Source organism: Idiotropiscis lumnitzeri, chromosome 1 (assembly GCF_059441095.1).
Source record: "Idiotropiscis lumnitzeri isolate Australia: NSW breed Sydney's pygmy pipehorse chromosome 1, RoL_Ilum_1.0, whole genome shotgun sequence".
In the NCBI taxonomy this organism is placed as follows: Eukaryota; Metazoa; Chordata; class Actinopteri; order Syngnathiformes; family Syngnathidae; genus Idiotropiscis; species Idiotropiscis lumnitzeri.
The window spans coordinates 44,637,370-44,766,172 of record NC_142391.1 but is presented as its reverse complement, the minus strand read 5'-3'; the positions used below and the strand labels follow the sequence as shown (position 1 = coordinate 44,766,172).

Sequence of the window (128,803 nt, the reverse complement as noted above, 5' to 3'; positions counted from 1 at the left end):
CCTTGCTCGCAACCTCTCTCCATCACTCTCCTTGTGATTATTTTATTGTGTATGCCATCTGTTTCTTCCAAAGCATTTTTTAAACATGCTTTCAAAGATAATGGAGAAAGTTATGTTATCCTGTCTCCATGTTTCTGTGGTCTCAGTCTGACTGGTGACTCTCTTATGGAAAACGGAGAGACCATTTTCCAGACCAGAGCCATTGACAAATCCACTTCGCATCCTGTTTTGGAAGATGTGGAGGAAGAGCTGGTGAGTTGTATAGCTCCAGAAGTAATTTATTTATCATCCAACCATCTTATCTACTGTTTATCCGGGGTCGGGTCGCACTGGCAGTAGCTTAAGCAGGGAAGCCCATATCTCCTTCTCCCCAGCCACTTCCTCCAAAACGGAGGGATCCCACGGTGATCCCAGGTCAGTCGGAAGAAATATAGTTTGTCCAGTGTGTCCTGGGTTGCCCCCAGGGCACCCTGCCAGTGGGACATGCCTGGAACAAATCACCCGGGAGGATCCTAATCAGATGCCCAAGTCACCTCACGTCTCCTCTCAACAAGGAGCAGCGGCTCGACTCTGAGTCCCTATCGGATGATTGAATCTCTCAAGGGAAAGTCTGGACACTCTCCGGAGGAAGCTTATTTCGGCTGCTTATATCTGAGAACTTGTTTTATTGGTCTCAACCCACAGCTTCTGGCCATAGTTGAGGGTAGGAATGTAGATCGACCAATAAATCAAGAGCTTTGCCTTTCGGCTCAGACTTATCACCATGATACCTCAATAGAGAATCTGCATCACAGTAGATGCTGATTGCACCAATCCAACATGTGAACCTCAGTCGTGAACATGAGACAAAGATACTTTAACTCAGGGGTCCTCAATCCTGTTCCTTGAGGGCCGGTGTCCTGCAGGTTTTCCATCTCTCCCTGCTTCTACACAGCTGATTCAAATGATCAGATAATCAGCAAGGTCTGCAGAAGCTAGATAACGATCGCTCAGGTGTGTTGCACCAGGGAGAGGTGGAAAACGGGCAGGACACCGGCCCTCGGGGAACAGGATCAAAGACCACTGCTTTAACTCTTCCACTAACTCAACCAGAAGGACAGGACATTCCACCCTTTTCTGACTGAGGACCATGGTCTCAGATTTGAAGGTGCTGATTTCCATTACAACCAGATCCCACTCGAATGTGAACAGCACCAGGGAGAGTTGGAGATTGCGGCTTCAAGAGGCCAATAGCTCCAGGTCATCTGCAAAAAGCAGAGATTCAGGACTCAAGTCACCAAACAGGACCCCCTCAACGTGTCTGCCTAGAAATTCTATCTATATAGGTTATACAAGGGCAGTGTTAGCGGAGTCCAACCCTCACTGGAAACGAAATCAGACTTATTGCCGGCAATAAAGATAAAGATGTCCTTTAATAGTCCCACAATGGGGAAATTTGCAGTGTTACAGCAGCAAAGATATAGATCACACAGAGGCGGCAGCGTAATGTAGCCCCATGTATATACACACTTACATCCCACAACATATACAAGTGTAAGGAAATACTCCTAATGCCTGTCCATGGTACAGAGGGGAAATAAATAAAAACGCTGCAATGATAAAAATACTGCAATGATAAGAGTACTGAAATGATAGAAAAATACTGAAATGATAGAAAATACTGCAATGATAAGAGTACTGTAATGGTGAAAGTACTGCAATGATAGAAAATACTGCAATGATAAGAGTACTGTAGTGGTAAAAGTACTGCAATGATAAAAAAATACTGCAATGATATAAAATACTGCAATGATAAAAGTACTGTAAAAGCGAAAGTACTGCAATGATAAAAAATACTGCAGTGATAAAAGTACTGTAATGATAAGAATACTGTAATGGTAAATGAAATACAGCATTGGTCAATATTTAAGTACAGCAATGCGGACCAAATCGGTAGTACAGGGACAGAAAAGCCATTATCAGGGTGGTCGGTTCCGCTTACTCCCAATCCATCGCCCACAGAACTCCCAGAAGGACACTGTGTGAACTCCCATGCACCCTCGAGGACCCTGTTGAGGGTGTAGAGCTGGTCCATTCTTCCACGGCCGGGATGAAAAGCACATTGCTCCTCCTGAATGTGTAATTCAACTTGCTGATGGACCCTCCGCTCCAGCACCCTTGATTAGACCATACCAGGGAGGCCAAAGCTGCGTACTGCTTCGCTAGCCGGCAGGCGTCAGTTTGCTGAATCCAGATTCCCTTAAGCCAAAAGGCCGAGATAAAACTTTCTTCAGCTTGATGCCACACCAGCCACGACAGGCACCAACCACCTTATGGACACAGCTCCGATCATCCGCCTCAACAATGGATGCGTGGACCATTGTCCACTCAGACTCAATGGAGTTGGGAGTTGGAACTTTTTCTGACAAGGGATTCTGACAGACATTCCCAGCAAACCCAAATAATAGGTTTTGGTCTGCTAGGTCTGACCGGCATCTTCCCCTATCATCAGACCTACACACCACCATGTTGTGATCAGTTGGCAGCTCTGTTCCTTTCTTCACTTGAGTGTCCAAAACACAAAACCATAAATTTATATTTGACTGATTCATTTATCGCAGATAATTTCGTTTTAGGTTAATTTTTTACCTGACATGTTTCGGCGAGTCTTTCACCTTCTTCCTCATGTTCCTCGTGGAACATCAGCTGATATAGAAGGGTCACTCACAAGGTGACACTCTGAAGAAGGCGAAAACTCGCCGAAACATGTCAGGTAAAAAATTAACTTAAAAGAAAATGTCTGCTAAAAATGAATCAGTCAAATGTAAATAATAAGAAGAAGACAAAATGAACTTAATACAAACAAAACCATAAATCTGCTGACACAACTGCCAAGTCAGTTCAGGGAGCATTTCCCCCCATTCACCCGTCCTTCCAGGTCTCACTGTCATTGCTCATGAGAGCACTGAGGTTTCTCCCCCAGGTTAACGATGGAGTACCCAGGAGGACTTTCCACCTCACCACCAAGGACCCCAAAATGGTGGGTACTCTGAATTGCCATTTGTTGCATAGGCATAAATAGTTAGGACCAGTCCCCCACCTGAAGGCGAAGTGAGCCTACCCTCTCGTCCACCAAGGTGAACACCAACGTAAAGACGCCGAGCCGGGGGGCAATAGGTATGGCCTCACTTGCTCAGCACCTCTCACAGTGAACAACTCCAGAGTCAAAGTGTCCAACCCCTCTCCAAAGGACTGGTACCAGAGCCCAAACTGTGTGTGTAGGTGAGTCCGACTATGTCTAGTCGGAATTTCTCTGCCTCGCACACCTGTTTGGGGCTGGGCTACTGGTCTACTTCCATGCCAGAGAGGTGACATACCATGTCCTGAGAGCTAATTTCTGTAGTCGAGCATCGGACCACCAAGGCCCCTTCCTTTTGCCACTGCGCAACTTGAGAGGACACCCGACCTCTATGGTCCCCCCCACAGATCGGGAGTTTATGGGAAGGTGAATCCATGTTGCCTTTTCGGGCTGTGCCTGGCCGGGCACCATGAGTGCAGACCCAGGCACTTGCAAGCGAGTCCCACCTCCAGGCTTGGTTCCAGAGGGGGCGCCCCGGTGACCTGTGCCCAGGCATGGGAAAATGTTTTGTTTCTATGATGTAGTCATAACTACAGTGAACCCTCGGTTATCGCGGTTAATGGGGGCCGAGACCACCCGCGAAAACTGAAAATCCGCGAAGTAGCGGCGGGAAAGGTGCTCCTATTCGGCTTACTGTGACGCGAGCATGCCCTCCTCCTCCGGAGCTTCCATTCGGTTAAACTTAGGGGCCGCTTGGAACCGCCCGTGCCCAGGGAAGGTGCTCCTCTACGGCTTAACTGCCACGCACGCCGGCCGGAGCTCTGGTACGGTCCGAACCGCGCGAAACGTCGCCCCAAATCGTGCCCGGGGGAACGTGCTCTTCTTCGTCCACTCTCCTCTTCGCCCACGCTCTTCTTCGGCGCACGCCGGCCGTCCAAACGCTCCAGCGCCCCGTCGTGCCGCTCGGCGAAACTACAATGCCCCTGAATATTTTTTAGACCCGCGAAGCACTGAACCCGCGAAAGGTGAACCGCGAAGTAGCGAGGGTTCACTGTATCATGAGTAATAGTTGTCACGCCGAATCCAACATAATTGTGTAATGGAAAATGCAAGTACAGTATTAAAGTTTTGCATTCTATTTATATCTTTATATATTTGGTTGTTTTATTACTGTAATTGTTTTGTTTCATATTTCAGAGCTTCAAGGGATGTGCACTACCAGCTCCACTGTTGGGTGATAATAATAATGATGACGATGATGATGACCCTGACTGGCTGAGTTAAAATGCAGTGAAAACAAAAGTTAAGCAGATCAGAGACCCTGCCTGCCTCTGAAAATTATGTCGAACTGACATATTGACTGCGGCTGCCCCAGAACTCTGGAAAATTGACCAGAATATGAACATCTGGTTTTGGTTAAAAAAAAATCTAAAAACTTACTGTGGATATAAAGCTGTTCAAAGGTTTTTGTGAGCTAAAATAAATTCGAGACGAAGAATGCAATTTCAAAAATGTTTACAGCATTAATGTAACTTTAATTGTATTTTTTTTCTTCACAATGGGGAGAGCTATAAATATCAAAAAACAAATAATGTGGTTGCACAAGTGTGCAAACGCTCAACCAACTGTGATGTGGCTATGCTCTGAACTGCGATATCACATTCACGATCATGTTAAACGTTAGTTCTGAGACTCATCCCACTATTTAAAGTGCCTTTGACGAACCCCAAATAAAGTTAAACTGTTCTGGTTGTATACTGGTCGTATCTCAGTGAGCAACCAAGGTTTGCAGTAGTGTGCGCTCCTAGCAAATGTAGTTTTCATCAGGGTTCGTTCAAGGTCCAATGGACGCAAAGGCACTCTCCAAAATGTATTTGCGACAAGGAAAACTGAGATCTTTAAAATTGTTGAACATTAGATGCAGACAAGGAAAACCGTTTTGCAGCCATTAATACTGTTTGGGGCTTTCTGGCAAATGTATTTGCAACTCTTTGCAACATTGTACTCTGACAAAAAAAAACATTCACTACAAATACACACGCTTGGAAACCTTCGTTTCTCAGTGAGATAGGGGTGTTTCGATGGCTAGCAGAAGCTTGAAGAATTTGTCCTCACGCTGACTATTCTTGATAATTCCTTTCTCCTTGTCTAAGACTTCTACTCCAGCAGAAGAAAAAGAGTCCCAACGCATAGTCCTACAACCATCATGCTTCTTCTTCTTAGTTATTTTTACTCCGCGTCTCTTAAAAAAATATTGTTGTACAGGATAGAAGTCAAGTTTAATGGTGGAAAAAAGATTTGGAAGAATGCATCTCAGTCTCATTTTTTAAAGCACATAAACCTGACATTTGAACTGTTCTATGTAGACTGCAGCACAATTGGTTTTTGAGTGAGTAGTTTTCCTGTTGTCATGCATTTCAAACAATTGTATTTGTCATTTTCAACATTTACCATGAGGGAATATTAAAAAGTATACTTTTACACAATTTTGCTAAAATGGATGAATTCAAGATACAAAATAAAGATCTTAAATGTTTATATTTAAGTTTTGAATGTTTTATACATTTACACAGTTTACATAGGTTGCTTTTGTAGACGTTATCTTTTATTGAATTATCTAATGGTCTGTATTATTTGTTAATATCTTTTATATACATTAAATATTCCTTAAACATCTACACTCAGTTTGACATGATGCCACATTTAAGAAATGTTAGCAGATTTATTTAGGAGGATGATGTTAAAAAAGAGACTTGCGACAGGGTACAGTCACGTTTAATTACTTTCCGAAGTCTGTCCATTCAATCTCAAAAGCTCTGAGGCGTATTAGTAACTACACATTAATAATGTTGATTGTGTTTTGTTAAGAAGTTGGACACAGTCTTATTTAAGTTTCAACGGACAAGGCGCAAGCCAAACCTAATTCCATCTGCATGGTAATCACATGATCGGGACACTTCATGTAAACAAGTTTCACAATACTAGATGTCATAAAAAATCATCTTCACCAAAATTCACGCGAGCATCTCTATTTATGTCAACTTCAACCGCTGCAAATATTAGGAAAAATCGCTCTAAAAGTTGGGATTTTATGAGCCTAATATCTTTCTCTCCATAGGTGCTCACTGCAGTTTAATGACAAAACCTCTTAACTGTGCATGAAATCCAAAATATTGTGACAATTCTTTTAATAATTTCAGAGGTTGACTAATACTTAACTGGTGTCTCCCACTCACATAATACTTGAGGTTCCTGTGGCACTTGCCCTGTATTGTCATAATACTCAAGAGTACAACAAGATTGGAGAGCTGCCCCTCTCAATTGCAAATATAACTAATTAAAATTAATAAGAATGAATAAATAAAATAAGAATAAAAACAAAACAATAAGTCTGTTGAAAAAGTGCACTGGGTGACACGTTGCAGTTCTACAAGCAAAAGGTATTTGTGTGCGAGAGTTCAGCATGGAGATGACTCTGGGGAAGTACAGTGATCCCTCGTGTATCGCGGGAGTTAAGTTCCATAAATAACCCACGATAAGTGAAATCCGTGAAGCAGTCAGCTTTATTTTTTTTATTTTACAATGCATTTGATATGATGCATTGATGTGGTTTGTTTGTGCGTGTAGATGGGAAGTTGTGGTCCTGCAGTGCCACCTTGTGGCATTGCTGCGTTTGTTTTAAGCGTGTTATTTCTTCTCTTTTTGTTATTGAACTTCCGGGTTGCTTCACTTTGAGACGTGTGGTCATATGTAGACAGAGGAACGGTAAAAAAAAAAAAGGCATCTATAGTAACACACACTAGGCATAGAGCATTACCGTATTTTCCGGGCCGGGCCATAGGGCGCTCTTTAAAGGCCCAAATCTTCCCCTAAACAAACAAAGCGCCTTGTAAGGCGATGCGCCCATTATATGGACTAAGCATCACTCGCGACCATCAACCTTTTTACTCATTGGGCTGTTCGGAGTGCATGTTAGCACACCCTGCTGGTCAAAGTCTGAGTAGTCTATGTTTCTAATTGTCCGTGACTTATACATTAAGTGACTATGGTGTTTGGGTGATGGTGCAGGAGAAAGCTGGACAAAAGGGCAGCTGTCCACAATGTTGTAGTCTGTCTTATTATTTATGTTATTGCAAGCAAGAAACGTCCCATGTTTAGACAACAGACTGCAAAAAGCCCAAAGCACAACAGCACATCTCTCTAAACAGCCATGTGATTGGCTGAGTCTGAGTGGCTCCCAAGAAGCCATTGCTGTAATCTTTTTGTGTTATTTTTATTTCTTTTGGGTATATAGATGGCATGAGAGATCCATGTTTTGTGTTAATCTTATTTCTTTGTTTCATTGTTTGCTTGTATGCTGAGTTTTTTTTTTTGGTTTTGATTTGAAACCGTGACTCTAAGGAGTGTGGTGACCAGTGAAGTCCCTCCCCTGACGTTGTCTAGTAGACTATTGCCAAGACACCTTTTATTGGTTAGAGTCATTGTTATTGACAGTGATTCATAATTGTTTCATGATATGTGTCAATGAAATGGGGTGATGCCTCTAGCAGCGATTCCTTATGGGATTCAGTCCTGGTGATAAGGATTGAGTCCTGGTGAGCTGGCATCAGCCGATCTACCACGAGAGCCTAATGCGGTGTGCCCAGTATATGCATTAAAGATGGAAATAGAACCCTCAACTGGTGTTGCGCGTAAAAATACGGTAATTTGACTGTTTTGGAAAATAATTGACATTGTGATTTTTTTTTTATTTTACATTGTCCGTAGTTCAGAATCTCGATGTGTATTCCAAGCCAAGGCAAGATAGCTGTCTGTCGGAACTGATACCATACCTGTCAACCTCGGACAGTGACTCCCCTTATAAACCAGTGTAGTTCCCCTTATAAATGGATAAAAAACCTTATAAACACAATCGCGGCGTTTTTTAATTATATTTTATTATCACTATTAAGTATTTAGCAAGAAATGGAGAATAATAAAGGCAGTATGCATAACATTCTTGCATTGTACTTCCAGGCCCAGCATGTATTCAAATAAACAATTTCACCTTTATTTTCATAGTCAGTGTTAACGTTTAATGTCTTTTATTATATTCCGATGTGCATGATTTTGCTGACATAATCTGCTCCTGAGATGGTTTAACTTTGAAGCATAGGTCATCACAGTTCAACTTCACCTGGAGTAGAGCTGTAAGAGTGTCAGTGCCCATTGTCTTTCTATATTCGGTGTGAATCTTTCTGACGTTGCTGAACACACGCTCACTGTCAGCATTGCTATGAGGCAGGCACAGGAGCACTTGGTAGAGCTGTCGGATGAGGGGGAAACGCTCTTGGCCAAATCCAGTTTTCAGCTCAAAGATTTTAGGCCAAAATTCTTTGGGAATTGACCTTTGATCCTGAGAAGTCTGGGGCAAGAGTTGGGTACCCGGCGACTTGGTTTTTGGTACCGAGGGCGGCCAGGCCCCGCTGACACCGACGGCTGCGGGGCTGAGGGAGGGGGAGTAGCGCAGGGCGGTCGAGCCCCAGCACCCCCCTCCCGGCCCCGGCCCGCCGGCCGTGGCCCGGCCAGACTAGTGGGGTTTAGACAAGTACCCGAGACGGCGGGAACGTAACAAGCAGGAGCGGTGCGGGACGAGGCGGCGGGGACGGGGCGATCCAGACCGGGGACGGACGAGGTTGGGCCGAGGGAAAAGGAATCGGATAACTGCGCGCGGCTTGCCCCGCGCGCAGCCCCCGCTTCCTCGAGGAGGTTAAACGGATAACTGCACGCGACTCGCGCTGCGTGCAGCCCCCGCAATCCCCACTCCCCGGCCCCGTTACAGCCGTCCCTGCGGGCCACACTACTGCACGGGTCCCGGTACCTACTCCTTGCATGCCTGAACCTACCGCCACGGATGCGGCTCCGGGTCGCGGCGAGCCCCGGCGCGCGGCGGGTGTAACGGGCCGGCCCGCCCGCTCGTCAGCGGGCGAAACCATCCCCTCCGCACCAGCCTCACGCGCCAGGAATCATTACCAAATGGCGAGTCGATATCGGTCTGGACTGAAACGTCATTGGGATTTTTTTTTGTTTAACTTTTTTGTGGTTTCCCGTATAAAAGTCGTTATACGCCGTATGTGATTAGAAATTGTCAAAAAACGTATAAAATACGGGGAAACCGTATAAGTTGACAGGTATGTGATACCTAGAGCCTTTGGAGAGCGGAATGAGATACGTTTTTGTACAAAATGTTAAATACATTAAAAATGTAAATTATTAGTTGGATGGCAAATTGAAATGGTGTAATTTGATTCATTTGTATTTCTTCATTCCTTTGTATTGAGTTGATAGGAGTGTTGTGTATACATGATTGATGTGTGAATTATTCGTGAAACTAAAACAATTTGTGTTTTTCTGTTGTTCTGTAGTTTTCACAGTGTATAGTGCTGAACATGCTTGTTCAGAGATAAAAGATTATCGACACCCGTTTGAAACTCTCTGCGTCCTTATTTGAAATCCAAGGGGCCGCGACACTGAGGACAATCCCACTGTAAAGAATAAATCCGCGAAGCAGCGTTGCTGCGAAAGATGAAGCGCGATATAGCGAGAGGGATCACTACGTATTTTCACAATCATGGCACATTTATAGTCCCAAATATTTCCCATTACAAACGAGGCGCACTGTATTGTCAAGCTTTATAATGTGACGCGCTAAGTGTATAAACTGAAGCCCATAGGTTTATGCATAGATTTTTTTCGCGTGTAATTTGACGATCAGAGGGCATGTCAACATACCCTGCTAATTAGAGTCTATGTCAGCTATGCACTGAATTGACTGTGACAAATACATTATGTGAATACGTTTTTTGGTGATGGTGCAGGTGAAAGCTGGACAAAAGGGCAGCTGCCCACGATGTCGGAGTCTGTCTCATCATTCATGTTATTGCAAGCGAGAAACATCACAGGTTTAGGACAACAGACTGCAAAAAAAGAAAAAAAAAGACACTGCCCAAAGCACACCACTCACATCTCTCTAAACAGCCATCTGATTGGCTGATGGTAGGATGATAGGCTCCCACAATCCATTGCTTTAATCTTTTTGTCTTATTTTTATTTCTTTTCAGGATATGAATGAAATGAGACATGCGTATCTGGTGTTAATTTTCATTTCTTTGTTTCATTGTTTGCCTTTATGCTGTTCAGAGATTTTTCGTTTTAATTTAAAACCGTGACTAAGGAGTGTGGTGACCAGTGAAATCCCTCCCCTGATATTATGTCATAAGTGTTCTGACAATAATTGACACGTCCCATAGACAAAGGCGCGTTGCTCTACATGCGCGAGCTAACATGCACAAGCTGGCATTATTTTTATTTGATAGTATGTTTCTTATTAGTGACAAATGCTTTGCAAAGCGCTTTGTTACAATTGCAACTATTGTGAAAATGCTACATAAAGATGCTTTAAAGATGCATTGTATTGTATTTTTAATAGTGTTTTACAGCTGTTTGTACACTGGCCGAGAAAGGTCAACAATTGCAAAAGCAAAACCCCAACAAAATTGAAATACACGCTGTTGCAAAACCACAACGGAAATGCAAAAGCTACAACACAACGGAAGTGCCGAGGTAACGGAAGTGACCAAAACTCCCGCGGAATGGGAAAAGACACAAAGTTGGAATAGTAATAAAAGTAAAGTTGTTGTTTTATTGTTGGAGCTTGTGTCACTTGTAGCAATGACATTGAAATTGTTTATGCTGATTTATTTGTGAAGTTCCCGTGGTTTTTCCGCACGTATGAATGACTGGCTCAACGTGTACGAGAGGACAGCTGACACTTGCACCTCCTACGAGTGGCAAGTGCATTCTTGCCCCTAACTTAAGTCAAACCAATTAGCCTATCACCAGACAAGACTCCCTTATAAAAGTAGACAGGACTGATCATACCCTCCTCTTGCTCACTGGTTTTGAGATATGCCCACTCACACTTTGGTCTTGTTGGTGTCTAATTGCACCCAGGTGCTAAGAGTAAGGACAGACAAAACAAAAGATGTTAGCACAACAAAATTAGCTCCTTATTGTCCAGCCTGTGACTCCATGTTGCGGATGGCTGATGTCTCTCAAGCAGTCGCGCACGTTCATGTCTGATACCTCTTGCAGCTGCCAGCTTCAATGTGAGAGTGAATGGGTGTCGATCTCAGGTAAAGACCTCATTGAATCTGGGAGGTGGTCTTCAGGAATAGTCCCCATCGTGGAGCGGCATGTGCTTTTAGCCAGGGACGCTTCGGGACCGTCAATGTCGGATAGCGAGATTCACGACCACACCGGTTGGTGAAAAGTTGGACATCCAGCACGACCGTAGTGAGGATATGCAGTGCAGAGATGGGTGGATGGATGATTGGATGGACAGACAGACTTAGAAATATTCAGAGAACAAAACTTCCAGTGATGAGGCTGCTTCCCTCCGTAGACATAACGCTAGGCATGCTCACAGGTGCCAAGTTCTTTAGAAAGCTCGATGCAAACATGGGCTTTTCAAAAAAGAAGTCTGCAGGTTCTAGAGCGTTCTCTATTCGGGCATTCTCTATTGTTTTGGAATGCACTAGCCACAGACATTAGAGCCCACCTCAGGAGAAATGTTCAAAACACTATTAAATAAGCATTTATACACTAGTGCATTTGGTTGAACAATTTGTTGGCCTGTTTACTGCTGCTTCTTTTCTCTTTTCTGCCCCCTCTTCTTCGGCTGGGGAATTAGATGACTGTGACCAGCTATGAAGTTTATGGCACTGACCCACTGGGCAGGGACCTGCTCCACTTCGTGCAGCACTCCATTTGATTGACTCTCATGTTATCTCATCTAACATTGTATAGCATCATTTTATGTGTCAAATGTTGCCCACTTGGCATCCATTGCAACCTGGTCATCCTGGAAGGGGGATTCCCCCACTTGTGGTCCCTTCTGAAGGTTTCTCACTTTTCCCCTAATGGGGTTTTGAGTTTTTGGCCCTCCTGGGGGTTAAAAATAGGGGATGTCGATTGTGGCTATGTAAAGCCCTTTGAGACTGTCTGTGATTAAGGGCTATACGAATAAAATTGACTTGACAATTGACTTGACTTTAGGCAAGTGCCACTGTCTAGAGAGTCAGCCCCCCTAAGCACTTTCATTACCCCATTTGGTAGATACCACTTCAACCATCTGCCATTTGGTATTTCTAGTGCGCCTGAACGCTTCCAAAACTTGATGGGAACAGAAGTCACAGCGGGCCTTGAGAGAGTCGTCTTCCACATGGACGACATCCTTGTCAGAGGAGCCACCGTGGAGCAGCACGATGAAAGGCTGCATGCTGTTCTGGAGCAGGCGGAGAAAGCGGGCGTGACGCTGAACATGTCAAAATGAGAGTTTAGCAAAAGACAAGTCAAATTCCTCGGGTATATTGTTTCAGCAGAAGGGTTGAGCCCTGACCCAGACAAAACCAAAGCAGTTCAGGACACAAAAGAGCCAAGCAACGTGAGTGAATTGAGAAGCTTCCTTGGAGTGGTGAATCAACCCAGAAAGTTTATTCCGAACCTTTCAGAAAAGGGTAAAGCATTGCGAGACCTCCTTTCGACCAAAAACATGTGGCACTGGGGACATGACCAACAAAAAGCGTTTCATAATCTCAAGCAGGAACTGCCCTCTGCCCCTGTGCTACAGCTGTACGACCCAAATAAGTAACAGAAAGTCTCCACGGATGCCTCCTCATATGGGCTGGGGGCAGTCTTGCTACAGAGAGAGTGTGAGGTGTGGTCACCAGTTGCTTATGCGTCCAGGTCATTGACACTTACAGAGCAGCACTGCGCCCAGTTGGAAATAGAAGCGTTGGCTCTCACCTGGGTTTGCAAGAGGTTCAATGATTTCATCCTAGGTCCACATTGTGAAATTGTAACCGACCACAAGCCATCGTTGAGTCTTCTGGGAGGACAAGCATTGGATGCGCTTCCGCCACAAATACATATGCGGCTGATTGAGGTACTTATATAGTATAAAGCACATTCCTGGTAAAAGTATCATCACTGCAGATACACTTTCACGCTTTCCGATTACGAAAAAAAAAATACATTTTGATTTAAAACTGTATTTAGTAAACACAAACTTTACAGCTAAGGGCCAACAGCATCAGTAAGGAGGATGTAATGTAATCAGTAGTATTACATGTAAGGAACCGCTAGAGGGCACACTAAAATAGGGTGTTGGTTGTTGCAAGCAGACAATAAAAAAGGTGATTTCCAATTAAATGTTTGTTGAATGACTCGAGTGACCCATGGAGAGAGCGTAGGGGGGTGCGGCCATATTCCTGTGTGTTAAAAGTCTGTGTTTTTCAAATTGTCACTAATTTCCTACTTACTCTAAAATGGATAATTAAAAAGGGAAATATCTACTAATTTCAGTTTTATGATAGTAGAATATATATAAACTGAACTTGTTAGTGGAAAATGGGCCATTTGGCTGAACAGTTACTTTCAGGAAGGCACCTCAAAAGAATATTTGCGCAGGCTATTGATATTTTGTTCTAGCGTACTTGCCGTAGTAGGTGATCAAATATCGGCGCTTTTCTGCGCATGTGCCACTCTGGACCCCGTACTGTATGGTTTATATAAACATTGCATGTAAAGATTGATCAAGTGGCGTTGCCATACCACAGCTTCTGCAAATTGGGTATGAAGGGCGAACACGTAACTTTTTCTTTCTAAACGACGCAGACGATGAGGAAACTAGATTAAATTGTGGGTCCGATTTTCAGCAACTTTGGCACCGACCTCAATCTTGGTGGACCCCTCAGTGTCTCTACAATGAGTGGCATGCGAACCATCCTGGGCACGACCGGTCTAGTTGCAGTTTTGGGGCTCGGCTATGGGATGTGGGCGCTCATTGCTCCCGGAGAAGAGAGGCGAAAAGAAATAATCAAGGTGACTGACTGCCAAATGTCATCATGTCTGCCCTTATGGAATGTGTTCGTATATTGATATTTTAGCTTAGCTTCCATGTACTCCTGAAAGTGAAGGTTGAGTGAAGCGAATCGTGACAACAGACTGTTTTTATCTGTCATCTGAATGATAAGATGTGCTTATTTTTCTACGCACCTTATTGTCATATACCATGAGCGTATAGTTGTAGTTTTAACCTGCAGTGCCACCTACCGTTTTGAAATAATGTCGCAATATTAGAGTAATGCATGAACTGTAAAAATGCTTTTACAAAGACAAGAATCAAAATTCTTTACGTTTTTTTTTTACTTTGTTTGTAATAGATCTGAGGAGTATGAAATGATTTAGGGGCAGGTGGTAAACGTGTCTGCCTTAAATGGTTCTGGGTTCAAATCATGGTGGAGTTTTTTTTCGTCTTTTTTTTCTGGTGTTATGTTTTCCTTGCATATATTCCGTAGAAATAAAGCTATGTTCAGTTAATTAAGGATTCTAAATTGCTAATCGCTGTGACTTGTTGCTGCAAACATTTGGCTTATCCCCACGCATATAATAAAATGTTAGTCTTTTCCCTACCCAGGGTTGCTGTGAGCTTGTTGCTAAATCAGCTTTTTGCAGATATGCCATTGTCACAATTTAAAAATGGTTCCCAGGTGTGATAGTAATGATAATTTGTAATACTTTCTTCAAAATACCCTAAGCGTCAATGTTTTTTGTGCCGTGCATATTTATGCCATTTAAATGTTTTGGATCATGAAGCCAATTTTATTATCGCACAAAGACAACACAAGTAAAAATCTACAAACATTTATTTTGCCACTATGCAAGAGTTAACTGATCAAAATAACATGGTGGAAGCACTGAACACAACTAGTTATTCAGGGCCTATATAAACGGGAAATTGAACATTTCTCTTTGGAATCCCCCCCCCTTTAATAAATGAAATCATTTAGAAACTGCATTTTCTATTTACTTGGTTTGTTTTTTGTGTGATACTAAAATTGGTTTGACGTCCATAAACATTTAGATGTGCCAAACTCAGCCTTGTTCCCAGCCAATCACTGATTGCATTTTTGTTCCTACTGACCCCCAGAATCTGCCTGAGTCAAACCCTATTAGAATGGAAGAGACAAGGCAACGGAATGCTCTATTGATGCAGACACTCAAGGAGGCTGCGGAAACCAATGAAAATATTGCAAGACGATTGGGAGGATCCTCAAAATAGACTTGACCCATTTTGTGACCTACAGTCATGTTGCTGATTATACAGCCACATTATGATAAAATTTAAATGTGAGTGTTCTACCACTGTTAAGTATGGAATATTTGACCAGTGCATTAAAACTCTTGAAAAATGTGTGATCGATTATTATACACTGTGTTCCAAGTTATTATGCATATAGAATTTGAGTTAAATGAATGTTTCAGTTTTTGCACATTATTTCTCCTGTTTGTTCATATCACTGAACTCAATCATCAGACAGTTTTGATAATGTGGTCCATCCGTCATCCATTTTTTATGCTGCTAGTTAGAGCTGTGGGTAAGATGAAACCTATTCCAATTGGGAGGTGAGGCACACCTGAACAAAGGCGGAGCCATCATTTTAGAAGGGCATGTTGATCTTAATGAGCAGGTGATCAGTCGCTTGCATTTATCTGCCTCTCTCCACAACAACTGAATATGTGTAGCTATATAAATGAATGACCATTGGTAATACAAAAGAGCCACATTGCACTTGTCCTGCTGGTTCTCATTTTCTGTCATCAAATGCCCCATAGGCCAAAAACACTCCTTTCTCACCAGTGTTATCCACCAAAGCGTTGAGGGAATTTGGCCGACAACGGGCACCAACCACCTTATGGCCACAGCTCTGGTCTGCCACCTCAACAATAGGAACATGGAACAAGGCCCAATTGGACTTCACCTGTACTAGACCAACCTACACATATGGACCAGGGACTATGCAAGGCTTTTGACATTACCCACTGCTGCTCTAGATTACAATATCGTGTCCGGTGTCGGTGACCAGCGAGAGACGTTATGTGGTTTGAAACTTGCAATATGACAATCAGAAGACACATGAAACATAATAGCCCATGTATTACCTGTTAATAGCCCACTGAGTTCGAGGGGAGATGATGACAACATAAAAATACATCATGGTGCACAGGAGGCCGAATAATTAATTATATAGGCATGGAAGTAATAAATACATACAGAAACTAAAATAATTATGCATTGGAATAAATGAGAAAAATAAATCGCACAATTAAATTGTTATTTAGTGGTTAGGCGGAGTTACTGATTGTTGCCAATAGAGGGTGCTAGTGGTTTATATATGTCAGAGTTATGTAGGTCTGGGGAACTCAGAGTAACAACAACCGTCAGTCAGACCTGTTGTATGATGTTAAGCGCTGCATTAAAAGAGCCTGCATGAAGAGAGCCGTTGTGCGTGCATATCTTCATTGATATCTCAAGATATTACATAAATAATGCGCGTTTCATTGATCGTCTACCCTTCCATGGTAGTTTCAACAACGCGCAAAAGTTGCTGCATTTAAATGCATCTCTCTCTTGCTCTCAGGCCCGGGCACTCGGCGGGCGCATTTTCGCTACCGCTTATGACTTCTTAGCATTTTTGGAGATTCGTGGGTTAATATACGACAGAAAATTGATATAACACATTTAATGGGCGGTGTAATATGATCAACCTACTTTAGCGTGCGTTACATTGTCCTGTAATACACTTCAGCTCCACCAGTAGGGGTTATGAACTAATAACCTGATTTACTAGGCACACGAAGAAGCACAATTGCTTGAAGAAGAAGAAGAATTTGAAGAAGAAGAATTTGAAGCTGAACAACTTCGCTGGAGAGCATAACCAATAAGAACTAATAATCTACAGTCACGTAAGCATTCCTTATTTCAAATCGTGTGTGGGGTTTAATTAGTGTTTTTCCTGATTTCATCTCCGCAGGTAGATAAGATGTACGGTTCGTATTTTATATTTATCAAAAAATGCGATGCCAACAATCGGGGCTAGGCCTGCACATGGTTTATTGCGGTACATGTATGATTAAATATTGACTTACAAGGTAAAAATAATTTTATATCGATAGTGTCATATTGGTGAATTCACTAAATAGATATTTCACAACTGTGCTCTTTTCACAAGACAGCAAGTGGATTCATTCAAAAAAAGGCATTAATACACACATTCGAACGGAAAAAAATTCATGTGCGGTCATATATCTATCTATCCATCTTTGATTGATATCACATCTATAACGCAAAATGTTGCCCATACCAAACCAACATTTCTTGCTATCTTTCTAAGATGGCGACAAAGAAAGCTGAAATATAAATAAATAAATAAATAAATAAAAGGAAATGTAACTGCCAGAGCGGTGTTCCTGCTGTCCAGACAATACTATCACTGTTACCTTCTGTCACTTTTGGGTGTCTTGAGTTTTTATTTTGACTTTTGAAAGATGCACAATAAATCTTTTCAAAATTACATTACAGTACTGCTCATCTTTTTTTATTTTTTTATTATTTATTATTATTTTTCCCCTCTAATTGATATTTATATTTGTGCAAAAATATTTGCGCAACTTTGCTTTTGTTTAGCATTAGATGATTTAGTATTGCAGCTGTAGAACTATTGGATGCGTCATGGTGTGTTGGAGTGATGAAAAATTTAGACTTCAAATTTGCTTCAAGAACCAGTTGTATTTTCTTTTTTTCATTTATTTGTTTTACTCCTCTACATTTGACTATGTTTTTAGAAGTGGGCTGAATGTATACTGAATTGCCATTTCTGAAACCCCTATATTTAAACCAACACAGCCATCCAGAAAGTCCAAAAAATACAACTGGTTCCTGAAGCTAATTTGAAGCTAATTTTCCCATCATACAATAACTGGAAATGTATCAGGTTATATGATTATAGTGATATAAAACGGCCTATATCATATTTTCTTTCTTTCTATATCGCCCAGTACCAGTTTGTGGGGTAAAATAAATACTGCAGAATGCAGGAATATGTTGAAAACACACTTGCAAATCACTGTGCAATGTCTTAGCCTTTTGGAATACAGTCCTTTTTTACGTGCGCCATGGTTACAGCTAGCCCATACAAATGTATACTTTGGAATAGGGAACAGCAAATAGGCGGGGGATGACAGTATGGGTTTTTCAGTAGCAATTTCATGGTCACGGTATTTTGATATCTTACTTTCCCAGAATGGGAACAAAATTCAAAGTAGTTCAAATCACCTTAAGATGTGGTTCATTTCTTGAAAGAAACACTAAAGGGGTGGAGCTTACAGATTTTGTAGGGTATCTTTGTGGTTGCAAGTCTTTCTAGCGTTTAAAGGATAAAAGTACCAGAAACATGGTCGTGTTCATCCTGGATGACGACCAAGGCATGTTTCTTTTTACACATAGTCAATGGAGAATGAAACTTTTATTGAAGCCAAAGTTTAATCACACTTTGTCTGACTTCTGTGCTACACTGGTCATTTCAGAGCGATACAATCCATTTGAACTATTTTTGTTTTTGTGATTGTATTTTAATGCAAATTAAATGTAGTTTTTGTTCTATGTATTGCAACAGATCCATGATAGCTGTTGGTTCAAACATCAGTCTTACATTCTTAATATTCATCCCTTACTCTACAGAATGCCTAAACCAAAGGAAGTACTCTCCACCACATCTGGTAGTGACTCTGATAGTGATGTTGAAACAAAGGTTTGTTTGTTACTGTTACACTTGCCATGTAGAATGTTTTGATAATTTCTAGCTCTTATAAACGTAAACCCCTGTATATTCTGTAAGAATAATTTCCCAATGTCTGTATATAGAAAACAAAGATTAAAGTGTGACCATTTGAGAACATATTATATTTTAGGCAAAGAGAAAGAAGTCAAGTGCACCAGAGAAACCAGTTAAGAAGCCAAAGACAGGAGAGAGTGTTAAACCTGGCGGGTCTTCCAAAGGCGATAACACTGGCGACAACATGTTCCAAGTGAGTGCATCCAGCAACTGCAAACATTGCATCCACAAAGGATACAAAATGTATATCGGGGACCAAAAAGGAAGTTATTTTTTAGCCATGACTTCTGTTTGATGAGTGTTAATTTTACTGTACCAGTACAGATATTACTGTATTTTCCGGACTACAAGTTGCTCCGGAGTGTAAGTTGAACCATCCCAAAAATGCATGATGAGGTAGGGGGAAAAAAATACACAAGTCGCAGTGGAGTATGTTTCACACTTTTTCGGGTAATTCATTTTACAAAATACTAGGTCAAAATGGAGATTTCATCTGGGAAGGCAAGTTCTAACATTAATAATAGAATAAAGAACAGGCTGATAAGGTGCAAGTTATCCTCACACAATTAATGTCATTCAGCTACACGAAAAATAAACATGAAGAGAATTCCAGGATCTTTAAATATTTGAAAACGATTAATTATTCAAGGAATCTCGAATCTTCATATAAGTATTTGCTTGTTTGTCGAAGTAGGCGAGTGACGGTTTCTACAGTCAGCAATACGTGCATCAACAAACAATGTAGTTTAACAAAATCATTCAATATTCTCAATCTCAAAGAATGTTTCAGGTCTGCTCTTTGGTGTTTTTAACCTGATTGTACTGCACATTGTTCAACTTCTATAAACCTGTAAAACTAAAACTCAAATCTAAAGCATTTTTTTTAAATGCAGATTGGAAGGATGAGATATGTCTCTGTCCGGGACTTCAAAGGTAAAGTTCTGATTGACATCAGAGAGTACTGGACAAATCCAGATGGCGATATGAAGCCTGGGAAGAAAGGTAAGCCCGAGAGAGTATACATAAATTGTCTTGTCTGTTTACGTATGACCCATTTACTGCTATTTGGATTGCAAAACTGTGAAATGTAAATGGCCAGTGTGTAAGAGGCTTATATGAGCCCCAACTGATAATCAGACAACAAGGTTATTAGTGATCGATAAATTGAGTTGAAACACATTACAGGTTTAGTTCGAACATGTAGTTTCAACATTGGCCTAAAAGAATATAAAGAGCCTTCAACATTCACTTGTTGCCTTGTTACTTATAGTTGAGTTACCCCACTGATACAAAATTTGGTAAGATTGTCATGCCAGAGGTGGACTACGCCTGGTTTGATTGCCATTCAATGAGGAGAAGTGAATGCACAAAGTTTTGTGGGTTGTGCACTGAATTGTTAGGGAACACATATAACAGGTGGTATCTTGCGAAACAATCACGGGGAACACTTTATAATAGGGCTGCCACAAACGATTATTATTATAATAAATGTTGACGATTTAGATTGTCGGCGTCATCGTGATTAGTCGACTAATCTTGGAAGCCCTAAACACAACGTTGTCCTGAAATCTAGTTAACTATTTAATCTATTTTCACTGATATTTAATTGTACGCCGCCTCTTGGCAGTGCTTAACAGCGGCTCCAATGTGAGCGGCTAACCGATATCTGCTCAGCAAGTGCCTCATAGACTGGCGAGGGTCGTCCGATTGCTTTTCAAAGGCAGTTTTAATAAGCAAAAATGACTGCACACTTCAAGTCTTACTCAAACGTGGTGATTTAGCTGGTCAAAGCTTCGTCTCATAGACCAAAATATTTGTCTAAAATGTCACTAATCTTTCTGGAGAGGAAAATTATGTTCTGCTAAGCACAGTTTAACATCAAGTAAAAGAACATTTTCCCAAAAGTGAAAACCGGGTAGCCCCATTGGGTGGAAATGTGTGATATTTTTTTTTTTTTTCATTTTATTTTAGGTGATAGAATTTTTAGGAGGATATCAGAATACCATAATATCTGATAGCTGCAGCCCTAAATGTGAGTGTGCAATGATGAATGATAGCAACATAAGGTTCATTGTAATTGGGGCTGCCAAGATTAGTCAACTCACGACGACTTTGACGATCAAAATCGTCAACAATTAATTTGTTTATTGCTATATTTATTTATCCAGCGCATTGCTTTTCTCTTGAAACTGCCTCGTCTCGCGATTTTCTGTGCTGTCGGTTTGCCTGTCTAGGGCACACATGGGCCGTAATGTTAAGCCGGGTCATCCCGATGTAAACAGAAGCATTACAGTACAATACAACTTTATTTATACAGCGCATTTCACAACAGCTGCGCTTACCATATGGTGTAATATAAATTGTGGGTAAGGAGTGTCATGACCATTATGGCACACTTCACCCACAAATACTTAAGATGCAAACCTCCCTTTCATGGCAGCACGACGGGATTCTCGATCATATGGAAAGGAAGCTCGTTGTGGCTGATGTCCTTTTTCATTTCTGGCACGTTCAATAGTGTCTGGGTGCTAGCTGTAGTTAGCACACACAGGTCACGGCGTGTGGCTGATGTAACATTGCAACACTCAGACTAACACGGTGTTCTTTGTGGCACACTAACATATTGTAGTGTCTACTGTGGCATTAGTCAGCGTAGTCACATGTATTAACAACCAAAACAATGGGTTTTTGTCCGTGTGTGACATCAATGGAGAAAGATCCCACACGCTTATTCGACTTCCAAAATAATTGTTTGTGGCAGCCCTAATTCTAATAGAACTTGAACAAAGCAATGTCCGGGAACTCAAGCAAGCTGGTGTGTTTTTGATTTCCTAAAAAGTCATTTTCACAGTATGAGGGTTCCGCCCGACAGCGGCGATATGTTGTGTGGCTATTGCTGTGGCACCTCCATTCCCTCACAGGATTAGTACATGAATTCGGTTCTCATCTACTTCCCCTAAATTGTTTACTATGCTTTACCACTGTCCAAAAAATATGTTTTGTTCCCCCCTAAAAGTGGTTTTCTTTCACTTGCAAAAAAAACAAAAAACAGGAGCCTGTAGAGAAAACCTGATGAGAGATTTGGATTCTACTACCTGGAAAATGATTTGGGCTACATTTAATTTTTTGTTGTTGTTGTTTTGTTTTTATGCAGACCAGTGTATTCCATGCTGCTCATTACAAAACAAATGTAGGGTTAGTAAAAATAAACAACTGAGATATTGTGGTTGCGCAATGTCAGAGTGTCCTATAAATTGGCGTCTTGCTGTTTTTCGAATTAACCAATCTCATTCACACTCACATTAAACCGGGAACAGCCTCTGATTAACGGCAAATAAAATTCAGATGCTTGAGTAGGCTTTTCCTGACATGTTTTTAGTGTGATCATCTGGTCCACACAGAGCTTCCACAGCATTAAAGGGAACTCATTGAGAATCAGAAGTGTATGAAAAAAATTCCAGGGAATTCAGTCTTCAGTGATACTGTGAAAGTAATTTTTTTTTTTCTCAAATCTTAATGCATCACATACTTGAAACGGATTTTTTTCAAATCTTCCAGGCATCTCCCTGAATCCAGAGCAGTGGAACCAACTGAAGGACCAGATTTCAGAAATTGATGACGCCATTAAGAGTATATAAGCAATGCTTGGAAATGTTGGCTACCGTTTTGTAAAAAGCCTGCGATTCTTTTGTAACTGACTTTGATAGAATATTTCATTTGTCATGGTTGAGTGTTAGTGCTGTGGCATTGTTTTTTTCCCCTGTGAAGCTTATTGAGCTGTGTTCCGTTTGAACTGTGTAGTAATGATGAGGGTAAATGGGGGGGGGGGGGTTGCTCATCATAGTGTGGCACATTACAGTTCATAGTAAAACTAAGATAGGTCGGTTGGAATTAAAGTTTTGCAAATGTGTAAATTCGTATTCATAGTTTGACTGTCACATTAAGCAAAACTCTTTTTTTTTTTATACTGCTCTTTCAATTAAGAGTGGCGTTTGCTGTGTATATCTGATGATTGAGCCCATTGGGTCAAATCCCTACACGCTATTAATACTAAATTGATTTATTCAAAACATGAATGGTACTAACTCAATTTATAAACTTGAAAGAATGTTGTTAATCCGTGAAATGTATTCACATACTGTGTTCTATGTAACGTGCAGTATATCTTGAGATGATAACTTTTAAATGTTGAGAAGCCAGATTGGATAGGCCGGAACAAAGCCACTCCTGCACATTGAAAGATCACACCGAAAGGTATTAAACAAATACAAATTCAGAACCTTCTTGCTGGGAGGTAAAACTCCTCTGTGCTGTAGCAAATGGACCATGAAGATACGCAAGCCGATGAGTCAAGGTCAGATATAAACAGCAAAAAAAAGAAAGAAATTTGTGTTTGGTTATTTCTGTGTTGTTATGCTTCTTGACAATAAATACCCCACTGGAAAGCCTGTTTGTCATTTAAAACTTCCACATTTGTAAGGAACATGGATAATCGTCACTGTCCTGTGAAAAATACTTACAGTATGTCCGTTTTTTTTTTCTGAGGCAATTATTACTTTAACTGATTCCACTAATGGTTATATGTTGTTCTTGTCGTTGTATCCCATCTTGTTATAGTAACAAATCATCCCATCTATCCATCCATCCATTTTCTGTACCGCTTCTCCTCACTAGGGTCGCAGGGGGTGCTGGAGCCTATCCCAGCTATCTTCGGGCAGTAGGCGGGGGACACCCTGAACTGGTTGCCAGCCAATTGCAGGGCACACAGAGACGAACAACCATCCGCGCTCACACTCATACTTAGGGGCAATTTAGAGTGTTCAATCGACCTGCCATGCATGTTTTTGGAATGTGGGAAGGAACCGGAGTACCCGGAGGAAACCCACACAGGCACGGGGAGAACATGCAAATTCCACACAGGATGGCCGAAGCCGGGATCCAACCCACGCCCGATGCTGTCTCTCACTGTGAGGCCATCGTGCTAACCAGTCGTCCACCGTGCCGCCATTCCAAAAACATCTATGTGTCTACGTGTGCCCTGCGATTGACTAGCAACCAGTTCAGGGTGTACCGGCAGAAGGATGGCGCCCCCTCTCAGAGTATCTTTTCTAAACCAAGAATTAAGTCTCGTTTTGCAAAGATCAAGTCTTACATTTATTTAAGTTTTCACTTTCAGTTGAATCTCTGGCTGCATAGTCCTAAATATTTAATGGTGGATTTTATGGGGATATTATATGCTATTCATAAAATTACAATCAAGAACGGGCAGTAATTCACATTTTTAAGGTTGAGCTTTAGATCCGATGATTTAGAAGAAAAAAAATCAATCATTCTAATCAACTTGGGAAACTCAGCCAATTGAATTGATCGGCTCAGGGGTCGTGGATGCGAGTTCTGCCGAAGGGTGGAAGAAGGGCTCAAAAGAGGCGGGGCGACAGAGCGGTTTAGAGATTTGGGGCGTCCTCCACATTCGTAGCCTAGATCGGAACCCGCAATTGAGGGACACAAGAGTGCGTGTGTGGGAATTAGGATTGGTCCTAAAGCGAGGCAAAAATCATCGAAGACCATGTTCGAGAGTGTTTAAAAGTATGCCTGTTTTAATGTTTGATTGCGAACGTTACACTATGTATTTCAAAAACAGTTTTCACAACGAATATTACTTTTGACACACTCAAAATAAAATGTGAAATTTATACTCAAAATCATATCACAGTTCCTCACATTTACCATATTAATGCAAGATTTTCAAACAGGCATGTTAGTAAACAGCTTGTCGCTTAGGGTCCTCTTTGCTTTGTAGGCGCCGAACGGAGCTTTACACAAACAACAACATCTAAAAAGCGATAGTTAATTTTTTACGGTGTTTTTTGTTTACATTCAGAAACACAGGGGATAAAAGTCACAATTTTCCATGGCTTCTACCGCCACTTTGCTCTCGACTGCGGTGGATTATTATAACGACGAAGAGGAGCTCGACAGCGTGGATGACGACGAGCGCAGTTTTCGAGGGAGAGACTCAGAAGAAGGTAAAAAATAAGACGGGCTTGACATACTTGGGAGGAAAACAAACAAACAAGCAAAAAATAAACAACAACAACTTGGCTTTTGTTTTACTTGCCAGGGTGACAGTTTTGCTTCAATTGCTGGTAAACTAGCGCGTTTCAACTCGGACGATTGTTTTAAGTAATGACGATGAATTTGTATTTGAAAGTGAAGTTGATCACGGCTGTGATGTAGCTCGATTGATTACCTGGCTAGTGCTAACAGTCGGGTATATATTTACTATTTAATCGTACCAATTGTGACAATCAGGCAGAAACACCTTTCAACGTAGCGATCGGGTCGATATCGGTTAGGCTAAAGTGCCTAATGTTGCTCTATAACATCACGTCTCCGTGATTTGTTTTCACTCAAATTATTTTTAAATGACACGCTTATTGATACTGCCACATTTTATACGATTGCTAATTAATATTAGGTAAACTAACGTTGACGTTAGCGGTTAGCATAAACACGACCAGTCAGTATAGAGCAGAACCTCCCCCCAATCTCACTACACTCATTCATTCCGAAGAGAAGCGACGACATTACGGTGAAAGGCAAACCAAAAAAGCGACGGGACTTGGACGATGACCGCCAACCCAGGTTTGCTTTCATAACTTTGCGCAGACACATTTTTCGCTTGGATGGTGTGTCTCGTGTCGTTTCGACCACTTTCCGTGCTGAAATGACAGCCCCGCCACCCCCAATCCCCGTGCTTAAAACAGCTGACCGAGCTAATTTGAGCTAGCACTCGCTTCGTGCTACCTTCTTAAATAGTAAAAATGCCACGAAAAGGGAAATCTGTTGTGCCCGGTATTAGTTCGTCCAACTTGACTGACATCGACTTGCTCCTGTTGACTGACGAAGCAGAAAAATAAAAAGCCGTGGCACTAGCCAAGTCAAGCAAGTGAGTTAGCCAAGCCAGTCGGCGTCATCGCCATGCGGCAAAAAAAGTATCAGCTTCCTTGTCACTTGTCACACGACAGCCGAACCGAACCCAATCACCGGTTTCCGTGATTCGTTCTCACCCGCCTCCTACGTGGGTTCGTGTGCCACGCTCAAGCCTTCTTGTCTGCAAGAATGGGACGACAACATGCTGCACTAAACTGGACATCTTCAGTTGAAATGTGGCAAATTTGAAAGATTAAATCATCCAGCCAGGATGGTCAATTTTTCTATAACCAGCTCAGTTTAATGTATTTATTTTGTTTTTATCAGGAACATTTTAATAGTTGGTATTTTAAATGGTATCAATTTATTTTGTATAAATCAATAGAAAAACTAATGACCTTAAAACTTCCCACAAGAAATGAGGAATATGGCCACGACCCCCTCCCCTCCCTCATGTCTTGGTGGGAGTCACTGGAGGGTCTGATCACATTTTGTCCATTCAAAGTCATTTTAAACATGTCGCTAATAATGTCAATATAACGGGACAGACCAGCCCCAGAATGTATGTGGACATCTCTATTTAGGCCCACTTCAACCTCTGAAAACATCACAATATGACCTTTCCATGGCTGACTTAAAAGAGAATGAGAATATGAGCAGCTTATATTCACTTTCTTTCATGTCTCATCTAGTTTCTGTAATGAGTCACCAAGATTGGAAGGTGGACACTAGTTAGCATGATGGCCTCACAGTGAAGAGGTGCCGGGCTCGATTCCGGCTCTGGCCTTTCTATGTGGAGTTTGCATGTTCTCCCCGTGCCTGCGTGGATTTTCTCCATGTACTCCGGCTTTCTCCCACATTTCAAAGACATGGATGGCAGGTTGATTGGACACTCTAAATTGTCCCTAGGTGTGATTGTGAGCGTGGATGGTTGTCCGTCTTTGTGTGCCCTGCAATTGGCTGGGAACAAGTCCGGTGTGTACCCTGCCTACTACTTCACTGCCAACATGCCCGCGACTCTCATATAATGGATGGATGGAAGTCACCAAGCTTCGCAAACATAATGCATTCCGTGAGGTTTTTTGCAAGTTTAATTTTCCGACGTTCTTATTAATTAGATTTTAATCCAAAAGTGTTATCTTGACTTACTTTTTATCGCCAAGGCCACTCATTCGCTTGCCCCACTGATCCAAAAATGATGCATCCAACACGGCCGCACTCGGCTGTCCTCTGTCTCATCTTTGGAGCTTTGGTGCTCTGATATTCTCCCCATCTGTCCATTTTTTTTCTTGTCGGAAATCCAAAGACAAAAAAGCCCATAAACCACTACAGAGTCTTTTAGGGCGCTGCATTTTAGTGCTGATGTAATTTTTACATGCATCCTATTACATAAGTGCCAATGTTCAGCCGTCCAAGTACCCCTTTAAAGTGATTTACATTTGACTTGCATGATCAGACACCTTTCAAAGGTAAGTCAAGGCAAGTTTAATTTTCTGGCACATTTCATACACAAGGCAACTCAATGTGCTTCAACACAACACCTCATAGCATTCATCAACAACAGTTAAAAACAGTTAACAAGAAAAGCAGAGAAAACAATAGTAGCTTACACAAATTACTTGAATGTACATTGTCAATATTAAAATACATTAAAAGAAAAGTTTAAAAACATTTAAAAGTAAAGAAATGAAAGTAGATTTCTAAAATATCTAAAGAAAAAAAATATTTAAAAGTGTTTAGCGGACCCTAATCAAAGGTATGCGGGAAAAAGCTAAGATTTTGAATGGGATTTAAAAGCAGGGATGTCCTCACTTATGTTGGCAGCTTAATCCATTTGTTTGCAACATAACAGCTAAATGCAGCTTCACCATGTTTTAGGGCTGGGTGATAAACCGAAAATTTACCGTTACCAAAATGTATTACAATGACCGACATCATTTTACCCATGTCGGTAAATTCGGTGTCTAAAAAAAAAAGAAAAGAAAAAGAAGTCGATGCCCAACAGCGCGTGTTGTCATGTGACTCCACCCTTCTGAACAAGAATGTAAACAAGACGCGTTCGTAGCTGGCGATTCAAATTCAGAAACGGCTGAAGACGAAGTAACGTTAGTTGAAATTGTTCCTGTCGCGCTTGTCCCGAAAAGAAATTCGACATCTGTCGTTTGGAAATGTTTTGGGTTCCATAAAGACGATGTTTAAGCAAAAGAACATGAACTACAAAGTGCATCGTAAGCACCAAAACAGCGCGTCCAACCTTTTCTTTTTCACCACCCACAACACAACCATGCTGTTGACTTGGAGCTTGTGCTAAAAGTTCAAAGTGAGGAGCAAGTTTGGACAAGAAGTAACAACAGCCCACAACGGAGGCGACACCATACGAGAGAACGTCTCAGAGGTGGACGAGATAGCCGAGCACATAGCTCGAAAGATAGAGCTCCTCTCGTTACAGTGGAGCGCACAAGATTGAAACGCCTCATGAACGTAGCCGACAAGAGGTACGAAAATATTTGTCGCAAACCGTACTTCCCGATATGGACAACATCGGGACGGGGGCGTAGACATGTCAAGCATTTTGCGCCCACATCCGACTTGTGGTCGAGTCGCAACATGGATCCCTGTTTGAGCCTGAATGTTCTGTACATAGACGACAGGTGGCGACCGCGCACCAGCGTACTCGAGACGGCATTTTCCTGATGAAGCACACTTGTTTATTTGGCACTGGCATTCCATTGAAATTTTTTTCATTTTATTTAGCATTTTGTTTACAGGTGACTAGCTCCTTTGCGCATGGCATTATTTATATTGTTTACAAGATACCTTTTCACAAATCTAGGCCTTTGCAAATGGCATTACAGCATCTCGGCACACTCTTTTTGCAGAAAAAGATTTTGTGAGAGGTACCCTTTTTCTCCTGTTCTTGTGACATTGTTCAAATCATGCAAAGCAAGCTATTTGGAATGTTTATACAAATGTTTTTGGTACTTTTGTTTTTCACTGAAAGTAATATGTACCAGTTGGTCAATAAAAAACAGTTAATATGCATTTCCTGCATTTATTTTGATTTTGGTCCTCAGGGGGAATTTATCGTGCATTGATCGTTATCGAGGTAAAATTGCCCAATTTACCGCAATATTGATTTTAGGTCATATCGCCCAGCCCTACCATGTTTACTTTGAACTCTGGACTCCACTAATTGACCCAAGTCTGCAGATTTCGGATATAAGTACCAGTGATCTGGTGTGGTTCAATTTGGCGCACATGCACTGGCAGAAAAAACAAAGAATGAACAATTTAATAAGTTGTTAAACTTAATAAAGAACACAACATTACAACAGAGACATTTGTAGTTTGTATTTATGGGAAAAGTCAAATAACGGCTCTGGTAGTGCTAACGCTTCGAACAGTAAACATGAAATACAGGCTGAACGTTAGGTTGTTTGACGATATTTTGTCCTTTTGTTTAGGGCTGGGTATCTATTCAAATTTCTCAAATCGATTTGATGCGATACACAAAGGCCCGATTTGATTTGGTTTTTGATGCACGATTTACAATTAACTTGGCTTGATTTTTGATTCAGTCAATGATTTTACGGAGTACCAATTTTACTTTCATATGGAAGGCATTCTCAGAAGATCCAATACTGGAATTAGTACAAACTGATTGCTTTAACTAGGTTTTATTTAACATGACCTGATCAAAACAATAAATACATCTGTCATCATGCTTGTTGGCGCTAACTTCACTGCTTCCGCCATTTTGTTTTGATATGCTATTTTAGCGTAGTGACAAGATCTCACATGTAGTCATGTAAATTTATGGGGTAAAAGACGTAATTAAAAGTACCGAGATCATAGTTTTATGTATCGATATCGGGCTATTAAAAGGAAAATCTATTTAGAGATTCTTTTTTGACCCCGCCCTACTTTTTTTTTTTTTAAACTTTATGCCACAGAGAAAAAAGATCACCTTATTTTTTGGGTGGAAAATTTTGTTAATTGTTTGTTTGTTTATTATTTTTTTTCAAATCTGCGTGAGGAGTCATTATCAATTTACAATCCGCTGAAAGTGTTTTCCTCTGGCCTAAGTTTAAGTATCTCCACACTGCCAACATGGCTCTTACTCCAGCTGCTCGGATAGTGCAGTGTATTACATCAGGCTGGTGAAGTGGTATCGGTGTTGTTGTATTGATTTATTTTATTGGTGAGGCCATGATCACGTGCTTGTGTTGTATTTGGGCACAGAGTGATGTGTTCCAGGATGCACACTTGATTTATTTCAGTTTTTGATTGCAGCATTTCCACCAATAGAGGGTGCTAATTAACTGTGAAACGGCCAAGGCTGTGTTGATTACACTGGAAGCATGAGAAGTCTGCTGGACATGTCTGTATGGATTCCATGACTTGGTGGCGGCCGATAAAGCTTCGGGACAAAAATGTTGTTCCCCCCTAACTTTCGTGATTGTCTTATCAGAATTAGTTGACTAGTTCACCATCACTATTGCATGCTGTGTTCAATTGATGCTTCCTTTTCCTCTCCTATTGTTGATGTCTGTCGCAGACACAGAGGACGCCAGCGAAACAGACCTGGCCAAGCACGACGAAGACGACTATGTGGAAATCAAAGAACAGTACGTCTTGTGCTGACGCTCCTTTTCAGATGTTTGTGTTGGGCATGCTGGAGGTTGTCACCTGCTGTGTGTGTTTGTGTGTGTGTTTGTGTGTGTGTGCGTGCGCGTTTGTGTGTGTGTGTGCGTGCGTGTGTGTGTGCGTGTGTGTGGGGGTGTGTGTGCTCAAATTACTATGAGACCTCGACCAGTAAAAACACCTTCTGTATTAGGACCAACGGACAACTTAGGACCAAAATGGTGGTCCTAATAAGGAAAATCAATGCAACTGGTATAGGATGACTCACTAGCATGCCTGGTGGTGAAATCTGGTAAAAAAAGGGTGTGTGTGTGTGTGTATGTCCTTTACAGAATGTACCAGGACAAGCTGGCCTATCTGAAAAGACAACTGCAGCAATTACAAGAAGGTGCCACTTTGCTATTTGTTTGTGCCGTGTTAAATGCTCAGTGGTAACCGAAGTAGACAAAACAATTGTTTGTGTTTTATTGTCCGTGCACTTTTTGTAGGCACGCTGCAGGAGTACCAGAAGAGAATGAAGAAGTTAGATCAGCAATACAAAGAGAGGCTGCGCAATGCTGGTGAGCAACAGACCTTTATGAGGAATTCTTGTTTTTTTTTTTGTTTTTTTAATTAGTTTTTTTATTCATTTATTTTTTAAGTGTACATTACGACAGCACGTCTCTGAACCAAAAATACATTTTGTGCCCAGGCGATCTGTGAAAATTAGTGTTTCCAGTGTATGGGCAAATAATGCAAAGTATAAATTTTATTCCAAACTCAACACACCTTCCCTTGAACATTCAGAGTCAGTTTATCCACAATAGATTTAGTGTTTTACTCAAAACCAGAAAACCTTTCTTCTATTTAGGGGTGTCCTGATCCGATAATGTCTGCCAGATCGGATTACGATATCAGCCAAAAAACAGTATCAGATTTTATCGGACTACATAAAAAATGTCCGATATTAGCACTCATGGACAAGCAGCGTATTTGAGAAGCCAGAGCACAGTGGAGTTCTCGAAACTTGCTGGCTAAACAAGAAGGGAGTGGATGGTGACTGTTTTGGATCGTATTCACTGCAGGACTTATTCATTTTAAATAACATAAAGGCATAAATTAAAAAACACAAAAGTTCAACAAATCAGACTTACTTTCGGCAATACAGACCAAACGCTGACTTCGTTGGTACAGGGAACAATAATAATGCTTGATGTTGTTTGTTGTTTGCAGATCTCTTTCTCCAGCTAGAGGTGAGTTTGACCGCAGTCAAACGTCCTTTGACCGTTCCACTTTATGACTTATATGGCATGTGCATGCATAACGTTCAGACGGAGCAGGTGGAGAGGAATTTCATCAAAGAGAAGAAGGCGGCGGTGAAGGAATTTGACGACAAGAAGGTGGAGCTGAAGGAAAACCTCATCGCCGAGCTTGAGGAGAAGAAGAAGATGATAGAGAATGAGAAGTTAACTATGGAGCTCACGGGCGGTACGACTTAACGACGTTTTGGTGAGGGTTTCCAGGTGATTTTCTGTTGGTTCATTTAGACTCCTTATTTTTTGCTTTAGATTCCATGGAGGTCAAGCCCATCATGACCCGCAAACTTAGAAGAAGACCCAATGACCCTGTGCCCATTCCGGACAAGAGACGAAAGCCAGCGCCTGATATCCTTATAAGGCAGGGGTGTCAAACTCATTTTTGTGGACGGGCCACATCGTAGTTGTGGTTTCCCTCAGAGGGCCATTATGACTGTGAACCCATATAAATGTATGATCACTATACGTTATCCCTTGCACTCAACAAATTGATTGGAAAGCCAGTTTTGAAATCAGAAGCTAGTAAGTAATTGTTCAACAAATTTTCAATTTATTTTAAAAGGGGAGTATTGGTAACAAATAAATGGCAATATCTCATATCTCAATGTTGTTAAAAGTGAAGAAAATATGCTAGAAACAGGAAGTTGATGCAGATGATTTGCTCTTTGCGGGCCACATAAAATGAAGTTGCGGGCCAGATCTGACACCTTGAGTTTGACACCTGTGTTATAAGGGGTCCCTTTGACTGCCTCGTGTGGCGAAGATGCGCTGTTGCGCAGAGCAACAACCATCATTGAACTTCTTAATTGGTTCAGTCATTTCTGGCAACTACAACAACAAAAATGCAAGTGAGCCAAGTCAGAAATAAATCTTAAAAAAAAAGTCCAATTACTGCATTTAGAATTTAAAGTGACTAAAACTAATTACCAGGAAAATAACACACATTCATGTATACTTTTACTTTGGCAATGTACACATAAGTAACTTCGATGAAAGATGTTGCTTTTACCATTTGTTATAGGTGTGGTATTCATTTGTTCCGCTTACCTTAACCCTTCACACCTCAGCTCAATTATTTGCTAACAGATGACCAGATCATGGAAGATCTTCGAACATTAAATAAGGTATTCATGGAGGAAAAGAAAAACAACCATTTAAGAACCCATCTGATGTGTTTTTTGATTAGCTCAACATTTTGTCTTGCAGCTCAAGTCGCCAAAACGAGCAGGTACGACTCAACTCACTCGAGGACCCACTTCAACTTGGGAGAGGGGGGCACTGTGGAAAATTTAGTCAACATTAGCGTTTTTCATTTAAAAATATATATATTTTAAGAGTAATACAATGCTTACAAGAAAGTGCTCAACTTTTTCGTTTTCCGGACCCTCAATTCAACATCCTTGGCACCAAGATGGTGCTAAGGCACTACTTTTATACAATATTACATAGGGAGGGTGACTTTCACGTGGTGAATGCTGCGCATTGTCCCCTGAAAAAGGAGTCTTGCTCTCTTTCCCGCCGTCCTCCCACAGTGTCACCGTCGTCTCCGGAGCACATGCCCTCAGCGCCCATAGAGTACCCCGCGCAGCGTTTTGAGGCTCGTATCGAGGACGGCAAGCTGTACTACGACAAAAGATGGTGAGTCTGCTACTCTGTTTCCCCAGAAGCCCATACGCTCCTCACAAAAAGTTTGGGATCTTGTGCTAATCACTCTATGCCGATTGTATGTAGTGTAGAGCACCGGCATGCAACCTGTGGCTCCAAAGGTTCTGCTGTGGCTTTGAAAAAGAAATAACGTCTAATTTAATTGAGATTTCCGTTCTTCAAGTAAAACAATGTATGCACTTGTAGTAGGGCTATGATGATAATTCAATATCGATATATATCGTGATAGTTGGGTGATTGATATCAATAGAAAATGGTGTCAATAAGTTATCGATCCCAAAAAAAAAAAAAAAACAACGGAGCAGATTCGACCTATCACTGCCCAACTAGTCACAAACTCCCTCCCATTGAGGAAATACAAACTGAGGCTTACACATGCGCCTCTGAGCTGGCGTGACTCAAAAGAAACAAACAAACAAAAAAAACGGGTGGCGTAAGATGGATTTACTAGCCGACTTGAGGAAACGGCCCTCATTTCCATCACACAGTAGCTCCGGAGGAGAAAGGCAGGTGTACGTAAGTAGTGAAGGCGCTAACAAGCACCCTCCGCGGACACGCACTGGACAAAACTGCCCGTAGGTTCCAGCACACGAGAGTTCCGTCACAAGGGAGGCCGGGCGTGCGTTGTAAATTTTCAAATAAAACAAATCGGAATTCAGCCCTTTTCCCTTTTTTAGAATAGAATAGAATAGAAATCCCTTTATTGTCATTGTACTCAAGTGTGCAACGAGATTAGAGGGCTCCCCTCTCCAGTGCAATACAACAATAATACAGATAAATATATAAATTAGATAAATAAAGAAGACAGTGCAATGGAATTCAGTACTGAATAGGGCATATAGAAACACATCACAATGCTGTTTTGCGAGGTTAGGGTGGTCTCGTGTGTGTGTGAGAGTTCAGTATGGAGATGGCTCTCGGAAAGAAACTGTTTCTCAGTCTATTGGTCCTTGATTTGATGCATCTGTAGCGCCTGCCAGAGGGCAACAGGTCGAACAGGTGTGAGTTTGGGTGGGTATTGTCATTGACGATGTTGAGAGCCCTTCTGAGGCACCGGGCGGTGTAGATGTCCGTCAGTGGGGGGAGAGGGCAGCCAATAATCCTTTGCGCTGTTTTGACTGTCCTCTGGAGCCTCACTCTGTCGGCCTCAGTGCAGCCGCTGTACCAGGTGGAGACACAGTACGTCAGCAGGCTCTCGATGGACGAGTGGTAGAAGGCCAGCAGCAGCTTCCTGTCCAGGTTGAATTTCCTGAGGACTCTCAGGAAGTGCAGACGTTGGCGGACCTTCTTTACCACTGCTGTGGTGTTGTGACTCCAAGAAAGGTCATCGGAGATCTGTACTCCCAGGAACTTGAACGTGTGGACCCTCTCCACACACACGCCTTCGATGCAGAGGGGGGGCGGCAGCGTCTTGTTCCTCCTGAAGTCGACGACAATCTCCTTTGTTTTAGCAGAGTTAAGGTGCAGTCTGTTGTCCTTGCACCAAGTTGTCAGTCTCTTTACCTCCTCTCTGTAGGCTGTCTCGTCACCTTCCGAGATCAGACCGACCACTGTCGTGTCGTCAGCAAACTTGACGATGGTGTTGTTGCCGTGGGCCGGGCTGCAGTCGTAGGTGTAGAGGGCGTACAGGAGAGGGCTCAGCACGCATCCTTGGGGGGAACCGGTGCTCAGCATGAGGGTGGAGGACGTGTAGGGGCCGAGCAACACAGTCTGGGGTCTGTTGGTCAGAAAGTCCTTAATCCAGATGCGTGTGAGGGCAGGGAGGCCGAGAGTGTCCAGTTTGGCGACGAGGATGTCTGGGATGATCGTGTTGAATGCCGAGCTGTAGTCCACAAAGAGCATCCTTGCATAGCTCTGCTGTCGTTCCAGGTGGCCCAGCACAACATGCAGAGCAGTGTCGATGGCGTCCTCAGTGGATCTGTTAGCCCGGTATGCAAACTGGTAGGGGTCCAGAGTGGGAGGAAGGCAGTCCCTGATGTGCTGGAGAACCAGCCTCTCGAAGCACTTCATAATGACTGGTGTGAGAGCAACAGGACGGTAGTCATTCAGGTGGACGGCTGGTGACTTTTTGGGGACAGGAATAATGGTGGAAGTTTTCAAGCAGGAGGGGATGACTGCCTGAGCCAGGGAGCGGTTGAAGATCCTGCAGAAAACATGTGACAGTTGGTGGGCACATGCTTTGAGGACCTTGCCTGGTATTCCGTCGGGTCCAGTAGCTTTCCTTTTCAATAGTTAAAAAAAAAACAATAATAATTGGACATATATCGATATTGACCACATTTGGTCGCATTTATTCACGAACTGACGTGTATTTTAGCCACTGAGTTTATCGCTTCACTATTTCATTCACAGGGAGACATTACATTTCTAAATGAATCTCTATACTGGGGAGTGGAGCAGGGACATTTTTTTAATCCGCTCCCTTGATTGGCCACTGACACTCGCATGTATTTTGGCCACGAAGACTACACGCTTCTTTCTATACTTCATCCATGTTATGTGACACTTATGAATTTCGTGAAGTATTGTTTTAAACCAGCGACCTGTGGTTGAGTGGTTGTCTCCCAACCCAAAGGTTTGGGGTTTTGATCCTCAACCAGTGTCCTTGAGCAAGATACTGAAACCTCAGGTGCTCCTGATGCTGCATCATCAGTAGATAAATGAGGGAACAGTGTGAAGCGCTTTGAGTAGAAAAGCGCTAAACGACAACAGACTTTGTTTTCTTTTTTTTGTTAATTTGTAGTGATTTGGGAGCCACGAATGAGTGAGTGCTTGTTGTTCCCTTATTGGATCACCTGTTCTTTTGGTCTTTGGCTACCACTTGACGCATTGAAACCCTATATTAGTAAGGGTATGGAGATAAGGGAACTAATGTAAATTGTGCCATTCAGTGCCTTGTTCCACAACAGCGAGTTAATTGTTCACAAGGTAATGAAACACTCAACGGTGCCACATTCAAGTATTTACTACAGGTCAATTAAGTTGACCTGTATGGTGCGTTTCAGGGTCACCTCAGAAATTTCACCCCAAAGCCCGATACCACAAACTTTATGTGAGTAGCGTAAAGGTTGTATTGGAGAATCGTACCACCGTAAACAAAAATGCCTCCCAAAGTACCAATAAACTTTGGTTTCTATGTGCCCTAGTTTACATTCGTTTAAATGTCATTGGAGGTAAATTATTACTTATGAGAAATATTGCTTTGGTTTTTCTTTCATGTTTAACTCTTGATATTTCACTTTCCCTAAAAGAAAGATTGTTTTAATGTTTTAGATGCCTTTTAACCTGTTCCTGCTTGTTTTTGCCTTTTGTTGCCTGAAACGAATCATGAAACAATGTAAAGCATATGATCTTTGGCACCACAATATATCTTTATGTGCTTTCAAAGTTTGGTCTGAAATTTGCTCTGCAGACTTGCATTATAATTTGATTTAATTTCAAACTGTTTTGCAAAACTAGCCCAGTTTTGCAGAATAACTTTCAGATAATCCCTTTGTGAGCTTTGCAAATTTCCCCTCTGGTGCTGCTTGTGTTCACCACTAGATGGCAGCATTGATTCAAGCGTCCATCGCAAGTAACGAGTAGTGGTAGTGCCCCAAGTTTTTGGACCAGTAGTTAGTATACTATGTGGCGTAAATTCAAAGCCTTGGCTGTGTTGACAGGATTGTTTCATGAATGTTCTTCCCAGGCAATATTTCATTCATATATTTATTTTTTGTTGTCTGTATGATTAAAAATGCCACTCGCTTCTGACAGTTTGAGGCTATGAAGAAAAACAGATCAATAACAAAGACTGGCTTCTAGTCATCTGCTCTGCAGGATGAATTTACAATTATCTGCCAAGCTTGGCGAAGCATTTACATTTTTTCCACACAAGTCGAGTTTCCCTGTGTGCTAATATTAACGTATATGACATTGCACTAGCTTTACTCTTGACACCTTATTCTAAATGGGATTCAACTCATCGTGGCAATGTGCTAGTGGGGGAGAAATTAGGTATCTCAGCTCCGATATCTATTGCATGTGTTTATATGTTCTAATTTCCTGCTGATTTACATGATGGCATATGGAAAGCGCTTTGTTACAGCTCCAGCTGTTGTGAAATGCGCTATATAAATAAAGTTGTATTGTATTTTCAGCTTGAAGGTAAACAATATGGAAGAATTATTTTTTTTTTTTTAAATGCTTTCATTAAGGAGGTTCATTTTGTGCAATTTAAGGAACTCCATAATTTGTGGATTGTTTTGAAGGGAGCTCTTGTTTTCATGGAAATACCCATCTGTTTAATATATTTCCCCCCCAACAAATCGGATTACAATAACAGAAAATTACTGTATGTTTGTAATCCTTTTACATGCCTCTTTCCAAGTATTTTTTGTAACATATTTTGGTCTATAGGTATGATTTCAACCCTTAATATGCAGTTATAATCCTTTGTAGTGGATCATTCATTGGTTGGATTTTCACTATTTACCTACCCTCTTCTGTCCACAGTGCTATAAGTAACAAATGTACAAATCAAGCGTTTTCAAAACAGTTCCCTTAAGATCCACAGAATCTCGTTTCCTGCAATGATGCAACCTACTTAACGCAGGCATAGACTCTTATTTCATCATGTTTGTTGCTAGTGTTTCCCTTCTTTAGTAATCAACATGGGAGAGAGATTTGCTTTCTAATCTTTATCTTCTACATCAAAGCTTTGCTGCGAGGCTCAGCGCTTAAGAAAATAAACGATTGATTTCAAATCCAAAGCTATGCAACGCTGCCGTTAATTGGTTTCTCTTTATCATATGAGTTATGTAGAAGCCTGATTTTTACAGACGAGCTGTGCAAGACCCTCTCCCAGACCCATCTGTTAAAAAAAATATTCTTGATGACTATATATCCGTTAGATTCTGGTTGACAAATAGAAACATCAACACAGCTAATGAGTTAAAAGCCTTTGTGTGTGTGCGTGCGCGCGTGTGTGTGTGTTCCCCCCTCCTTAGGTACCACAAGAGCCAGGCCATCTATCTGGAGTCCAAAGACAACACCAAGATCAGTTGTGTCATAAGCTCGGTGGCAACAAACGAGGTGGGCGCTCTTTTCTGCGAGCCCATCAGATGGAATGATTTTTTGTGTGTATGTGTGTGTTATTGTCTTACGTCTTTTTTTGTTGTTGCTGTCGTGTAGATTTGGGTGAGAAAGACTAGCGACAGCACAAAGATGAGGATCTACCTGGGACAGCTGCAGAGGGGAGCCTTTGTCATACGACGGAGGTCGGCAGCATGAAACCATTACTGCCCCACCAATAGTGTAAATTGTACATTTATCCAAGCGTTCGTTATTTTTGTTTTGGCCGTCTTGTCTGATTTTTATCAATTTTCACAAATAAATCGGATCAAGCCATGTGTTTATTTCCCCCAACAGTCTTTGATCATTCTTTTTCTGTTTTACTATGATTGACTAGCTCTGCTTTAATTGCGATCCCCTAATCTCAATGCATCATATGCACAGCAGCACATAAAACACTTCCGGTGCAAAGGTGTGGCAGGGTACATGTGCACACTCTTGGATTTTTTCAAACTACTACAATTTGGAGAACAAAAAAAAACACCCTCATGCTTTAACTCATTCGCTGCTGAGGACGAATCCATTATAAAATGCTGTTGACTAATTAATTCGTAAACCATTTATTTATTTTTTTTTATCTAATGGGTGGGTGAATATCTTGGCCATCTCTAAATTTTCAAGGCTGGTGGCAATTATTTTCCCTACCATTGGGTGGCAGCACCATGATGGATGACTCATCACCCAACATGAAAAACAGTAAATGAGGAAAAAGGTTGGCGTAGGTGGGGCAATACTGTGGAAAGGAGAATTACAAAAGGCTGACCCTTGAGACGAGTGTAGTGGAGCTTGCACGGAAGCAAAGAATGGTGTCATCCCTGAAAATGATGTCAATTAGAGGAAAAAGGAAAGATGACACTTGTGGATGAGCTATGGTTGTAAAGAATCAAACAAGATGCATATTGCTCAAAGTTCATACAGTATGGTCAAAAGTGAAAATTGTAAATACTTAAAATAAATTATTTCGCCATCAAAACCACTTTATCAGTGTTGGTTATGTTTCAAAAAAGAAAAGTAACGTTGAAATGTCTCAAAAGCAAAACAGTGTCAGAGTTCAGCTGGAAATTAATCTTTACAAAAACCTCATATCTGGTTTCTCATCAGAAAAAGGTTGTTCAACTGCGGATTACTAATGAATGGAAAAAGGGAGAAAGCATGCTTTTTTTTCCTAATGAAAGAAGTGAGTCGAATCTTTCTTTTGGTGAGTTTCGTGTTTAATAGGCCTAGAACTCTATATTCTGTGGGCCTTAAAGAAAATCCCAGAGCTGGGTACTTGACTTATTTTGCTGGCCAGTCCTCCGCCCTCCAGTCGCGATCTCGGTACCATTCCGGCCACACCCTCCGGCCTTATTCAAAAAAATTGGAACGGGAGAGAACTCACTCCCACACAGGGAGAACTTGCAAACTCCACATAGGAAGGCCAGGACCGGAATCAAACCCTGCACCTTCAAGCTGTGAGGCGGATGTGCTAACCAGTCATCCACATCCTGCCTGTCAAGGCCAAATGTGACTTAATGTTGTGTGTTGGGGGGTATGGTTTTCAAAGTGCCATGATAGACGCCTAGTAAATGGCAAGGCAGTTATATTAATACAGCACATTTCATACACAAAGTCACTGATGGTGTAGTGGTATATTCGCCTGATTTGTGTGCGGGCAGCGTGAGTTCGGTCCCCCCTCAGTGACAGTGATGATATCTGACCTGTGACTGGCTGGCGACCAGTTCAGGGTGTAGCGTGCCTTTCGCCCGTAGTCAGGTGGGATAGGCTCCAGCACCCTCCCGCGACCCTGTACAGGAGAGCAGTGTGGATAATGACATGACATTTCATTCACAAGGCAACTCAATGTGCTTCAAACACACACCTTTACTAACACAGCTGGTAACAACATTCAAAAGCAGTGAATACAATAGTAGTTGACAAAAAATACAAAAATGTACACTGACAACATTTAAACACGTTAACAGAGCATCTAAAAAATATATTTAAAATTGTTTTGAGGACGTTAAGCAAAAGTTAGAGAAAAAAAGATCTTTTAACCTGGCTTGAAAAGCATTTACGCTTGGGGCTGTCTTCACTTCTGTTGGAAACTTATTCCATTTGTGTGCAGCATAATGGCTTAATGCACCTTCACTATGTTTACTTTGAACTCTGGACTCTACTAACTCATCTGAGTCTGCAGACCTCACAGCCCTACTGGGTTTATATTCAATCAGCATTTCTTGAATGTATTCAGGACCCAAATTTTCAGTGATATTATAGACCAGTTGCAGAATTTTAAAATCTATTCTACGCCTAATTGGGAGCGAGTTTAAAGCCGTTCAGACTGGAGTAATAGGTTCTGATATCTTGGTTGTGTGCTCTGTTTTGTTTTGGTTTAGCTGAAGGAAATTGTACTTCATCCAGTTGTTAATTTGCTTAAGACAGTGACACAATAGGTTGATTGAACTGCAGTCATTTGGGGACATTGATTGGTATAGCAGTGTGTTATCTGCATAACTGTGATAGCAAACATTACCGTTTTGAAGCATTTGACCCAAAATTAATTAATTAATACAGACTCTGAACAGGAGGGGTCCAAGGACTGACCCTTGAGGGACTCCATATGTCATGGCCATTCGATCTAATTCAAAACTTCCACTGATCACAACGTAACTCCTTTGCATCAAATAAGACCTAAACCATTTAGGACTGTTCCATTTAATCCCACCCAAATTCTCAACCTGTTTAACAGTCTATAGATGATTACAATAATCTTTGGATCAGCTTTTTCTAAAAAAAAATGAGATATTCAAATGAAATAAAATGACCCAATAAAATGTATTTACACTGACATAATGATCTAAAAATGGCAGCAATGCCGCTGCCTTTTTTTTTTTTTGCCACAGCGGCAATTGTTCAGGAAACTAAAATTCGCTGGTATTGCCTCATTCATAATAGTATTTTGGCAACCTTCTGTTAGCCATGTTTTGTTGAGGAGAAATAAATCAAGATTATATATCATAATGATGTCATTAATCAATAGTGTTATGTTATTTAGAGATTTAATATAAAATAGAGCTAATCTTGCAGTGATGATGCCTTGCTCAGAGGTTGATAAAATATCCTAACTAGGTTAGTAGCTCTAGACTTATTTCTTCTCAGTTCTTTCACTGACTTTCTGTCACTTGTAATCATAGGAATACCACAAGCTGCGCTAACTTCATTGACTCCTTGGTGAGTCTTGGCGTGCGCGTGGGTGAACGGTAATCAGGATTAAGTGGTGAGAACATGGGGGAACGAAATGGCGTGAGTTGAATTCCAATATTGACAAGCTTATTCATTTTGTCAGTAAAATCTGGGAGTTGTTCATGGACAATGTGTTTTGTGTAGTCAGGCATGAGTCGTCGTTTGGGGCAACGTACAGTCCAGGGGTGAGTAAGGTGGTGGTGTTTGGCTCCAAAGTTCAGGTTGAATCCAGCAGTCTCCAAGGTTAGGCCGATGAGGAAAAATCAATCTGTTCTGGACGCAGTGGTGTGACGGATTGAATTTCATTATTTGCTTGTTGGCCCTTCAGAGCCGAGCCCCAATCTCGTTTTATCTGTTGTTGCGGATAAACATGGCCTTGGTTTAGGAAATGTGACGCTCACTTTGGACAGTGTTGGCAGTCAGTAATTTGATCCATTGCTGATTAAGATGAATCCCATTGCTTTGGAAATGATCATGACGTTCTCCAAAAATGAAAGAATTCTCAATAAAATTCACAGAATGAAGAGCACAGATGCTTTTCAGGCGCATCCCCTTAGCAGACCATAGGCAGAGGTCCGCTCAAAAATACCTGTGCGATCAGAGATTGCATTTTCTGGAGAAGGTCAACAAATCTTCCTTCAGTATCTCTGACTGTTTTTTCTTTCTTTCAACACATCAAATGCTCAGCAGTGATTTGGACCTTTTCAGAGACATGAGAAACCATGTCATCAGCAAAAAACGGAACCTTTCTGTACTTTCTGCTGCATAGTCGTCAGCCGCCAAATAAGGCTTTGTCACCTATTATCAGCGTTTGTGGCCCTGTAGCTGATCTCATTTGCTGAGAGGGTCCACTTTCTTACCTTTCACTGGAGTTATGATGCATCGAAGCTTGCTGGTCAGATGACAATAGGGCAAACTTCTTTCTCAGTTCAATGCCCATGTTTTGTTTTCGTTGTCCATAAAATGGTTTCCTTTTTCTTGCCGGTCCCGAAGTCCAAGACTCATTCCTTGGTGTTCATACGACCTCTTGCACGAAAACAATTTGTTTGTGGTCAAGTCTGGTTGTTTTGTGAAAACTCTTCACTTTATAGGCTTTGCTCCCAGAAAATTCCAAGGAGGGCTGGTGGATGTAGCAAACTGTCTGTTAGCATGCTCATGTCTACTGTTTGGTGATGGTAGCGTGGTCTCATTGCCTGATTTCCCATCCACCTCCAGAAACACTTCGAGGCGATGCATTTTTGCCTCCAGAACTGCCATCTTCTAAAGGAGTTTTAGTCTTCTTTGGAGACAGGAGGCAACTTGCGTCTAGCCTTATTGCTACGAGCAGGCTTGTACTAATTAGCAGGCACTGCCGACGTCCATTTTATCAACATGAAAAATTTTGACAAAATGGCCCTGCCAGCTGTATTAAAAAAGAAAAACTAATACAGTCACACCGATATAAAAAGTATCCAGGAGAAGTTCAGAAAGAAAAAAAACAACGCATTTATCAGTGAAAAGAATGCAAGCAAAGCAGGAGCTGAGCAGCTGGTGTCTATACACTGCACAAGCAAGAAGCTGAGAAAAACGCCATGTTTCTATGTGAAAACTGGCATGGGGGCTGACTTTTCAAAAAGATCCCAGAAGGTGGTCGTAAGCCAAATCTGGCTGCTTCAAACTAAAATGATCGATGTCGATTCAGACTTTTTTCGGGTCAATTTGTAGTAGACATGACAACCCAATTTCATAAAGCTGCCTGAAAGTGCCTTCAGGGGATGATTTTCGAAAGATGAGAGTTTCCATGTTTTTAGTATCTCGACAAAATCCTGACGACACCTGGATAATAGCCTGTGAAATTGCTGACTTCCTTTGTGTTTTGAGGCATGGTTTCTTGAATTTTTGTGGGTCTACTCATGATAGACATGTCTACCAAATTCCATGTTGCAAAGTGAAACTGGCATTAGGATTCGTATCAAAAGAAGGAAAAAAATAAGAATTCCGGGTGGCACTATTGAGCCGATTTTTGCGCATATATTTTGACCAGAATGAATTTTGGTGCTGCGAGCCGTCGCCGTCTCTCATTTCTCTCATCTCTCGAGCTCAGCTGGCTGTGGAGTGCTTTGGCACATCTTGCTTGTGTGCATGAAACCTCACCCGGGGCATCAATAAAAAATGGAAAAAAAATAGCGAATTCCCTAGCAGCCTTCAGTCAGAGTGCCCGATTTCATATTCCCTCTTTGATCTGCCCACACTCCAAATTGAGCATTTGCCGCACTGCACATTCAGCAGCGGTGAGCCATCGTCTTGAACAATCAATACAGACAGCCCACGATCATTCGACACAACTTGGACCTACTCAACTCCATATGGACCTCTATGTGTGTGTGTGTGTTTCTGAGAAAAGAGGGTAAATGGCAGAGGTGCAAAAAGAAAAGAGTAGAAGGGTGCAAGAGGTGAGGAGAGTAAGGCAGAGAGAGGGTGCAATGTGATGAGTAGTTGGGCTCAAGAGGCACGTGTGGAAGATAACAAGTAAAGGAGGGGGTGCAAGAAAGGTAAAAAGTAGTGGAGGGGTGCAAAGAGGAGAGTAAAAAGTAGAGGAGGAGGATAGGGTAAAAGGCAGGGATTAAAGGGGGTGAAGGAAGGGGAGGGCGTGGAAATGGAAAAGGGTAGAACTGCTTAAGAGGCGACGACGGTCAAAGGTGGAAAGCAAAGAGGGGGTAAACGCTTGCGGTGTTTGTGGATAGATAGGGAAGTCAAAAGTGGAGCAAGGGTTCAAAAGAGAGGTGATAAAGGGTAGGGACGCGCAGGTGTGTGAAGCAGGGGTAGAAGGACTTTAGGGGTGAGGAGGGTCAAAGGGAGGAATGGGTGGTGCAAGGTGGTTAAACGGCCGGGGAGGGTCTGTGGAAGCACAAGTATGAAGGTCGACGAGGAGGTGGGGGCTCGCATACTCATTTGAAAATGGAAAAACATTGGCTATTTAGCCACACGCTGCTTCACCTTGGCTAAACAAAAGGCATAACGACGCATTCATGCTCAGCCATAGCAAAGCCAACGATTTGCTTGAAAAGATTTGATTGGCTCATTGTCTGTCTGATGACAATGATGATGTCACCGGCCAATGCTGCACATTTACAGCATGAATACATACACACAAAAAATGGACGAATATGCATGCGCGTAATGCAATGAGCTCATGTTGTGCTTGTAGCCACTTGAGTCATAATGCAGTGTGTGCGTATGTGTGTGTGCGTGAGCGCGCGTGCGTGTGTATGTGTGCCCAAAGACAATGACATTAAATCCAACATGACAGCGTTCATATTCCTGTGCAAACAGAAAGAGAAATATACAAATGTGTTTGCATTTAAGTAAGTTAGTTTTTCTTACACTAACAAAAATGTATCGTGAAATGCTACGCTATGCTATGCTAATCCATTTGCATTTCATCAATTCTCATTTGAAAATCACTTTGGCAAGATGTCAAATTGACCTCCGTACTGTTTTGTATTCAAGATGCTCTCTTTCTATGCTAAGATTGTGGCATGTTATGACCTTAATTTTCTTTTGTAGTTGGACTTTGTTACGGGGCAAGTTGTCAAACTCTCAAGCTATTTTGCATGCTAAGCTGTTAGCATGTTATCTGAAGTTAGCATCTGTCGAGAAGGTGCCAATCACGTCTTTCACAGAGTGGCAGGGATTCCCTTTTACAATAGTCCGTTTTAGAACGCACAAAGGAATTCCGGCAGTTCCCGTTTATGATGCCGTTTTTACTGGGTAAAAACACCAGCGATTTAGTCGAAGGTGAGTAAGAATCTGTCAGATACTTTGAGGAGGGCGAGTTTATATACTGAGGTACTTGTATGAAAAAAAATCACCTAATTTGGTGCACACTCTATGATACATATATTTTGTATTATTATCTTTGCATTCAAATTAGTTGTTTGTTTGTTCTTTGCAACTACAGACAAGATTTTGATCGAGTAATCAGTGATTGTTTATAATTGACCCTCACTGAGGAATGTATGTATTTTTCAGTTATTTAAATAAATTATTAGGGGCTATATCTGTTGTGGAGGCTATGTCGATAGCAGTGTGTGTCAATCTTGACTGTAAATCGGGTGGTTCAGATTTTTATCTTACCGAAGCTGGGAGCGTCGGCTAGAGCGCCACTTTGTGCCCAGGATGTTTGGAAGGGCAAGTGGTGCAGGATGGCGGAATAAGGAGGAGGCAGGTGGCTGCTTTAAGCAATTTTATCCAACAGTTTGGCAATTAACATCCAAATTTACAACAGTGTCCATTAAAGTCCAGTACAATGTGTCCCTTTGGTTTGGTTTCCTGCCGTGGCGGCCAATAGGTGAAACATCGAGTGGTTGGATGAGTCTCGTGTGTTTGGGTGTATATGTATCTGTGATTATGGATATATGTTGAAACAGGGCTGGAAATATAAGGAATATCTATGTTTGGAGATGTGTATGTGTGGTCTCTCTCATGGACGCACACTCGAGATTGGCACATATGCAGCTCAGAGGAAAACACACGGATTGAATCACAAACGTCTATCGGCGGCACACTTTAACTTCGTCGTAACTGCTCGCACTGGTCGCACTTTCTCTCTCTCTCTCTCCCTCTCTCTCTCTTTCTCGACCGTGGCGCCAAAGTGATGAAGGACCCCAGCCTAGCTGCCCGAACACTGCCTGCATAAAAATAGGAAATATGAGTCTTTTGTACAATATCTGATGGTTTTGAAGGTTGATAAAGTAAGTGTTATGTACGGGCATAAGTGGGGACAGCCCTGTGAAAAGGGTTGGGGAGAGAGGACCCCGGAAGTGAGCGGCGTGTTGTGACGTTGCGGTGTTGTCAGCCCGGGAGATGTGAAGAAACGAGTTGATCATCACGTCGTAGTCCGGGAGCTATTCTGACATAACATTTGCGACGAGGATTATGGATTCCCTTCTAGCACTCTTCCTCCGTTCTCCCGGGAGACCCGCCGATCCCATGGGGACGTTGGCTGGAGTCTTTTGAAACGTTCATAACGGCCGCCGGGCTTTCAGACGCTAGTGACGCTCGGAGGAAAGCCCTTCTGATTCACTCGCTCTGTAGCGAAGGACAGCGGATTTTTGGAACTCTCTGTGCCGCGCCTACATATGACAACTGTGTCAAGCTGCTACAGGACCATTTTTTGGCCCCTCAGAATGTCATGCTACTGCGAATTGTTTTCCGCCAACGGAAGCAGCAGGCAGGCGAATCCGTTCATCACTACGTGGCTAATTTAAAAGGGCTAGCCAGCCTGTGTAAATTTGCTGTGCTGGAAGACGAGCTGATACGCGATCAGCTAGCTGAACACACTAATAACCCGAAGCTCAGGGTTAAGGTGCTAACGATGCCAGATGACCTTACTCTGTCCAAAGCAGTGGATTTAGCATTCCACCTGGAGTCAGCAGCAGTGCTGGCAGCTCAGCTAACGCCCGCCTCTCATTCCCTCTCCCCCAGACCAATGCTATGAGCTCAAACAGTAGCACCGCATACAGATGCTCCTGACTCTGACTATGCTGATGACAACCTGGAAGTGAACTTTACAGCACGCCATGGTGCTACAGCACGCAAAGCCTGTAGTAACTGTGGCTCACCATCACATCAAAGGGGGGCCCCGAATTGCCCCGCTAAGGGACAGAAGTGTCAACGCTGTGGGAAGCAGAATCATTTTGCCCGCGTCTGTCGCTCTTCCCCTGCATCAGGCGGCCGATCTACACAACCCGTGTAGGCCAGCACCAACGATCATCCATACAGTAGCCACCAAAACCTGATAAGCAAAATCGTGTACAGTGGAGCTGGATGGGGCCTGTCTCCCACTGCTGGTGGATACGATGGCTTCCAGGTCACTGTTGAACGCTACAACAGTCTGTCGTCTCTTCCCACACTGGACGCTCACTGGTAGCGCCGAGGATCTGTATGGCTATGGACACTCAAAGATTAAGATGGCAGGCACGATCACGGTTGCTGTTCGTTACGGGACAAAGACTCTTCCCTCATTCACCTTTCAAGTGTCTCGACAGGGGGCTAATCTCATGGGTTGGGATTTGTTTAGCGAGCTGGGTTTCGCCATCCTGGACAGTGTGGGAGGCACCATCCTTTCTGTCATCTCGTCATGGCGCCAGAACTGGCCAGATCTGTTCAGTGGCGTGGGTTGCCTCCCCGCCTTCAACCATCAGCCTCTCCTCAGACCTGGGGTACGCCGGTCATTCAGCCCCTGCGCCGACTACCCCTCGCCCTGCGTGACCAAGTAACTGCCGAGCTGCAGAAACTCTCCGATGCAGGCATTATCGAGCGCATTGATGCCTCTCCCTGGATCTCAAACCTGGTGGTGGCGAAGAAAAAGTCTGGGGGGCTGCGTCCGTGCGTTGACCTCAGAGCGGTGAATAAGGCAGTAGTCCCGGACCGCTACCCGCTACCCACGGTGGAGGAGTTAGCGGCACAGTTCTACAACTCGTCCGTCTTTACAAAACTGGATCTCCGCCAAGGATACCGGCAGGTCCCTTTACACCCAGACAGCCGCAACCTGACAGCTTTTGTGACACACGATGGGGTGTTCCGCTACACCAGGATGCCCTTCGGCCTCAGCTCGGCCCCGAGTTGTTTTAAAAAAATTATGTCAACGATTTTCGCAGGCATCCCGGGCGTGGTGGTCTTCTTGGATGACATTGTGGTCCATGAGGCGACACCAGCCATCCATGACGGGCGACTGGCAAGGGTGTTAGATGTCCTCAGCAGTCACGGCCTCACTCTGAACAAAGATAAGTGCACGTTTGCCGCCCCTGTCATCGAGTTTGTTGGGTTCCGGTTGTCCGCCGCTGGCCTCAGCCCGCTACAGTCCAATGTGGAGGCCGTCCTCGCCTGTCGTCTTTTCTGGGGATGACGGCGTACTACTTGCGTTTCCTTCCTCGGTACTCTGAGACTACATCGCCGCTGCGCGAGCTCCTAAAACAAGACGCAGTCTGGCGGTGGACCCCGGCCTGCTCTGTTGCTATCTGCCAACTCAAGACCCAGCTCACCTCACCACCGGTGCTGGCATTCTTTGACCTGGAGAGTCCGACGTTCGTCACATGCAATGCGTCTAACACAGCAGTCGGGGCGGTGCTCTCCCAGATCTAAGGGGGCACGGAGCGCCCGGTGGCGCTCGCTTCTAGGTCACTCAACACGGCCAAACAGAAGTACCCAGTGGGCGAGCGCGAAGCGCTGGCCTGCGTCTGGGCATGTGAGCGATGGCATATGTATTTATACGGACGCCATTTCACTCTGAGACCACCAGGCTCTCACCTGAGGTGGTTGCCACAGGGTCTGTCGCAACTCGGGTGGTCATAGACTTTCTCTCATCCGTGTTCTCTCGGTGGGGCCATCCGAACGCTATCACCACGGATAATGGCCCACAATTCATTTCGGCGGAGTTTGCCGCCTTCCTGGAGGAGAAAGGGATCAGACACATCCGCACATCTTTTTACTACCCGGAAGCAAACGGCGGGGTCGAGCGTCTGAACCAGTCCTTAAAGAATGGGATCAGGCCCCACCTAGCAGATGGACTGCAGTTTTCAGCTGCGCTGCTCCGCACCCTCCTCCACTACAGAGCAACGCCACACTCAACTACCGGCAGTTCCCCAGCGCTCCTGATGATAGGCTGGGAACTACAGCTTCCTCTGAACCGGTTGCGGGCCCCAACGGTCACCACACCAGGGGTGACACCCTGCGACAGCACCAGAGTCACTGAGATGCAGCGTCAGATGAAACAGCAGTACGACAGGAGACGGAGGGTGAGGACACATGCGTTCACAACGGGGGACTGGGTCCGGCTTCGCCGGCCTAACCGGGACCACAAACTACTCACATTCTGGTCTGCACCGATGCAGATCGCCATCCAACTCGGGCCAGCCACTTTCAAGCTGACTGATGGATCACGGTGGCATGCTAGACATCTTCGGAAGGTGGCACCGCCCTCAAACGCCGACGCAGGTTTGGAGGACACAGCATCCATGTTTGAGGACTGTACCTTCCCTGATGAATCAGAATCAGAAATCCCTTTATTGTCATTGTACTCAAGTGTACAACGAGATTAGAGAGCTCCCCTCTCCAGTGCAATACAACAATAATTCAGATAAATATATAAATTAGATAAATAAGAGAATAGTTAGTGCAATGGAAAATAATACTGAATAGGATATATAAAAACACATCACGTTGCTGTTCTGCAAGGTAAGGGTGGGCGTGTGTGTGTGTGTGTGAGAGTTCAGAATGGAGATGGCTCTTGGAAATCCGGCCACTCACCTGAACAGCTGGAGGCTTGCCCTGGCCTAGAGGCCCGCCCAACTCGTGTGCGGATGAAGCCGAGGCATTTGAGAGACTATGTTTTAGATTAATGTACGGTTCGAGTATTGCCGGTTGGTGACAGGATATTTCAAGTGTTATGACGTAACCAGCATTGACTTCATCCAGTTCATGTAAGTTTGAATCTTTTATTACACACTCTATTCAGTGATTCTTTCAAAAGGGGTGGTAAATTTTAAGTACGGGCATAAGTGGGGACAGCCCTGTTAAAAGGGTTGGGGAGAGAGGACCCCGGAAGTGGGCGGCGTGTTGTGACGTTGCGGTGTTGTCAGCCCACGAGATGTGAATAAATGAGTTAATCATCATGTCGTAGTCCGGGAGTTATTCTGACATAACAGTAAGGAATTTCTTTGTGCATCCCTAAAAATAACGATTTTGTGTCTCTGGCAAGCTGGGAAAGACGGCCACCAGCGCTTGGAACCGAAGTGATGTCCGCCAAAATGACAGACTCAAACATGCCTATTAAGGGTTAATTTGTTGGATCATTCATGCTTTTTCAGGCTTTTTATTTTATTATTATTATTTTACTTCAACAAGTAGCCATTTTGAAATTATTGCAAACATACTGGCTGTTTGCATACTTACTATTAGCATGTTAGCATGCCATCATTTTTCATCCATCCATCCATCCATTATCTGTACTGCTTCTCCTCACTAGGGTCGCGGGGGTGCTGGAGCCTATCACAGCTATCTTCAGAAAGTAGGCGGGGGACACCCTGAATTGGTTACCAGCCAATCGCAGGGCCCACGTAGACAAACAAACATCCGCGCTCACACTCATACCTTGGGGCAATTTAGAGGGTCTAATCAACCTGCCATGCATGCTTTTTCCCGGAGGAAACCCACGCAGGCATGGGGAGAACATTCAAACTCCACACAGGAAGGCCGGAGCCGGAATCGAACCCTCGACCTCCGCATTGCGAGGCCATCGTGCAAACCAGTCGGGCCACCGTGCCGCTGCTTTGTTTTCTTTACTTTAAATTTCCATTTAAGTTTCATCGGTCTCATTCCCTGCATTTGGCTCCTCCTCCACATAAAACTCCTGACACCTACCTGCTGCTGCGGCCCGATCAGTGGGTCACTAAAAAGTTCACTTAAATACACCGAAACAAGATTATTTGTCAATGTCTGGACGAGCTGCAGCATGATAGATGTAACCCAAACGTGCTGCGGAAGGCCTCTGTGCACTGCTGAGGTCTGCGTTGTGTTGTTGTGGGTGCATGGTGGTGCAGAGAGAAATAGCACACTTTGTGGTTGTGGCTGAGATGGTTGTGCTTTAATCTCCTTTGCAAAATCAAATAGTCTTTTGACACAATTATGGAGTGAAATAATGAAATACAAGAGCTGAGCAGGCCGCCCTAGGGGTGGAACGGTCCGGCCCACCGGCCCGTCATTTTTGGGGCCTGGGTTGGGGACGTGACAAATTTACAAAAGGGCTTCATTCAAGCAAGCACAGAGGTGGTTCCGAGGCGGCCAAAAGTTCATCTCAGCCGAATCAGCGAAATGGGCAAATGTCAAAAATTGCCTCAGAACACACCAAAATCTGTGCATACTTTCTTGCATTGGGCACATTCGTAGAGCTGAAGAATGAAGATGGAGACAAAGAAGGAGGAGGAGGAGAAGGAGGACAGACGGCTTTATGTTGAGACTTTTTTTGTCATTCTGATTGAAATCATTCTGAATGAACATCTCTGGTAACTTGTTTACGTGTGTTAATCAGATCGGCCGTGTTACAGCTGTGTGACACACGGAGATCGATGTAAACATCAGGTGATTTATCAAGATGGAGTTCATTCATCTAATGAGCACAGTATTTATGATTGTTTTAACACTTATTAACACAGTGCTTTGATAAGTATAAGTTACTAGGACTTTAGAAATAGTTCTCACGGGTGATCTCTGGTAAGATGCTGCCATTTTAATGTGCGTCTACGAAGAAGTGCAACGCATTTGTGTTAAAACAGAGCATGCGCAGACCAGACGCAGCCTGGCTACTCCGATTAAATTGTGTACATATGACACTCGTTCGGATTGGGAAAAGGAATATACCACCCCTCTGAATCCGAATGAAATTCCATTTTTATTCCGATTGTGGTGTTTATAAGGAGCATTTCATTCCGTTTGGTCATTCGGGTCCTTTCTAATTAGCATACATGGCTTCATGTCAACCCGGCCGGAGAACAGAGGGGATGTCAAATAATAATAAGCCCATTATACGGTAAGCAGATTTGAATAGTAAATTAGCCAGCTAATGATCAATAAATAAACCTTTGCCGTTCTGCATGTACCATTAATACGGGAGCTGTAAACATTACACCTTCATCTTCCATCACATCAGCTCCAAACCTCTACACTACAATGACAGCTCACAGGCGATATTTATGGATTAATATGACAAAACCATAAAAGCTTACAATAAAATTATCATCCTCTCCTGCTCTGTCGACTGTGCATCATTATAAATCCCACTTGTGTAGCTCTGATCAGAGGATGGGAAAAAAATCTGTAATACCGTAAAATTATGAGGCCAAGAGTTTAAAAAGTTTTAAGACTCAAGAAGATGACACACATATCTACATGGGGCTCCACAAGTGACCTAAACTTGAAGGAATTGCTTTATTTGGTTTTGCCATAGATAAAGCCAAACGTTTCACATTGTTACTACTATTAGCTAGCATACCAGTTATTATTATGTTAGCCATTCTCTTTTGACTGAATAACCAAGTGAAGGAAAAGATAAATAAAAGAAAATGCTTTCTGGTTGAATGCTTTCTCAACCTTGCGTAATGTTAGCATCCCAAATATTAGCATTTTAGTAGTGGACTAACTCATTGTCATAAAGTGTGCAAGTTAGGAAATGCTAAGTTATTAAAGCACATTGTCTCAGTTGCCTTAGGATGATCAAAGCAGAGGAAAAATTCTTTTTTAATGACTTCACTCTCTCGTGGGTGTCTTATCCTTGATGAAATCGTCTTAGCTCCCCTGAACGCTACACCTTGGTTAATAAAAAAGAAGATAGTCCTAGTAGTGTCAAAAAGGTATTTATGACCCTATGATTTATGACCCCTATGATTTACGACCCCCAATAAAAGTGTTTATGACCCTAATAAAAGGTGTTTATGACCCCAATAAATATCTTCAGTTCATGCGCGACCTCCACAGGTTGTTGATGACGGAGACGGTATCTCATCACATCGTTAAACAGCGTAAGTATGGTGAGTACATGACCCACATTTATCTCATTTTCCCAATTTTCCAAAACATTTTGAAACGTCCCTGAAAAACCCGACCGACTCACAGCTATGACGTGTTGCACAAAAGATTCCCAAAGCGTTTGAAAAAGCGTCAAAGACATGACACGTACTTTTTGCATAAACAATAAAATTTTTATAATATAATAATATTCCCTTTATTAGTCCCACAATGGGGAAATTCGAGATTCGAACCCAGGCCTCCTGGGGAGACTGGGTCCTGAACGCGGCGCCTTAGACCACTCGGCCATCCAGTGACAGGGTCTTTATCATCAACATCAGGATTATATGTAATTGTTCTATTTATTATATCTACCCATCCATGGCTTCTGTAGCCAAAAAACGTTAACTTTCTCAACACATTACCCATTTTTTATTCAAAGTTAATATTCTGGATAATATATTCTTCAAAACTATCACGCTGATCACGGTTTATCATCAGGAGGAAGTTCTCATCTTCTGCAAGTCGCGCCGGTAAGTTCTGTACGAGCGCTAACTCCACCAGTAAGATCTCAGCAACGCGTTTGACCGTTTCTTTATTCGCTTTTACAGAACACAATTCCAACAGGTAGTGAATACAAGGCAAAAACGGTTTGTTGCAAAGGATCGGTATTATACGATCATAATGCATTCTTATGTAAAAATGACCCCCAAGATGAACATAGTTATGCAAACAACCCTGTCTTTTCTGATACCTTAGCAAAAAGCGATTGAGAATATAAAGAATTGCCGCTTTAACGACTATTACAACATCCATATCAACCCATCCCTTAGGAGGATCATCCCATGACATATGTTGTACAGCACCCTCGGGAATAGATGCAGGGCTAGGGTTTGGTTCGATCAGAGTATGAACCTTAGAGGAGTCATATTCGATGTTTGATAGCTCTTGATCGGACCAACTGGGTCGTTGTACCTCATCGTTTTGTGAAGATTCAGCAGATGATATGGGGGTCATCGGAGGGGTCGAAGGCGAAGTATCAGGACGGATCCATCCTCGATATGACGCTCGCTGGTGTTGTACGAGGATGGGACGGTAGTAGGTAAGGTTGCCGGGACGTCAAACCATGTAGAGAACGTTGGCATTGCCTGGTTCGCGCGTGATGGACCCGGCATCTCAACCTGGTCCTCGCCTACATTAGTAGGGGTGTCAGCACGGCTCCTGTCTGAAGTTGTAACGGTCTCTACATCGACAACTTTTTCAACCGTAGTCTGATCATGGTCGAATGTAGGTTCGTCCATACCGCTATCTGCAATACAAAGATACTTTTATTAAATATTATATAGATTTATAGAAATATAACTCATAAATAGTTGCATCGTTTACCTGAAGAGAGTTCTGCAATGTTGTTTTCGATCCGTTCAAGTACCCTGATGGGTGACACCCTTCTCGGGGTGTTGGTGTTCAGGGCCAGGAGGCGTCTTGTTCTGAGCATCTTCATTTTCATGAGGTGTAGGTATGGCTCTTCAGCTGGAAAAAAATGGCTTGTCTGTCTGGAGCTTGGTTTGGGCTTTACTTATATGGTTTGAGACAGGGGGAGGGTTAAATGACGTAGTTCGGCTGCCCAAATATAGGAGGCCCAAGGGGTACATGTCCTGGCTTGTATCGTTGGTAACATGCCGAGGCCTGTTTCTACAAAGGAATTCTTTGCCGTGTGGTTGGTAACATGTCTAGACTTGTTTCAGCAAAGGAAGGGGATGCTTTGCCACCCGGATGTCCAAATATAGACACGTTTCACAAAGGTAAGTATGTTTACTTTCCTTCTGTTTTTATATGGTTTGTTTAATAACCCGTCAGAATTTATTGGTTCAACGATTATATGATATATTATTATTTCAGACCCCCATTGAAAAGTAATAACAATGCATTAATGATTTGCAAATGTCGGTACAAAGGTCTTAACCTAGCTGCATGCTATTTCTTAACCCAGCTGGATGCAATATCTTAAACTCGGTGCTATATCTTAGCCTAACAGCATGCTATATCTTAGCATAGCTACATGCTATATCTAACCTAGCCGGATGCTATTTCTTATCAACATGGACTACAATCCAACATGACGACCACAGATGACTACAAAACAACATGGCGGATGCTGAGAACTACAAACCAAGATGGCAGCCGTACATGAAGTGACAGGAAATGGGAGGGGTTATGACATACCAGGAAATGGGCGGTGTTATGACGCACCTGGCCTTGGGAAAGGCCATGACGTTACCCGGACGTCGTAAATCATAGGGGTCATAAATCATGGGGCCATTAACACCTTTTATTGGGGGTCGTAAATCATAGTGGTCATAAATCATAGGGTCATAAATACCTTTTTGACACTACTAGGACTATCTTCTTTTTTGTTAATGTTTTATGATTCATAACTGATACTTTTGTGTTACTAAACCTTTGAGCGCAGATTATTCTGACATCATTAGACCTAGAAATGTGCGTGTCAGGATAACCGTGACTGCACATTTCATTCGCTTAGTAAATTGTATAGTGTTAGTTTGACACACTGTTGAACAGCGGTGGGAATTTTTTTTAAATTAAAAACAGCGGCTTGGGTATCCTTCGGTCATTCGTCAGTCTGACATTTTTTTCATGACAGTCCGAATCGAAATCGTCAGTTGGTAAGCCAGTCGTTTATTCCATCAGTTAAGTCCGTCAGAAGTAAAAAAAAAATAAAAAATTAACAAAATGGGCGTCCGTCAATGATATATGCGGCTAGTGACGATTACTCTGTCAGTGCTTAGTTGTTTTTAAAAAGTTTCTCGTCATCCGTCAATAATCAGCATATAGGGCATCCATCAGTGACTAACTGACAGACCAGTCTATCAGGCTGATGGAATGCCCTCCTGTGAGGTTTAGTGTACAGCAGTTGGTGTGATTGACAGCGCCAGTGTACAGTTAAGCTAGCTGTACAGCACTTTCGTACTGTGGAGAATTGATATTGCTAACTATTAAAGGAATATAAGAGTTGGAGCTTAACGTAGTTCATTAGATGTTGCTGCATCCTGTGTATGAAAGTGTGAGACTGTAAAGTGCTGAGCGTGTGACTGGTGGAGCGGAACAGGGTATGTGTTGCAAGAATGTGCCAGAATGGAATTTTTTAGGACAGACGGTGATAACCGCAAGGAGAGGACGGAGACGAGATAACTCAAGCCACAACCAGGAGGAACCACCACGTGATTCTTCAGGGGAAGAAAGACCAATAAGAGCAAGCTAAAGTTAACTGCAGTATACACATAGCCAATAGAATCATGCCAGGATGCCTTTGTTGCTGTGCCATTTGCATATTGTATAGTATGAATCGTTACTGGGCAACTCGGATGTAGAGTACGTCTGCTGGTGGCAACAGAGGCGTACCAAGTTGTATTGAGAGGGACCCGAGACCCAGGTGCATGTAGAAGTTTTGTGTATTAGGAATAAATCCACTCGTGCGTGAAAATGCCGGCTTCCTGATACCTTTCTATTGCAGAACGAGCGCGGATATTGTTGGATGAGTGAGAGTTGGGTAAAATCACAAATTGGAGTCAGATTACTAATTTGAGTTTACATTGGTTTAAAATTAAATTCTAACATTGATTTAAAGCTAAATTCCAACACTATGTAACTTAGTAAACTTATAGTTGATTTTAAACTCAAGTAAAGTAACTAAGTTACTTTTAACATCACATATTCAATAAATTAACTGAGTTACTTCTTCAAGGTCGCTGTGGCAACAATAATTAGCATGCCAAATGTTAGCGTTCAACCAATTCTCTCAAAAAGTAGCACCTGATTACAGAGCAATGTTTAAATCCGTATCAATCTGCATTAGCACCTTCGGTTCTCTCTCAACTGTTAGCATGTTAACACACATTTAAATGTACCTATGACAGAGCAGTATGCCACATCAGGTTGCTATCTTCCGGCATGTTAGCAAAGCAAGTCTGAGTGCGCTCCCAGCGCCAAAACACACACCAGAGTGAAAGGTCCTGCCAGGATATCCGAGAAGGGTCCGGCTGCAGCCGGGGCGTTACTGTTAGGGCACAAGAACGCCCACTGAGAAGGATCCAGTTAGCACCAGGGTGTTCCCAAAACGACTGTGTCGCGCAGTGGGCCTTGGTGATACGATCAACCTATTTTATGGTGTTAGATTTATGCCACAACTACATAAGCATAATGTCAAATACCGCTTCCGAAAACATGTTTTGTGCGTACAAAATGTGTCTCGCATGTAAAAGACCCACTAAGTGCTTTTATGTTTACGCTTCTCTCTCCTCTACTAAACAAAACACTGATTCACGCTTGCGATGCAAGCGTGACAATTGTGCCAGAATTCTTATCCAATCAGGAGTCGGACACTAGGGCTGTTTCTGATTGGCTGTTTACAGTCCAATTGTAACTCAGAGGAGAGGGAAAAAATAAATACAATCCAACTTTATTTATATAGCGCATTTTACAACAGCTAGAGTTGGAACAAAGCGCTTTTCCATATTGTGTAATATAAATACTGTAAGATGATTTATTTTTACGAGGATATCTATATTTGAAAAGATCTATTTTATTTCTTATTTCGGGGAATTATTGTTGTGTTGTATTGGCGGAGGGATATTGATTTAACGGAACGAGAGGGAAAATGGTGACGCGAGGGGCGGGTTGAGAGAAGTGAGCCGACGATTTTTCTGTTTTTCTAAATTATAGCTCAACTATTGCTGTTCGTTAACATCGCCTTAACATTTTTATTGCCAGATCTATAATGCTACACGACTCATCAAAGCGTCTGGTGAAAATAAACACTGATCTTTTAATTTAATTTACAAGTGAAGAGAAAATTCTATTACAAATTTTCGGTTGACAATGCAACGTTTGTACACAAGAGCAACAAACTTATAGGTACATAAAAATTAAGAAGCTCTGGTGCCCCCTACTGACAACACGAATTATGATCATATTCGTAAATAATTATAAAGTACTATTTGATTTGGCTGCTTTATAAAGTTAAACATGATCACATTTCTGCCAACATAAATAACTTCCTATGTATATTTTTACAGGATGAGTTGGATGACAGGTTTGGAATGCACACAACATCAGACCATCTCCAAACCCAAATGTTCCCAGTGGTCAACCCAATGTGATGTATTCACTGCCTGAACTCTCTGGAACGCGAGACTACCTTTCTCCAGTTGATAATGATAACCTGTAATTGTGCAGAACAAGATGTACATTTCGCCAGGCAATACCTTGTGATTCAGATGTCTACGAACTGTGCAACATCCTGATGACAGAGTTCAACTTGTCGATACCGTCTGACATGTATCAAGCCCTGGACCGGTATATATCTCTGAGAGAGAAGTTTAAAGCATTACTGTAAACCAGGGGTGTCAAACTCATTTTTGTCGTGGGCCACATCATCGCTTTGGCGTCCCTCGGAGAGCCGTTTGAACTACAAACCCAAATAAATTTTTGATTGCCTTGTAATTAACATATATCCGCAAAAAATTCATGGGGAACTAGTTTTGCAATCTCAAGCCAATAAACAGTTTGTTCAACTATTTTTAAATGTATTTTAAAGGTGGGATTGGCAACAAATCCTTGTAAAATCTCATCCATCCATCCATTTTACAAGACACTTCTCCACACAAGGGTCGTGGGGGGGGTGGAAGCCAACCCCAGCTGTCTTCGGGCAGTAGGCGTGGTACACCCTAACTGGTTGCCTGCCAATTCCTGGGCACACAAAGACAAACAACCACTCATGCTCACAATCACACCTAGGGACAATTTAGAGTGTCAAATGAACCGATCATACATGTCTTATATGTAGTTTAAAAAATTAAGACAATTTGAAAAAAAAAAAACATGTCAAGTCAACATACGATGTGCCTTCACGAGCCACATAAAATTATGTGGCCACCGCAGCTTGATTTTGACGCCAATTCTTTGGACTAAATCATTTATGTTTTGTACACATGAAGTGTGTTATCTTTGAAAAAGCTCACAATAAATGCTGAAAAACATTTCATATTTTTTTTTCAAGAATGTTAACAATTTCTTTAACAGTGATCAGAACACAAATGGCATTTGTAATTTTAAAAACAAAATCAAGTGCTTGTGCAATTTGCAAAAAGTGCAACATACAACAATTTGAGGAAGGCCAACCAATGACACTTATTTTACTTTTAAAAGTAACAGAGTAAGTAGTGCCTTTCAAAAACTGCACTGAACGGCAAAGGACTAAAAAGATAAATCGTGTCAAAAGTTAAAAGAAAAAAGTGCATTATCACAAAAAAATGTCCTAACCAATACGTCTATTGTACCAACGATTTTGTTTGAGTGTTTGTATCAAGGAGCAATCAGGGATCTCAAGACAACTGGCAACACTGTTTTCATGTCCTGCATGCTTTACATCTGTGGTCTTCAATCCTGTTCCTCGAGGGCCAGTGTCCTGCCTGTTGTCCATCTCTCCCAGCTGCAACACACCTGATTCAAATGATCAGATACTCACCAAGGTCTGCATAAGCTAGATAAAGACCCTGATCATTTGAAGCAGGTGTGTTGCAGCAGGGAGAGATGGACAATAGGCAGGACACCGGCCCTCCAACAGGATTGAAGACCGAGGCTTTACATGATATCCATTTCCCAACAGTTGCTAGCCAAAACATTATCAAATTCCGTACGGAAATCAGGATAACCGCTATATGTACAAGGCAGTTCAAGTGTTGCACCACAGGTATGACTTACAGGTCTTCTGTTAAGACCTGTCTGTCTATTAAATGACGCAATGATTTTATCAACAGCTATCACTGAAAATCTTGTACAGAAGCATAGGAGTTTCTCTGCCTTGGCTTGTTCAGCATTTTTTGCATATCGCTGTAAGTAAGTGAGTGTAACCTGCTCCATCTGAGTAAGAGAAACCTGAGAGGGCTCAAACAGCTGGGAGACCTTCCTTCCCGATGCCTGTTTTATTTGTACATCGCAATGACACTTTCTTTGTTAGGCAACAGCACTTTGACATGAACCATTTGTTTCGCGAAGCAATCTATTACATACTTGGCCTCCTGAAGAATGGCTTTGTGAGCCATTGTTTTAATAGCAACTTGCAAGCCTTCTTTTTCAGGTAATGTGTGAGAGCCCATTCTTGAGAAAATGTCCAGCAAGTCCTCTTCATCCGATTGGTCGCCAGTGCCGTTTCGTGCTCTCTCAACAACTAACTTCTCAATGGGAGAAAGGTAGTTGAGAAATGACATCATGAGATTATTGTCATCTACTGAATCGATACCAAATATACAGGCCAAAATAAATGATTGTGCCAACATTACTGGCACAACACCATAATCCATGATTAACCCTTTGACCCAAATAAGGCCCACTGCTTGCCATTCAAGTTCACCAAAATTAGGTGTCAATTTAGGAACTCGTTCAGTTTCTCCTTCACACAGTTCTAGAAATTGTTCCCAGAAGGCCGTGTAAACCTCTCGTGATACTCCTGCATCATCAAAGGCTATTTCATTTGCAAAATTCATTTTTACCTCTGAAAGCATTATGTTTTTGTCCATAAATGCTTGGATAAGATCTTTCATCACAAGCACTCTTCGCACTGTAACACATTGTATGTTCTCTTGACCCATTGAAGTCTCTGTTGAGTATGATGGGATGACGTCTTCCCAAAAATTCACAAGTGAAGAATCAATCATATTGTCCTCGACATCCTACATACATGCAAAAAGATTTACATTCACATCATCTTGAGCAATCCTAACTTGCTGTTAAAGTGTAAGTCAATCCAAGCATTTTCTTTCAAAGAATATGTTCTATGCACGCCCACTAGTCAAAGCCTGACATTCTGATTAATATTGTGTTTGTAGAAGATTGGTTAAGTAGTAAAATCCACCCGTTTTTATGCACTACAGGGGGCGGCCATTTTGTTGCTGTCAATGGAAAATGACATCACAGCTGCTCCGTGCTCAACCAATCATGGCTCAGCTTCAGAAAACAGGTGAGCAGTGATTGGTTGTTAACTGAACAACTGTGATGTCATTTTCAGCCAACGTAAGTGAGAAAATGGCCGCCCCCTGAGATGGGTAAAAACAAGTGCTGCTTAACTTATATTCCCCAAATGTAACATTAACCACTATGTCATGCTTAGACTAGTGAAGTTGCCTAGAACATACAATAATTAAATAATGTGAATTTTTTGCCTCGTAAAACAACATTGCGTTATATTGCAATTATTATTTTTAATTGCAATATAATGCAATAAAAAAGGAAAACTAATTGCGTTATATTGCAATTAGTATTGCATTATAATGCAATAGTATTGTGTTTTTTTGCCTTAACAATTGCAATATATTGCAAAGTAATGCATTATAACGCAATCTTAAATATTTTCCCGATGTCCCCTGGCGGGCTCCGTACTATTCCCTCTTCGTGTGCTGGTTTTCACCCACGAACTCCGATTGCGGAATAACACTCACCACTCCCAGGAAATAGAGTATTACAATAGGAATAGAATTGCCATTGCGAAGCAACTACCTTGGCGACATCTAGTCAATCAAAGATAATTGAAAAAAAATACATTTTTGAATTATTACTAAAACAATCAGAACACCGTGTTAGAATGCAGAAGACCCTTCTATAAACTGTGTTTGAGGTATTTGACATTACGCTTACGTAATTGAGGCATAAATCTAACGCCATAGAAAACAGGCGACACTGAAAAGTGGCTCGTGGTGTGAGGGGACGTTCCTGCTCTCAGAACGGGGCATTCCGGTTAAAAACCGCGAACGCAGATTGACCATATTATCCTGACAAAAGTCAGATGGCAGGACGGCATATCAGCCGTGTGAACATGAAAGCACAAATGGAGGTCGTGGTTTCTTTTTTCTTTTTGGGGGGGGGGTTATGGGGGTAGACTATATCTGTGAGCAGTGCGTGTATGGGTGTGTGTCTGCCTCCAAAGGTGGACGCCTCTTGCCCCATTTCAAGGTAGACTGGCTGGCGTAATTCATTCATCAGGGCTGCAGCAGAGACATCCATTTTTCTTGTTGTAGAGGTGGTGGACGTCCTTCAGGCTTCTGTGGACGTCACTTTGAAAAAGTCTGATGAGCACTACAGGAAATAAACGTCTCCTGTTGACAACACCACTCGTCATTTTCAATGTGACCTCAGACAAAAATGAGCATGTAGCATTTATTATAAGAACGCCATAGATACACGAGATTGTAAAAACATTTACGTCAGTTTTGTTTACGACTCGAATTTGGCTTGAGTGGTTTGGAAGAACAAGGGTATGTGATCCATTTAAGATTCTCTGAAGCATACAAATTTGGATGAGCCGCAAAGAAATTTAAAAATGAGCCAAAGGTTACAATCAATGGTAAGGTAGCAGCATCGGTCGTGGGATCGATTCCGGCTCCGGCCATCCTGTGTGGAGTTTGCATGTTCTCCCCGTGCTTGCGTGGGTTTCCTCCCACATTTCAAAAACATGCATGGCATGTTGATTGGACACTCTAAATTGCCCCGAGGTATGAGTGTGAGCGCGGATGGTTGTTCGTCTCTGTGTGCCCTGCGATTGGCTGGCAACCAATTCAGGGTGTCATCCGCCTCCTGCCCGAAGACAGCTGGGATAGGCTCCAGCACCCCTCGCGACCCTAGTGAGGAGACACGGTACAGAAGATGAATGGATGGATGGATATTATTTTGTGTTGTGGTGTGTTTTGTTTTGTTTGGTTACCCACAAGCCCCCAGCATCCTTGTTTTTTTTTTCATGTAAAAAAAATGTCAGAGCAATTTTAACGAGCATCAAAAATGAATGGATTTTTCATTATTCATTGCGCAGTCCACTTCCTCAGAGATTTTTAAAAGTAATTCCTGAGATAAGTACAGTATAACGTGCCCAAAGTACTAAATAGTGACAAAATTATTCAATTGTGGCCAAGAAAATACAACATTGTGAATCCTTACAAAACATCGATGACAAGTTGGTTGCAGACTAAATTGTCTTTGGTGTTCATAAAAACACCGTAGCCTATGTTATATCCGTTCAGGACTTTCTATTAAACAAAGACACTGGCTACGTTTACATGGACAAAATTGCTGTAATCCCTTCAGAGGTTGGATTAAAATTATGATCTGATGCACTGTTTTCATGGACACTACAAAAATGTAACCAATTAGGACGCACAAGTTCATACATCACACCTTCGATCGGAACAAATTATTTTGACTCGCAAATTGGCAAAACATACCAGTAATAATAGTGGAAGAAAATGAAGCCGTAGCAACTTCTGTGTCAACAAAACATTGCTTCTTTCATTTCTACTTTAAACTTTAATTCCCTTTTTTACCATTTGTGCTGTTACATTGAGTTGTTTTTCGTTTAAATATTTTCTTTTCATTTTAAGCTATTATTAGCTATTCAAATCATCCGGATAGTCATATAGCTCTTGAATTGGATTTCATTTTGTCATGTTATGGGTCAAATTGATTCATACAATACAATACAAATTTATTTTTAGAGCGCATTTCACAACAGATGGAGCTGTAACTAGAGTTTTAAATTTTATAGACAAATACTCTAACGCTTGTCCTGGATATCATTAAGCATCCGTCTTCTTATGCTTGGAAAAAACCTGCTGGCAGATTTAGATTTTCAAATGTGTGTGTGTGTGTGCTTGTGTGTTTAATATTCAAACATAATGAGACAAACAGCTACTATGTTAGATATCATTTCCCGTTGTTTCATTGCATGTCAAATTGACCCATAAAATTCCAGAAAATTTTTTTCAAATGTACAATTATTTTAGGATAAAACTATTGTTTTCTTTTAATCTATGGACAGTTACTGAGAGGTGTGGTCTTGGATGTCATGTTATCTTTCGGGTCAAATTGACTAGAAAAATGTAAGAATAGAACTGTATTTTGCAAGACTTATATTTGTTCTTTAAAAAAAAAATCGATTAATGCTTTTTGAGTTTGCATAGCAACTGTTCGCAAGCTCTCATTTGATACGGCAGCAGTTCTTCTTCATTAGCGACTTTGAGATGAAGATGTACGATGGGAGCTCTTAATTGTGAAAGCAATACGCTCGCCTGAACCCGCCATGGCGTTAATTGATGCGGAATTAGCCTCTACGCCTTCAGCTCAGAGCACATTAGCCGCCAATTATGTCGGCTGCATATAAAAAAAAATAGTGTGGATTAATTGGGAGTCATTTAACACTCCTGGAGGAAGAAATGAGGACATGCTTAACCCTGAAAGTACCATCACAAAAATGTTTGCGTTTTAGAATTCCTTGAAAAGATTATTTTCTTCATTAATGAGCTCTCCAGATTTGTAGGGGTGCTTTGAAGGCTCAGCAGCAGGCTCCAAAAGATTGTTAGTCAGCATGTAACCCGTTGGAAGCGCATCCTGAACTTCTTCACACGGACGCGGGAAGCGTCCGGAATAAATACTTCCCGCGTCCGTCCTAGGACTGGCTAACGAGAGGACGAGCAAGCGATGAGCCCGCAGGAAGAAACCGAACAAAATGAGGTCACGTTAGCCACGCCACAACAAGATCACGCTACGTCAGCCCTTTCAGTTGCCCATTTGGCCTGGAATGATGAGAACTTACATAAGGGATGCAAAAACTGTCAAAATCTGACCTTTTGGTTTTGTTTGTCAGTTTCCTATTTGGTCTTGACAAGCCATGACCCCAAAAAAGGTCTGGAAAAGAAAGGAAACTTACCACTTGGGTTTGAAGTGGCCATTTTTGGCTCATTTTGACCCTTTCCATTGGGTGCTTGAAAGATGAGCTTGTCTTAGAGGTTTTGTCTAATGTCTGTTTGATTTTAACCAGGTATACAAAACAGATGGATGATGCAAAATGCCTTAGAATTAGAGTTTTAGAAATTTGGCCTTAGAGTTTTAGAAATTTGGCCTGCGACGGCTTCAATTGCATTTGACGTCATAAAATGACACCGTTTGTCTCCATCTGGTCTCTAGGCGAGAGCACTTGCACTGCAGTGCGTAGTTGGTGCGGCACACCTTCTTTGTCATCTTCTTTTTCGTCCTCGTAAGCATGAGAGCTTTTAGCGGCGCAAACGCTCCTAAATGTAAAGCCATTGACTGCTAGTTAAAACAAAGCACCCACACCCTCACACAATGTCAAAATGAGCGGATGCTGCATCAGCAGTCTGTACGCAAGCCACGGTCTTGTCATTGCCATTATGGCGTGACGAATGACACTTGACTGGCGCTCGGTTTGTTAGCATATTGCATGGTCCTAAGTAGCCTAAAATGGCAGCACGGTGGAGGCATGTAAACAACAAGCCTGCACATTTGTCCTTCATCACGGGACACACGTGATGCAATGGAAGCTGCAACTGGACCAAAGGTTCTTATAGTTAACAAAAAAATTACTAAAACTAAAAACAAAACAAAACAAAAAAACATTTTTGTTAATGAAATAAAAATGAATATGTTTTTAAAAAAGAGAAAATAAACAACAAAAACATTTATAAAGCTTAGTAGAACCAAGTCGTTTTGTCAAGTATATAGAAATGTAATAGAATCAACTGTTTTTAATTATGAAATTCACATTGTGTATCGCAGCAAACTTTATTTTCTTGTAAAGAAACAAAGCTAAATTGGTTTAAAAAAAAACACATCTCTGCTCTAATGGAATTTTGACAACATTTATTCCGCAGACCTCAAAAGTCAAAGTCAAAATTCAGGAATGCATTGTGAAAACCAACAAATACCATTTTCCTTGTCTGTCTTTGTTGTTTTAGGCTTTTGTTTCATGCTTTTCCTTTTGTTCCTTTGTGTCTGTCTCATTAAGATTATTGTGGCCACTTGTGCTTGTGGTTCAATCGGCACCCTCCAAACCTTTGTGTCTGGTCCAGGTGTTACTCGTTGTCTCGTCAATTTGTTTGTATTTCGTTTAGTTCCCTGGTTCCTTTCACTGTTTGCTACTGTGAAGTGTCTGTTTTCTGTGCCTCATCTTGTTTCGTTGTTCACAGTAGTGATGGGCAAATGACGTTTTTACAAACCACTGAAGCAATCAGTTCAAAATGGTTTGAAGCTTCAAGGCTTCAGTGATATCTGCTAGTGAAAAACTAGAACTGCAGTCAAATACTACAGAGGCTTTTAGACAGTAAAACACACACGGAAACAATGATTGGATACCTGGTTCTTTATACGAAAAAACATGTTTTTGTGTATTGTGGCAGTTTTTGAGTAAAGAAAAAAAACAAGCAAATGGCTCATACCTTGTTTAATGTCAAGCTAAGAAATGTGAATGTCATTTCATGCTTTTTACCTGAAGTCTTAAGTAAACAAAATTGTCCAACAATGTTATGCTAAGAATCCACGACTCATATGTTAAGACACTAAAGTATAAACATTTCTACATACACAATGTATCAAAAACTATGGCTCAGGCAAATTATATACATTTCAAAGATTTTTATTTAAGAATATTATTTTTTTCCACAGACTTTGGATTTACATGGTTTCATTTTAGGGTATACCAGAGTCCATTTAGAGAATGAAACAGTTATTGCTTTGGACGTCACAGGTCACGTGTTTTTCTCCAGACTGAATGGAGCGGTGGAACAGTGTTCCGAGGCAATTTTATTGTGTTTGAAATGTGCGCTGGAGCTTTGGTTTCAGAGTGCCCATCACTAGTTCACAGTCTATGTCAAAATCAGGTCTAAATTCTTTTGCTAGTGTTTATTTTGTTACTTTATCCATGTTTTGAAATTTAGTATGTTTGTTTATCCTCTTACGTTGTGTGCCTTTTAATTTTCCTTTGAAAATGACCGTAAACTTTTTATTTTTTGCAGAGAGAGCGGGTTGAAAACACTCCCTGACTTGCTTCCCTGCATTTGGGTCTTCCTCCCCTACAAAAACCTGGAAAACATTTCTACGCAGCCTTGATAATCTCATAAAAATGAACGAACCTGTTCTAAAAAAAAATAAAATGAATTTATGAGGAGTGGCACGGTGGACGACTGGTTAGCACAATGGCCTCACAGTGCAGAAGTTGTGGGATTGATTACGGCACCGGCCTTCCTGTCTGGAGTTTGCATGTTCTCCCCGTGCCTGCGTGGGTTTTCTCCGGGTATTACGGTTTCCTCCCACATTACAAATACATGCCCTGCGATTGGCCGGCAATCAGTTCAGGGTGTACCCCGCCTACTGCCTGAAGACAGATGGGAGAGGCTCCAGCACACCTGCGCCCCTCGTGAGGAGAAGCAGTTCAGAAAATGGATGGATGAAATTAAAAAAAAACTTGAATGTAAAAAAAAAAAAAATAAATAAATATTACAACCCCGAGCTGGACATGATTCATTGTTACTTGCAAATCATGCATCATTGCTGGACATGATGCATCATCAGTGGACATGACACATTGTCACTGGACATGCTTCACTGTCAGCATGATTTATTGTCACATGACAGAATGTACCCTTGCTCATCAGTGGCCAGGATTCATCATAAGATGGTGTGATTCTTTGCTACATCATGACTGATACATTGGTCGTGATGCATTATCACTGGATATGTTGCATTGTCACTGAATATGACAAATTCTCACTGCATGATGGATCGCCACTGGTCATGATGTTTTTCATGTGCACTGAATTTCTCAAACAAGTGAATGTAACAGCACACACACAAACACACACTTACTTGCTTTTTTTGTTAGTTTTTTTTCTGATATCAGATATATTTTTTGATCAGGAAACTAGTGACATTAGTGACAATTTTCTTTTTATGCATTAATTTTTGCGAAATTAGGAAATAAGTGACGACTTGAAAAACGCCTACTTTTAAGGAGGAATATGGCCACGTCCCCTTCCGGTCTCTCCATGTTTCACTCCAGTAATTGAAGGGAACAAAACTCTCCGTTGGAAATCATTGTACTTTTATTTCTTGTAACGGCCAAAATCTGTGATCAATTGGCCCAAAAATTCATGTGGACATCCCCACCTATGACCACTTCAACATATCAAAAGGATTAACCTCTCTGTGGCTGATTTATGTGAGAATGAGGAACTTTGGAAGTGAGCAGAGGTACGTAGACATTTGTTGGGGGGAGCGCACACTACTTCTTTGAGCAGTGACGCGCTTAAGCAGCCCGACTAAAAGCAAAACACCAAACTATTGTGCAGACCGCTTTTATACTTTCACAGGGTGAAAGAGTAGTAATGTGGATTTGTATTTTGGTGGCGATCAGAAGCCGTTTTGGACAACAGAACTGACAAAGCGAGAAAGCGCTTTGTGGCGGCTCCAGCTGTTGTTAAATGTGCTATATAAATAAAGTTGAATTGTATAGCTGTGACGTCGACGGCTGAAACCAGAAAAAAAATAATAGTGGGGAGCATTTTTCTTTTTTACATGCAAACGTATAATACAGTGGAACCTCGGTTCTCAAACGACTCTGAGGTCGAACAAATCGGAGTTCGAACAAAAAAAAAGAGAAATTCTTGCTTCGCAGTTCGAACAAACATCGGAGTTCGAACGCCGGTATGTCGCGTGAGTGCGCATGCGAGGGTGGGGGCTGAGCGGCCAATTGACCAATGGGCGTCGAGTGAGGACGTGCTACGTGCTGCAAAGTGTTTTTAGCCCCTAATCATGGCTCCCAAGAAGGTCGGTGGAAGAAATAAAGATACTACCAGCGAAAAAAGAAAAATAGTGCGTACAACTGTCGCATTTAAGAAAGGAATCATAGCAAAATATGAAGGAGGTGTGCGAGTGTCTGATCTGGCTAGGGAATACAGCATGGCGAAATCTACGATCAGTACGATACTAAAGAATAAGGAGGCTGTGAAATCTAGTGATGTGGCTGTGGGAGTGAGTGTGTCATTGGATAGATATTTTAAGAGAATAGAACATCCTGTAGCCGAGTCATCCGCAGCAAAGAGATTTGAACGTGAGAGCACCCCTCAGACAGAAGAGCTCCCCGAAGTTTTTATGGAAGGGGACTCTCCTTTCAGTCAATAATTCCCCCCCCCCACCGTCCACCTGCGCCTTCTGCTGACCAGCACAAAGGTAAAAAAAATCCTATTCATAATTCTTTTCTTTATCTTTTTTTTTTTATTTTTACACGTTCATGTTAGCGTAATCTTTCGTACGGAAATGCATGCATAAAATAATGTATAAAATACTAAAAAGGTAAAAATTCAGGGTGTTGGAATGGATTAAAACGATTTACATTATTTGTAATGGGAAAAATGGTTTCGGAATTCGAACGATTCGCTTTTCGAACAGGGTTCTGGAACGGATTATGGTCGAGAACCGAGGTTCCACTGTATAGCTTAACATCAATGAAGCGTCCCTTTAAAACAAGTAAACTAGATTTGATTTCTATTGCTCTTAATCACAAAAAGTCTCAAAGGTCTTCACATAACCACAGTATACAAATATTAAGAACATCCACAGATCTCAACCCCGAGGAGGGCAAGGAAAAACCCCACCTGGGAGAAATGAGCAACCTTGAGAAGGCGCCGCAAATGGTTGGGGGGTCCCCCTTTCACGATGACCAATCAGCAATGAATGCTGAGTGGTCAACATTTCACACAATATAGTGCTATAAGTACAATGTTGGCTCGCATAAAATCAGAGTCCATTTCATAAAAGGAGCGCTGCAGGAAGACGCCTTCGGAGAAGTGATTCCTCCTCAAAACCAGGCTCGGTTGGCCAATGAAGAAATCTCCATAACATCGCCTCTGAGTAGATGGTCCACCTCAGATCTTGACCTAATCAGTTGAAGCAGCGTCGCCTAGCCCCCTCTCTAAGTCGGCGGAGGAGGGAGCTGGAAAAAGAGAAGATGCGGCAGTCAAACAGGCCAACATATAGTTAATCTAAATGCTAGACTCTGCAAAGAAGTCTTAAGTGGAGTTTAAACATTTATTAAACATACGGTAACACTTTTTAAGAAGTACTCGCTAGTAATAAGCAATAGCTAAGCATTTGTAAATACTGAAGTCATCATTTATAAAGCACATTTCTGATTAATAATCATTTGCATTTATTTTATAAATACCTTTATCAATATGAAATAATTCACAGTGATTTCATGCATCATTTAGATAAATGTTATCGACAGAACAAAGGTAATGTTGAGATTCACATCACATCACATTAAAACCTGCAAAATCATTCAGTGTGCAACTGCATACTGTACTAAGATATCAGGAAAAAAAAAGAATCAGGTGGTACCTTGCAAAATAATTACGGGTAACGCTTTAGAATGAGGTATTTATGCAATGTATATCTGCAAATGATTATTCATGTCAGAGATATGCCTTATCCTCACAAGGGTCGCAGGCATGCTGGCAGTAGGCGGGGTACACCCTTGGACTGGTTGCCAACCAATCGCAGGGCACACAAACAAACAGCTACTCACGTTCACAATCACACCGAGGGCCAATTTGGGGTGTCCAATCAACCTGCCATGCATGTCTTGTCTTGGAATGTGAGAGGAAACCGGACTACCCGGAGAAGACATACTCAGGCACGGGGAGAACATGCAAACACCACAGGAAAGCCCGAGCCGGAATCGAACCCTGTACTGTAAGTCTTTTGTGCTAGCGAGTCATCCACAGTTCCTCAGTGTAGCTAGTTCTTGCGAATGCTGCCGACAGCAGTCACCAATACTTGGGGTGCACTCTTGTGGCTGTAAAGTAAATGGCATACATAACGGACAACATTTTTTGGTGAATTGCATCCTTGTCGGTCCTCTCATCACAATGTCATTTCTGTAAGGTTTATATTAGAGTTCATTATTAGAGTGTTGTGTTATTCGTGAACTAAGTTTTGGGTGAATGATGGCTTTAAGCATGGCTGACAGAATTTTCTTCTGTGTGAATTTTGTGTGCATTTCAACTCTGGCTAGTTGAATTTTCTTGTATTTTATCTTTGATATTTTTTTTCATTTTGACTAGGGAAACAAATTCCAATATCAGCTGATATGAAATACTTAATGTATATCACGATAAATTAAAAAACAAAAACAAAAAACAAACAAACAAAAAAAAAGATAAAAAACGACCACTTGAAAGTCTGCATTATAGCGAGAAAGGTTTTATCTTCAAAGGCTGACGCAATGCTTGATTAGAAGTGCATGCTGTTGATTTATTAGCCGCACATACTTATTAGCCCGGCGTGGAGGGGATGCATAAATTCATCAGTTGTCGCCGCTGATGATGCGGAGCGGTGTCGGCATGGAAGAACAGCGTAGAGCCGGAGCGTCACGCCGGGCACCTGATTGCCAAACTTCCCGCATGGCTGAGCAGCGGCGTCCATTATCGTTCGTTATCAACACTGAGAGGCGAGGAGGGGGCAAACGGAAAATGTCGTGGCAGGATCACGCTGGAGAAAAAAAGATTGTCTAATGGGAAACACTCCATGTACAATAACATGATACTTTTTTTTGTTTGTATATGCCTTCAGTGTAGTACAGGTCATCCCGGCTATTTGCAGGGCTGAGGGACGAGTTGGCAATTGAAGAGTCGAAATCTACATACAGTATAATTGACAGCCATTGAAAAGCATTGGTAAAATTTTTTAATTTCACATTTTTTTGTTTTGTTTTTACAAATGGACAAGATTCTTAAAAAAAACGCTGTTATCATTCACTATATGTATCCCATGAAAAGTATACAGCAGTATAAATTAAAAAAAATATCCCGGAAAATTGCTGTTCATTTCATGTAATATTGGAGAGAAATACTATAATGGGATATAGAGTAGCTTATTATTGGGCTCTTTATTTTTGTTCTCTATGCAAACATAAAAAAGGCAACAAGTCAGTTTGATTGATGATTTCCAAGATTTTTCATGATTTAGATTTTCGTTGCACTCCACTTCCCTGATGCATTTTTTTTTTTTTTCTTTTTCCCTGGGTGACAAATGTTGGTGAAGATGTCGGCCAGCAGGCAAGCGGCAAAGTGGTGCACTGAGCAGTAAACAGATGGCTGGTCATTTTTTTCCCCCTAGAAGATGATGACCGTTTTGCTCGGCCGCTTTTCACCTTCAACAGTGACTTTCGACCTCCCGGCTGTATTACGAGTGGCTGGCTCTTTGTAATACTGCTGCCACTGCTGCCATATTTACAACAACTTCTTGTGCTGCTACAATACAATACAACACAACTTTATTTATACAACGCATTCCGCACCAGCTGGAGCTGTAAAAAAGCGCATTCCATATGGTGTAGTATAAATTAGCGGGAAATTAGAAGACAAATTAAAACACACAAACACATATGCAATAGAGACCAGAAGAACAACAAAACAGCGACAGTCTCATGTTGAGTCGAAAGCTAAAGAATAAAAATGTGTCTTCAAATGGGTTTTATGATTGGACAGAGAGGGGGCTTGCCTAACATTGAATGAAAGCTCATTCCTGTCAGGGGGTGCTCGCCGGTCGGCGAGGAGGAGGTGGACCCAGAAAGCGAGGAAGCAGGGAAACGGGTAAACTTAAAGGGAATTTATTACATTAATCAGACGAGGACAAACAAAGTGGCATGGACAAACTAACGTGGCAGGGTACAAAATAACAAAGACAAACTAAACTAGAACGAAAGGAGACAAGTAACGAGGATCGTGACAAACACTAGGGATCGTGGGCATGGGCATGAGCATGGGCATGGGCATGGGCATGAGCGAGGGCGAAACGAGAGCGAGAAGGAGGGTGGTCGTGACAGTCCATAAAGGGCGAAATGTTCCGACGCTGAGCTGTCGGCAAGGGGTGGTTAAATAGTCCATTGATTAGGGGAGCAGATGGGAGTCAGGTGTGCGCGGCTAATGGGGAACAGGTGCGTGGCTGGTGGGAACGGAGTGCTGAGGGGAAACGCCCCTACTCAGCTGACAAACATAAACAACACAAAAGCATGGCATGGGACGTGACAATAAAAATAACAAAAAACCCCTGACATGACCGACACGGGTCATGACAATTCCACAGGGAAGGACAGACAAAAGAAAACGCACGATCCCCCCTAAGGCTGCGCCTAGTCATAAGACAACTACTCCAAGAAGGGTAAAATGCATGTGTTCACTTGATTTGTCTCAATTAGTGCTATTTACTTGTGTATATAAATCCATGCTAATGAATAGTAATTTGATTTCATTATTTTCACTTGTTAGCATGGCGGCCCGCACTAATTTTGTATTTAACCTGCAGGACTTCTTTTTTTGTGCTTGTGCGTGCAAATGAATAATAAATACTGTACGACAAAGTGATGATAATAATAATAATACTTGTTTATATATATATATATATATATATATATATATATATACCTCAAATAAATACCATAAAAATAATTCTCCATTAAATGTATTAATCAATGTATCAATTAAACTGAATTAAAATATGACAAGTCATTATATTTTTTTAGTTATATTTGGAGCGTAACAAAAATATTAAGTACAAATATTTGACTAAATACTGTATCCATATGTAATTGGTATTTTAAGATACACTTATATTCCAACATTATTCATTATCTTACATTAAATTAATCAAATAAAAAGACTAATTATTTTGAGAATAATAATTAGAAATTATTTACATTTTTAATGATGAGAATTTTCAGAAATTATTTACAATAGTATTTTTTAAATAGACAAAATTGTGTATTCAATATCTGAATGTAAACACATTTGAGCCATTTTGTCATTTTGCTATTTCTTGGAATAAACGAGTGCCACCTGTCCAGCCTCTTGTCATTTGTGTCACCCCCTATCACCAAAAAAAAAAAAAAAAAACCTCCACCTCACACGCTCCATTTGTGTCGCGGCTGGTGAGAAGCCATGTAAAGCTAATTACAAGCCGCTTTCTCAACTTGTTTTTTCGTTCTCCTCCAGCAGTGTGTCATTAAGCCCTTGGCAACCTACGGTAACCCGCGGTAACCCACGGCAACCCACAGCCACGTGCAGCTCGCTGGGCTGCCATTTAGGGTGGTGGCCGAAGTCATCGCAGGCAGCCGAGAGTTCAAGTGGAGAAAAACAGCAAGTGCGACTGTCTCCACACACTCTCTGCCATTAGAGCAGTTTAGTCCGACGCATCCCTTAGCCTCTTTTCATGTTGGGAAAGAGGGCAAAATATTAAACATGAGTTGGTTTGGGGGTCATTGACCCCAAACGGGGGGAATATACGGTAGGAAAAACTAGGGTTGTATGGAGTAGTGCTACAAAATAAGTATTGTGAAGCGATTCCTCGCCTTTCGAAGTTATTGTTGCCGCATCTATTCAGTCTCAGTACTTTTAAGAGACACCTGCCTGAAAGCGCTCTGTGTAGTTGGACGGATTGCGGAACAATTCTTCAAATATTAGACAAAATGTGCTTGCTTCATCTACGTTTGTGACCCAAAATGTTCTTTTGTGAAACAATTTGTGTATTTTAAACAAAGCTACCAATCAAAGCTGCTGTGACGACATTTAGTTTTGGTTTACAGCAGAACTGACATATACATTTTTTGTTGTGTTTTATCATGAGGAAACATGTTATTACTGTATAACAGAGACCTCCTATGTCAGGGTCGCCTTTTGGCGAGGAGGAAGGTGGACCCAAAAGGCGAGGAGGCAGGGAATGGATGTCGTTCAGGGGGTTTATTAAAGGGGTTCAACAAAGGAAGACAACCGGGACGGGAGCAAAATAACTACAGAACCAACGTGACGAACAGACGAGGGGGGCGAGGAACAAAACCGAGACAAAAGGCGGAGGAAGGCAAACGAGAACGAGGTGGGGAACAAAAGCAAGAGCATGAACATGAACATGAACATGACCGTGAGCGAAACGTGGTCGTGGCAGTCCGTACTTGCGGCAATGACCCGACACTGCGTTGTGGGTCTGGAAGGCTTAAATAGTCTAAGTAATCAAATGAGCAGATGGGGACCAGGTGTGTGATGGTTGACGGGGAGCAGGTGTGTGGCTGGTGAGGACGAGTGCTAAGGGGAACAGGAACGTGACCAAAACAATAACAAAAACATCTGACCAAACAATAACAGAAAAGCACATGGCGGAAGGCGGGAAGAAAATAACAACAAACAATAACAAAAACCGCACGCGTACAAAAGCAATAGCAACGGGCTGTCATACCCGACGCGGATCATGACATCCTAAGCCCAAATTTGGTCAATTTCATATTTTTTTTTCTCACACAAATTTTAACGGTTGGTCAGTTCTTATGTGGCTCTGTTGGTATTATAATCTAAAGTGTTGAAAATGACTGGCTCTTATGTAGAACAGAAATACACATTTTATTTAACATCTTGCCAGATGTTTTTGATTATGGAGTGAAAATACAAAGAATTTGAAGTTCTCTGTCTTTCTTTGACTGATTGCCTTTATGATTGTTTTACATTTTTGCCTTGGTCCTGTTTCCATATGGCTATCGAGTTACTTTCTCAAGTATGGACTCAAAGTCATAATTTTGGTATTGGCACGACACAAAAATGAAGTAAGGCGAACCCGCTCCAGAGAGTTAAGATTGTATTGGCCCATTGGGTAAGTGTACAAAAATGTGTTTACTCATTTTTTTTTTTTTTTCCGGAACAGTTAAGTGTTTTTTTGGGTAGTTGCACCGCAAATGACTGGCATGGAAGACGATGACAGGAAGCTTCAGTGTTAGCTGTTAGCCTGCAATTTTTACGAGCGTTGCTAGGATAAAGGCATTGAGGCTGAAGGCTATCTCACAGCTCCCTCTGTCAAAATGTGTGGAAGATGTGCGGGATCTCATGGGCATAGCTAACTACCTCTCCAAGTTTATGCCACACAGGCTACCACAACTATACTGCTTAAGGAGCTGCAAAAGGGGAGAAATGAATGCATTTGGGATGAGCCTCAGGAAGCAGCGTTCCAGAAACACGAGTTGCTGCAGCTTAATTACCTTTTGGTATTGGGACTGTACTCACACAAAAATAGTCAGACAATAGGTGGCGACTAGTAACATACATTTCAAGAGGCCCAACAGACACTGGGAGCCGCTATGCACAGATAGGAAAAGAAGCGCTTGAGGTCACGTGGGCGTGTGAAAGACTTTCATCCTGTCTCATGGGGCTACAATTCACTCTGATAACAGACCACAAACCCCTGGTCCCTCTTTTGAGCACAAGAGGGTTGGATGACTTTCCACCATGAATTTTAAGATTTGAGTTTAGGTTGCTGCGCTTTTCTTTCAAGATCATCCATGTTCCGGGAAAAAAACCTACTCACAGCTGACGCGCTCCAGTTGGAGGTCCACCATCTGCAGGAGATCTACAGCTGGAAAAGGATGTGGAGGTTTTCGTGCAAACTGTTGTCTTTCAGCCACGGACAAAAGGCTGGAAGAGATAAGGTCAGCACAGGAAAAATAAAAACTGTGCAGGAAAATAAGGGAGTATTGCTTTGGCCAGAGAAATGCAAACTAGACCCAGAGGTCAAAGTGTACTGGCAATACTGGATGGACTTAAATGTGTGTCGCAGTCTTCTCATGAAAGAAGAAAGACTTGTGATCCCACCACTTTTGAGAGCGGACATTCTGCAACGTCTGCATGTAGGCCATCAAGGGATTTCCAAAAGCAGAGCAAGAGCCAAGGAATCTGTATGGTGGCCCAGCATCTCTGTATGGATAGACAAAGTGGTGAGTGATTGTGAAACCTGCAAAAAATACAGAACCTGGAACCACTGTTAACCTCTCCACTTCTGTACCGCTCTTGGCAGAAGATTGGAATGGATCTATGTGAGTGGTCGAAGAAGCAGTTTTCATCTGAACAGTTTACAAAACAGTACCATGTCACAAGCAGCCCAAATTACCCCCAAGCCAATGGAGAGGCCAAACGTGCAGTCCGCACGGTCAAGGTTCTGTTGAAAAAGAACATGGATCTTCACAGGGTGCTGCTGGCATACTGGGCCCCCCCACCGGAACACGGATTCTCCTAGCTCTTCTCTTAATGGGAAGAAACCTCAGCACGACCTTACCTTAATTTACAACCAAGCTGGATCCGTAGTGGCCGGATTGACTGACCTTTCGGAAGAAGGAGGAAGAGGGGAGCCGTGAGCAGGCAAAGCCTTATAATCGGAGGCACCGGACAAGACCACTCTCACAACTAACAACGGGGCAGAGAGATTGGATTATATTTGAAACTCCCAGATCCTACATGGGAGAGACTGACAGGGGGATTCTGAGGAGAAACCAAAGTCACCTTAGACCCATGGTGACTATTACGAGGTTTGGTCGTGTCGTGAGGCCTCGTGATAGATTGGATTTGTGAATGATGTTGATTGTTCATTTCAATGGAAACCAAGTAGTTTAAAATTCGGTTAAGAAGAATAAGAAGAAAAATGTGGTGTTTGTGGAAATGTTTAGAACAGAAAGAAAATGCTCACATCACTTTAATGTTTATGCCATGATGCAAATTATGCCTGTTAACTTGTAGGACTATAAATTTAACTGAGAGGAGGTGTAGTAATAGATATTTGGGACTACATTTCCCATAATGACTTGTATTGAAGGGATGTGGAAAAAACTTCTGTGTGATGAAACAAAGTGTTAACAAGAACTCGCGGTGTCTCGTGGAATTATTAAAAACAAGTGACCCAAGTGGCGTCTGTCCCATTGTGCTTTTTTTTTTATCATTTCATTGTTTATTCAAAAGGGGGCTGCGCACATTGCTGAACATTTACATGTAAATCAGCCAGACTATAGCTGCTGACTAATTTCCATCTGCTGGTGCATGTTTTTATTAAGTAATTGGGCTAAAATTAACCCAAACTAGGTTATGTTTGACCGAGTTGTTTTTTTAGTGTGTAGACCGAGTCACAATTAATGACACAATTTTCTGTTCTTGACATTGTTTCATCACTATATGATTTTATAAAGTAGGATACTGTATAAGATTGCAATTTTTTTCTTTTTTTTGTTGGGGGGGGGGCTTTGCCATCTTTATCATCTTGTTCTTGTTCCACTAAAGTGACGGCAATGTGACAAAGAGGCCGACGCCAGCGGCCAGTGGAGCCGTCAATTAGAGGACATTATTCACTGGGCTGCTCATCATGGAGCCCTCCGAGCGCTCTGGCAAAGTGGAGCGCTTGTGTAACAGTCCTTGGTCCAAATCAAAAAGGAGGAAGAAAGAAAGCTAGGGAAGGAGGAGGTCAAGGAGGGCGCAGCAGTTTTGAAGGCATGACCTCAGCAAGAGGAAGCAGCCACTTTGAGAGCTCGCTCATTTGCCTGGCCAATCAGGCATAGCTGCCAAGAGAGATTATGGGGGGAAATTGTCATGACAAGACCCAAAATGGCCTATTTTACACTAACAAGCTCAGTCTATAAATGTTTTAATCAGGAAACTGAAATTATTTATCATTTTCTTTTTTATCTATTAATTTTGCACAAATAAGTAACGGCAACTTTTAATGCAGAAAATGGCCACGCCCCCCTCCGTTCTCTCCATGTGTCGTCGAGAGGCATTGAAGGGATGGATTACAAACTCTCCATTGGAAAATATTGTACTTTCATTGCCAAAAACCGTGATCATTTGGCACCAGAATTCATGTGGACCTCCCTACCTATGACCACTTCAACATGACAAAAGGATTAAACCCCTCTGTGGCTGATTTGTATGAGAATGAGGAAATGCCACAGCAGAGGTGCATAGATGTTTGCTGTTAAGACGCTGCACACAGCTGAAAATGGCCTCATGAATGACCTCCAATTAAATGTTAGACTAGCCCCCACTCTGTCCACTTTTAAAACTTGTTTGAAGTCATTATCATTCTATAGCTTTCGACTCAACATAAGACTGTCGCTGTTCTGCTGTTATTGTATATGTGTTTATGAGTTTTAGTTTGTGTTCTAATTTCCTGCTAATTTATATTACAACATATGGAACAAGCATTGATACAGCTCTAAGCTGTATGTGAAATGCGCTATGTAAATAAAGTTGTATTGTATGGCCTCACAGTGCAGAGGTCGTGTGTTCGATTAATGTGTGGAGTTGGCATGCTCTCCCTGTGGCTGCATGGGTTTTTGCAAGGTACTCCGGTTTCCTCCTACGTTAGAAAAACATGCCTGGTAGGGGGGTGATTGAACACTTTAAATTGCCCCTAGGTGTCAGTGTGAGCTTAGATGGTTGTTCGTCTATGTGTGACTTACGATTGGCTGGCAACCAGTTCAGGGTGAACCCCGCCTACTGCCCGAAGACAGCTGGGATGAGCTCCATGCCCGTGATTCACGTGCTGATAAGTGGATTCGATATTGGATGGATGGATGTACTTTTTAAAAATGATTTTGTGGGGCGGTTGGGTAGTGCACAATATGCTCTTGTGATGCAGCCCAAACCTTTGTCCTTCAAGTCAAAAATGTTATGGTGTGAATTCATCCCATTAATTATTATTCCACGAACAAAAGATTGGTCAGAAAATCATCTTTAGACTATCAGGGCACATTTTGAAAAGAAAATGTTTGACTTGACTTCTAGTTCAATATTTTTTTTCTCCTTGCATAACTTTTGCCTTTATACTTTAGGTTGCTTTCAACCATTACTTTTATAATTTTACTTAAGTAAGAAGCTGGCATTGATATTTCTTCTTCTACTAAAATCATTTTAAATCCCATTTTGAAACTTCTGAGTAGTGAACTTCAATACCTCTTGTGTGACGTGACACGTGTGGAGGTGACCCGAGCGTGTCTGCGAGGATGCGCAACGACAAGGCGCTCCATCATTCTCGATGAGCGTTGCGGCGTACTTTTCAGCCCCGAGGCGGCCGTCCGGACTTCTGCTTACTCCCCTCGATGAGGGTAGTAAGGCAACGACGAATGCGAAAGGAATGGAAGCACGTGACGGCTCAGCAAAGGATCTCTGAGGGCTTGTCAACACTGGGCTGGTCCTGCTTCTAGATGCATCTTCCTCAAACTGTTCTTCAACAGCTTGTTCGTTTTGACATGCAAACAAGGCTGATGTCCAGACTTGCAATCACTTGCGGGTTGCTATATTTGCGCTTACCCCACTTCACATCACATCACAATCATGCAGCCTCAAAAAAATATATAGACTGAATTGAGTTGGACATTATAAAACATTTTTTTACTTCACCTCACCTTCTTTGCATACTAGATTGCATGTGCTCGTGGTCAACAACGAGGCGCTCCAAAGTGGCCACAACTGCGTGGAGCCCTTGTTCACACACGGGCTGTCACGGTGGTTATTTCTTTCCTTTGCGCCTCTGCTTTCTCTCTGTAACATGCACTCACGCAGCGGCTGACAACGAGGTGCTCTAAAGTGCCCACCCTAGCCCAAAGCCCGGGTCAATATGCTGGTTTTTAAGTCAAACTTTTGAAACACATTTTACTTGCTCATCAACCTTTTTCCAGTTGATGTCCGCATACTCACAGGCAACAACAAGGTGCTCTAAAGCGGCCACGCCAGCCCGAAGCCTCTGTCCACACTCTGGCTTTCAAGTAGGCCTTTTCCAAATGATTTTCTACATCCATCTGTGACATGCGTGCACTCAAGGTTGACATCGAGGCACTCTGAAGCGGCCAAGCACGCCAAATACCATACGTATTCAAACAGTTGATATACCTGACGAACTAGTTGACTGATTGGCTTGAAACATTGACAGCATGACGAATGACGTACCAAGCCCGCTGATGGATGACGAATAACAGACTGGCTGCCAAAATTTTGCAAAATGCCCACTTCTTTTAATTTTTTAACCCTGATGTTGTGTCTTCACTCCACCATTTTGTATGAGATACGACTTGGGTTCATACTTCTGAAGCCAGTTACAGAGTCAAGACGTCAAGAAGCATCATGATTTTCTATTGAAGACTTTTCTAAACTAGATGGTCTCGAGGTAGCACAATCCTTTCACATTATTGTTAATATAACATCTTGGCTGTCCCATGTAAAGATGGCGCATACACTTTACTTCTTACATCTTTGCCAAGTCCTTGGGTGAGACACAAAAGCACGGAGGGTGGTTGAAAGAGGAAGAAGACGGCCACGCAACCCTGACTGCATCCTTTTCACGCCCCCCGCCCGCTGCCAACGGGGCGCGCTCCTGCTCACCATCTTTATGCAACGTGTGTTAATCAAACACCTACTCGTCATTAAGTGGCCGCCTGCTTGTTTGACATCAAGGCTGCAGCTTATCCGCTCATGTGCTGGCTTTGATTTTTCACCACCACTCCTTATCCCCTTTGAATTTGTTTTAAAGTCAGTCCATGAGGCCCATTTCACTTGACAACATGAAGTTAGGGAGGCACATCTATCGTGATTAGACCCACAAAAAGTCTAAAGAAGACATGCAGGAAAAGATGCAAAAAGTTTTCAATTTTTTGGGGGTTTAAAGCAGACAGTTTAGGCCAAAATTGGCTTGGTAGCAATAACTGGGCTCCTGACACGCTGCTGCAATTGCTTTCACACTTGCATCGAGTACATTCCCGAATGGCCCTCTACAACAAGCATGAATAAGGTCCAAATCAAAGAACGGCGCATCAGATGCTTGATTCAACATGCCGTCAGTTGTAATTTCATCTTCACATCTTCAGTCTGGCAACAAAAGAGCCAACAGGGAGAAAGAGCCAGAACGCCTTAGCGGCTACAAGTGATAAGCAAAACCTTGTCAAATGTGTTGCTGCTTCCTCTGCATGCTTTATAAACTTTAAGCATTTTTATTGCGGCTTACAAGTCTTTATTATATCTCCCGACGTGCTAAGTCCTATTTATCTTCGCACTCGAGTGCAAGTGCCATCTCAATAATCATTTCCAAGCGGCACTCCACGTTTAAACTGCGGCAGAGCATTAGAGGAGATTGTGAGGCAATATGGAGTGCGTGGTGTGGTGTGGAAGGAGGTGTTTAACTAGGCTGTTGCTCTTTGTTATGTGTCATGTAGAAAGTGCAGTGCAGAGGAGGAGCCAACAGACGGGAAAGGCCCCCCGGGGAGGTTTGTGTCAACCACATGCTCTGGCTGCTCCTCTTTGTTATGCTGATGGGCTCTCAAGATGCTTTTGCCGTGCGTGTGCACATGCATGTGTTTGCATGCGCCTCACACGGTTCGCAACACATGAAACACAACAGTTACTTATTTCCCTTGGTGGTTATTCTACACACATCCGCCACAATGCTAGGTCCATCTGCAACAGCAAATGTGGAGCGCATCCCTCCCTCCGCTAGTCGTGAATTCTCAACACACGATTCGTGGTCTCTGTCTTCCCAGTGGTTGTCTCATCATACAAGGTATTTGGTCAAGGTCTGACCACCCTTGTGGAGTTAACACATATGTGCCTGATGGCAAGTCATCAAACCTCGATGCCGATAATGCACTCACTGGTGAAAATGCTTTATATTTGGCACTCATCGAATAAAATCTCAAGGAAGTCGTTTTGGGATGACCCCTGAAATGGTCAGAAATTACCTTGTGGTTCATCAGCCCATCCCGTTAATTTCAAAATGGCAGTCTTCCTGTATTTTCCAAGGCTTAGCTTCTTGGGACTTTTTCATGGGTCTACTCATAGAAAGCATCCATTATCTGAACCAATTTGCCTCATGAAGGTTGCGGGGGTGCCGCAGTCTATCCCAGCTGTCATTGGGCAGTAGGCACGGTACACCCTGGACGTATTGCCAGCCAATCGCAGGGCACTCATAGACAAAGAACTATTCGCGCTCACACTCACACCAAGGGGCAATTTCGAGTGTCAGAATAACCTGCCACGCATGTTTTTGGAATGTGGGAGGAAACCGGAGAAAACCCACCCAGGGCCGGGGAGAACATACTCCACATAGGAAGTCCGGAGCCGGAATTGATCCCACGACCTCTGCGCTGTGAGGCCATCCTGCTAACCAGTCGGCCACCATGATGCCAATCTTAGAAAGCATGCCAATCAAATTTCATGTTGCCTGTTAACTGAATTTTGGGAGGTGAATTTTATAAGTCTCTTTGAATTTGTCTTCAAAGGACTCCTGTAAATTAAAATGTTTCAAACCAATATGGCAGACTTCCCGTGTCTTTTTGAGCATGGCTTCCTGGATGTTATTTGGGGGTCTACTCGTGATAATTTGGTGTGCAAAGTTAATTTTAACCACACAAACTGGCTTCAGGGACTGTTACCAAACCTATTTTTGCAGCAAATGTCCACTTCAAACCAAAATGGCAAACTTACTGAATTTACAGGCCAGTTTTTCTGAGATTCTTTTGCACGTCTACTCAATGATATATATGCATGCCGACCAAATATTATGTTGCTGAATCGTAATGGGCTCTGGAAGGCTGAAAAAAAAAAAAAACATCTTTGACAATTAGAGTTTTGTGTTTTATGGCGTTTTATGAAATTCTGCCACCATTTTCTGCCCAAATGCAATGGGGAAATTTAAAAACTTTCTAAATTTTGAATGCTGTATACTAAGGGGTTCAAATTTCAATGCAATAAAATGAAATTGTTTTTAGAAATTCATATGTAAGACCCTTGAAAATGGGCAACAATTACACTAAAATTGAGCCCCAAAAGCCTATTTCACTTAGACACATGACATTTAGTGTCATGATTTGTATTTGTTATTTTTGGTTTAGTATTTGCTTTCATGTTTTAGCCTTGTTCCTGTGTCTTGTCTTGTCTCGTCTTGTCTATTGTGTCCACCTGTGTTTGTTTACCCAAGCCCTTGTGTTAACCTCCTTCCAACCCTCCGTGTCTTGTCCAGGTGCTCCTCGTCTCGTCAATTTGTGTGTATTTAGTTCCCTGGTTGCTTTCTGTTCTTGTTGGTTCATTGTCATTTTCACTGTCATTGTCCCTGTCGCTTGTCCCTGTTGCCTGTTCCTGTTGCCTGTTCCTGTCGCCTGTCCCTGTCGTTCGTTTCCTGTCGTTGTCCAGTTTTTCCAAGCCCCTCGTTTGCCTTTTGTTTTCTGTTATTAAATGCCCTTTAAGTTACCCCTGCCTGGCTTCCCTGTGTTTGGGTCCTCACCTACCTCAACCCGGACCGTGACAGAATGAACCAACCACTACTGGACTCAGCAGGAAGCTCACGGCGACGAGTTCGCCGTCGCCGCTCAAGCTGGTACCCCCCTCAGCCTGCCGACCAACCCCTTCGTGTGAGTTCTATATGTTCCGCCAAGCCAGTTCCCCACTCTTCTTCGTCTCGTGTTAACATCTTTGATTACGACACCATTTTGTCCCCCCATGTTTTTGTTAATTCAGATTTAGATGATGACCCCTATTTTCATTTGTCTGATTCCGAGTTTGACCCAGATTTTGATTTTTCTCATGAGTTTTCTTCTCCCAGTCAGTTTTTGTTACGGTTTTCTTTTGAGTCCACCCCTGAATCCCACCCATCAGACCTTTACTCGGGCACCCGGTTGGCCATCTATCCCGGACCTCCGCGGGGTGGTCAACGACGGCGCCCAAGTAAAGGGTCTGCCACCTTTCGTCATAACACCCGCTATTTACACCCATGCCACATTCTTCACAGCCACTTCGTTCACCTCGTCCACAGTCTGTTTCTGCACCTCCTTCCGCTCGTCCCACGTTTTGTAGCGCACGTTCACCAGCCCCTGTTGTCTCGGTCCCTTGTGTCCCTCGCGTCTCCCGTTCCCCTGAATCCCTATGGCGGTTGGCTGATAGGGATCAGGTCCCCGACGCGGCTCCTCGCCAGCTGCAGCCTCCCGTCTCGGCTCCTCGCCAGCTGCAGCCTCCCGTCCCGGCTCCTCGCCAGCTGCAGCCTCCCGTCCCGGCTCCTCGCCAGCTGCCGAGCCCCGTCCCGGCTCCTCGCCAGCTGCCGAGCCACGTCCCGGCTCCTCGCCAGCTGCCGAGCCCCGTCCCGGCTCCTCGCCAGCTGCCGAGCCCCGTCCCGGCTCCTCGCCAGCTGCAGCGTCCCGTCCCTGCTCCTCGCCAGCTGCAGCGTCCCGTCTCGGCGGCGCCCGACCCGCAGCCGCCTCTCGTCCCGGCGCCACATGTCCCTGTTCCGGCGGCGCCCGACCCGCAACCGCCTCTCGTCCCGGCGCCACAAGTCCCTGTTCCGGCGGCGCCCGACCCGCAGCCGCCTCTCGTCCCGGCGCCACAAGTCCCGGTTCCGGCGGCGCCCGACCCGCATCCGCCTCTCGTCTCGGCGCCACAAGTCCCTGTTCCGGCGGAGCACGTCCTGCGTCCGTCCACAGTCCTTGTCCCGGCGGAGCACGTCTGCGTCCGTCCCGAGTCGTTGTCCCGGCGGAGAACGTCCTGCGTCCGTCCCGAGTCCTTGTCCCGGCGGAGCACGTCCTGCGTCCGTCCCGAGTCCTTGTCCCGGCGGAGCACGTCCTGCGTCCGTCCCGAGTCCTTGTCCCGGCGGAGCACGTCCTGCGTCCGTCCCGAGTGCTTGTCGCGGCGGAGCACATCCTGCGTCCGTCCCGAGTCTTTGTCCCGGCGGAGCACGTCCTGCGTCCGTCCCAAGTCCTTGTCCCGGCGGAGCACGTCCTGCGTCCGTCCCGAGTCCTTGTCCCGGCGGAGCACGTCTTGCGTCCGTCCCGAGTCCTTGTCCCGGCGGAGCACATCCTGCGTCCGCCTCGAGTCCCTGTTCCGGCGGAGCACGTCCTGCGTCCGTCCCGAGTCCTTGTCCCGGCGGAGCACGTCCTGCGTCCGTCCCAAGTCCCTGTTCCGGCGGAGCACGTCCTGCGTCCGTCCCAAGTCCCTGTTCCGGCCGAGCACGTCCTGCGTCCGCCCCAAGTTCCTGTTCCGGCCGAGCACGTCCGGAGTCCGTCCCAAGTGCGTCCGTCCAGGTCCCGGCCTCGGTCGCGCCCGGTCCGCCGCCGCTCCAAGTCCCGGCCTCTGCTGCGCCCGGGCCGCCGCCGCTCCAAGTCCCTGTCCCGGCTGCGCCTGGCCCACCGCCGCTCCAAGTACCTGTCCCGGCTGCGCCCGGCCCGCCGCCGCTCCAAGTCCCTGTCCCGGCTGCGCCCGGCCCGCCGCCGCTCCAAGTCCCGGCCTCTGCGGCGCTCGACGAACCGCCGCCGCATCTCGTGTCTGCCTCGGCGGCGCCAGACGACCCGCCGCCGCCTCTCGTCTCTGCCTCGGCGGCGCCCGACGACCCGCCGCCGCCTCTCGTCTCTGCCTCGGCGGCGCCCGACGACCCGCCGCCGCCTCTCGTCTCTGCCTCGGCGGCGCCCGACGACCCGCCGCCGCCTCTCGTCTCTGCCTCGGTGGCGCACTCCATTCGGCTGCCTTGGCCTCCCGGACGCCCGCCTGAATGGCCACGGCTAGACTCGCTGGTCTGGCCTCCCGGACGCCCGCCTGAATGGCCACGGCTAGACTCGCTGGTCTGGCCTCCCGGACGCCCGCCTGAATGGCCACGGCTAGACTCGCTGGTCTGGCCTCCCGGACGCCCGCCTGACCAGCCTTGATTGCGGGCTGTGGTCCTGCCTCCTGGCCCCCTTCCGCCCACCCTGATTTTGGACAATTTTCTTTTGTTTGTGTTTGGGACGTCTGGGATCCGTCCCTTAAGGGGGGGTACTGTCATGATTTGTATTTGTTATATTTGGTTTAGTATTTGGTTTTATGTTTTGGCCTTGTTCCTGTGTCTTGTCTTGTCTCGTCTTGTCTATTGTGTCCACCTGTGTTCGTTTACCCAAGCCCTTGTGTTAACCAATCCGGTCCTTCCAACCCTCCGTGTCTTGTCCAGGTGCTCCTCGTTGTCTCGTCAATTTGTGTGTATTTAGTTCCCTGGTTGCTTTCAGTTCTTGTTGGTTCATTGTCATTTTCACTGTCATTGTCCCAGTCGCTTGTCCCTGTCACTTGTCCCTGTTGCTTGTCCCTGTCGCTTGTCCCTGTCGCCTGTCCCTGTCGCCTGTCCCTGTCGTTGGTTTCCTGTCGTTGTCCAGTTTTTCCAAGTCCCTCGTTTGCCTTTTGTTTTCTGTTATTAAATGCTCTTTAAGTTACCCCTGCCTGGCTTCCCTGCGTTTGGGTCCTCACCTACCTCAACCCGGACCGTGAAATTTAGAAGGCATATCAATCGTGAGAAAAAGTCTCACAAGGCTATACCGCAAAAGACATGGGAAGCTTGCCATCTTTCTTTAAAGGGGTAATTTTTATCCCATTAATTGACTTTGAAACGCCCCCAGGATTTTGGAGTGGTAAAGTAAGCCCCTGAAGCCACTTTGATTTAGCAACATAAAATTTGGCATGCATGTCCACCATGACCTAGACCCACTAAACCATTTTAAAAAGATATGGTTAAAAAACACACAATAATTCGACCATCTTGGTTCGAAGTGCACATTTTATCCAAATATGGCTTGGTAGCACCTTAAAGTCCACAAAGCCAGTGTCATTTAAGAAGATGAATTTTAGTCAGCATGTCCCACAATGGGAGGCCAACATCAACTCCATCCTGGAATAAAAGGCAACCTGTATCATCTGCACGACCGTCCAAGTATTGTTAGTGCCGCACTACTGATCACTTTATCTCTGTTCTTATGACTCTCCAAATTGTTGCACAGCTGTCATTAGGTGGTACTACTACACAATGGTGACCAAAACTAAAAACTCAAGAAGCAAGGTCTAAAAACAAACAAACAGGAAGTCTGTCGTTGTTGTTTAGGTTATTTTCAAGTAATCTACCATGATAAACTCCTTCAAGAGATTCTTTTTGATTTCTGCCCTAAAAAAAGAATAACTTTATACCACACAGCTGGACCATGTTGTGTTTTCACCACTGCATGTGGGCGGAGACTGGCGGCAAAGTTTTATGACCGGCCATAGAAAGCGAGGCTCCTTTTTTGCTGCTTCATTATTCCTGAGTGCCTTGGAAGAACACAAAGAAGAAGCTGGAGGGACAAGTGAAGTGATGATGTGAGCGGGCAGGGGGGGTTGATTGTCAGAGAAAGGGAGGATAAAAGGAGGGACCCCCTCCTTCCCACTCGCCTCGCATCCCTCCCTCCTTTGACGTCACTGGCTGAGACATACAAAACAACGCTCTTGCCGCTGATCTCCTCAGTCCGCTTTCACTCATGCACGCTTGCTCCCATCAGACCAAAACTACGCCGGCTTGGCCACTCGCCCTCCCTTCCCTCCCACGCACACAAACGCCATTCGGGACCAATTGGAATTAGCCAGCTCGATCCAAACTCCGCAGATGTGACGGAAGGGTGCAATCTCAGGCCTCTCTCCATTTGGCAGCAGCACTCCTCATCGAGGAGAACAATACATCCACTTGGGAGAGGCGAGAGGGAGGGTGGCCTCCGGTCCCAGGCTGACACACGCTGACCCGGGAGCAGGAGAGACGCTCCGCTCCACACAGCCCCACACCTGCCCGGGCTTCAGTCCTTGGACAGCTCCTGGCTGCCTTCCAATGCACGCTGGAGCATCCTCCTCGTGATGATGGAAACGGCGAGTTCGGTCCAGGAGAGCGCCGCCATGCTGCATCAGAAGCAGCTTTTTGAGAAGTTCTGGAAGGGGACCTCCAAGGCGGTGTCCATGCCGAGGCCGGAGAGCGCAATCGTGGCCAGCATCACCGCCCGTACTAGGTTGAGCCGGTGAGTACACGGCGTTGCAACTTTGACAGCTCTTGATGGGCTTCAGTGTTGATGAAAACGTGTAACATAGAAGAATCTGAATCGTCTTTGCTGTTACCACAGTTGGCTGCTTTCATGAAACACTCAAAATCAATGTCAATGTCCATGAAAAAAAATGCACCTGAGGTTTATTGAAGACTCAATGTTGCCAGCATTGACCAAAATTGGAATGATTGTTTCACTGTTGACGTTTAATTGAAGTTGATGAAAATCCGGACCTTTGGTTTGTTGAAGACTCTAAAATGATGTCATGTTTTGCAAAAAATGTGTTTTTTAAGATGCGTAATCATGTTCAACAATTACGAAATCATGTACCTGAGTTTTATTGAAGGCTAACTGTTTGCAAAAATATGCACGATCGAGTTATTGAAGGATCTCAATCTCCATTGATGTTTATGAAAACACATATTTGTTCATGAAGGACTCTAAATTGCGGTACATGTATATGAAAACATACAGGTTGGATTCGTTAATGAGCCCTAATAGTGTTAGATATTTACAAAAACCTATGTCTGAGATTTACTAAAGTCTAAATGTCAGTGTGGGCGGCACAGTGGACGGCTAGTTAGCACAATGGCCTCACAGTGTAGAGGTCGTGGGATTGATTCCGGCTCCGGCCTTCCTGTGTCGAGTTTGCGTGTTCTTCCCCGTGCCTGCTTGGATTTCCTCCGGGTACTCCGGTTTCCTCCCATATCACAAAAACATGCTTGGCAGGTTGATTGGACACTCTAAATTGCCCCTAGGTATGAGTGTGAGCGCGAATGGTTGTTCGTCTATGTGTGCCCTGAGATTGTATGAAAAGACAAACAAATACATTTTTACAAAAACACGTACTGTCCGTTAAGTTGCTTGAAGATTCTTAACAGTGTTTTATGTTGACAAAAACTACTAACTGAGCTTGATTGGAGACTCAATTTCATCAGTGTTCAGGAAAACACGTACAGGTTTGAAGGATGGTGAGCTGTATTAAAAATAAAAAAGAACATTTCTCATCATTCAATTTAATTATAGTCTAAAATCCGTGTCAATATTTACTAAAACATGTACATTAATTAAACTGAGGACTCGACAATGATTTCAAAAACATACTTTAAGTCCTTTGAAGACCCAAAATCAATTTGGAAAACATACGTTGGGTTCGTTGAAGACTTCGCATAGTGGTCAGTTTACCTTAGATCCATAGAAGACTCTGAATTGACCCCAATGTTAACGGAAATAAACATCTCTATGTTGCTGAAAACGTGTACGTTAGTTTCGCAGGTTGTTAGAGACCTACGTTGCGTCCAAATTTCCAAGCTGCATCCTGCAAGTTGAACTTCCGGCGTGACTATACTGCACGTGGTATCCAAATTCACGCTAACACGTGCAGCCTTAGAATCCAGCCTTTAAATCTGGCCTTCGTTTCCATGGAGATGGCCCCTGAGCGAAGGCTGAGATTTTTAATTTATTTGTATTTAAATCTGATTTAGGAACGCGGAACATATAGACAAAACAGTCAGGAGGTGACAAACATAGAGGCAAAGAAATAAAGCACTCAAATACAAAGTTTTGTGTGCTTTGAAATTTGCAGATAAAACAATCTATATCTATCTATCTAATATATCCTATTTTTATTCAACATATAAACATTAGGTTTCTGATTAATGGACATTTATGAATATGCCATTTATCCAAGAGTATGATATAATTTTTTTTGTGTTATTTTGCATCGGTTACACAACAGTGTTGAGGGTAACGTGTCACAAAAGTAACAGTAATATTTTACATTTTGGCAGGAACAACATAAAATAATGAGTTACTCTTAATATTTTTGCAATGCTATTACAGTTAATGAATCTCGTAACCCATTACAAATTTGGGACCACAAACAAATTTAATCACATAATTTAAACTGGAGAGCTATTGAAACCTAACAAACAATGTAAGCTAATTACATACCCAATTACTACAATTAGAATTTCTTGACTCGCTGGACACACTATTCTGATTGTTTGTGAGCAATCAAAATGCAAGTCGTCTGCCTCGAAGACGATGACGTCCAATGGGCAATGACATCATGCTTCAGCAACTCCAATCAAACAAACTACAATATCATCAATCCATTATGTGAGCCGCTTATCCTCACAAGGGTTGTGACGTTCAATTCATTAGAGTCAGATGTTCTAGTTTATTATTTTAATTTTTTTACTGGATATTAGATCAGTTCCATATCCTCGTTACAATTTTATCAGCATGGTGGCATATCTTGCATTTTCCTTTAAAAGTGTCTGAATCATCATTAATGAAATTAATGCCCAATTAAAAATAACTTACGCTTGAGTAACTAGTTACTTAACAGAATAAGAAACTGATTACTTTTACATGCAAGTAACCAGTAATATATTTCATTTTTGAAATAACTTTCCCAACACTGCTTTTGAGTTACTTTGAATGACACACCTTTCACTTTATTGTTGAAAAAAAAATATTTAGCGTGAAGGCTGCCCCATGGCAATTCATAATTCCCACATTGCTGAGGGCTTGCGCAGTCTGCCGGAAATGAAAAAGAAGAAGCTCTTCTTCTACGCATGTGTTCTGTGCTTACAGTGGAGCATTCTGCTTTGAAGGTTCAGGCAGAAGCACTAGAGTTATTTTTGCCATGAAAAGCTCTGATTGGTCAATCGTCGTAGCCAGGAATAATTGGCCTGCCGTGAATCGGCTATTTTAACATGATTACAGAAGAATTGTTTATTTTAGCTGTGATGATGTGTAGTCTGGCGGGAATCAGTTCTTTTACCGTGAGACATGCACTGTGCGTGGTTCCCGCCTTGCTTCACATTCTTCTGTCTCTTCACAAAGTTTTCGATATACTGTGACTGAAAATTACCTGCATTACCAACCGAACCCTAACAATTGCTCGCGGAGCAGGTGATCTCTGAACAGACTTTTGCCAGAGCAAGAGCCCCTGTTCAGTTTGTTGATGAACCTCTTTCCTGAACCAGGAATGACGGCATGAATGATGCTGAGCTTGAGGTCCTGGTCTTTCTCTTCTGGGTGGCAAGTGGGGCATCATACCGAGTAGTGTCACAAGGCTTTGGGTTGATGCCAAAGGTTCACCGTCCACTACATCGTTCCGTCCACTGGGTCACTTGGGAAACAGTGGGTCTTTGCTGCCAAGACATCCACTTCCCCAACACTGCAAGAGAGCTTCAGGCAATGACCCGAGATTTTACAGGGCAGGCAAGGCACCAGCCTTTTCAAGTGCTGCCGTGGTACTTGATGGCTGCTTTCTAGAATAGTCCTGGAGTATATAAAAATGTGTTAATTTGAAGGCAGCTCTTAAGCCGGTCCAAATTCGCAATGGGTTATGCAGTCCACGGAGGCGACATGAGGAGGAGACTTTGAACGCAGCTATATACTAATTTTACACTGAAGATTGCGTCGGCCCACGACGTGTTGTTTTGATTTCCAACACGCCGCCAGTGCAACTCTCGCTCGGGTGACCTATGAATGCCGCCCATGCCCTCCATCCGCTTCATCTTAACGCCAAATTAGACGTGTTAATTAGAATTAGCACAGCCAATTGCTTCCAGACGCTCAATCGCACAATGTACATTCAAAGGGACACTTGATCCAGATGAATATTGGCACTTATATAATACGTATGCATGTAAAAATAACATCAGTACTAAAATTCACCCCCCTAAAAGTCTCTGTCGTGATTTAAGGGCTTTTTTGGGATGAGATTTATGACAAATTGGCACCGTCGCTTTTGGGGCCCAGCTTATTTTTTCCATCTCAGCTTTCTAACGTCAGGGTGGCAAGCATTGTAATATTGCTTAGTTTGTCAGTTCTGATGTATGAAACGGCGACCAATTCCCACTAAAATTCATATTTTTTTACTTTACTACTCTTGTCCACTTCAATCTGAGAAAGTATACATCCAATATTTTGGATCAAACATGAGCTCATATGAGCAAAAACCATGATCACCTCTACAAAATAAAACCACTGTGCCAGTCACTTCTTCATTACAAAGGCTGAAGTAGGCAAAAGCATGAAAGCGCACACAAAACTGGACATTCAGCCAGACATGAGCATTTCGTCCCAGGGACGCTACGCCAGTCTGTCCTGGATGGACGCCCATCTTACTGACAAAAAAACGCCCAATCAATCAATCAATCTTGCAAGCATCACTGAAAACAATGTTCGGTACCCAGGCATATATGTCAATGTTTGCATGCGCGAGTCCTCCACGTTATTCAAAGTGTGGCATTGTGTAACGTACCAAAACATGTATGTAAAAAATTTACGTATTTATAAATAACGAGGGCCAAGGACACTGAGTTGGAGTGGCATGTCATGACAAAAAACTAAATAAAACACACACGTCGCTGAATATGTCAGAAAACTGTATCTCTACTTATGACCATATCAATCTCTATAAGCTTTTCAGCGTCCGGGTGTGACGTCGATTACGTTCGTGTCCGCCACCGCTTGCAGCCATCAACGTTGTGGTGCTAGCCGGCGTTCATTTCAGATGAACGCGTAATAACGGTTGAATGTAAATGTAATTTATAACGACCTACAATTAACCTTACGAAAAGCCTCTCTGAACGCACTGTGTTGCGAATCTTGGTGACTTGACACAAATGTCAGAAACTGCACATAAGATCATTTTCATTTCCTCACTCTCTTTTAAGTTAGCCATAGAAAAGCTCATTGTTTTGTTATGTTTTCAGAGGTTCAAGTGAGCCCAAATAGAGACGTCCACATTCATTTTGGAACAAGTTGGTCGTGTTATTTTGACATTATTAGGGACATATTTACAATGACTACGAATAATATCGATGATTACAAAAAATACATAAAATGAGCTTGTTGAAAAATTGACTACGTTGGCTAGATGATCCCTTTAATGGTGCCGCTCGTTGCACACCTACTCATTGAAATACTTTGCTTTTGTGCTATTGATCACAGCTCTCATATTAGATCTTCTGGTGTAGACCAATAAGTGGCTAGCTGTGCATTTGATACCTGGGCTTTCAGTGGCACCTTGGCCAACTTCATCCACCTCTTATTACGTTCAGTGGCGTGGACGTTTTCAATCGGCCACTGAAATCCAACCGTTTCCTGCCCCTGACAAAATGTATTTGTCAAGTAAGTTTTTCAATGGGTCCTGTGGTGGGGCGCCCAGTTTGTCTGTGAAATTCTGGTATGCACACAACTCTAATGACAAACATTTCAATTAGTGTCGGTGTTTCATTGCTTTGGATGTGAGCTCAGCACAGGTTTTGAGTAGAAGAAAAATATAGGTGGTGATGCTTGCACGTGGTAGGAAGCCAAACACCTCTCACTCAAACATCCTAAGTGTAATATAAACAATGTTGTGTGATGAGAAGAGGGAGAAAGTAGCAAGTATGTGTTGAGATGGAGAGAAAAGATGCCGCAGTTCATGGATTGAATCAGGAAGGTGACGTAAAAAACATTCAACTCTAGCCAGACGGTGAGTCAGAGTGGCTCACGCTGCTTGCCTTGGTTACATTTGAGTTAATCAAGTATTAGTATGCTGTCCAAAAAAACTTTCTCTCATTTCTGCTGTTTTATTGTTTGAGGTGTCACAAAAGCAAAAGATAAAATGTAAAAGTCAGTCGTTTGTTTTCACGCACTGGAGAGTGATAAAGCATTGTCTGTATTATTGTTGTATTGCACTGGAGAGGGGAGCTCTCTAATCTCGTTGCACTCTTGAGTACAATGACAATAAAGGGATTTCTAATTCTAATTCTAATTCTACTGACTTCAGGTTGTTGAGCATCATAAGCATCATCACCCGCTTGAAGCATTTGAACAACCTCAAATTGGTTTGGATAAAACCTTCTCACTGTGCCATGCATTCGCTGAATCAAGATTTTGTTTCCGATGAGTCCCACTGCAGGCCCCTGTATGGTCTTTGCCAGGCTCTGTGCCAATGTATGTTCAAGGAGATCGGCCCTTTCAACAATGGTACTAGTAGCAGGTTTTCCGCCTCGTTATTTGTCCAGATCAAGTTTAGAGGAATTCGCCATATTAATTCTAATGTGCGTCAGAGCACTGTTACGGCTGTAAAGCTTAAACAGAGGCCAGAAAAAAATCTTGCCGGCCGGCAATTATCCAACAAGGCTCCTGCGTATCCTCTTGGACTTTGAAGAGTCAAAACCTTTCATGCCCTTTCAACCTGGAAAAGTACTCAGACACACTACTGAATAGATCGGATGGTAAATGACAGAGGTTATTTTCCAACCAGATGGCGCCTCAGTAGCTTGTAACGTATTGACAGCGGAAACTCTTATGCCATCTGACCTGCCCACCAGAAAGGAGTAATTGGGGACAGTGCATAGGGCTGGGCGATAAACCGAAAATTTACCGTTACCGAAATTTATTAGAATGACCGACATCATTTTGCCCATGTCGGTAAATTCGGTGTCTAAAAAAAAAAAAGAAAAAGAAGTCTTTTCTGTCTGCGGCGATGCTCATGCCCCTTTAAGACGCCTCAAGCGCGTGTAGTCACGTGACTCCTCCCTTCTGAACAAGAATGTAAACAAGACGCGTTCGTAGCTGGCGATTCAAATCCTGAAGCGGCTGACACGGCTGCGGACGAAGTAACGTTAGTTGAAATTGTTCCTGTCGCGCTTGTCCCGAAAATAAAGTGGACATCTGTCGTTTGGAAATGTTTTGGTTCCATAAAGACGATGTTTAAGCAAAAAAACATGAACTACAAAGTGCGTCGTAAGCACCAGAAACAGCGCGTCCAACCTTTTCTTTTTCACCACCCACAACACAACCATGCTTTGACTTGGAGCTTGTGCTAAAAGTTCAAAGTGAGGAGCAAGTTTGGACAAGTGACAACAGCCCATAACGGAGGCGACACCATACGAGAGAACGTCTCAGAGGTGGACGCGATAGCCGAGCACATAGCTAAAGATAGAGCTCCTCTTGTTACAATGGAGCGGGCAGGATTCAAACGCCTCATGAAAGTAGCCGACAAGAGGTACGAAAATATTTGCCGCAAACAGCACTTCCGATATGGACAACATCGGGACGGGAGCGGAGACATGTCAAGCATTTTGCATCCACATCCGACTTGTGGTCTTGTCGCAATATGGATCCCTGTTTGCGGCTGAATGTGCATTACATAGACGGCAAGTGGCGATTGCGCACCAGGGTAATCGAGACGGCACATTTTCCTGATGAAGCACATGCGTTTATTTGGCATTGGCATTCCATTGACATTTTTTTCCCATTCTATTTAGCATTTTGTTTACAGGCGACTAGCGCCTTTGCACATGGCATTATTTAGATTGTTTACACGATACCTTTACACAAATCTAGGCCTTTGCAAATGGAATTACAGCATCTCGGCACAATATATTTACATAAAAAGATTTTGTGAGAGGTACCCTTTTTCTCCTGTTCTTTGTGACATTGTTCAAGTCACGCAAAGCAAGCTAGTTTGAATGTTTATTCAAATGATTTTTGTACTTCTATTTTTCATTGAAAGTAATGCGTACCAGTTGGTCAATAAAAAAAGCAGTTAATATGCATTTCCTGCATTTATTTTGATTTTGGTCCTCAGGGGGAATTTATCGCGCATTTATCGTTATCGAGGTAAAACTGCCTAATTTATCGCGATATTGATTTTAGGTCATATCGCCCAGCCCTAACAGTGCAACAGGTCCATTTAGCAAGAAAGGCTTCTCAAGCGGGATCTTTTCCTGGCAAACTATGCAGCCAAAGGACTGATGAAAACAGCAAACTCCTGGATCACACAAAGCCAGGGAACGTCTATTAGCAGGGCTGCATCTGAACTTGGCATCAACAAAAGTTTGAATTAGCAGATGTTTTGGAGTGTGATCAAGTTTTACCTGTGTGGAGCTTCAGTGGATGGCGGTGGCAGCAGGCCATCTGCTGTTTGTTAACAACGGATCCTGTTTAAACAAAACGTGTTAGAAGTCGCACCAGTAGATTCTGAGATCCGAGGCAGTAGTAGTTCTGTAGGTCAACCTTCTACCATTTTCATCAACTAAAGGTTTGGTTTTCATGAACTTAACATTGTGAAGTGTTTGTTAGATTAGGCCTCTAAAAAATAAATAAATAAATAATTTTCCTAAAACGAAATTGTCTGCTATAAATGAATCAGTCAAATATAAATAGGGCTCTTTGATATTGATTTATTGATTGATCGATTGATTGATTGCTGCCATCCATTAAATATTGATAACATAGTTACTGGTAGCATTGCAAGCATTAAAAGCAATAAAAGAACCAGGAAGAAGGTTTCTGCGGAAAGTGTTCGAAAAGTGCATTTGGTAAAAGTTACTCAACAAAGAAAGTCAGTAATCATCTCAGCATAAAGCAAAAATGCTCATTACCTTGGCACATTCAAAGATTTTCACAAGGGAAATCCCCAATTTACGGCTATCCGTGTAAAGTTGACCATTCCTCTTTCCTAATTTTGACTCATTTGAATAATTCAACATAATTAAATCGTGGAATGCAAAGGAGTTTCCATAAACTCTATCATCGCATCTGTTGCTGTTCTAGAGTTTATGACCTCAAAATACCTGAAGTCAGTAGGAGTAACGCTTTATCACTCTCCAGTGCCTCCACTTTGTGGAAACCAACCTCTGGTTGATCTCTTGCCGTTGGTTCAAGTAGCATAAAATTGAATATAATCACAGATAAATGCCAACTTGCTATAGCAACCCGACGAAATGCCGTGCCTACGGTGGCCATGTTGGCACGGGCGCCTTCCCCATCATAGGACATTGAAAATAAGTCTGAACTTATTTATTTCTCCACCCATTTTCATGATGTTTACTTTCTTGTCAACACCAAACCATTCTATCAATATATACCATTTGAAAAAAATATTTTGTAGCAGCATCCTTGGTGTTTGGCCTTTTCTTACTGTCAGCACACATGCATTTCGGTGATGATGCAGTGGTTGAAATGTTGCAGCATATCTACTCAGTTTTCGCCGGAACGAGGCACTCCTTCGGCGTGGCCCCCTTGCTGGACTTGACAGTGATGCTGATGGCAAGCAGGGAGCGTGCCGGCATCCACCGCGGGGGTAGGGTGAGGGGGCGTTGGGGCGTTGGGGGTAATGACGGGAAGGTCAGACAGAATGAAAATAACAAGGAAAAACAACAGAAATAAACACAGCCTTTTTTTCCTGTTGTTGTGTTGCAATGGCCTGGATTGGACTGTCATGATTAGGAGTCTCGGTGAGGAAGCATTATTCACGCTGTGTGGGTGTGTGCGTGTGTGTGCGTGGGGGTGTGCATGTGCGTGGGTGTGTTCGTGTAGGTGTGTGTGTGCGTCAGTGCGTGTGTGTGCATTTGTGCGTGTGTCCAAAAAAATGGAGGCAGTAAATGGAGGAGACAGATGGAGATGTTTCTCTTCTCCTGCTGAAAGAGCTGAAACCTAATGGGTGAAAATTATAGGCATGTGACCTTCGAGAAAGAAGAACATGGAAAGCAGCAAAACCCTGAAGCAATATGGAATGCTACAACTCCCATTTAGAGATTCTTTAAGCATTTTGATTAGTAACTACGGATTCACTCACTGTCCATGAACTAACCGTAAGAACCTCTGAAGACCGCCTTATCTTCAGCTTCCTGTGCACGTTAAATCTTTCCCTACACAACAAGACCACAAAACTCTCTCGCTTCCTTGATGAGATTTTCAGCGATCTTGATCCCAAACTCTCTACAGGTGGGATGATTCTTGGTGGCCCGCCACAGTTCTTCCTTGTTGGCTCTCAGTGAAAGCTGCATAATGACTTGTCTTGGTCAGCAGTCACAAGTGCGTCTAAGTCGAGGCAAAGTGTTCAAAATCAAATTCATCCCCGACCACTATGGTAAAGTCGTTATGATGATATCGCCGACCTTTTTCCTCGCGTCTTCCTTCTTTTTTTCTTTCAGCCCGTTGAGGTGCAAGTTCCATTGTCTTTGTGTTCTTCCAAATCTGCCGTCTTTTTTTCCCTCATGGCTGAGTTTCTCTGCAAACTCATTTTTAGAAGCGTTGAGTTATTTTATCTCCTTTGCTTTCCTTTGTTCTTCTCTTTGAGAAGTTTTATTTCACCATTTTTTAAGTGGACTGCTTCAAAGAGGTTAGCGATGGCTAGTGTGTTTCATTTCAGGTTGGTCCTTAACTCCTCAAATGATTAGGACATTCCACAGCCCCCAGTATGATGCTTGTCTCAGCACTTCCAGTCCATTTTGTCTTTTTAGACTAACTTTACTTGGCAATGTTGCTTGGTGATTTTAATATTCTGAAAGACATTTCTAAGAACACATTCTCCCACAAATGATCATCCTGTCTCAACTCTTCTCTACAGCAAGTAATCAACTTTCCCACCTACTTAATGGACTAAATGTGGTCTGCTGTTGTGGTATCACTACAACCAACTTCATTTCAGACTCACTCCTCTTTTCAGATCACACGCTAATAACTTTTTCTGCCAACCTTACCTTTTCCGAAGTCACTGTCCCCCATGCTCTCGTCTTTTATTGACAGCCTCCACCGCTTGGACTCTCTTTTCATCCTGATGAACTTGTTGCATAATATAATAATAATCTGCATTCTCTCCTCAATATGTTTGCACCATTAAAAACCAGATCACATCCTCACCCTGGTTTAGCCCTTCTCGACGACAGTTAAAATCCAATGGAGCTCAACTTAAATGTCTCTATAAGAAAACCGGACTCAACATACGTGTGGGAACAGTCATTTTTGCCCATTTATAATAGACCGCACAAGCAAACTTAAAGGGTTGTAATTATTACTCGCTGCCCAATTTGTGTTGGACATGTACAAGAAGTCCTGCAAAGTAAAGCGTTTTTGTTCGGAGATTCTTTGGAACCCATGTAGACAAGTGACGGCAGCTCAGGTGTCCTCACTGATCTTTATCAGAAAATGCCTTCAAGGAAACTGGCGTGGTAATGTTATGTCTCATGTTTTGAAGGTGAGCAATAATTATTTACTACAGGGCTTCGTGTAAGTTTATTTAAGTACTTTGTAGTCATCCTTTGTAGTTAATGCCTATTCAGAAAACGCCTTTAGTGAAACAGGTATGGTTATATCTTGTCTTGTGTGTTGCAGTGCATCTGGCCCAATTAAAAACCACAGAATTTTACTCTCTCGAGTGTCTTCTTCCAACGCATAGAACGACATACACAAGCACATGTACACTTAGCATCTCAATCGCTACACTGACTGTTTAATTCAAGTAAAACCTACCTACGACACAACTTTAATCCATAAAATGAAGGCAACTCTAAGGCAATATTGACTCTGTTAGACAATATCTCACATCCACTGGAATCGATTACCTCCCACTTGTACTTACTTTACTGTACTTTTACTTTACTATAGTTTTCTGTCATTCACTTTTGTCATTTTTCGATTCAAAAATCAAACGACTCCATCAGCAACTTCCATCACCCTCCTCTTCCCTTAGTATATCTTCAATACTTTTCCTTGGCAACCCATCCTCTCACTTTCTAGTTTTATTTCGCCTTCTGTCATGGAAATTTATGGAACTCACTACCACCTGACCTCCTTAAAACACACTCTTTATCCCTTTTTAAAACGAGACTAAAAACAAACATATTCCGGAGTACTGATTCACTTTAATGTTGCCTTCATCATTTTCCAATTTCGTTGATGTTTTATGTTCTGTTATTTTATTGTATTGATTATTAATTATGTTGTACATTGACCTTGAGTGCCCTGACAGGCACTTTTAAGTAAAATGAATTATTTATTATTATCCATCGATTCATTATCTGAACTGTCGATCTTCATGAGGAGCGTGGGTGTGCTGCGACCTATCCCAGCTGTCTTCCGGCAGTAGGCGGGGTACACCTTGAACTGGATGCCAGCCAATTGCAGGGCACACAAAGACAAACAACCGTCCGCGTTCACAATCATACCTATGGAAAATAAGCTGTCAATCAACCAACCATGCATGTCTTGGGAATGTGGAGGAAACTGGACTACTCTGAGAAAACGCATGATGTGTGGCTTTTTTGTCCAAACAAACGACCCGACTTGAGAAATGGCGCACTTTCCCAAAATTTTGCGACACTGTGTATTTTCACGACAAACAAAAAGTGAACACTACCTCCCCTGCTCAGCCCTCAAAATGAAATGTCACGTCCTGAGCCCGTCCACGCGAAATAGGAAGATACACTTTTTAAAGATAAAAGTCATAAATCCTGAGTTGAATACACTGGAGCGAGCAGAAGCAGCTTGAATCCATCACCGAGACGCAGCTGACCTTTAATTTGTCCCGCCAGACATTTTGGTGACTTTATGTTGAAATATTAGTGAAATCCAACGGGCCTAAAGTGAATGAAGCCATTTGTCTCCTTGAGGAAAACATTGATTTGAAAACTTTTGCTTCTTCTCATTTAAATGATCTTTTGTGGATTAGATTTTTTTTCAAAGCCCAATTGAAAACAGCTCCACCATGTCGCGTGCCATCATCCACACCGCATCTTCTCATTAGAGCCGCGGAGGTGCTGGAGCCTATCCCAGCTGACTATTGGCGAAAGGCGCACTACACCCTGAACTGGCCGCCAGCCAGTCGCAGGACACACACAGACACCACCACTGAGTGGGTCCCGATCCCACACTGCCCGCACACAATTCAGGCAAGTGCACCACTACTCCATCAGTGACTTCAGTTCCAATGTGTCTTAATATTAACAATTAATATTTCCATTGCACGTGTACATCAAAAGCCCCTGTTAAACTGATGGAAAAAATATGCACATATGTGCAAAATACATGCTCTTATTATAGTGTTTTATTTTTTTTATAATCATACATTTTTTCAATGCATGTATAAAAGATCCATGATCATAACCCCACGACAACGGCTTTGAAGACAACAACAAACTAAACCACATACCGTGTTTATTTTTTTCCCTCCAGTGCATTAAAATGACCATTCAAGGATGGCACAAACTGATGAACAACAAACTAGCGTTAAGTACAAGAACTTTACTTTCTTCAGAAAATTGCTCGAGGCATTTTTTTTTTGCCTTGAGTATTGCTCTTTTATATGTACACTGTCAGAAAGAAGTCAAGCTAACCACACAAACAATTGCTCATGCTAACATGTCGTCAACACGGGAAGAAGGCCAACTTCAAAATAAACCTTCCCAAATGCCATATGGGCATCAATGCCATACGTAAGCACACTTTTATTATGAAGATGTTCCCAGCAACGTGTCGTGGTGTATCTGACCAGACTCTGTTTGCGATGTTTATTGCCGCCACAAACTGTTGCTAACGGTGAACACAACACAACGCTGTCCTGAAATAATGTTCAATTGCTAATTAAGGGTGAAAAAAAAATGAAGGTCTTAATTATGATTTGGACGACTGGTTCGCACGATGGCCTCACAATACAGTGGTGCCGGGTTCGATTCCAACTCCGGCCTTTCTGTGAGGAGTTTGCATATTCTCCCCACGCCTGCATGGATTTTCTCCAGGTACTCCGGTTTCCTCCCACATTCTTAAGACATGCATAGTAGGTTGATTGGACACTCTAAATTGTCCCTTGGTATGAGCGTGAGCTCGGATGGTTATTTGTCTTCGTATGTCCTACGATTGGCTGTCAACCAGTCCAGGATGTACCCCGCCTACTTCCCCAAGACAACTGGGATAGGCTCCAGCACCCCACGCTACCCTAGTGAGGATGAGCGGCTCAGGTAATGGATGGATGGGTTAGTTTTACTGACACTGTATTCTATGGCACCTGTTGCTAGTGTTTTGTGCTGCTCACCACTAGCAGCACTCAAGTTATAGAGCTGAATGAATCTGCACACTTTGATGCTGATAGCCTGACACAGTTGCCGTTCCTACTGATCGCTTTTTAATATTCCAGGTATGTTGCTTTATCTGGCATAATTGCTCCTGATATCACTGCTATGCACAGTTTAAATTGAAGTGCAACCTGTGTGGTGTGTCATCTTCAACACCAGTTATCCTGTACAGGGTCGCTGGAGGGTACCAGCCGACAAGATTGGTACTAGACCCTGAACTGGTCGCCAGCCAGTCGCAGGGTACACACACACACACACACACCCACCCACGCACCCCCACACCCCCACACACACCCCCACCCACATGCACGCACACACACACACACTGTCCCTGAGTGGGAACTGATCCCACACTGTCTGCATACAAGTCAGGCAAGTGTACCACTACGCCATGAGAAACGTCTACATTGTTGATGATCTAAAGATGAAAAGCCGTTAGCGGTTCATTATTAAGTGGAAATACAAAAAAAATAAATAAAATAATAATACACATTTTTAATTTGTATCCGAATAGCCAATTATTTGATACATGAGACATTAAAAACTCAAATTTCCCCAAGATGTATTTTGCCCTTGAAAGCGTGTGAGCAAATGGCGCAAATGCAATGTCAAAGCACACGCAGTCACTTGTCTTGTTTGGCTTCATGCAGGAACTTGAGCGCTTTCAAAATGCTCCTGAGAGGCAGCAGCAGCAGCATTTTTTGAAGGGGAAATCAAAGCAGAGTGCAATTAACCCTTTGACGAGCATCTCCGCGCTTCAGTGCCTGTTTTGTCACACGCTGACAAAAATCGGTGCAAAACACTTCACATCCATTACATGCGTTGCTTTGCTTTCAGGGACAAATGTGTCAAAGACGTACATAAACACAAAAAGAATTTTTCTGCATTACAATCAGAATGTTCCCCACAGTCGCTGTAAACGGATTAGGTAGGTTGGTGTTTGCCGATGACATTTCCATGGCAGCTGAACTCTGTCCCAAGGTTAAGTTCAACAATAACGAGGTGAAAAATCAATAGTGACAAGTCGAGTGAGATTATTTTTGCTTGCAGAGAGGAAACATTGACAAAAATGCAGCCACTGCTTAGAAAAGATATCACTTCCCCCCAAAAAATAAAAACATTTGTGACAAACAACGTTGAGTCATGGCTTAAATTCAAACCCTCGGTGAAGTTTTTTTTAGGTTTGTTATTTTATTTTAAATACACCCTCAAATGAGGAGGTAATGCCAAAATATGACTGGAATTGTCACCAGTCTGGCTGAAGGAGATCGTCACAAGGTCAAAAATCAATTTGCTGAACCGTTTGAGGCGTACGTCAGCAAAAAGTGATTCGCTGTATTACCTCCAAGGTGAAACCTAAACTTGTCAAAATAACCTTCAATATTTTCCTTCCCGGTGGACGTCATTGTGTTTAATGACTGCGCTGGAGTCAACATAAAAATGGAACCTTGTTGATGGCGCAAATGTAGACGTCATTCAAGCGTCTGCGTATATTTTCCGTCGACGTTCGTACGACAGTGCAAGAACATGATTTGTCATGCAGGTTGCTGGTAGCGAGCATGGGGACAGCATTAAAAAAAAAATAACTTGGTTTCTTTTCATTATGAATTATTCACATGAAAGAGAAAAAAATGTCTGCTTGAAAATCATTTTTCTTGCTGACTGCACAGCGGAACATTTATGCAAATGCAAATATGTTGCCAGCCTCCCCATTCTATTTCTCTTCTCCCTCCTCCTCCTTCTTCTTGTTCTTTAAAATGAGCCAAATAGCGTTGTCAGATCCAATGATTCTACTGTTGATAAGCCAAATATAATTCTTAATTCAAATTGACCCAAATGAGCCAAATATATTTTATTTTATATATTTTATTATCTAATCAAAAAATTCTTTAAGAGCCAAATATCACTCTGAGAAATCATTCAATCATGAGCTCGATATTGTTCTTGAGTGAATTTAAAGCTTAGTAGATGAGTGAAATATCACACTGGTATTTAGGAATCATTCCCGAATCAAATTGTTTAAGTTGAACGTTCTTGAATTAAGCTGTTCTAGATGAGTTGAATATTATTCTGGAATCAGATCATTATAGATGAGACAATTGTAGTGTTTTTAATCAAATGGTATCATAGATGTGTCAAATATCTTGCTTGAATAAAAATTTTCTAGAGCCCAATATCGCTATCAAATCGAATGATTCTTGAAGAGTCAGATATGAATCTTGAATGAAGTTGTTCTATTTGAGTCAAATATTCCTGAGCAGGGTTGCCAAAGAGCCCCTATCCAGCCTGTTTTAGGTGTATCCTTATTCCAACATACCTGATTCAAATGATCAGATCAAGGTTAACAAAAGCCGGATAACGATCCTGATTATTTGAATCAGGTGTGTTGCGGTAAGGATGCATTCAAAACAATCTGGATAGGGAATGTCGAGGATGGGACTTGGACACGCTTGTTCTTGAGTTAATGCGCATGTAAAAACTCTCATTCTTGAATCAAATCATTTGGATAAGCCAAATTAGGGCTGGGCGATAGTTCAATATAAATACGTATCGCGATTAACACATAATGGAATGAGTGTGAGCACGGATGGTTGTTCGTCTCTGTGTGCCCTGCAATTGGCTGGCAACCAGTTCAGGGTGTCCTACTGCCCAAAGATAGCTGGGATAGGCTCCGGTACAGAAGATGGATGGATGGATGGATATCAGTAGAAAATGCCTTTGTTAAAATGTTTAATTGAAAAAAAAAATCAGAACACAGCAATGTGTTCCTGCTGAATTCATTTTTCTTTTAAATCATATTTGAACAATAGAAAAGGATACATTCATATCATATTTGGGCAATATAACGGCCTCCCTTCCGATGAACACCTTTCAGTTAATAATAACCTGGTTCAGTTTGGAGTTGACTGAATAAACACTTGAATAAAAGCAAAACTTTCCCAATCATTTTCTTGGCTCTGGAGCCCCAAACAAAGACGACAGTAGAGAAGAAGAAGTCTGTGCAGTGCTGCTAGATGGATCTAATTAATCGTGTCTGTCTGCGATTGTGTGGGGATACGCGTGCCTAATTGTAAAACGTATAATTAACGACTTGGGCAGAGGAGCTCATCCAGCGGATGGCTATCGCTTGATAGAAGCAACGTCCCCAAAGTTTATTTTCCATGTTCGCATCAAATGGAAGAACCGGTTATCGCGCTCCTTCTTCTTCATTTGGGAAAAACGTGAAAGTCTCTCCGATAGTCAAGCAATTAAAGATTTATTTTGAGCTGTTCCATTTAAATGGAGTGGGGAAGATTGGGTCTGGAGAATGCCTTTGTAATTTGAGGTCGCTTTGTAATAAAATGGAACGACTGACTAACGAGGGAGACTGACAATTAAGGATTTGTCTTTGATTGCACCATTTGTCCCCTCATCGTACTCGTCAAGACCTCTCCCTCGTTAAGAAGGCGAACATTATGCAAACAATTACATATGCTGTCGTTATTTCCTAAGGCCAAATTTGTCATAATTTTGCGGGATTTCAATCTCTCTAATCAGAAAATTTCAATAAAATTGGATTGTAGACCAGAGGTGGGCATAAGCCCGTTTTGTTGATTGACGAATGATGGACATCCGTTTTGTTTACATGTTTTTTGGGGGGGGACGGATAGACAGACTAATTGACGGATTTAAAGGCAGTAAAGTAAAAAAAAAAAATAAATCTTTGCAATTAAATGTTCTATGCCCCTTCACTAGTTTAAACACAGTATTCTGATTAATATTGCATTTGTGAAATGTGAGTTGAAGAGCAAAATCCAGGAGTTTTTTCCACGTTTTGCCTCTAGCTATCGACTATAAATGACATCACAGATGCCCCAGTGCTCAGGTTACGACCAATCATGGCTCATCTCTTTTCTGAAGCAAAATTTTATTGTACTCAAAACAAGTGTACCTCTACTACAAAAAAAACGTTTTTGACTCAGACGAATTTTTGTTTTAGAGGTTTGAAGTCATGTGAACTCATTTATTTATTTATTTTACCATGCGTCAATGCACATGCCTGCCGTAATGCTACCTATGCTTTTTTTTGGAGAGAAGTGCGTGCTGTTGCTGTCCAAGCCACGCAGTATTTTGGCCGACGCGTTGTCCTCTCCAGTGCCGCTGATTGACACATTTAGCCCTGCAGCCTTCGCCGCAACAACACCTCATCCTGCCGAGAGGCGGGAGATTAGCCGGCTAATGTGTTATCGGCCGGGGAGGCAGGGGATGGACTCGGAAATGAGGAGGGAGGAAAGGAACGCTCCTCCAGGCTGAGTGACAGCTTGCCTCACTGATGGCGAGATGAGGCCACGTGAGCTGCGGCAGCGTTTGAAAAGACGACACACGCCTCATATAAGTGTGCCTTCAAGCTTCGTGGTTCTGTCAGTCAACCACATTTCGCTTCTCAACGTTCCAAACACTTCCACAGTGCTTTTTGTCAGTTTAATTTTCGGTGAAAATACTGTGAATGATTATTGAAATGATAATACTCATAATTGTTTTCAATAATAAAGATTGAAATCACGATTCACAAAACGATTATTCATTGACTGTAAAGCTTCATATTTATTCAACTACGTACTTGGTACCATTATAGCCTTATGGCCATTTATTCCTTTAAGTTGAACATTTTATTCTTGAACTCTCTATTCTTTTTAAGTACAAAATCACCTTGTAAATATCAAATGAAGTTCAATGTCTTGCATCTTTGCATTCAAACGGTGAATAAGCATCTCCCTTACCTCTTTATGCTATATATTTTATACTGTTATTTTCATAAGTCTTGGGACTTGCTCGTTTAACCGGAGACCTTGGGTATCGTATGTCGCGCCGTAGCATGTGGAAATGTGTGTTGGTACGACAAAAAAAAAAAAGAAATCAGTGGATCTCCTTTTATCCTTGAATTTTGAGGAAAGTAGTAATTCTTGAATCATTGAGAACTCAACTTTAAAGTGTTAGCAAACAATATGTGTTTTATAAAATAAAAATGCAGCCAAACGCAATTTTGGTTCGACAGGTTGTATTAAAGCAAGCGGAACCTAGGGTGTATGTCATGACGACCGCTAATGTACGCAGCCACACTTGCCTACATGAGGAGGAGCCATCTTGTCTTAGCCATCGCCACCGATTCAACGTGATATTTTCTTGGTCACAAATCGGAGTCATTCTAGTAACTTCCTATTGTCAATACCAACGGAAGGTCCGTCAATCTGTCACTGACGCCGCCTGTTTTGCTGACTCTGTCAGATGAGGCTGGAGCTACAGCGCATCCTAAATAATCAGACACCGCATGCGAAGGCATCAACCTATCTGTGTTGCGGGTCAGATGACTTTTTTGTTGTTCTTTGAAATAAATGAATAAATTATTAAATTGTTTGGCTCACATGTTCACGAACATCTAAGTCTTGTTGGATCAGGAAGAAGGCAGTGCTGATGCATTCAATCACACCCTGACTGGCAGTTGACTTTTTTTTCATTATGATGGCTTATTCGTGTCACCAAGCAAGAAAAAAAAAATAAACAAAGACAGATTTACATTCATAGGCAACTGCTGGGTGCAGGGGACAGCCCAGCCAATAGCTTGACGTTACATCCCTTCCGTACATGGCACAGTGCATTCAAATGAGCCAGGGGGGTTATTTGAACAAATATAAACCTTGACATGAACTTGGGCAAACCAGATGCTTATCAAACTTTACTATATTGCTCCCTTTTCCGCCCCATATTTGAAAATGGGCAGCCGGAGGTTCACATTAACCCTAATGAAAACAATTAAAAAGGATAAAAACAAATACCGGCTGTTGCTGTCCGCGCTGGCTTCTAAGGGGCAGTGTGATGCCGTGCATGAATGGAGTACATAGTTGTGAGAACAGATGAAGTTGCAATTGAAGTCCAATTTATTTTCGCAGATTGGGAACAATTAGTGTATTCGAGTAGTGTTAAGTTACCTGTGTGCCAGTGTTTCCGCAATGTTTGTGTGTGAAGGAATATCACTCACGAAATCAAGGCTAATTTCCATTTAGCATGTCATTTTGTATTTAAATTTGCAGTGTGCTTTTGTTGTTGTTGAATATTTAGGTTTACCCAACTGGGTGTGAATAAAAAGCTTAAAGGATGCTTAGGGGTGGCAGAATCACACACGATACACGCTGGCAACGCGAGCAACATGATACATTCAGGGTATTTTACAGGAACTTGAAAACAAGCCGCGCCGTTCTGCACATTCATAATATTCCTTTGATTCTATCATTTTAAAGATTGAAAGAAGCAAAATTTGCCAAATAATAATAATAATAATAGTTAATATTATTATTATAAATTTTTTTACTCATTAAAGCTCAATCTAAGGTGCGGCTCTCTTTTTTTGCTTCCTGAATATTGATGGTTTTGGCGATGGGAGGATTTACCTCTATCGCCATGAGTTTTATCTTGTCTGTCTACATGTATTGCTCCACCATTTGTGTTCAATTATCCATTGCCTTCAGGGTAATAATAACATAACATTGACGCTTGCGTCGTTATCCTTTTATGTTATTTTGCATTGTCTGTTAGCATATTACAATGGACTTATAGAAAACAAAGCTATGCTTGTTTTCAAAACAATTAAAATTTCTTCTCTTCGTTTTGAGAAGAAATAATCGGCAAACTGGTTGAGTAAAATAACTAACTAAATACATCATCTGCACGACATCTCTTATCTAAAAAAAGTAGGGCTCGCTTCTATCTGGAGGCACCTCCTTTCCACCATGAGTTTGCTATTCGCGGCCCGTTCGGTTCCTGAGCAGTGTGTGAAAGGAGAATGGGACCTTGGCGGCTGCAGCCTTGCCGCCACTTGAAGCCTCATGAAATTATCTGCCGCAAATTGAATGAAGCTCCTTCCCTTACAACCATAATGGACTCCTTGCGCCAGCCGCGGCCACGTGAAGCAATTTGCCATCCAACTTTGAGGCCAAGGTCGTATGCTCATTGCTCTGTATTCCGGCGACATTAAGGTGACCTCCGGCAGGCCACTGGCTCCTGCAACTGGATTACGACATTCGCGTCTTTTCAAACCACCACGCCAAAGATTCGCTTACAAGATTCATGCGAAGGTGTAACGCTGTCGCAACAATTTTTTATATTGTTGATGCAAATCTCATGAAACGGCGGACGGGGAATTTTCCACATATTTTGCTTTCATTCTGTGGACAGTGTGCTGCTCCTGCTGGTGCCTTGACCACTTGGTTGATTCCTGTGTGGAGTTTGATTGTTCTCCGTGCCTGCGTGGTTTTCCTCCGGGTACTCCAGTTTCCTCCCACATTCCAAAATCATGCATGGCAGGTTGATTGGACACTCTAAATTGCCCCTAGGTATGAGTGTGAGTGCGGATGGTTGTTCGTCTCTGTGTGCCCTGCAATTGGCTGGAAACCAGTTCAGGGAGTTCCCCGCCTACTACCCAAAGACAGCTGAGATAGGCGCCAGCACCCCCCTGGCACCCTAGTGAGGAGAAGTGGTACAGATAATGGATGGATGGAGGGAATTTGAATCCCTTTATTCTAAAAAAGGGACATTGTTTCATGGTCAGAGCAGAAAATGCGGAGCCATGAAGAGATTATGATTGTATTAGTAGTTTGCTCTTATCCGTCAGAAAACTGTCAAAAATTATGCTCATTTTTACCTACGTAAAGCCAATGTTTGAAAATATCTTCAAATCAGCACAAAGGTAATGAAAAAAATATCGCACTGCATTCATGAAAGGCCACCGAAATATGAGAATCATTACTGTTGAGAGGCTGATTTAGACAAATTAAGCAAGGTCAATCAATTTCAAAATAGTTAGTTGTCAATTGATGAATTGCTACGTCTACAATAGGGGTGGGAAAAAAAATCAATATTGCAATAAATTGTTGCTAACTCTGTCGCAATAAATAATCGATAGCCTGGCAACAAGTATCGATATTTTAAAACAACACACATAATGGATTTACCTTGTTGTCACTGTCCGTATTTAATCTCTCCTGTCCTGTCTGTGGGGGCGCTAATGCCGCAAACGGTTCTAAACCTGCCGGGATCAGCAGCCGGTGAAGAGTGTAAAGAATTTACCATAGCAGAAGAACTAATGCAAGAATGGCGGAAAACCCAGAAAAACAAATCAGAGACCCCCAGGCGAGTTTCCACTCGAAAGTGTGGAGACGCTTCGGCTTTTTACGAGACAGGTGACGGGCGAACACTAGATAAAGAGTATGCAATCTGCAAGAACTGCTTTGCAAAGGTAAAATATAACATCAACACTACGAATCTGCAAAGCCACCTCGTTCACTATCACGATGAACTACTCGCAGGTGATAAAAAAGGTGAACCAAGACAGCGGACAATCACTACTGCTTTTAAAGCAAAGTTTCCCTTCGGGGTGCTCTTACGTCTGAGCATGTTCATCAGTTAGTGTTCCTCAAGAATAATATGCCTTGATGTGTCCTCTGTGCGGTTTAACGTGAAGCACTTTATTGACAGTTGCTACTGATATTTTAGGTTCAGAAAGCAGTGCAGTGTCTTGGTTTACATAAAACATGGTATTAATGTTTGTGCACTTTAATGTGTTCAGCTGTACAGGGAACTGGTATTAATGTCCATGCACTTTAATTTGTCCAGCCGTAGCTACAGTGTTAAGACACGTATCGGCATTGAATAAATGCATAATTACAGATGTTTTCATTTTTATGGGCATTTTTTTTCTTTTTCAGTCACATATCTCGTGATAAATTGTTGAAGAATTTTCTAACAATATATTGAATATTATAGACATTGTGTATTGTGATATGATCGTTATCGCCACATATTGTCACAGTATCGAATCGTGAGTTACCCGTATTGTCCCACCCCTGCCAGGATGGCCGAGTGGTCTAAGGCGCCGCGTTCAGGACCCAGTCTCCCCAGGAGGCCTGGGTTCGAATCTCGAATTTCCCCATTGTGGGACTAATAAAGGCATAATAAAGGCATTATTACAATTCCAACTAGTGTGAAGTTGTTTCTTCTTTATCATAAGTTGTTCTTGTAATTGTTTTAAGATAAAACGTAAGCATAAAAGTGTCCGTCAGCAAATCTGCAAAATTGTTGTTTCTTGTTTTCCAAAGTACAAGAAGATTTTTCGAGTCTATTTTTAATTCAACACTAAGATAGCAATTCCACTTTTTCCACATATTTGGACAGTTTTAAGTTAAACTCTCCCTTGCTTGAGAATACTACGTTATTGGCACAATAGTGTAGACAATGAAGGAATTATTGAAATGCAACATTAAAAAACAAACAATGATGCATCTTGCGATCGGCGCTGTGATCGCTTATGTTTTTTTTTAAAACAATCAAATCGGGCTGCGCCTCAAAAATCCTTATCGTGTTAAGTTTAGCTGTAACGTGACAAAATAAAAAAATAAATAAAAGGAAGCACTGTGACTACTTTTCGGATGCACTACGTGTGCGTGTTTATAAAGTGTCAGGGATTACTTCCACATGGCAACAAGTGAACGTGACGCCCGTGTAATTGGAGGCCGGCGCTGACATTCTGTTAAGATTTTAAATTGGCTTCGGTGTCTCTCTCACACACACACACACACCCCAACACACGCACACAAAAACACACACACAAAGGCTGAAGCAGTTTTCAAATTTCCATGCGGGAGCTTGCTAAATGCTCTTCCTTTAATTGGATGATGAAGTCGAAGCCAGACGGCTTTTCGCAGTGAGTGGGAGGAAAGTTGTTTTTTTTCTCTTCTTACACTTCACTTTTCAGTGGCGAACTCTGAACTGTCAGCCGGAAGAGTTTCCAATTAAAGTGATTTCCCTCAGACGGTCTCGTAATTGGAGGCATGTTTGGCTTGACTGCACCGTAGAGACGAGCTTTGTTGGCAATCAACGGCAGCCACCCGCCACATTGGTTGTCGGCAACTTGTTTGAGTTCAGGGTAGGAGTGCGGCTATTGAATATTTTGGTATTCAGACATCCTCCTGAAAATTGATTAATTGGGCATTCGGATAAAAGCATACACAATAAGTCCTGGGGCTACGACGTACTTGACCTTTGCTGTTTCGACTTTATGACGGCCGTGCTTTAGCCGACATTTTAAGTTCACATTGCAGGCAAATGCGACCCAGATCGGATTGGCACATTTGGCCACTCTCAAGGTTTTCAAGGTTTAAACACTGCACAAAAACTAAAATCATTAAAGTCTTTCATGATTGAAAATAATAGCATCTGGTTCGGTTTTCTCCAAAAGTGTATTCAAGAAAATGGGAGTTATTGAATTTGTGTTTATAGGTGTGACTTTAATCTTGTTAAACTGCCAGTTAATTTGCCGTCCTTTCATAAACAAGTCCGACTAAGTTGGAAATGTTTGTGCAGCCACAATTTTACACCACATCAAACCCCAATATGGAACAACAGATATATTCAAATCAATCTTTTGCAGAACTGGATGGATAAAGGTGTGTGATCATTACGTCATCTAGTGGATGATCAGGGAAACTGGCTCTCATTTGAACATTTTTGGGCCCTTCACAATCTCACATGACGAAGCACGGAATTTAAAAAGATTTTCAAAGCAATTCCTCAAGCAATCAAGCAACAGATTGAAAACATGGGCCTTGAAACTTTGGCTGCTCCTAACTTTTCACTATTGCAAATAGCTGAGCAAAACTTCTTGGAAAAAAAACATGCCGAACAAAAACCTCATAAAACGTCTAAACGTCAACCACTTATTCAACAACACAGATTCTGGTCAGAAGGCCTGGTAGGGCGTTTCAGCCAGACGCACCATCTATTTAGTTAGCACCAAAGCGGTCGCATGTAGTTTCTGTTATTTCGCTGCTTGGATGGTGCCAAATCCGTCTTGCCGCTACATCCATCAATGGATGTTTTACGAGGGCAAAAGTCGCCTGGGGAAACGCCGGCTTGAACTTTGGTCTGGGCTGCAAGATGGACTTTGGGTTTCAAATTCCAGTCAAAGTGGGGTTTCAAGTCAAGGTTAGCGTTTCAAACTCGAAATGTGTTTACAGTGATGAAAAGTTTGGATTTGGAGCTTAGTTTAGGATTTCAACCCTCATTTGAAACCTTAACCCTTCTTTTAAATCCCAACCCAGGTTTGTAGCCAAAAACCTGAACACTTTGAAATCATTGGTTCTTTTATCACAGACAGACTAGTAGGTTGTCATTTACCAGACATGTTTCGATGACAGTGATTCCTCTTCTTCAGCCTGTCACATGATGGTGTGTGACTCGTCTTTATTATGAAGGCGTGACCGGCCAGTCAATTTTTCGCTCCCTCCACGATTCAACTCCAGGTGGTAGAGAGCATGTATGCTGCCTTGTCGCTGTTGATGGTCTTTGGGCCCCGCTTCCTGATCTCAATGGCCTTCCTGATCCAGCACTGATGTTTGTTTTCTTTGGTGTGGAATACTTTGGCCTTTTCTCAGTCCATGATGTGATTTTCCCATTTGCAGTCATCGCTGATGGCTGACTTGTGGTGCTCTTGTTGTGCCTTTTCTTTTATTACTGTTTGACTGGTTTATGTCTCATTCTTCAATTCATTTTGATGTTCCTTGATTCTTGTGATGGAACTCCTGTCTCCCTGATGTATGTTTTATTGCATGATCGGCAGGGTATTTCTTATCCATTTATTCTTCAGGTGGTCGGTGAGTTTTCGTGTGTGTCCTTTTTCGAAAATGTCGTCTGCACAGCGTTTCCACAATAATGGTCTGTATTCTTGTGGTGTTGCTGTGAGTGCTTTCTGTTTCAGGCCTTCTGTCAGAAAACTGCACATGATGGCTGACAGTGAGTCTCTCACGACAAATCCTTCTTTTTGACTGTTGATGGTGTTTCTGAATTGAAAGTATGTGGATGTGGCAATGAAATGAACATGAGTGATGTCTTGTGCTGTGAGGTTTATGGGTCTCCTGAGTGTCTTGCCTGCTTTTAGTCCGTTTGTATGGTAGCCTATGTTGGCGTTTATGTGCAAAGGGATATGACATCATGTGATATAAACATTTCATACTGTTCTACTTTGATAGTGTTGAGTTCTGTAGACAGTTATTTGCATTTTTACAGTTTTGATCTGTGAGTCCTAGGCATGGTTTTATTATTTCTGTGAGTGCCTTGGATAGGTTGTATTTTATTGGTCCAATACTGTCTTCTACGGGGCGGAGCGGTGTACCACGTTTATGTATTTTGGGGGTGCTGTAGATCCTGGTGATAATGTTGGCTGTGGGTACTAGATGTTATATGACTGTTTGTCTATTTTATTCTAATTGAGGAATGCTTTAAGTAATTCCTTGAGTTTATTTTTGTTTTCTTCTATTTGTTCTTTCTTCTTTACCTCGTACGCGTCATTATCCAGTAACAGTAACATTTGTTGTTCACATTGTTCAGTGTCCATTAGAATTGTACTTATGCTTTTGTCTGCTGGAGGATTGCGACGTCTTTGTCATTTGCTCGTGTTTAATGGCTTTTGCTCCCTGCTTAGTGATATTGCTGGGTGGTGGTTTGGCCATTTTCAAAATACCTGCTCATCTCATTCTGGAGTGTTTCTTTTTGTCCTCATTTTCAATTTTTCCCATGCTGACTGTGTTGCCAAAAGGAAATTGTCATGTGGTATATTTCTGGGTGTGATGGCGATATGTTCTGTTTGTACCTTGACATGATATGTATCCATTTATCATGTCTGAGTGGTCCGTCTCAGACTTGAGACTGTCCAGTTTATGGATGTGTCAACATTTTGTGATGGTCAATTCTGGTTTGTGTATGTCGCCCAAGAGTCTGTGTAGTGCTGTTATGTTGTCCTTAAGAGAGGAGACCAGTGTTCAAACTGTTCCGTTTGCTGCTGTAGTTCACAGTGAATGTTGTTGAGTTTAGTAGTCGTGGACCGTATCCGTTCTTTGACCAGAATCATCCTCACTTTTTTTCATTGTATAATAATTTTTAATCCAATATTTGAAACCTTAACTCGGTTTGAAACCGTTACTTCTTGTGTGAAACCCTTATTTGAAGCCTTAACCTTTGTTTGAAACCCTCATTTGATTCCCTAACCCTTGAAACCCTTATGGAAAACCATAATCCTTGTTGAAGCCCTAATTGTAAAGCTTAACTCTTGTTTGAAACCCTAACTTGTTCTTGAAACCCTCATTTGAAACCAGGAATCTCATTGAAATGCCAATATTAAATGGTAACTGTTTGAAACAAACTTGGAACCTAAATTTTTGCTTTAAACGCTAACTTGATACCTTAACTTTTGTTTGAAAAACAGTTTGAAGCCATAACACTTGCTTGAAATACAAGCATTGTCCTTGTATGAAAGCCTGATTTTGAAAGTGTGTCGTGGCCAAGCAAGCACATGTGTTGGCTTGCGTGCGGTTGGCAAGCGGCTCAATTCGGCCGGCAGATACGAAAAAACGGGCAGACGACTCAACTTTGTTTTGGTTTCCGCTGTGTCCGTCGAGCAGCTTGTTCACCACTGACGGTGTGTTACAATAAGTCACTTCCTATTGGCGTGCCGAGGGTCAATGGCTCAGCCTGCGTTCACAGCTCACTTTTGCTTGCTTCGGTTTGTTTGCTTTCAGTTCAGAGGCGGAGGCCCACCAAATGCCAGGCGACCGTCAGAGAGACGACATTGCCGCCGACTCTAAGGTGACGAGGCCCCACTAAAATGAGAATGAAAATAAGATCATCCATCTTTTTGTTTCTTTATTTGTGGTTATTCAAAAATTCACTCAAAAATTCACTTTCATTAGTGTGCGACCGTTGGAATGGAAAAAAAAGTGTTGTAATTTATGCCCAAAATAAGTTGTAATATTACACATGTAGCTATAAACTGTCACAATTTGTAAAATAAATCATTCCATGACAAGAGTCTCAAAACTTAAGTCATAAGGAGAAAGTAACACTTTCAAACCAGAATAAGGATATTACAAGTCAATGTTGCAGTTTGTTTGACAATGAAGCTAGAGTATTACGAGGGGAAAAAATTATTTGCGTTTATTAGACTGTCATAAGACACTGTCATGATCATGACACAAAACCTGTCATGAACATGAATGAATCCTTATGACAGATGTCATTAAGTGTCATTCGATGCAAAGTTGACATGGTTTAAAATGACAGACATCATCATAATTCATTGTCTTATGAATAAAAGTTGTACTTTTTTTATTGATAATGTTGATATACTGCAATAAGAAATCATAATATTACAAGAAATTGTCAGAATTTGCATGAGAATGATGTCACATTATTAGGGGAGAAAAGTTGTGACTGAGAAAGTCCTCTGCACGATGTTAACAGTAGGTCACAATATTACAAGAATCGAACGGAATTTGGAAGGTGGTTATTTTTCTTTCATCTCCGGTTGATTTTCTGTCATTGTGATAATGTTTGAATCTTTTTTCCTCCAGCCAGGCGGCATTGCCGACGGCGACCAGAAAAAGGGGGCAGTTGCAGACTACTTGGTACCTCCGACTGGCGTGAGAAAAGGCCATCGCCATCGTCACGATTGTCAGCATCGTCGCCATCGCCGGGCCAGAAGGTGTTGATGCGACTCCAGGGTTAAGACACAGAAAATTTACCAAGCGTCATGGTTGTTCGACATTTGAAAAACAAATTCCGACTTTTCCATTTAGTATGTCTTTGTCTCATAATACTTAGTTGTTTTTGCTTATTAATGTTACGACTTGATGATTGTACTTGTCCTTCAACCACATGTACATTCTCAATCAAAGCTACGATTTCAAATACTGACTTGATTTTTGTACAAACTTGATTTCTTGAGCAATTACGATTTACTAAACAGACTACCACTTTTTTGTCATATCTACATCCTCAATCAAAAACCCAACTTTTTTTTGTAATGCCACAATTTACCGTAAAATCCAGTGCATAATATGTATTTTTCACTGCCCAAAAAGATCCCTATCACATATAATAGTGTTACAAAAATTTTTTCTACTTGTTTAGACGTTTACCAGTGCTCAGACTGTAAAAGTTTATGCTGCCAACGGGGTAAGAAGGCCAACTTCAAAACTGATAGGGTCGCTGTCCGGCCGAGGCCGGAAGCGAAGAGTGAACTCCACAAACGCTGACCACAAGAAGAGTTTCAGACCAGGTGTTTATTGGGGCCGACAGAGAACAATCAATCCATATCCTCACTAGGATATGGACTAGTGACAAGCATAGATTTAGGAGTATATATACAATTACAAGCGTCGCGAGCGACGAGAACAGAAAACGCTGGTGGACCGGGTCGCACCAGGAACCAAAAACGAGATTTAACTTAACGCGCTTGCATAGCAAGGATAAACTACAAAACGAGAATGGTCTTACCACAGAAGGGAAAGATGAATCCAAATAACGAGAACGAGAACCAAGGGCGAGCCGAAAAGTAGCTGAATCAAGAAACACTATGAACGAGAAAATCAAGACACGGAACAACATGGAGCAAACGTGAGCATAAACTATGCGCGTGAGCATTGCGGGATAATTATCCGACGCCGAGCGATCCTCGGCGACGGCTTATGTAGTCACGGTAATCAGCAGGTGATGAGCGTCAGCTGCGCGGCTGGGCGCGTCTGCCCGGTGACGTGCGACGGGGAGCGCGCGGAGGGAACGCCCACTGCTGGACAGAGAAACAGACGGATCATGACAAAAACTTTATCCAACCAAATAATATATAGACAACAGTGGTGGATGGTCAAGGCCTTCAAGGCCTTCTGTGTTGGCCTATCATGATCAAGAAATGCGGAATCAACAAAATAGAAAGTCGTAACTGGTGACCATTCGAAAATCTAAAATACATTCTTGCTTTTTTAAAACCACAATGGCCGAAGGAGGGAAAAGTGTGGAGTTCAATGCAAATACACTTGCGGGGCCTTTTTCAAGACGGACCCTCCACGCAAAGATTGGTCGTCCATCACTCACTTAGTGCTGTGTAAGTGTGTTTCTGTATATTATTTGTCCAGCCGTAGTGTCATAAATGATGGTATTATGATGGGGATTGATTCAAGTCGGAATAAGTGGGACGTCACTGATGGCCCAGGTGTGAAATGCACGGCCCGCCACTAATAGACAGAAATGCCTAGGTACAAGACGTCCTCGGTTTACTAACATGTTCTGTTCCTACGCTGGCTAAGTAAACACCCCCCAAATCCTGAAATAAATCTCCACATACATGTGATATACATCAAGTTAATCAAATACAATACATTTAAGTAACAAGCGGCTTGGAAAACGGATGGATAGATTAAAAGAACAAAATAAGATACTGTACTACTGTCAGTGCTGAAAGATGGGGCCATGATGTAAAAAAAAAAACCACTCTACGCTATGGGGCTGGAGAAATTTGGCTGGTTTGAACCAATCTATGTGGCTGAAGTATTACTATCAGCATAAATGTCCACTTTATGCATTATTTTTAAAGTGTGATTAGATTAAAGTCAAATCTAATATCAATACAGTTACTCGAAACAACTTTGCATATTCAATCTCCTAGCTGCCAGCACTCTCTCTCTGTCGACATGGAGAACATGCTAACGTTCAGTGGCTAACAGCGCTGGCAAGAGCTGTCAGGTTACTTGTCAAAGTCATTTGATTTTATTCAACGTCAGTGACTCATTTGAAACATATGGCGAAACAAATAAAATCTCTGAAAACACCACCAAAAACAAAATGGCCATTATCTTTTATGGTAGAATTATTGTGATGTAATTAAAACATCTCCCTGTGTGGACACTGTGTGGTAATGGAGCCCATCCCAGCTGACAATGGGCGAAAGGCCCACTACACTGTGAACTGGTTGCCAGCCAGTCGCAGGGGACATCCAGACACCGCCACTGAGTGGGAGTCGAGCCCATGCTGCCTGTACACTAGTCAGGCGAGCGTACCACTACACTAACAGTATATATATAATAATGATAATAAATAAATAAAATCAGCAGTAGATGTTAAGTCGGCTCACAAACAAAAAAAAATAGCACGACTTTAAGTGCTTGCCTGCATTGATAATATGACCTTATATGGGGAGTGAACTAGCTAATAAATCATGTACAAAGTTAGGAAATGTCAACCAGCTGTTGCTCCCGAACTTTCCATCTCATGACCCACTAACCCACCTCGCCTATGAAAGAAATGACTGACATATTTTCGCCCCTTGGCTTCTTTTTCCTGTCTAAGCTTCTTTGATTTCCGTTATGGGCTACCAGACTTCAAGGGCATCATGCCTCTCAGCCTCTACTCACTCTCTGATAACGTGAAAAGTCTCTGCAGGCTGGATCACGTGAACTGAACCCCTTTGACATAAATGGAGAGAAGGAGAAAGTTTCCGGAACAACACACTTGCTGTTGCCACCAATGCATTGTAAAAGAAATATATGGCTAATTGTACGTTTATTACTAAGTGTCATATTATTTTGTCAGGATTATGGGCCCCATATTATACACATGATTTTTACATTAATAAACCAATTATATTTTTTTGAATACACTGTAAAAAATGGTGAGTGATATTTACTTTTTTCACTCAGATGTTCTAAGTAAATTTTACAAGAAGAATTTTTTAGCAAATTCCACTAATTTATTCAATTAAAAAACACCACTCATGGGCAGTTAGCTTTTACGTTTTCACAGAGCTAATGTCATACACAATCTTCCTTAATGTGAGGATTGAACCAACAACTGCATGATTTGGAGACAGCTGCTCTACACTTGAGCTATTGCTTGGCAACTTGGGGTCTTTAGATTGCTGGTATCTCCAAAAGGAGGCCAAAACCTCGCTTTGGAGGTAGCATTCCAGGGTTTGCACCTGACACCAATAATGAATTAACAGATTGTAGCAGTGGCATGCCTCATGTGTAGAATGGCCGTCTCCCAACCTTGCGTTGACCACATTGAGGTCCTTTGTGTATGAAATGTGTGTACAAAAATGTCAAGTGTGTTCAACCTTGGAATGGCTTTTTAAATTTAATGAACTTGAAAAAATTTACTCAACAACTCTTCTTGTAAACTGTACTTAGAATTTCTGGGTGAAAAAACTTTACTAGGATATTACAAGTAAATATCACTCTCCAAATTTTTTACAGTGTATAATTTTGTGCAGGGTGAAGGCTTTCTCCTCCAACTATGACTACTTTGTAAAGGGCTGTTTTTCTTGTCAATTTTTTTTTTCATGATCCTAGTCATTTTTTCTTCACATCTTCATTCTCGTCAAGTGTCACCCTTTGTGGTTTTGCAACGTAAGACCCCCTCTTTCAGTTGCGCCACCCCATCCAAATAAACTTTGCTACTGGCACTGAGACACGCATGTGCACACGCCCACACCCCCACACCTCCACGCACCCACACCCACACACACGCACCCATGTGTGTGATTAGCATTGGATTGTAGGGGGACTGGCTGATCCTAATTATGTGAAATGCACCGGGGCGCTTCATGTTCCCAAACTGCCAAGGATGTTCACAAGGCTCTTTTTTGAAGAAGGCGCCTTTCTTAATGGAAGCAGTTTGCCGCCCTTTTTGGAGTTGATTTGCACCCACACATACATCCAGGCCCATTGGCATATACTGTAGCTAATCGTGGTTATCATCTCTGTGTATGTAAGCGTGCTCAAGCACTGTTCAAATAACATTGATGAACTGACGATTGCAGTTTTGTTTGGCTGATGATGACGGACAAGCGTCCAGGCTCCTGCCGCGTAACACATTTCTCGTTGTCGTCAACTGTAATGTGATGAAAGTCAAGTTCCACTTAATCAATGTCGTTTTTTTTTTTTTTTCCTCGAAGGAGTCCAGCAGTTCCCTGCCGTTCAAAAGCTAAGTTTGGTTTGGTCTCATAAGCCCCAAAGGGGGGAAGTGTTTTGTAGAAGGAACATACAATAAAGCAGGCATCACCAAATGGCGGATGCGGACCGCGGGATGGTTCGGACCGGACCCATGGCCAATCTATGAGGAATTTTTTTCAGGGCGCATTCGCAAACGTTGGCGCTGCAATTCTAGTAAATACGGAAACGGCGTCACTGATTTGAGCCAATCAAATCTTTTGTTTACGATCCACTGCCAATTGCGCAGCAGACCGGAAAAGAGTGCTGCTGACAGTATGCCTTGCTAAAAAGTTAGCGAGGTCGATGCGTCTTGTTTTAAATGAATGGACGGAGAAATTTAGTTTCGTTCTGGCTGCAGCCCATTCAAAACCAGTGTGCATCATATGCTCCGAAACCGTCGCAACATTGCGAAGCGCCACTACGAAAAAAAGCACCGCCTTTTTGTGCACAGTTATCCGCTGACGTTTGAGGTGAGCGCACGCAAAAACATCGAACTTCGAGTGCAGTACAACAGATTTTCACATTTTCGTTTACATCCCAGCGGCATGCAAACGAATATTCAGTAAAAGTATTATGGATTTTGGGGAAACATAAAAAAACGTTCAAGTGATGGGGAAGTTGTGAAGGAGTGCTTAAATGTGGTTGCACAAACATTATTTAAAGGAAAACACAAAGCCCAGATGTGTGAAATAATCAACCAAATCCCAATGGCCCTGACTGCGTTCCAACCCAGATTTAAGTCACTGGCAGGGCAGTCACAAACTCATTTTTCTCATTAAGAGAAGTTAAAAAAATATTCAAAAGAAAAAGTGGTGTCAAAGCTCATTTTGAATTAGTTTTTCACGAGGACAGCCATTTTTATTGATTGTGTACTGAACATGTTGAACTGTTTTACTTGAATAATTAGGCTTTCCGTTTTTATTAGGTTGATAACTCTTTGATTTAAGGAAAAAAGGTAAAAGATGTTAACTCAATGCTTAGCACTTGATATATTTCTGCAGGAGATATTTTACTGTTTTTTTCTGGAAGTGGCACCCTTAAATTCCTGGAGCCACATTTTCTTGAACGTGAAATAAACGCCTTATATTTGTTTGACTGGCAAAGGTGTTTAATGGGAACATTGCTAAATATTTAGTATATAAGTGCGCTCTGTTGAAAATGACTGAATATGGAAACTATATAAAAATGTGAACATAGGCTAGACATTTCGGGAAGTTGGACTTTTGTTCGGACCTTTTAATTGGAAGAAATTTTCGTTGTGGACCTCTGGGACTTTTAATTGAATACCTCTGCAATAAAGGGAATAAAATGTGTGGCAGAATGAACGAATGTGAGATGAATGAGTTAAATATATTTAACTGTGTTCATATTTCCATGATTAATCTCCAGAGTTAATGATTTAATTTTGACAGCCCTCATATATACATTCTTGTACTAAACATTTTCTAGTGATACTATCATTTTATTCTGGTTGAAAATTCTGCTTGTAAAATAGTGACTTTCCTAATGTACAAATTCAGCCTTTTGCCTGCATTTATCTACATTCTCATTGGAAAGTGCAACTTTTTTCTGGTGTACAAACTTAATTCTTGCACAAATTATGACTATATCTTCTTATGTTGCGATGTTATTGTCCTCTAAATTGCAGAAGTTGTAATAAAAAAAGGTTTTCTACCCGACTCCCCTGAGAACACATCGAATTAGATTAGTGTGCGAAAGTGGTGCGGAGGAGTCTTTTGATTTCTTTTTTTCGATTCCGCCACCTCAGAGCAGCGCAGCGCCGTCATTGGCGTCTTTGCGGTGATTCATTATCACGTCGCCGTCGGGTCATCTCAAATAGACTCGCCGATAAACTCGCTTTTGATTGCTTGCAGCCGGGAATCGTCGGGAGCTTTTTTTTCCTACTCCCTCTCTGATCCAAACGATGAGTCACGAGGATTAAACAAGATGAAAAGGCTCAACTGTGGCGTTTACACGCAAATGCTGCAAATGTTTGTAGATTAATTACTGCCATTGACGACTAAAGATTTACTCGGCTGGCAATGAATGAGTTAACAGTTGGAATGAATTGGAAAAATTCAGATGACTTTTTTGTCCATCATTCTCTGAACACTTGATGTTTTCCTCTTGACTACTTTAAATTATATTTTGTAAAATTTAATTAAATGCAACATTTTGCAGATTATTATTTGGTTTTATTTTATTTACGTTATTTCGCTTCATATAACATAACACATCATGGTATAATGTTTTTAATATAACACTTTACTATATAATAGTCTCTTAATGTTGTTCTCAGATTTTTGTGAATTTCTCTTCACTTCTTCACTTTTATTCTCTATGTATTATTTTAATAATTGATTAATCTGCCAATTACTTTCTCTATGAATCGATGAATCTGAGTTAAAAGAAAACACATTTTAATAGTTGTCATTTCCTTGCCTTTATTCCAAAACGGAACATTATTTCAAAAAATGAATTCCTATCCAGTGACTTATTTGATGTTGATGGTTGTTTTCCAATGTTTAAGCAAATGTTTTATTTTGATTTAAGACAAGCAAAAATCAGTCTGATTTCAATGGCGACTGCAGAAATATTACTGTTGATAAACTGAAATTCTGAGGATCTGGCCAATTTATAACTAATAAAGGTATCGAAATGATTGAATAATTATCGCTTAATTTAGTCATCTGTTTGTCATCAATTAATCGTCGCACCTCAAATTAGCTGTATAACTGGAAACGCATGTCCAGCTCTGGGCCTCAAGGGGCGCCCTTTCCTGGATCTCACCCTGTTGCAACACACCTGTTTCAAATGATCAAGCTGATCATTTGAATTAGTTGTGTGCGACCCGGGATACATCCAAAAAACAGACAGGCAGGATGGCGGCCTTTGAAGAACGACTTTGAACATCACAGCTTTAGATGACTTTGATTCTCTTAATGTTGCAATTCGCATCTGTAAAATATGTTGTGACTTTTTTTTGTCTTGTCAGATGAATATTTTTAGAACTTTGGTAATGGATGACTTTATCCTAATGCAAATTGCGTTTGCATCATTGTGATATAACAAGTGTATTATCGCGCTAATTGCGACTTGATTCTCATCCAAACGATGACGTTCTTGATGCTCATGTTAGGATTCGACTGTCACGCAAATTACAACATTGGTTTCCTGTTGATGATGTGACTTTCTTTCTCTCGGCCTAAAGCGCCTCCTTTGGCAAGGAGCTGCCACTGCGGCCCAAAGACAAGAAAAAGAAGAAGAGCAAGTCGGAGCGCAAAAAGCTGACCAGAAGGTGACTTGCCTTTTTCTATGGCACATCCACGTTCACAAGCTCCGTGTGTGGGCGTGTGTGTGTGTGTGTTGGGGTGTGTGTGGGCGTGTGCGTGTGCGTGTTCGTGCGTGTGCATGTGTGTCTGTAGACTCTGCAATTTCGATTCTGGCTCCGGCCTTCCTGTGTAGAATTTACCCTAGGTCTGAGTGTGAGGGCGGATGGTTGTCTATGTGTGCCCTGCGATTGGCTGGCAACCAGTTCAGAGTGTCCCCCGCCTACTGCCGTATTTAAAAAAAAAAAATACAAATTCTTTTAACACTCTCATGTGCTTTGAAGACATTTAAACTTTATTTTAATAGTTGTTCAAGTAAAATACATTTTTGTTCTGGTACCTCTAGTTTATTGTTTATTCTTAGTCTTTTTTGCCTCATTTTATTCCAACTTTTTCCCCCTCAAAATGTGACAACTTTATTCTAGTAAAAGTCTGACTTTTCCCATTAGAACCCAACTTCATCCTGGTGAAACTGTCAGCTTTGGGTTGAGGTGTAGAGGACCCAAATGCAAGGAAGAAAGGCAGGAGTACTTGGATGAACAAAATGTTAAATTGCAAATTAACAGTGCTCAAAGTAACAAACAACAATCGGACAACTTGGCTTGGCGAAAAAACAAGGCATGGCAAGGGCAAGAGGACAATTGACAGACAATAAACTGGACTGAAAGGAACCAGGAAACGAAAATCAAACAAATTGATGAGACAACACGGAATACCTGGCCAAGACACATAGGGTTGGAGGGAGCTGATTGGTCAACACAAGGTTGATTAATTGGTTAAACCAACACAAGTGGCCACAATAAGCATTACAAGACAGACACAAAAGGAACACAAGGAAAAAAAGTGAAACCCTGAATTCCAAAACCAAAAACACCAAACACAGACCATGACAGAACCTGCAACCTCAACTTTGTTTAGATTGTATGCATAGATAATATTTCAAGGAAAAATGAGCATGATCTTTTTGCAATGATTTTCTTGTAGGCCCGAACCTAAAACCTGATCGTAACCTCAATTATGACTCTTTTGAAATGTTTTTGAACTTTGAACTTTTTTCTTGTCAAGCTGTATGTTCTTTCTCGTGGAAATACAACTTTGTTATAGGAAACTATTTATGGAAAAGTTGCATCTTTAGCATTACCACGTAATTTTCCCTTCTTTATTCACACTGTAACTTTATTCTTTTCCGTAGAATTACAACTTTATTCCGTGTTACATATCATGAGTAAATGTTAAATAGTTTGATTTTAATTGTTTCTCTACTTGTACAGCTGTATTCACGTAAGATTATGATAGATGTTACTTTTACTCATGGTATTCCAACTTTATTTTTGAAAAGTAGTTTAGTTGGCCTCCGACCTTCTATGCCTTTCCTTTCGTCTTTAATACACAGCTGCACGTCATCCAGCAGAGCTCAGTGCTGCCTCGCATTGTTGTGGCGCAAGGCAGTACTACACTGAAGGCATGCGACTCCTGCTGCAAAAGCGCATAAAAAGAAGGATCGTTTAAAAATCTGCGCTATGCAGTCGTGAAGATTCACAATTTCATTTGTACTCCTAGGTTGCCTTCTTGCAGCCTCTCTCCGCTGAGGAAGAGGAAAAAGAAGAAGAAGAAGAAAAGTTCCAAGAAAAGCAAGCGGCATGGGTATGCGTGGCCTCATTTGCTCAAGTACCGAACGTCTTATAATTAACGGGATAAACTAATCCGAATTCTGTTTTGTCCTTCCTCCCAGGTATGCCTCCAAAAAGTCCAAACGCAGGTTTGTCCTTTGGGTTTTTGCCATGCTAATGTTTACTCACAGTGGCTGTGTTGCAAAGCACAGACACACACTTGATATTCATTTCGATTCCATATGATGTACGTATCGCATCGATAGTTCCAAATATGTCCACACAAATCCTATTGATGAATGATTCCAAATGCAGTCGTGCATAAACTCCCTACTCGCTAATCGTGACAAAAATGACGGTTATACAAAAGTAGGACATTGTTCTTGTTACGCTCTGATTCCCACAATAACTTGTAATACTTGTTTTAATTTTTTGACTTGTTCTTATAATATTACGACCCAATCATTGTTTCAAATTGCAGCTTGTTTATCGCCAAAGTCTTGCTCGAAATTACAAATTTTCAAATCTTTTTTGGCTGAATTTTTGTACAAATTCTGACAAATTCCTGTTATTATAAAAAATCCAAATTTCTATGACTTTTTGCTCGTAAGACTATGACTTAATTTTTGCACAAATTACGACTATTTCTATTATTATACAAATGATAACTTTTTCTAGTCTTCATTCATGTTCAGAAATCTCAAAATCATTTCATTACAACTATTTGTTTTAATATCGTAACAAAGCTTGTTTTTTTCTTGTTTAAAAGTACAAAATTTCACTCTGACTTAATTTTGAGACAAATGACTACTATTGGATTTCCTATATCACTGTTATTATGCAAATTAGTTTATACGTTTACTTAAGTCTTCATTCTCCTTCATGAATGCCATTTCGTAGGATTTTTTTTAATAACATTATGACTGCCAAATGACAACTTCTTTTTTTTGTCATGTATCTACATTTGAAATGATGATGTTACTCAAAACGTTTGTAGAATTTCCAACTTTCGCTTGGAGCACCTGCAATCTTTTTCAAAAGTACAGTATAACCTTTTTTTCCTCATAATACTCGAACTGAATTCTTGATCTAATCTCATCAATTTTTTTTGTCATGTTACGACTAAATAATTGTACCAATTACACATACCTCATTCTTGTTCTAATGTACAATTTATTTTTTTTTGACTGCATTCTTGTTCAAATTCCAACCATTTTGTTGTATTACTCAAACGTATTCATTGTCCATATTACAACTTTTTTGTTATCTTATCCTTCTTGGAAGTAATAATTATTATTTATATTATTATTTAATTTTTTTGTAATTCTGCGACTACAAATTTCGAATTTTGTAATATTACGACAAGAAACGTTCTACTCTCGTGATTCCCGACCCAGCCCAAATCCCAAAATGGAGAAATAAACACTTTGAATGACTTGCAAAGTGATGACGAGGATGATGATGAAGCTGTTTGTTGTCTTTGCTTGCAGCAGCTCGTCGCGTTTCAAACGAAAGCGAAAGGACGAGCGCAAACTGAAGAAAAGGTCAGTCATTTGAATCCAAGAAAAGTCCAGAAAATTGATTTAGTGCTTTCATATTTGGACTTCTTTCTGACAGAAACTACTGTTTCTTTATTTTTGGTGATATTGTCTTCATTCTTGAACAAAAGGAACTTTTTTGTCTCATCCAAATGGCGTTTCTCATAATGTTATGAATTTTTTGCCCATGACATCAGGACTTTGTCCTAAATACTACAAATAATAATAATGATGATGCATGAGATTTGAGTCACGCTTTTGTGGACACTCAAATACGCTTTTCATGATTCATTCCCTTACACATTGGCATTCTGGTGGTGGTAAATTCCCTTGTGTAGCCGCAGCTGCCCTGGCTAGGGCAGGCTGAGGAAAGTGCGCCCGCGGCCTATAGGAGCACCAGCACTTATTCCCAGCCAGCCCAACACCAGTTAGGCAAGATGGGTGACGCCTCTTGGCAAATTATTTGTGCAGAGTGGGATTGCAACAGCCAACTTGACTCTCCAGTTACTGATCGAGCCGTTCTACCGCCTGAGCTACGTCTGGCCCTAGATAATGTCATGTCATTATCCAGACCGCTTATACTGTACAGGGTCGAGGTAGTCAGCTGGAGCCTATCCCAGCTGACTACGGGCGAAAGGCGCACTACACCCTGAACTGGTCGCCAGCCAGTCACAGGGCAGACGTAGAGTGAAGAACTGAACCCACGCTGCCTGCACACAACTCGGGCGAGTGTACCACTACACCATCAGGGACCGGCCCAAAATGATGTTTTCTTGTTATATCACAACTTGATTGTTGTCCTCATTACGACTTCCATGCAATTTAATGACT

General features: G+C 42.2%; 6 protein-coding genes across 10 annotated transcripts in view; 5 read left to right on the top strand and 1 right to left on the bottom strand.

The window, feature by feature from the left end:
• fkbp15b (FKBP prolyl isomerase family member 15b) overlaps positions 1–5,594 on the top strand; it is a 41,554-nt gene extending 35,960 nt beyond the window's left edge. For both annotated transcript variants that reach the window (XM_088302614.1, XM_088302605.1), the window contains exons 26-27: positions 147–252; positions 4,256–5,594. In XM_088302614.1, the coding sequence (XP_088158740.1) occupies positions 147–252; positions 4,256–4,342 (193 nt within the window). In that variant the 3' untranslated portion in view covers positions 4,343–5,594. The remainder of the gene's footprint in view (positions 1–146; positions 253–4,255) is intronic.
• A 7,989-nt stretch (positions 5,595–13,583) lies between these two features.
• On the top strand, positions 13,584–15,353 carry uqcc3 (ubiquinol-cytochrome c reductase complex assembly factor 3). Its single transcript, XM_088307061.1, has 3 exons — positions 13,584–13,730; positions 13,816–13,981; positions 15,090–15,353. Exons 2-3 carry the CDS (start codon positions 13,865–13,867, stop codon positions 15,219–15,221), a joined length of 249 nt encoding a protein of 82 aa, XP_088163187.1. The 5' UTR covers positions 13,584–13,730; positions 13,816–13,864; the 3' UTR covers positions 15,222–15,353.
• A 1,420-nt stretch (positions 15,354–16,773) lies between these two features.
• Positions 16,774–23,279, top strand: LOC148344772 (activated RNA polymerase II transcriptional coactivator p15-like). The gene is made up of 5 exons (XM_088302594.1): positions 16,774–16,906; positions 18,681–18,750; positions 18,911–19,027; positions 19,728–19,836; positions 22,393–23,279. The coding sequence occupies exons 2-5, from the start codon at positions 18,682–18,684 to the stop codon at positions 22,470–22,472; spliced, it is 375 nt and encodes a 124-aa protein (XP_088158720.1). The 5' UTR covers positions 16,774–16,906; position 18,681; the 3' UTR covers positions 22,473–23,279.
• A 1,333-nt stretch (positions 23,280–24,612) lies between these two features.
• Positions 24,613–38,779, top strand: suds3 (SDS3 homolog, SIN3A corepressor complex component). Of its 2 annotated transcripts, none has more exons than XM_088302573.1 (12): positions 24,613–24,860; positions 30,326–30,395; positions 30,744–30,799; positions 30,900–30,971; positions 31,624–31,643; positions 31,722–31,878; positions 31,959–32,054; positions 32,769–32,830; positions 32,913–32,934; positions 33,239–33,344; positions 38,360–38,444; positions 38,544–38,779. In XM_088302573.1, the coding sequence occupies exons 1-12, from the start codon at positions 24,746–24,748 to the stop codon at positions 38,640–38,642; spliced, it is 960 nt and encodes a 319-aa protein (XP_088158699.1). In that variant the 5' UTR covers positions 24,613–24,745; the 3' UTR covers positions 38,643–38,779. The 2 variants fall into 2 exon arrangements, with proteins under 2 accessions (XP_088158699.1, XP_088158708.1); XM_088302582.1 differs by lacking the exon at positions 24,613–24,860 and adding an exon at positions 24,915–25,479.
• Positions 38,780–52,624: 13,845 nt separating this feature from the next.
• LOC148344770 (uncharacterized) lies at positions 52,625–60,355 on the bottom strand. The gene is made up of 3 exons (XM_088307050.1): positions 60,336–60,355; positions 54,633–54,776; positions 52,625–54,555 (listed from the first exon to the last, which is right to left on the bottom strand). Exons 2-3 carry the CDS (start codon positions 54,751–54,753, stop codon positions 54,260–54,262), a joined length of 417 nt encoding a protein of 138 aa, XP_088163176.1. The 5' UTR covers positions 54,754–54,776; positions 60,336–60,355; the 3' UTR covers positions 52,625–54,259.
• A 27,852-nt stretch (positions 60,356–88,207) lies between these two features.
• srrm4 (serine/arginine repetitive matrix 4) overlaps positions 88,208–128,803 on the top strand; it is a 58,889-nt gene continuing 18,293 nt past the window's right edge. The window contains exons 1-7 of one of the 3 annotated variants that reach the window (XM_088302538.1): positions 88,208–88,755; positions 116,252–116,318; positions 117,083–117,213; positions 124,707–124,793; positions 126,385–126,468; positions 126,557–126,583; positions 127,925–127,978. In XM_088302538.1, coding sequence (XP_088158664.1) covers positions 88,598–88,755; positions 116,252–116,318; positions 117,083–117,213; positions 124,707–124,793; positions 126,385–126,468; positions 126,557–126,583; positions 127,925–127,978 — 608 coding nt within the window. In that variant the 5' untranslated portion in view covers positions 88,208–88,597. Of the gene's footprint in view, positions 88,756–116,251; positions 116,319–117,082; positions 117,214–122,049; positions 123,487–124,706; positions 124,794–126,384; positions 126,469–126,556; positions 126,584–127,924; positions 127,979–128,803 lie in introns of those variants that run through there. The other 2 variants (XM_088302547.1, XM_088302557.1) reach the window with 2 other exon arrangements.

Coding starts and splice junctions, on each gene's coding strand:
- uqcc3 (XM_088307061.1), top strand. CDS start 13,865: ATGAGTGGCATGCGAACCATCCTGGGCACGACCGGTCTAGTTGCAGTT. Junction 13,982..15,089: donor GGCGAAAAGAAATAATCAAG/GTGACTGACTGC, acceptor ACTGACCCCCAG/AATCTGCCTGAGTCAAACCC.
- suds3 (XM_088302573.1), top strand. CDS start 24,746: ATGGCTTCTACCGCCACTTTGCTCTCGACTGCGGTGGATTATTATAAC. Junction 31,644..31,721: donor ATCTCTTTCTCCAGCTAGAG/GTGAGTTTGACC, acceptor CATAACGTTCAG/ACGGAGCAGGTGGAGAGGAA. Junction 33,345..38,359: donor CTGTACTACGACAAAAGATG/GTGAGTCTGCTA, acceptor CCCCCTCCTTAG/GTACCACAAGAGCCAGGCCA.
- LOC148344772 (XM_088302594.1), top strand. CDS start 18,682: ATGCCTAAACCAAAGGAAGTACTCTCCACCACATCTGGTAGTGACTCT. Junction 18,751..18,910: donor ATAGTGATGTTGAAACAAAG/GTTTGTTTGTTA, acceptor ATTATATTTTAG/GCAAAGAGAAAGAAGTCAAG. Junction 19,028..19,727: donor CTGGCGACAACATGTTCCAA/GTGAGTGCATCC, acceptor TTTTAAATGCAG/ATTGGAAGGATGAGATATGT.
- LOC148344770 (XM_088307050.1), bottom strand. CDS start 54,753: ATGAAAATGAAGATGCTCAGAACAAGACGCCTCCTGGCCCTGAACACC. Junction 54,556..54,632: donor CATTGCAGAACTCTCTTCAG/GTAAACGATGCA, acceptor TTTGTATTGCAG/ATAGCGGTATGGACGAACCT.